Source organism: Mustela lutreola, chromosome 2, assembly GCF_030435805.1.
Source record: "Mustela lutreola isolate mMusLut2 chromosome 2, mMusLut2.pri, whole genome shotgun sequence".
Lineage (NCBI taxonomy): Eukaryota > Metazoa > Chordata > Mammalia > Carnivora > Mustelidae > Mustela > Mustela lutreola.
Window position 1 is genome coordinate 81,143,872 of NC_081291.1, and position 144,179 is coordinate 81,288,050.

Here is a 144,179-nt window from a genome sequence, read left to right on the forward strand (position 1 = left end):
GACTTCAATTAATGAACAGTTATTTGAAGGAGAGGGAAAAAAAAACCCACCCTAGGGTCATGCTCACAGTACAATGTGATAACTGCTGATGTAAAATTAATAGTTAGCAATTTATTCAGTTGAAGCGAACAATTCCTTCCAGCAACATGGTATCGCAAAGAGGGACATTGGCTGTAACTGACCCTGAATTGAGCTATAGATTTTGGGGAAGTTGACTACAGGTGCCAAATTCTATCACGATGGATCTTTCTGGAGATGACCACCTATTTTTCCTGATGGATAATCTCCAGTTGAGTTACACCAATGTCCATCTTTTGACCACCCAGTCAATCTGTCAGAAGAATACTGTAGAATCCCAGAAACCTCTCAAATGAACATAATTTGTCCCTGAGAGGGCATTATTTCTACACAATTATTCTAATTGCTGTAGATCTGTTTCTTTCAAAAGAAAGTGGATCAGTGGATTTGTCCTCCCAGTAAAAATGACCTACAAGCAGAGTTGGTCGACTAGAAGTTTCACAGACAAAAATAGAAAACTTTCCACCAGTCGCCAGTCTCCATTTTCCCCCTTCATCTCCAGATCCAAAGAAGCTGAGAAGCCTTGAAGCATCCTGTAACCCAAACACCACATCCCATCACAAAGGAGATAGGATTTCATGAGAAGGAGCCATCTCTTTGAAAATTCAGAAAAAAGGAAACATTTCTCAAGAAATTTCATATGGAATATGTGCTAGGGAGGCTCTGCACAGAGAAGCAAAAGGGAAAAAAGGAAGGACAGGCCGGTAAAAGAGACAGCAAAGAGAGAGGCTAGAAATAGAAAAGGATAATGATAAGCGTACAGAAAGGAAGTAATAGGGCAAAATACGCAATTTGAGGCATAAAACATTTTTTTAAACTGTATATGCATATTATTATTGTAATGGTTCCTCTTTCTTGATCTTATTTTTTAATGCAGCAACATTTTTAAACAGAATAAAAAGACTTTAAATCAATGGTGTGTTATGTATCTTGATGGAAAGACGGGTTTTTGAGAATAAGGCAGCCAAACATTATGCGGCAGAGAAAAGCTTCTATGAAAGGTTCCCTTTGTGCTGATTGAAGTTTTGCAAATCTGCTCCTAACAGGAGGATTTGCAGTTGGATTAGCCAGATCAATTTGCTGAGCCAAGGAATGGTTTCTTCTCCTATCCTGATTTTTTTTTAAACCTAATGTTTAAACCCAAATCCTACAATGTTCAAGCAGAATTTGTTGACTGGTGATTTAAAGGAGAAAAATTCAATGACTTGGAATCAAATCTGGGCTTCAGTAAGAATCCTAAAAAGGCTGGCGGATGGGTGAAGCGTTCACTATTAATTCTAGTGCGAATGGGACTGTTTCCAGAACAGTAGGACAGTGATTTTAAGGAAAGTAACCTTTTACAAATGGTTCCTAGCATCACTAGAAACCAGCATGTAATTATGATGAGAAATAAAACGAAATAGGATCTCATTAGGAAACTGAACCTAAGCTTCCCTTGCATGGAATGAGTGAAGTATGAAAATGACAAGAAGGATGTTAAAGTTTAAAATTCTTTCCCTTTTGAGTTAGCAGAGATGCTATTTATAAGATGAGATGTTTTAGAAATTTGCAAAAACGTGGCTCTCCCCGCTTCCCCAGGCCAGCACCAAGCCTTGTCCTCTCCAAAACCTGCTGGGTGGGTTTTAGCACTAGTTACTGGCTGAGATTCACCAGTCCTGTCCTTCAGGGAAGAAGGGCATTTCCACAAGCTGTGCTCTCACCTTTCCCCTGGAGGGAGAGCAGAAAAGGCAGTTCACTCCTGTCCCCATCTCGTGGGTGTGAGGCCTCCCGGGGAGTCCCGTGATCTTGGCTAAGCTGATGTGTCTGGTTTTCCAGAATGATTGGATAGCTTCAGTCACAGTTGGTAGCAAATGCAGGTGCCTGTGAAAACCTAGGACATTCCGTGGTCTATTTCAACATCCTTTACCAGAACCACCTCTTACGCGCCATCATCTTCCAGTCCACTAACCCAGGTGGGACAGATCATGTTTCTAAGGCTTTATTTTGCCCCCTATATTTTATTTCTCAGCCTCATTTCCCCCTTCAGTTTTACTTGTCATTCCTCAATCCCGATTGGAGTCTCCTCCTGTCAGTTACTCTAGCGGTCCCCTGGAACATTTTACTTTCAAGGCCCTTGGGAAAGCCTATCAATTGTAGCCCACTCTCTCTTTTTCTTTTTTTTAAAAAATTTGTAGATTTAGAGCCAAAGAGGGTCTAAGAAACTCGAGAGCATCTTAAATTTGTGCTATTCTCCCAGGTATCATATTGTGCTCCTATTCATAGCCATGGTCCTCTCTATATCCTTCCTGACAAAGTGCCAGCCAGCACCAGCTTGATGGTCCCTAGCAGGTGGCAACTCACTGGGCATAGTGAACTCAAAACACGTGTGCAAATACCTTCCTTTGGGGGGCCACTCTTTTCCAAGCCAGATCTGCCTCCTGCTAAGTGACACCCAGTGGCCCTGAGCCATCTTTCCACAGATTCATAAAATTAGCTCCAACCCACTTCTGAATAAACACTCTGCCCATATTTGAAAATCACAGCACAGCTTCTCCTAGGTTTTCCTCTTTTTCAAACTTAATCTTATTTATAGACTTCTTCTAATGGCACCCTCCTGAATATCTGTGTTTTGTTAACGTTCCACTTAAGATCTTTGTCCCAGAGATGAACACACTCCAGATGAAAACCAAGTAGTGAAGGAGAGGCAGACAAATATGGCTTCGGCTCTAGACTCCAGGTTTCATTTTGTAGCTGATGTAGTTATAACTTCCTCACCGCTAGATGATAAATTCATTAAGGCCAGAGACCCTGTCTGATTTTCTGCTTGCACAGAGTTTAGCACTGGACTTGACCTAGGTTTTTTGAATAATTTAATGAATAAAGAACAGCAACCTCACCCCACTGACTTAATTTGTGCTTGCATTCAGTGAAAATATATACACCTTTTACCTTAATTACTCCTATTACATCAAATCATCCCAACCAAAACTTGTGCAGTTAATTTCTTGGTCCAAAGGTGTGGAATATTCCATTTATTATTTTTTTAAAATAAATCTTTTTTTTTAAGATTTTATTTATTTATTTGTCAGAGAGAGAGAGAGGATCAAGAGTGAGCACAAGCAGACAGAGTGGTAGGCAGAGGCAGAGGGAGAAGCAGGCTCCCTGCTGAGCAAAGAGCCCGATGCGGGACTCGATCCCAGGATGCTGGAATCATGATCTGAGCCAAAGGCAGCCGCTTAACCAGCTGAGCCACCCAGGCGTCCCTATTCCATTTATTATTGATCCAAATGGTCTAACCCATTTCATTGGCTAGGCAAGTGTGGACTAGCCATGGTTTGGTGTCCCTCTTTACACAGTTTTATCAAAGAAAGTAGGACATGGGAAGGAGTATGTTCCTGGGAAGAGTTGACAGCTAGAGAAACATGAGTTGCCTTTTAATTTCTGTTTTGGGAACCATGTCTCCACCCTTCCCTTATGTTTGCTATGTACATATACAAACACCTTCTGAAAGATGACTTCCAAGCTCAGTGCTGTATGGTCCATTCAGTCCGGTCATTTAAAGAGAAGAAGCTGCTCTGTTGCTCACAGAAAAACTGGCAAAAGTGGGACCGAAACGCAAAAATATTACAAGGACACACAGACCACAAAAATGGGAGCGCATTTTATTCCTTGTAAACAGGGGATTTAGACCTGGTTATGAACGAGTGTGGTATAGAGAGAGGACATGGTCCCCCCCCCCCAGTTTTATTGAGGGATAATTGACACATAACCTTCTAATAAAGAGTAGTTTGATATGTATATATCATGAAATGGTGAGTTTTTGTTTTCGTTTCTCTCTCTCCTCTCTCTCTGTCATTATCGGCAAGAGTACAGGGGCTTCTCCAAAATCCCTAAGGCAGTTACAGACTAGTATATATGCCCCCTGGCGTGTGTGTGTGTGTGTGTGTGTGTGTGTGTGTATATATTACTTATTTGACAGAGAGAGAGAGCGAGAGAGAGAGAGCGCACAAGCAGGGGAAACAGGAGTGGGAGAAGCAGAAGCAGACTGTCAGCTGAGCAGGGAGCCTGATGCAGGGCTCAACCCCAGGACTCCGGGATCATGACCTGAGCAGACACTTAGCCCACTAAGCCACCCAGGTGTTGCCCCAGTGGCTTTTGGACAAGAAAACAGACTAAAACCTTGCTATTCTGAGTATTGTTCATGGGCTGGCGGCATCAACATTTCCCAGGAGCTTGTTAGATAGAATCATGGGCCCTAGGCCTTAATGAGCCCGAGTCTGCAGTTCATCAGCATCCAGAGATGATTTCTCTGCATAGTGAACTGTGGGGAGCACTTGAGCTCAGAAATGGGACTTGTGATAACCCAAGAAACTTCAAAAAGTACTAATGGTTGTCTTCTGCCTCCATAAAATTCTGTAGCTGGTCTGATCTGTGACCTGAATGGTGGGATTATAAAAAAAAAAAAAAATCCCCAGGTGATGCCAATACACAGCCCAGTTTGAGAACCATCAATAGCAGAGTTTCTGTAGGTCTGCGTGTTACTATAGGCCTGTGTGTTACTATAGGCTGGCCCCAAACTCTGAAGCTTCGGAGGAACTGAATCCATGCTTCCTAGAAGCTGTCTGACATGACTGTGCCCCTGTGCTGTGGTTCACACTCTTGGTTTCACACTGGAATCACCTGGACTAATGCCCAGGTCCCACCCATGAAAATGCTGAGATAACTGGTTCAGGATGTGGCGGGAGAATCAAGACGTCTCAGGTTCCCCCAGGTGCTTCAAACATGCAGCCGAGATCTGGACTCCCTGGGCTTTCTCAAGGCCACAGAGCATAGAACATTTCACCTTAGTCCCTCTTTTCTTCCCCCCACCTCCATTTCCTGTGGAATTTCTGCAGGTGCTGACAAGGTGGACTAGCCACAGAGACTTCTCCTTTTGGAGTAAGGTGAGCACCCATTCTTTGGGCTTCAGACTCACAGGGCCTGACACAAGGCAGTTTTCCATGATCTATTTGACTTATTGGTCTGCCTATATACCAGATCCCAATTGATTTTCTCTATTTACTTTTTCACATTGATCAATCAGTTCTGTAACTGAAAATATAACTGGAATATTAACCACAGAAGGAACTCCTTCCACCTCCTTTCCTTGCTCACAGGTTGGCCTTCTACATGTGATCTGTGGGAACAGACATTGGCAGGTTGGTGGAAATCAACCTGCATTTTTTTTTTTTAAATGTGACAGTGATCACAAGTAGGCAGACAGGCAGGCAGAGAGAGAGAGAGGAGGAAGCAGGCTCCCTGCAGAGCAGAGAGCCTGATGCGGGACTCCATCCCAGGACCCTGAGATCATGACCCAAGCCCAAGGCAGAGGCTTAACCCACTGAGCCACCCAGGTGTCCTCAACCTGTATTTTCTACTGGGTAGTTGGTCTCAGGTAGAAAGCTCCCTTACCTAGGGCTGGCACTGAGGGGGCTATTTCTGCCCAGCAGTGATCAGGAATGAAGGGAAGAGCTTCTCCACTCAGTGGATCCCAAAGAGGACTTAAATAGTCCTTCATGGAAGGGGTTTGAGGGATTACCACAAAGGAATAGAAAGCTGAGGTAGGCGGATGGGTGGCCGGCAGCCCACCCCACACCCAGTTGTAGGTAATGTACATGTATGTTACAGGCAATATATACCCTGTAAGCCTCTGAAAGGAGCTGCTAGTGATGGACTTCCTTGTTCGTTTTTGTCTTCTTCCCACTTCCTAAAGTTTTCCCCATTAACACTTGTTTGTTCAAGGTCTCCACTGTCCGTTTTTTATTTTTGGGAACTGCCAGATTTACCAAGAATCAGATCAAATCTTAATCTCCATCTGTCTCTCCTAATGTTCCATACAATTTGCAACTTGACATTGGTTGATAATGCTCTTTATCTGGTTTTAGTGTCCAAGGATCTCATAGTGAGGGGCTGAGCTCGGCTCCTAGGCACTCAGGGTGGGGAAGCAGTAAAGTCAGCAGGGGAAAGGATGAGAGGATGTTTTATTCCAAGCATGGATGGTTCTCTTCAGGAATACCTAAATCCAAACCTGTCATACCGAAATGTTGAATTTCCTTCTTAGATTCTTAAGTTTGGACAACTTGAAAACAAAACACAACGATCTCTTATAGTAATTTCATTTTGATTTTCTTGCTTATAAACTAATAACTTGGTCTTATAATGACTAATAAACTAATAACTTGGTCTTATAATGACTAATAATAACTCAGAGCTTTCCCTGAGTTAGATATATAAATATATAAAATCATCTCACATTACCATGACAATGAGACTTTCTAAACCCAAATCACAAATCCCTAAACACTGAAAAGGCTCAGTCAATGCCACACAATGTTAGTCATCTTGGGATTCTAGCTGAAGAACGAAAGAAAATACTTCAGATTATTTAGAAATTGTGAGATATTGAGGCATATTCATCACACACCAACAGATATTGTCAGTTTGGTTTAAAAGTGAAGCCTCTATTTCAAAATAAAACTAGGGAACGGTGTGTGTGTGTGTGTGTGTGTGTGTGTGCGTGCATAGGTTAAAAATGGGTACTCAAAAGCTATTTACATCAGCCATAAAACATTTTAAAAATATCAGTAAGTAGCTTGCATCTTTGCTATCTACAGTGGAGTTGGGATGATTTCTCAAAATATAAAAATTTATCTTATTCTTAAGGTTATCGACTCCTTTTAGGTTGCTAATGTGATTTTGTCCATTAAGCCAAGCTTTTCAGGCTCTATTTCAACTTCTGATTCCAATATTTTGACATAGAACCATACCCCCAGAGAGGGAGTGAAAGGATTTGGTGTCAAGCCTTTTCCTAAAAGCATGACTCCTGGTTTCCTATTTCTATAATGGGATTTTTTTTTTTTTTTTGCCAGTTTGAAAGGTACCATTATTTTCTTTTAGTAATCGTATTTTATGTCACATTTCAACTTCTGTGCCTCAGATATTTGTCATCTCAACATTGCTTTGTCAAGTCTTCATTACACCATGGCTCCCTTTTTTATTCTGCACATAATGAAAAAGAACGTCAAAGGGAAACTGACACTTTTCTTGAATTTATTCTGACGTAGGGCTTCATTTCCATTGTATCAAAGATATTTTAGTGTCACACTGAGTACACTAAATTTCACAGATGAGAACATGCAAAACTGATAATGTCCTTCAAAAGAAAGCTAAATGGGATAAAATTGCTCACTCTTTTCACAGGAAATCCTTTCATTTAATTTGTATACTTAGAGCATGGCTATTTGTTTTCAAAGCTCATAAGCATTTCCTGCAGGACATCTATGTGCCTATGCCGCTTCCTGTTTTCTTGTTTCTTCTGAAAATAAGTTGCAAGAAACATGGAAGGTAGTCCACAAAGAGAAAACACAGGCATCTGTTCACCCCACTCCACCGCCAGCTGACTTCTCCTTTTTGTCCGGTTCTCTCTTTTCAGACTCCTCTTACCCTTCAACACCTCCTCTCCCCACCTTCTTCACAGAGCCATCAGCAACTCTTTCTTTCCACATTGAGTTCCTTCTTGCTCCTTGATTCTGGCTTTTATCTCTTCAAGTATTCCATATTCTCCTTAAGCTTAGGGACCATATTTTATAATCCTTACAGTCTTACCATGTATGAGGTGCATAGTAAATTCATTTGACTTTTGCATTCATTCATTCAGTCAATAATTCATTCAGCCATGTTTGTTGGGAGTCCTGTCATTGTGAGGCATCACATCAAGTGTTTTGAAGGCAACAGGAAACAGTGTAATGGTATTTAGTGTAATGGTTGAATGCTCAGGGTGAAATGTTTCTTAGGAAGCAGTGGCAGCCAGCAACTGAGGATGCAAGATCTTCAGTTCCAGCTTCCTAAGAGCTCTCAGAGGTTTTCTCTGGCACTCATGCTTCTCCTCACCTACTGGGCTGCCCAGGAAACTCCCAGGGTGCTGAGATATAGCCAACAACTGGGACATGTTGTGGGTCATCCCATGAGTTCAGAGCTGGGGAAGACATCTTAGAAATGTTGAAAGAATTACAGTGACTGCGGAACCGGACTTTTCATTCCTGCTTTCTTTATTTTATGGGTCACACTGAGCAGGAATCATACATGCCAAAGGTTCATTGGTTTCTTTCCAGCTGTGGTACTCACTCCTCTCCCTTGGTCTCAGTGTCCAAATGTCAGCTCTGGAGAACAAAAGACAGAGGATGGTCACCTCTCTCCTTGGAGGGAAAACAACTTAAGGGGTTTCTAAGAGGCTAGAGAAAAACGTTAAGGTTTATTTTTCTTGAAAATTATGCCGTCATTTACCATTTGTTATTTGCAACATGTTATATATTTGTTTTGATGGTCTCTTCACCACATTGCTAAGGGAGAGATTCCTGAACTATAGGGATGGCCAAACACAAGACAGTCAACACTGAATAGATAGGGTCAACAGCTACTTATTTGTTGCCTATATGCACACCCAGGGCAGGAGATCACTGTGTGCCATGCAGGGTTACACAGGGTTATGCTTGGGGAGTAAAGCATCATGGGCTGTGGGAGGAAGGTTTGGTAATATCAAGAGAGTGAGGTGCCCTTCCTTCCCCTGGGAGGAAGTGATGGCTTGCTTGAATAATTCTAAAAGCAGTCAGGAAACTGTAGCTCATTATCTGGGGTAAACAAGGACTTTGTCTTGTCCCCATGATAAGAAGGAGTTAGGGGATCTTGTCCATGGGAGTGGAGCAGTGGAGAGGGGAACTAGCACTTAGGCCATTTGTGTCCCTCCCCATTTTACCAGATCTCAAAGCAACATACAATATTGTACTTTATTCTTAGGTCTTCTACTTAGGTGTCATACCATGCACTTGACACAGTCTATATCATTTCACCCTCATAATAAGCCCAGGAGATAGTTATTACTATTTCTAACTTTATGATCAAAGAAACCTGAAGATCATAGTATTTAAGTCACCCCAAGTGATTCCCAGGAAACGGAAAATTCAGGATTCAAAGCTGGTTCTATCTTACTCTATAGCTGTGACACATACAGTGACTCCACTTGCGAGGGATACTTTGCAAATCATAACAGACCATATTTCCAATTAACAGTGAATTTTGATATCAGAATGTGAATAAGAAAGTGAAATGGAAGTTCTTGATTCTCCTGCCACATACTTATCTTCTCAATGAGCTGCACTTCCATAGATGGGAAATCCTTGGGTACAGTGAGTATCTTGGTTCTTAAGCAAAGTGCTAATTACCTTGCAAAAAACCCCAACACATTTCATTCCCTATGGACTATGTGTCTTTTGAATTTTATGAACTGTTCAAGCCAATCTCAGGAAGATACTTTACAATAAAATGTAGTCATATGATTTGGCATGGTTCTAGTCAATCTTACATATGATTTTTAGAAATAGGCAAAACACTTTCTAATACTCATCCCTACAGTCATTTGCTTTTATGCGAGAATCAGACTGACACACGAAGGTGGCATTTTGGTATTGAAGAAGGGTTTGCCCAAAGAATTTTTACAAAGGAAGAGTATGGATTTTTTTCTATGCACATCACACACTCAGTGTGTTTCCTCTTAAAATAAAGTATGCATTCCAGGCTTAGAATGCAGTAACCCTGGTCTGTTTCTCCCCATCAGTGTTGAGGGCCATTAACTTACAGCAGTAGACAGAATCTTGGGGGCACTTTTCTGCTCAGCCCTTTACCTGTAGGTATACTTTAATGTTATTTCTTAGGGACTATAATGGTCAGCTATTGCTGCCATCTACTTTATACCGAACAAACCATCTCAGTGGCTTAAAAGAGTGTTATGGACTGAATTGTGTCCTCTTGAAATCCATGTGTTGAGACTATATTCACCCTCTTCACCCAAGGTGATGGTTTGGGGAGGTGGGGCTTTGGGAGGAAATTAAATGAGATGAGGTCATGAGGGAAAGTCCCCATGGATGAGATTGGTGTTGTTACAAGAATTCAAAGAGAATGTTCTTCTTTGTGCTCTCTGCTATGGGAGGACACAACCAGAAGATGGCCATCTATGAACCAGGAAATAGGCTATCACACACCCAATCTGTTGACACCTTGATCTTGGACATCCTAGACTCTGGAACTGTGAGAAAGAAATGTTTGTTTTTTAAGCCAGCCAGTCTGTGGTATTTTTGTTATAGCAGCCTGAACAGACTGAGGAAGGAGGAAGTATTTTTGTTTATCCTGCTCACAGTTCTGAAAGTCAGCAGGGGTGACTCTCTTCACACTATAAGGTAATCTGTTTCAGGAAGTTCAGGAAATCTGTTTCATGGGTTTATCATGCTCCTTAGCCCTATGGCTGAGACATATGCTGTTCTCATGTAAGTAGAAGCACAGAAGGGTGAGGGGAAGCATTTGATGCCCCTTAGAGGCTTGGACTCTGCTACTTCTGTCCAGAAAAAGGTACTGCAAATCACTTAATCCTAGGTAAGATGTGATGGGAGTGTGGACCAATCTATTACAGGAATACTTGTTTCCCTCCTATTCACTTTTGGAATTATACCTTCTAATTCATATATACATATATGAAAAGGCACTTCAAAATGTCATTTAATTTAGGCAGGGCAAAATCTCTAGGGGAAAAAAAAGACTTAAATCATACAGGATTACTTCATTCCTAAAGCTGTTATTTTTCTTACTTTAGATTTTTTTTTTCCAGATGAATCACGAAATTGTGTTTTGGAGACATCTCTCATGTTTAGGAAAAATAAAAAATCTCATGTGTAAGAAAAATTTACTGCAGGGCCACCTGGGTGGCTCAGTCGTTAAGTGTCTGCCGTCAGCTCAGGTCATGATCCCAGGGTCCTGAAATTGAGGCCAACATTAGGCTCCCAGCTCAGTGAGAAGGTTGCTTCCCTACCCCTGCCTCTGCCTGCTGCTTCTTCTACCTGCATTTACTCTCTCTCTGTGTCAAATAAGTAGATAAAATCTTAAAAAAAAAAATACTGCATACTTTCTCAAAGAGAAGAGTGTATGTATGGTTAGAGCACCCAACCTGTCATAGAGAAGAAATTGGATTCAGCATCTACCCATCACATAAAAAATTATAATTTATTGTCTTCAGGAAGACCCTTTACCTTGACTATAGCTACTAACTCTTTTTTTTATTAAGGTTTTTTTTTTTTTTTTTTTTTTAATTTGATGCAGAGAGAGAGTGAGCAAATGAGAGAGAGAGAGAGAACATAGCAGGGGGAGGGCAGAGGGAGAGGGAGAAAAAGGCTCCCTGCTGAGCAGAGAGCATGACATGGGGCTGGATCCCAGGACCCCGCGATCATGACCTGAGCCAAGAACAGACACTTAACTGACTGAGCCACCCAGGCCCTATAGCTATTAGCTTTTAAAATAGTTTGTAGCTTCTCAGTACTGGCAAAGTACTGTAATCTAGGTGATAACCAAACACTCATCTAGCTATTAAATTGCATAGCCTATTACTTATGATGAACAAGAGTTATTAAATCATGGCAGCTTGGCTAAGACATACAAATGATTAATTGTGATGACTTCCAATGTCCCTTAATGTGAAGAATGTCCAGCTTCATCTCCCCATGCCAGAGGATAACTAACATCTGGTGTGACAGCACTGATGTCTTGGAATGGGTTGTTATTGGGGCTTAGAAATGCACCTGCAGCAGCACCCTATCAGAAGACTGAGGTCACGGTCCCTGTTCTCTCTTACCAACTCAGGGACCCTGGTCACTCACTGAAGGTTCTTCTGGTATACATTCTTACTTAGAGAATGAGGACCATAATGATTTATCATGTTCTCAGTCTCAGATAATGTAACCCAAGTGTTAATTATCATGATGATGAAAACACACAGACCGTGTCCTCTTGGCATGGAGCAGCCTTGTGAAGCCAGCACGTGGCTATGTGGCCGCCTGTGTGGGGATGGCTTGCACTGATGTTCCTGCTATATACATTGGAGGTGTGACCTCACATGAGTTCATTGTCCCTCCATGCTTCAGTTTACTTATCTGTACAATGTGAATCAGAATAGTATCTACTTCAGAAGGCTGCTCTGAAGAGTAGCCAAGAAAGTCATGAAGGGTGCTAAGCTGGATACCTGGCACATAGTAATTGTTCAATACATGTTGAGCAATAAATAATTGTTCTCATTATTTTGTGGAGTTAACATGTTAAATTTCTGCAAGACCAGAGTCCCAGAGAATATTTTGTTATATTCTGTCTTAAAAGCAATGTACTTCATCTTACTTTTGTCAACTTGACAAAAATCCTTTGATAATACACCATTTTTTATTGGTTTGGACCATGATGCATCTTTTGAATGGCATGGGAAAGAATATTTCAGTTGTTTCCACCCGCCATTAAAGAACATCTCCTTTTGTGAGTTCAGGGCACAAATATCTCACAGCCTAATCTCCTGAATGAAAGTGCAGAGATTGCCCAGGCCTCCCAAAAAACAGTTTTCTACATATGTGGAGATGGGGGAGAAACTAGAAGGATGGAGATCTGGCTGATTACTATTCTCGTGTCAAGGATTAGACAAGAAATTTAATAAATGACATTAACGTGAGCTGAGTCATTTCCCTGCAAGGGGATAAGCGGTTGCGGTTTTTTATTTAAAGCCTTCATTAAGAAGAGGTCTTCAAATAAAATGAACTTTATCCTTTTCTGACCACCAGAATAAAAGATAGGAGGTCATGTCATCTGTAATGAAGTTGAAATCAAACCTATTTTTGGCTACATCAAGTTGAGCTTGACAATGAAACCATGTGGCCTGGCTAGAACAATTAAGCTAGTTTCTTGAAGCTTCGTTAAGTCCATGTATTTTCATTGAGTCCATTATTTTCATGTATAGCCATTAAACCTTAGGGATGGAGCACAGCTATAGTAATAACAGCTACTTGATGACAGTGGGGATAAGGAGGAGGAAGAGGAGCAGGAGAGCCGCATCTATTGCCTGCTGAAACGCATCTCCCAAACAGATCTTAAATTCACCTGCTTTCTGGCACTACTGCCACAATACTTACCTAGGTGACTAGCTTTTTCCACCTGAATTTGTGCAACAAATATCTGGGTTCCTTGTCTCCGACCATCCCTTGCTGCACCCCCCGCCCCCCGCAATTCCAGCCTTACCAGAAATGCAAGGCTGATTACACTCTATACCAGCTTTGAACTCTTCAAAGAGCCTCATGAGAGGCAAGGGAAGTTTTCAGGAATTCGTGAGCCAAGAGACAGGACCCTCATGGAGTTGGGGGTAGGGGTGGAGACAAGAGGACATTCTGGAAAACTGGACAGGATGGGTCAAGAAGAGCTATGTTGGCATTAAGGGGTGGAGGTAAGAGAACATTCTGGAAAACTGGACAGGACAGGTTAAAAATCTATGTTGGCATTAAGGGGTTTGGCCTGGGCATTACAGAAGGGAAAACAGGGAGCTGTTCAATGTGTCTGAAAAGGGTGCCTAAGATGTCGCTTTTTTACAGAGTTTTCTATGTGTGTGTAAAGAGAGAGAGGTCCAGAATAAAGTTCAAAAATGTTGACCTGTTACTTCTGAGTGGTGAGGTTTGGAGGAACTTCTATTTCTTCCTTGTGTTCTTTAAATTACTCTAATTTTCAACATGATTCTGTATTTTCAGGCTTTTAAACATTGAGGTTATTTTCATCTTGCAAGCAAAAGAAAGCATGTCTTTGTTTTGTTTGTTTTACTTTGTTTTGTTGTTGTTTTTTTTTAACCACATCCCAAGGCCAATTAAAACCCTGGGTTAATTGGACCTCTCTACACGTAGGCTTTCACAGTAGCTGAATCTGTGGCACAGGGAGCAGTGTTCTAATAGGCTTCCCACAGTCGCTGGCTTCGAAGGTTCTTGCCTACCGAAGTCTTTCGAGTCTCTTACTGGCTGGACCACAGTCAGTGCTTGCTGAGGGGACCCAGCTGTGTACCGCAGCCACCAAATGGCCAGCGAACTCTAATTACAGTGTTTTTATTGGTCTTTGAAAGGTGAGAAGCAAGAGTCCTCATTTACCATACTGGTCTGAGTTTTCAGAGGCCCTAATCAGAGAAGCGATCATTGGATTGTAAACTGAGCCCATCAACTGTGAAATTGTTGGAAAGGAATTGATAAAGCCTCCCAGTTTCAAGTTTTACCGTAATGGAGTAGTTGAGATTTTTTGCTCTGACAAAAATTTCTGAGGAAGCTAGGGCAAGGGGTGGAGTAGGAATTGGGCTGAAGTTAAATATAGGACACGCTGGTAATTATATCATTCTTCCAATTAAGATGTTTTATTACCTATGGCCATTTTTCCCTTTAAAATAGTCTTAGCTGGAAATGAAGCACTATCTGATAATTTATTCATTTTGTCTCTTTTGTTCTCATATATCTACATGAAAGTCCTCATTTCTCAGAGTAGTTATACTTACTTTTCAGTATGGGGCATTTCCAGAACTAAGAGGTAGATCCTTTTCCAAAAAAAAAAAAAAAAAAAAAATTGTTTCCAAAAACTAAGGGCAACAAAAAAGATCCAGATATGGGATGGCATTAGTTAATTGCATTTTCTAAAATTTTCTTACATTGCCTCATAAGGAAACCTTCCAAAATACTCCCAGAAATCAAGGGTTAGTATATCGTATTAGTCCCCTAACTGCCATAACAAAATGCCACAGCCTGAAACAGCAGAAAGTTATTTTCTCTCAGTTCTGGAAGTCAAGGTGTCTGCAGGTTTGGGTTCTTCAGAGGCCTCTCCCAGATGGCCCGCAGATGGCCACCTTGTTGCTGGGATGTGAGATGGCTTTTCCTCTGGACATAAGCATCTCTGGTGTTTCTCTCTGTGTCCTAAACTCCTCTTTCTTATAAGAACACCAGTCACATTGGTTTAGGACCCACCTTAAAGGTTTCATTTTAACTTCTTTCTCTTTCTTTCTTTCTTTATTTCTGAAAAAGATTTTATTCATTTATTTGACAGAGAGAGACACAGTGAGAGAGGGAACACAAGCAGGGGGAGTGGGAGAAGGAGAAGAAAGCTTCGTGCTGAGCATGGAGCCCTATGTGGGGCTTGATCCCAGGACCTTGGTATCATGACCTGAGCTGAAGGCAGACGCTTACCAACTAAGCCATCCAGGCACCCCTATTTCTTTTAAGTCCCTACCTCCAAGTACAGACACCTTCTGAGATAACCAGGATTAGGACATCCAGCTTTTGAGGGGCCTCAATTTAACCGGTAGCATGTGGCATCATTTGAAAACAATCAATGGAGGGGGAAAAAAAACACCAATAAAGCACTAAAATATTGCTTATGGTTTTATAATGCCAGCAACAATGACAATATTATCTGCCAAGTTTGAGTAGAGATGAATATGGGATTTTTTTTATCCCCTAAAACCAAGTGTCTTCTGGAACCAGATTATTCCCCTTCTCCTTACAATTACCTGAGGCCTCTCTAAATGTGTTCGTGCCTCATAAATAAGAAGTGGCTAGAGCATGAACTTTAGTGTCAAGAGAACTCCTTGCAAGTCTGAGCTCTTTCACTTATTACCTAGAGACAGGCTGGGGAGGTCACTTAGCATTTCTGGGTCTCAGTCCCCCCATTTGGAAAATGACACGATCATACACTCCACCTCCTTCTTGCCATGGTGGGTGAGGGGATCTCATGAGCAGAGGCCACTGGAGGCCTGTGGGATTCTGAGGCATGAACTTGTGTTTGATCCTGGATCCTGTTAATTAAGGCATAGTTTCACAGCAAAGGATGATTGGGTATCAAACATTTGGGGCACATAAAAGCAAGCGGAAACAAATTATAAAAAAAAAAAACCAGAACTTAAGCAGTACCAAATGGGAAATGAGTTGGAAACAATCTCTAAATTTGCGGGCAATGTAAAAGGCAGCAAACAAACATAAATGTTTTTCCTGTGTCACTAAATGAAGGGTTTGAGGGGTCTTGAAGACATAGTTGGAATAAAATAGAAACATGTGACTAATAATTTAAAACAATCAGATCACCTACTACTTACATGTGATAGCAGGTTAAAAGCAGAAGAAACTAAACTCCAGCTGGATAGATTAGATCACATGTGTTACTAAAATAGAAGTGCAGACTTTTTTTTCCTCTTAATTTTCTGGCATGTGAGGCAAAATACAGCAAAAACCGGAAATTTTATTAAGGGTTCACATGACACTCATTCTCCGTGAGGGGACAGCTGTTCACTTTTGTATGGCAACAAAGTTTCGCCAAGCACAACGTCTGAGAAGACATTTCCAGTGCAGAATGTCCTCTCTGTCGGAGTTACTGCCCTGACTGGTCATTCTAGATCTCTCAGGGAAGAGACCGGAGCCCCACCTTCTAGGATTCTGGTTGAGCAGGTCCGAGTGAGACAGAGGTATTTATATTGTTCAAGAACTGTCAGTCTGCTGATCCTCAGTGGGGTTTGGAAAGCACTGATCTAGGGTATACTCAGGGATCTTAGTTTAGGTTTTTCCAGTGAGCAGACAGTGAGACAGGATTTGAGTACAGAGTGTTTATTTGGGAGGTGAAGGAAACACAGGGCAGTAGAGAAATAAGACAAGAGAGGGAAAGTAGCAAAGGTAGAGAGGGTGTCACGTAGTCCACTGGCACAGTGGGCCAGGGCGCTTCATCTTTCTGGGGAAACGGTAGCACAGAGTGCAACCCATGCTTCTGAGAGCAAGGGAGCTGGGCATTTATGTAGCAAGAGCAAGTAGTCAGGGGCTGAGGGCTGCTGCTAGAGGCTGGAGGTTCCCCAGTATCCCAAACCTTCTGTGTGAGTGCCAGCCAAGGTAAACCTTTAGGAAAATGCATGCAGGAAGTGCCAGTTGAAATTTGGTGGATGGACACGAAAATGGTAGGGTTGAGGACAAATATGGCAGCCACAAAACAATGGACATCCACCATACTACCCTTCTGGGAGCAACTGTGGAACCGTGGTCATCACCCCCATGACCTAGAGCTATGTTCACATTGCCCTGTCTGGGAGTGTAGTTTACTTTATGTATACATGGGATTTCAGAGCTGGGCACAGAGGAGTGGGTGGAAAATGGCGATGAACCACTGTAGTCCCCAAACACCAGCGCTGTGACCTGGCTGAGTGAGCTAAGGCTTGTTTTTTTTTTTGTTTTTGTTTTTTGTTTTTTGTTTTTTGCACCTCCTTTCTCTCCTTTGCAAATTAAGAAAAAAATGACTCGTCCTATCTTTCTTCACTTATTATTGTGAGACTTAAGATCTCATAAAACTAAAGGGTGAAGCGAAAACTTGGCAGTGGGGCTTAGGTAGAGCAAAGGACGGCAGACAGCTAGATCCGTTCCGCTATTGCACGTTAGCTGTGGGGACTTGGGCGGGATACATTCTGAGTCTTGGTTCCTTCATCTGTAAAATGGGAATAGTGATTTGGCAGAGCTGTTGTCAGTACTAGGGAAAGGAGAAATGGAGACTGGCATAGGAAGGGGGACTTATATGACCAAACGTTCTTTTATTTGATAAAAGGGATTCCTTTTTTTTTTTTTTTTAAAGATTTTATGTATTTATTTTGACAGAGAGAAATCACAAGTAGATGGAGAGACAGGGAAACAGGTTCCCTGCTGAGCAGAGAGCCCGATGCGGGACTTGATCCCAGGACCCCGAGATCATGACCTGAGCCTAAGGCAGCGGCTTAACCCACTGAGCCACCCAGGTGCCTGATAAAAGGGATTTTTTATCGGGGACTTATACATAGGGATTCCTCATTTCCTGTTGTAATGGGAAGATAGAAGTTCTCGTGAATGATAAAATGCTGAAAACGTCTGTTTAGGTCCGTCCTGTTTGTTTCCCCAGAGCCTTCTTCCACGGAGTGCTCTCCCTGGTTTTTCTTCATTTCACATTCTCCTCTCGTCACTGCAGCGGAGAGCCAGGGAATTGGCAAGACAGTCTGTGAGGATGAAAGACTCTCAGAGCAGACCAGCATCTTTCATATATCTTTCTTCCAGAAGGAATGTGGACAAGTCTAAGAAAGCTGGATTTGTGTAAATTAGCCCCATCCCAATCCCTGGAGACCATTTTATTTTAAAATCTATTCAACAATCAATGCCATTAGCTCAACAGATGGCTTGTTAATCTTTAGAGCAACAGCCAGACTTTAAATTGTCTTCCATTTTGCAAGCTCTTCTCGGAAGGGAAAAGTAAATGAAATATAAAAGAAAAAAAAAAAAAAAGAAAAAACTTTCAATTCAACCCCAGGGAGACATACAACATATTCATTTCAGGCCTAGCTTTTCAAGTCAACTTCAGCAAATTTTTGTTGGTTCGATGTTCATCTATCTCTAGGCGAAGAAAGGAAATGCATTGATTTTTTTTTTTTAATAGTGAGCAAAATACAGAACATTTGTCAGTCAAAGAAAGAACATAACTCTCAAACCTGATCAACTCAAACCTTGCCATTAGTGACAAGCATACATGCTTTCTCTGAACTTGGGGACAGCCTTGAAAATACATCTAATAATTTCCCTGGAGATCCCAAAGCTCTGCCATCTCTAGATCAGATTGTGTAAAGGCTTTGTTTTTAGTGATCTCACTACCTCTTTTCCTGATGCTTTCAGAAACCAATTCCCTACCATGTTACTCCCATACACACATGGACACACACACACACACACACACACACTTCTTAAACAATTTATACTAGCTTCTGATTCTTTTAATATTAAGTAAGTTAGAGCCATACAATAGGGATGAGTTTTCTTCTACTGTCTCCCACCCATGATACAGTTGGACCCTAAGTCCATCTTGTGGCCTCAAGATCGTAATTTCCCTGAGTTGGCAGGAAAAAGTGTTAAACCTTAAGGAGTGCCCCCTGATGAATCCATGTGATCCACTAATTCATTTGGTGCATCTCGGACCATCCATACGAGAATATAGACAAATGTGTGATAAGGAATTCAGGTCTTCCTCTTCCCTAAATCCTGATTCACCTATTTGGATTTGGAAAAGGGTTAGGGAGGGCATTTCCAAATCTATGGCAAATGAGTTTGCCTTTGGTCTGCTTTGTCTGGGTCAGAGAAGCCAAATTGAAGAATCAGGGACCTGGCTTCTGGGAAGAGAGAACAACATCAGGTAGAGGCAGGGACTCCCCTCCCACCAACAGGGCTGCATTTGACCACTTGGGTTTATGCTGCTACTCAAGGAAATACATGCTAACCAACCCTACCTCCCTAGGAAGCTGCACCAAATCATTTTCTCCATCTCTCTCCGGAGAAGCTAGATCTTGCCTAGTGTTGAGCATGTTATCTGGGGGCTGTTTGTGAAAGGAAAACAGATGATTTCATCCTATCTTGAAGGAGCAAGAAGTTTTTTAGAATCACAGATATTCTTCATGACAACTCTGTGACAATGTAGGAACCTCAAGTGCCTTCTGAATCCTCAAAGAAACTGCTGCTGAGAGCCGGGACATTTTCATGGTATCTATATTGTTACATTTTTCTGTTTCCTAGAGGACTGCGGAACAGTGCATTGGGAGAGGCAGTTGGTGACTTGTGAACAACACTGGGTGGGGAATATGGGCACACGTGTGCCAACACCCAAGCCTAAAGAGTTTCTATTTCAGCACCTGTAAAATCAGCGCATGAGATCCTCTCTAGGACTCTTCCAGCCCTGAGATTCTAGGAGTTCGCCTATTTCTAGTAACCCGAACATTTCATTAGGCAGAATTTTCCATTCTCTAGCTGTGCCAGATAGATGAGAGAACTTACTGAATGAATTGGAAGTCTCGAGCCAATAAGGAAAACCTACCCACATCTCAGACTGCCTTCTGCTTGTTGATATCAGAACAAGAATTATTGTGGGTAATCATCAAAGGACGTAAAAAAGAACAACGCGTACCTGGCAGAATTTGTATATCAGTGCATTGCAATTTGCCACAGTGTTCTTGAAAGTTATATCTTCCATTACATAACTTTTTATCACTTTCTTAAAAAACGTTCCAGTTGGGCTGGCATTTTTTATGATTTGCCTTGCTTCAGAGATAAGCACATTGTCAATGACGAGACAAAACTTCCCAGGTATTTTTGAACTGAAGAGGCTGAGATTGGCAGAGAGACGCCAAAGTAGGGGGTTGAGCAGAGAGGCTGTTATTTAAAATATTTAAAAGGCAAGATGGTACGGATATAGCTCCGATAATAAGCTGATAGTGAATTTCAAAAACCTTAGATTCTTAAAATAGGTAACTCTCCATGTATATAAATATGCACAAGGTTCAGAAATTTAAGGAGTGTACTGGGATTGAAACTGAAGTAGGCATTTTAAGGCTTTTTCTGTTCAGCCAGCTGTGGGCTTTAGAAAACCACCCCTTGGCATCGTGTGCTGTTGGTACAGGAGGATGGAACATCCCTACAAACTGATGGGAAGTGAGTTTCCTTCCAGTTCTGCTCATGAAGGTGTCTTATAACCTGTTATTGGTTTGTTTTTTAAGAATTAATTTTCTTCGGGGCGCCTGGGTGGCTCAGTGGGTTAAGCCGCTGCCTTCGGCTCAGGTCATGATCACAGGGTCCTGGGATCAAGTCCCGCATCGGGCTCTCTGCTCAGTGGGGAGCCTGCTTCCTCCTCTCTCTCTCTCTGCCTGCCTCTCTGCCTACTTGTAATCTCTCTCTGTCAAATAAATAAATAAAGTCTTTAAAAAAAATTAATTTTCTCCTTCAATGGCATAACTACTCCAATTCATGGCAACCTGTGTTACAGGTATTTTTATTTTGTTTTGTTTTTAAACTTAACTTGCACTTACAGCACCGTTAACTGAAAATCTGCACACAGAATCCAGGCAGGGGAATCATTATTAACCACTTCTTACCTCTATGTATGCAGAGAGTTACCAATGCAAAAGTGAGAATTTCACATTGCCACCTCTGAACCACCAGGTGACTATCCTACAACACCCTTTGGGGATTTTTTTAGATACTTTCACTTGACTAATGCAATTAACCATTAGGAAAATAAACTCCTACTAATATGAATATAAAGGATATTTTGGAAGCAGCAAACTGAAATGGATTATGTGATTTGTGAATGCTTTCCTAAAACGTATGTGACTCACTCTAAATGCAATTAATTTTTTAAAGTGTTATCTTAGCAATGGCTCTACTTTCCTATACCTTAGGGGAATAAAAATGTGCTTTCAGTTAGGCATCTCTCTGTGGTCGTGCTTACCCAAGATATATTCTAAAGTTGTCCTCCAGGGGGCGTTAAATCTTCAGCAAAGCTCTGATTTCTCTGGAAGCTGTTCAAACCTAGTTAGCAAAGCAGACAGTCTGGCTTCTTTCTCACTGGGATGCCGAAGTGCCCATATTCTGAATTTCACATCCCTGACTTTCAGAAGAGGCCTTACATTTTTTCAGTAAGGATAAGGTGGGTCTGCCAATCCTCTGATCCTGGGGTATATGCCAGTGTAGCCTAGCCACGCTGCTCTGCTTTACTGAAGGTCTTGGATTGGCCGACTCTCATGGTCCATGCCAGTAAGCTTTTAAGAGATTATTGATATGGACAGGAGCTGCTGTGCTTTCCAAGGGCAGAAATGTGATTCCTGGAGGTCCCAAAGACAACCTGATGTGGGTTGGAGAAGGATCTGTGGATCAAAATTGCCAAGGATCAATCCTTCCTACTTAAGCCCCACAAAGGGCTATTTTTGCTGTTAATGAGACCATCACTTTGGACAATCTGCAAACCTCTTGGTCTGGGGAAGCTGAAACTTCAGTAGTAAAGTATATGATTGTAAAGTAATGCAGCACAGTGGTTAAGAGGCTCTAAAACTAAGGGACTGGATTTCAGTATCTGCTCTACTTCTTCTAAGGCAAGGATCCTGAACTCATTACCGAAACTCTGGCATCTCTGATCCCTCATTTGCAAAAGACTATCTCATAAGGTAATTAGAAGGATTAATTAATACAACCCAAAGAAAGTACTTGGTGCGTCCTGGGTGCTCCATAAATTCTATTAGTCATTCTTACTCCCAAGAATTGAGATCCTTCTGATGGGCCTCCAGCTTTGTCTCTCATTACTCCCCTACATAGACTTCTTCATCCCAAATACCAGCCTACACTTTTTATTTCTTTGCTCCCCCAGGTCAGCTACCTTCCTTGCCTATATTACTCTCTGATGAGATCCTACCCAAGTTCCAAAGGTTATCTGTAATGTCACCTCAAACCCCCAAATCCCACACAATTTCCTACTCAAGAACTGAATGAGCTTCCTCCTATTTCTGAACAGTAGCAGAGGCATGATGTCTTGATATACAGGAATATACATTTGTCAAAACTTGTGGAACTATACACTTAACATGGCCACATTTTTAGCATGTAACTACAAACCAACCTAGTAGGAACATAATGAGAGGGTCTCAGCTTTTGGAGAGAGAAAGATATACTTCAAATTCATGTTCTAGTACTTTCTACTTGGTAGGCCATTGAACTCCTTCCACCTGTAGTCTCCTCTAAATGGGGCAGTTGTCACGTTTTCCTTTTGTAGTGAGGGTTGAGAGCCATAATCATAGTATAAAAATGCCTCACACACAGTGGGTGCTACACTATTAGCATTTTCCTTTTCAGCATCTCTATTTATGTGTTACTCATATACCCCTGCCCACAAAAGGTGACCCTAAGGACAGAATGTGTCCTCTGTCCTTACAGAGGACACATCTTTTGTCCTCTTCTTTTACATGTTTTTAATATAGAGTAAAAATACTGTGTTTAGCTATGTATATATAGATAGATATGCATATATCTATATGACATATATACATATATATATTTATGTTATATATATATATTTTTTTTTTCAACTTTTGGATAGTAAGCACCTAGCAGCATCCCCACTGAAGTCTCTGTAGGGTGCCACACTGCATTATCACTCGGGTTTGCTAAGGCTAGTATTTTAAAGTCTGACAGATACTTTCCTTGGTCGATAATTCAGCTATGGCTCCCTGGTGTATAGTAGGGCTTAATAACACATCTTTCATTATGATAGTTCTTTAGGGTCATAAGGGTTGTCTGTTTCTCTTGAAAGCAACGGAATGGCCATACTGTTTTCTGGACCAATAAGTCACTCTGTTTTCCATGGTTCAAAGTTAAGCTTTTATTTGGTTTTAAATTAAAAAAATAAATTTCATTATTAAATAGTGAGATGGATCTAACTTATGTTCAGAGAGTAGCTTACTCAAGGAATATACCACTGGGGGTACAAGTAAGGGGTAGGTCACCTAAACTAAAATGATTCATTATGTTGTCATGTTTGTTAAAATTTCAACAGTGGCATAAGTCAAAAGAAATGGATATACAAAGTTTTAAATGTTTACAATGGATGGGAGAAGTAAACCACTTATCCTATCGCAACTGCCAACAAATTTCTTTCTCGGCGCTGGTCGGCTCGGAGGCTATACCACAGTGCTAATGTCGTCAGGCTCATCTGCTTTCTTCTGCCTGCTCGGCAGGGATTTCAAGTATTCCAGGTGTCTCCGGGCATCCTCCTGATTTTGCCTCACATAGTATACCACATAGGAGATCACCATGGTGAACCAGCCAAACATGGTGACCAGCATGGCATAGTCAGTAGTCTTTTTAGGGAGGTTACAAAGGTCAGCGTCATTGGCAGCATTGAGGAATGGTCTCCCGGCGTGCTCGTCCAACACAGAAGTCTTACAGATCACGTTGTGGGCTGTCTCGTGGTTGGATGCCATGCTCCTCAGAACTTGCTGTAGAGTACAGTCACAGTGCCAAGGATTGTTGGCAATTCTGGCCCTGGCCTTCAGGTTATTGAAGGCATTTTTGTGCACGCTTTGAATCCGGTTGTCAGACAAGTCCAGAGTCTGCAAAGTTTCAGCCACTCCTTTGAAGGCATGCTCATCGATAAACTCAATGCCGTTTTTGGACAAGTTGAGAACTCTCAGTTGATGAAGGTCCTTAAAAATCTCGTTGGGGATAGAGGTGATCTGATTGGAGTCCAGATACAATAAGACTGTTTCAGGAGGAAGATCTCTAGGTATTTCCTTGAGATTTGCATTGCTACAGGTGACATTTAAACCCCCAGAGGAAGAACAGAGACAGCCCTTGGGACACATACTGGCAGAATGAAAGCACAGTATCATAAGAACAAAACTTTGTAGGAGGAGACACATGGAGAGGGAACGGGTTAACCACAGGTCTACCAGATTCATGCTGAAATGTCAGCATAATCACAAGCCCATTCCTCATTCACTCCAACAAGCAAGTGTGGCAACTGTTCCAGCCCTGTCCACACTGTTGATTTCCTCCTTGCTTGGTTCAAAAGGTTGCAACTAACACACGTGTCTCTTCATTATTCCTGTCCTTGCTTGGGTACCTAAAGGAAAGGGAAGCAGATGTAATTAGCTTTTTTGCAGAGGGAGGTACGCTGCAATTAAAAGTGCTCTCAGGCGTCTGGTGTTCTATGTGGGCAGGAGAGTTGGTTATGTAGTTAATTTTCATCGATAGCACTGGGAGTTATCTGCATAATGGGAGTCTCTTGCCCAAATCCCAGGTGTTGGGCAAAAGGACTGTCAATAAATGACATTTCCGAATCCTGTTGCCTTGGTTATAGTTCTGCAGAATTACAGCAAACAGTCCAGATTTCTCTTGTCTCTATTTGTCCTCTCAGCATCCTGAACCCCTTCTAAATTAGACAGCAATAAAATTTAACTAGACCTTCCCCCCTTTCTATAGTAACAGATGCATTAATGCAATTTAGACCTGCTCTTCAGTAGCAATGAGAAATAACACCGATATTTCATGGTTAATGACCATAGATAGCAAAAATTGTCATGGTTTTTGAATGGATGTCCAGTTGGAATATTTTCTCTAAAAAACATCTTACTTGAATTAAGAAAGGAATAAATGCATTCCAACTTTCACGACAGAATGTCCCTAGGGGCTGATAGACCAGGTTCTCCGAAAGGGCTTTCTCCCTGTTTTTCTGTTTTCTAAACAAACTACCCTCTTCCCGGTAGATCTTCAAATACAACACACACCTCCAAGGTTTTTTATTTTTATCTATTTATTTATTTGTTTTTAAGATTTTATTCATTTATTTGAGAGAGAGAGACGGAGAGCAAGTGGAGAGAGGGGCAGAAAGGGAGGAGGAGGGGGAGGGAAAGGGAGAGACTCGCAAGCAGATGCTGCACTGAGCACAGAGCTAGACACGGGGCTTAATCTCACAACCCAGAGACCATGACCTGAGATGAAAGGAAGAGTCCGCTGCTTAACTGACTGAGCCACGCAGGCGCCCCTTCAAGACTTTTTAAAATAAAATAGGAGATAAGAACTTAAATATGTTAGCCTCTAAAACTTTCCCAATAGCCTATTTTCTTCTTTCTAATCGTAAATATATGATTGTTGAAATATATATATTATTCATAAATATATATATATATATACAAACATACAATATTGTTGGACAAGGCTTCCAAAATGACAACAATTAAGTGATATAAGTAAGGATACAAGCTTATTCAAAAACAGAGATGAGAATATAAGTGAACACTCAAGCCTCCTTTTTCATGTAGAGAAGACAGGCATCTTTGAGACCAGTTCACAGAGGAAGTGAGCAGATTTTGGAGAGATTATGAGATTCGCCCAAGGTCAAATAGCTTGTAGGTGGGAGAGACTGGACTCAGGCCAAAGGCTTTGTTCTGACTTATTAATGTCCTAAGTCTCTCCACTACCCCCACGACATTCTCCTGATCTCGTCCATTCTAGGGTCCTCCTAGGACTCAGGATCCATGGAGCATTGCTTGTTGTGATTTCTGACGCTGTTATGTTGCAGCTCAATCCCAAATTGAGTACCCTATGGAGTTGGAGGGAGCTCCATGTTTGAATTCCGAGAGTCCTCTTTCAGGATGTGAGAAATAAGGAGAATATTCCCTCCTCTCATTGCTCTAAGTAACAAATGACTCTCTGCAAACTTATCTTCTCTAAAGATCCCAGATGGATAAATACAGAGGGAAATGACTCCAAATGTTACCAAACTCACAGAAGAGAAGATTAATGTGAGCTGAAAACATAATGAACGGGGCTGTTAATCATGGAAAAAAATGAGATTAGCACCAGCAGAATGGAGTGGATGTGCTTTTGGAATCCTGAATCCCTTAAATGCCAGAGAACGCTAAAGAAGGACCCCTAGGCTTATGAAGCCATCCATCAAGAGCTCATTTCATTTGCAGTGAGTTTCCCTCCCTTCCATGTTTTTCTTCAACAGTGCATTGCATGATTTTTGGGCACTCTAGTGATTGTCTAGGTAGGAGAGAGAAAAACAAACAGGTGTGGAGAGGAGGGCACTCAGAGAGGAAAGAGGGTGGGCAGAAGGATAAGGCAAAGGATGCCAGGATGAAAACATAGAAGGACACAAGAGATGGGAAACATGAACTTGAATAGAGAAAATAAAAAGAGTCCATGTAATCAACCAACTCCTGTGAACAGCACAGATCCTGTTGAAAAATGAAAGGCCTTCTCTGGGAGACACTCCACATCTCTCCAGAGACTGATTCAGAGTCTATCTGAAGGAAAATGTTCACCAATTGAGACAACGTTCTAGGAGGGCAGGATCTTGTTTCTACCTCATGAAGAAACAACAGCAAACAATTAAAAAGTGAAAACTACACTGGTTTGTGTCCCAGCTGTAATCTTTGTTAGCAATGTGTTCCTGGGCAAGTTATTTAACCTTGCCAAACCTCATTTTCCTTATCTTTGTATAGAAATTATAAAAGAACCCAATTACAGAGTTGATTTGAGAGTCATATGAGATAATCTACATAAAGCATTTAGCCCAATGCCTCAAAAAGCAGTAAGGAGTTCAAAATTATTGGCTACAGTTACTATTATTATTCCAGATATATTCTCAAACACTACCTTAGTTCTTGGCATGCTGTAAGGGCTAAATAAATGTCTATAAGATGAATGGTCCAATAAAATATTGAAGGATCTAGCTATGCTTTTTCTTCCTTATGGTGACTATTTTTATTTTTAATATAAACATTGGTTTATCCAATGTCTATTGATTTTATATGTTGACATGGCAGTCTTTGGAAAAAATCATGAGTGCAGGCTCTTAGTTGATGGAAGAAAGAATGGAGCTTCTTTTCAGTAGGCTCCTTGACACTTAATCTTGATTTCTCCAAAATGACCAGTCCAATGGTCCTGGTAACAGCTGAGAAATGATTAGGACACACCGTAAGTTCTCAACATCAGAGTGTAATACCTCTTCATGCCCAAATGATCTATCTAGACAATGAGTAGAATGCCTATTAGGAACACAAATACAGAGTGTCTCTTGTATTCAGAGAGGTTGGACTCAAACTAAGTATCCTTTTTCTTTCTATGATGTTTGATAAAAGAGAAATAAAAGCTCTGGGATTGGCTAGATGACTGGGCTGCTATGACTCAGCCCCTAGAGCCTCCTCCCTCAGCCAAGACGAAGTGAGAAGAGAGGTAAGAAATAGAGAACTGAGCCCTTCGATGTCCAGGAGGCAGACAGAGGCCCAAAGTTATTGAGTCAAGGTCACCTTCAGCAAGGAGGATGGAAAAACTGCTTTTCCACTCTCTTATGCTAAATTATTATTTTCCAAAGGGATTTGGCAGCTTGACATTGTCTTATATTGTTGCTAGGTCAAGAGGGTTTCTTGGAAAGGGAAGACATGGGGAGATGTGCCTCATAGTAAAATATGGGTATTCATGGGTTATCACCCAGCATAGCACAGGTTTAAAGAGCAGCGAACTCTGAAACAAACATTCTAAATCTCAAACATCCTCCTGTTCTGTTTCAGTCAGGTCTATCCACAAATGCAAAATAGCAAACAAACTATCCTGCTGGGAAAAGAGAGGGCCTCCCTACTAACTTCAGAATGAGGATACAGAGCACAAAGAAGGGCAGGGGTCACACTAGAATGGCAAGAACAAAAGCAGCATCACTTCCTGTCCTCCTGATAAGGAACAAGACCTGAGAAAGGGGCAGAACAAATTGAACAGCATCTCGTCTACCTCTTGATTCCCCCTCTCCACTTCTCAACTCATTACATTACCCTATCCTCATTCCCTTCCAATATGTCTGGGGCAGGACACTAGGACACTATGGTATTTTTGGATGTGGTGTTTAGGTATGAGCTGTGCTCCCAAAGGGGGCCATTTTATTTATCCCCAGACCATGCCTTGCTCACATTTCCCTGTCACACAGGTTTCCAAGCCACAGCAATTAATGCCTAGATTGGGTGGCAACCATCAAGTACTGTTTCCAGAAGGAAAAAAAAAGTGCATTTAGCAGACAGCCTGAGAAGACAGATCTTTCAGTGGTTGATTAACAACTCTATCTTGCTTCCTGTTCTTTTCTTCCCATCATTATGGGACACTCAGGGACACTCAGGGCTTCTAACCCAAAGCTTTCATTAACTCTTCTGAGATAAGTGAGTGTACCAATTCAGGAAGAAATACCAGGCACACCGATTCCTCCCAATTACATTCCACGCAACTCTGCTACCCACAAGGATTTGATTAAAAAGCAGAACAGAGCAACACAGGGAAGCCTTTTGATTTGGGAGGTAAAATTCAAATCAATGGGAAAAAAACCCAAACCTCATAAATTTAAGTACTTGAGATTAAAACTTACATATGGCAAAAAGTAAGACCATACACAAAATGAAAGGACAGGCGATAAAATAAAGGGTTAATTTCAATTAGTATACAAGGAGTTCGTACAAAGGGACGGGAACCTGATCCAACAGAAAAATGGGCAGAAAAGCAATATGCACAAATGACCAATAAATCACATGAATAGATCTTTGCTCTCACTGACAGTAAAATAAATTCAAGTTAAAGTACCTAACATCTTGGTTAAAATGAGGAAGCATATCCACTGTCAGTGAAGGTGTAAAGAACACTCTCAAAACTTGACAAGGGGAGACTTGGGGCTCTCTTCTCCTATGAGCAACTGCGGAATAGCTATTCAATTTTTAAAAGACAAGAACAACTTAGACTGAATTGTACTGATATAAAGGTCTCCAAAGATGACCTCAAAAAGCAGCTTGGAGAAAGGGTTTCCTATAGCATCATCTTATTTGTGCAAAATTTCTAAAAAGAGAAAGTAAATGTGCAGCTATAGTTCTAGAATTTATAAGTTTCCATATGCATAGATCATTTCTGAAAGGATCCATATGGAAGGAAATGCATAAGAAACTATTAATTGTGCCTATCTGAGGCGTGGAACTCGGGGTCAACAGGGGGAGAAAAGGAGGTTTTTTTTTTTTAACCTATTTATTTATTTATTTATTTATTTTTCCCAGTGAAAAAAATTTTTTTAAATTTATTTTCAGCATAACAGTATTCATTATTTTTGCACCACACCCAGTGCTCCATGCAATCCGTGCCCTAATACCCACCACCTGGTTCCCCCAACCTCCCCTACCCCCCACTTCAAACCCCTCAGGTTGTTTTTCAGAGTCCATAGTCTCTCATGATTCACCTCCCCTTCCAATTTATCCCAACTCCCTTCTCCTCTCTAACTCCCCATGTCCTCCATGCTATTTGTTATGCTCCACAAATAAATGAAATCATATGATAATTGACTTTCTCTGCTTGACTGATTTTACTCAGCATAATCTCTTCCAGTCCTGTCCATGTTGCTACAAAAGTTGGGTATTCATCCTTTCTGATGGAGGCCTAATACTCCATAGTGTATATGGACCACATCTTCCTTATCCATTCGTCCGTTGAAGGGCATCTGGGTTCTTTCCACAGTTTGGCGATCGTGGCCATTGCTGCTATAAACATTGGGGTACAGATGGCCCTACTTTTCACTACATCTGTATCTTTGGGGGGTAAATACCCAGTATTGCAATTGCAGGGTCATAGGGAAGCTCTATTTTTAATTTCTTGAGGAATCTCCACACTGTTCTCCATTTTTGTTTTTTAATACCCTTCTGATGGATTTAACTTTCTGTGGTATAAAGGTGTTTTGTTTGTTTTGGTTTACATAAAAGTGAGAAGAAGTTAATACAAAAGGACCAGGGATAAACTGAAAAAAACAATCTGATGTCTCAGAAGACAATTTTTGAGCATGTGAAACAGTTGGACAACAGTGGCTAAGAAGGTTGGGCAAATAACTACAAAATATTTTAAAAAGCTGAACATGTTTCGACATGAGAGACTGAAGATACAAAGGGACAACGGTGAGACTGTACATAAAAATAGAACTTGATGGGCACCTGGGTGGCTCAGTGGGTTAAAGCCTCTGCCTTCTGCTCTGGTCATGGTCCCGGGTCCTGGGATCCAGCCCCGCATAGGGCTCTCGGCTCAGCGGGGAGCCTGCTTCCCCACCTCCCCAACCCCAAGCCTCCACCCCTCGGCCCTGCCTGCCTCTGCCTACTTGTGATCTCTGTCAAATAAGTAAATAAAATCTTTAAAAAAAAAAAAAAAAGAACTTGAACCCCCAACCTGCTGCAACCAGCCCAGGAAGACGAACTACAACATCAATAGCGATTTTCCCAATTCAGCCAAATCAGTAACTGCCAGCTTCCCTCATTTTCATTCCTACTTCCTATTTAGGACTAACCAGGGAAAGCCCAATCTGCTCCCCTTGCCAATCGCATGGGATGCTCTAGTTCTAGCTAGATTGCCTCCAACTTCCCTATGCCAGGAGTCCCCAACCAGGACACTTCTGAAGCCTTCCAGAATTTTTCCCACTATCAAGCTTTTCCACTCCGCTGCCTGCCTGTGAGTCTCTGCCAAATGCGGGGGATGGCGGCTGGCTCCCTTGCTATAGAAAGCTTGGGGAAAATGGCCTCTGCTTGTTCTCATTTGGGTAGTTTTCATTTACTTCCATAAAGACAACAGTTTGAGTATGTGATATTTTCAATGTAGTATTTCCAAAATTAGCTTTATAACCCATTGTAGAATATATAAGGATTTCTTTATATGCTCAGGTTTTCTATAGACTACGTATGGGCTGCATAAGACATCAATGTGTAATTCCTGACCAAAAACTTAAGGACCACTGGGATCTGAGTGATTGAGGTGAATGAACTGTATAGATATTTTCTCTATTGCTGCTCTTTGAGATCTTGTTCATGGAGACAACATCTTCATTCATGTCTTTTGAACTGAGTTCTGCAAGGAGCTTCAGTTCTACCCTTCCATTCACAACCACAAGATTCAGCCTAGGCTTCAAAATGGGTATCTCTAAAAGTAAAATCTTCACCCTTTATCCCCACCCAACTACCTTCCTCCTCTGCCATACACCACCAGTTCTTCCCTCCTGATTTTTTGAGAACAGTTTTCATTTTCATCCTCCTTGTCCCCCTTCTTTTGAGCTTTGGGTCCCCACTTTCCTGTTTAAACCTCCATCTTTTTGCTCCAAAAGGAAGCAAAAGTGTTCTTCCTTGACTGCCCACATGCAGCTTCTGTTCTTCTTCTAACTTCAGGTTAAAATAACCCTCTGACCACGTATTTCCAGTGGTTGTAAAGCTTTTATGACCCCCCTGTGGTTTATAACAATCCTCCTCTTCCAATCTTATGTCCCACTATGCTTCCTCACCCAGACACAGAAACCTAGCTCAATAAACAGAGATCAGCAACTCCAAAAGTGATGATGAACAGCACTTTGTTCCACAAATATGAGATTCATCAGAAGTCATCCCAAGCAAAGGCCTCTCCAGCCTGGAATCGCTTTCCAGCTGAGGAAGATCTGGCGTGGGAGTCCTTTATGTGGCTGCTTTAGAAGAGCAGTTATCATCACTTAGTTAAGGATATGAACTGATAAGACTGATGGATACAGGAGGAACTAAGGATCCTTATATTTAGAAGGAATTTAATCTGCTTGCAGACCCATAATGTTTAAAATCAGGAGCTCCTGAAATCTCGAAACTCTTGCTTTTGTAATTAAAGCTATTCGTTTATCTTTGCTACCAGACCACGGGTTTTCAGAGGGTAGGACCAATTTCTTACTCATTTTTTTATTCTCTTATTGCCCATGGTAAGAATTTAATAAATTCTTATCAAAATCATTAGGATCCATTCTCATTTCATCATTAAAATAGCTATTGTTTACTTGGCTTTTATTCCATGCCAAGTATTTATTAAGTGATGAACTCATCTAACATGAATAATGGATGATAAAATTAAAGTTCTGACTAGGTCCCTGGTTAAATGGACATAGAATTCCAAAGTGAGGTTTCAGGTTGCCATGTTGCTGACGATATCCTTTGAGTCTCACACATAAGTCCTTGCCCACTTTGAGGTTAAAAGGCATCAAGAGATACCTATCCTGTCATCTCCCCAAAGAGAGGAGGGAGTTATTATAGGATTTGTGGAGCTTATGTGGAGGTGCAGAATGTCCTAGAACAAGAACAAGGTTGACCCATTGTTTGGCGGTAGAGTTGGATAATGTTTTGATGTCGGGGTGAGACCGCACTCCCAAAATTTGTCAGAAAAAGGATAGAAAACTATTTCCTATGGGTCAGATTGGCCACGTGAAGGAAGGAGATTCCCAGGAAAAGTATCTCAAGTCCTTTTTCATGGTCCCATAAGATTCCTTGATAAGGCAGAGGGTCCTGAGCAACAAGCAACTGAAGGGCAGATGCTTAGATTTGGGGGAAGTGACTATCTGGAATATATCCACCACGGGGACAAAGAGAGTCATATGAGTAAGTAGAGGGCTTGAAGGAGCCCTGGGAAGAAGTACCAGGTGCATCTCATTCCACCTTCTAGTGAGCCTCCAAGCAGAGTAGCTGAAACCCAGACACTGAAGGCCTGGGAGAGGTGTGGGGTGGAGGGGCAGAGAGGAGAAATCAAGCTACCCACCGTACCTTCTTTCCCTTTCCTTTATGGCTGAAACAAGGAGAGGGGAGATTTGCTAAATATTAGATGAAATTCAGAGTACTGGCTAATCTCTTGAATGAGACATTTCCATTACCATATTTAATTTTTACTTCAGTTTAAGTTAATGGGTTTGTGACTTAAAGTAATGGCAAGGCAATCTATTACCTGAGACTGGCACAAAATCATGGGGGCTGAGCAATGCTTTCATTCAGGGACTAGAGGAAGATGATCATCTGCACAGAACTGAGGTGAAAGGAATGGCGGAAGCAGAAAATGAGTTGCATTTTATTCTGGATATACATCTATCACCTTGTCTAATCCTCAGTTCCATCATTAAAGGTAGCAATTATGACCCTCGCACAGATGGGTAAATTGAAGCATAAAGAGATGATGTAACTTTTCCTCTAGACATAGATGCTGAGTTAAAGAGGCACCATCTGAACTCAAGTCCTCTGCCTTCCAGAGCTCATATGGTCAGACATGACACCACACACCTCTTTAGAGAGGAACTACCATAATATTTTTCCTCCTCCTCAATTGATTCCACTAAGATGAGGAGTAAGGACCATAATGTGCTTTACACTGGAGAAATATTGCTAGACAGGAAGACTGGCAGGATGGGAGGAGGGAGAACAGCTGGCATATGCTTCTGAGGGGGCTGAGAACAGGTCTCTCCAGGGAGCACTACTCTGGCGTGATGCTTATCTTGAGCTGAAGACAATCAAATCCTAAAAGACCCAGGAAGAGCTTTATACCACCCTCTTAACTGCCTCTAAGAACTCCTAGAGGGCCTGGTTTAGGAAGACAGCTAGCACCAGAGAGAACTACAAAGAGTATGGACGATGTGTGGTGAGATAGGTGAAAATTGGCAGGGCCTGTTTGTTCAACTTCCTTTCTGTGTCCCATTGTCTCTTCATGGCCCCACAAACATATGTTTGCTAAACATTTGCTCTTCCCATCTTTCTGGGAATGGTCTTCCTTCCCTTTGAAACCCCAGACCCCTACCCCCTTCATTTTAGCTCAGAATGGCATGCACACCTCAACTGCCTGACTCTCATACTCCCTGTATGTAATTAATTCTTTTTTCCTATTAACTTATCTTACACCAATTTATTATTTTATTTTTTTAAGATTTTATTTATTTATTTGACATGCAGAGATCACAGGTAGGCAGAGAGGCAGGCAGATAGAGAGAGGGGGGAAGCAGGCTCTCTGCCGAGCAGACAGCCTGACGCGGGGCTCGATCCCAGGACCCTGAGATCATGCCCTGAGCTGAAGGCAGAGGCTTTAACCCACTGAGCCACCCAAGCACCCATCTTACATTAATTTAATTAATGGACCAGCCAAATGAACCCACAAATGTAGAGAAAAAATTTCCTCCCCTATATTTCTAAACCAAAAGTTCTAAAATTACATTTGCCTTACATTTGTGAACTACCATTACATTAGATGCTTGTGGGACAAGTCCATGGATATGCTCTCATGTAATTATCTCTATCCAGTCCTTTTAGATATACATGATAAGCATCACTGGTTCTATTTTAGTATAGTTGAGGAACTCACTGAACGGAGACTGTTTAAAGTCATACAGCTGGTTAGCAGAAGGTCAGAACCTAGATGCAAATGTTCTACAGAATAGATCCCATTCAACATTCTTCGGGTTATGTATCTTTACTACTGGCCACTTTTTGATATGGAGGGTCTGTACACACAAGTACTGAGTTTTAAATGCCAAACCAGTCCTCTGTTGATTGCTTCCTACAAACTTGGGGAAAGTTAATAACAAGAAGAGAAAGTCCTTTTCCTTTAAGAATCCTTTAAAGGCTATTCATACAAAACTTTCTTATCAAAATGACATGATATCCATCTGTCCCAGATTTCATTCAGTTCAGGTACTGCTTTTCCTCTTTTCAACCTATTTTACAAAATAATCCTTTAAGCAAACCCTCAATTTATGAAGAAAAAAAAAACAACAACTCTTATGAACACAATGCCTCCTTTCTACATGACCTAATGCCCATAGGTCTTCACGATGGACTGACATATTCTTCCCACCAGTGAACCCACTGAAAAAAACAGAGAAAAGCAAAGAAATACACAAATAAAAACCACTTCCTTTTTGTTTATTTGTTTTTGTTTTGGACCTAGTATGTATCTCTCTGTGGGACTAAACACAGAATAAAGATAAGACTGTCTTTGCGAACATCTGTATTTATTATTCAACATGCTCCAAGTTGAGCATGTTTGAGATTGAGATTGAGTGGGAACCTATCCATCTCAGTTTCTTTCTGCTTCTCTCTTATTACTTCTCAGCAAGTGCCTATGACATTTAACTGTGAGAGCTTTGCAAGCTCTTAACACATAATCTACATAATTGTAGGCTCCCTAAAACTCACCAGGGTCCTGAAGCAACCTGAAAGCTGCTTTTAGAAAACACTGACTTATGTCGAATTCAGTTGGATTTCTGAGTAGGATGAGTGACCCTTTAAAAAAAAAAAACCAAAAACCTTGCTTTGATTAGCCTTATCCATTGACTTGGTGGGAAAAGTACAGGATTGAGATCCAAACCAAAGTCTAGAAACTGGATTCAAACCCCAGCTTCTAAGTAATGAATTCCAGGAATTTAACAAATCACTCACACTTCTAAGCCTTTGTTGTCCTAGAACTACAATCAATAATATCCACTTCATTGGTCTCACAGTAATGAGGACACAATAGATAAATATATGTGAAAGTTGCTTCAGAAACCATCAAGGAACACTTAAAGATTATGTTCTATCGTGGGTTTCAATATTTGGCTGTTTTCCTCAAATATCAGATCGTTCCTTTTCCAGAGATGTACATGTCTTTTTCTTAAACATAACCAACTGGGATATGATTCTCACATAACCTGTAACCTGTAATAGTATGCATGCCAACATGTATTTAGCCTGAACCTAATCAAAAGGAAAGGAACTGACCAGTTCAGAATTTGAGACACTTCAGAGGTGACTGATGAGGATGCTTCTAAGGATCACTGAAAGGAAACAAAACAAAACAACAACGACAACAAAACACACCACACACACACACACACACAAACACACACACACACCCCAAACAGTCTGCAGAACCATTACTGATTAAAGGAAAAAGACATCTGGGGCGCCTGGGTGGCTCAGTGGGTTGGGCCGCTGCCTTCGGCTCAGGTCATGATCTCAGGGTCGTGAGATCGAGTCCTGCATTGGGCTCTCTGCTCAGTGGGGAGCCTGCTTCCTCCTCTCTCTCTCTCTCTCTCTGCCTGCCTCTCTGCCTACTTGTGATCTCTCTCTGTCAAATAAATAATAAAATCTTAAAAAAAAAAAAAAAAGGAAAAAGACATGTGACAAAGGAATGCAAAAGACTGACTTCTGGATGTGAAAAAAAAAGTTAGAGAAAAGGATTTTGGAACAATTAGAGAAAATTTTCAAACACAAACTCAAAATAGATGTTTCTGTATCAAATATAAATTTGGGGGGTTTTTCATGATTTGACTCGGAAGGAGAGAATGCTTAAGAGGTACATACTGAAGTATTTGGGGGTAAAATGAAATGACAATTGCAACTTTCAAAATACCCAGGAAAAACAAAACTATATTTTTATGTGGAAAGAGGGACACAAAAGTGTCAAAAGATGAACACTTGGCAAATGGAAAGCGATTAATATAAAAGCGTTCATTGTACCAATTTTTCAACTTATTAGAAAGTTTCAAGTTTCTTAAAAGAAAAATTTGAATGGGAGATTCTATGCTTAAAAAATAAACAACAACAATAGAACTTCAAGAGAAAAATCCCTTCCTGATAAAGCAAGAGAGTTTTAGGAATACTCATTAGAGTATGGCTTATCTCCTTATAGTGACACAGAATAGAAACCCAAGGTGAAATGAAAAACAATTTTTTGAAATTGTATTTCATCTATGCCAGGACTATGAAAGGACTAGCACACCGACTGAAACACAGTGTAGCGTGGACCTGGTTTTACATGGGGAGCATGGAGATCATAGCTTAGCCTCTTACAAATTATATAACCTCTCTACCCTACAGTCTTCTCAATCGAACATGGGGTGGGTAATAGTTTCTCTCTCAAAGGGATTTAATGAGGGTGAATTGAGACAGCAGCTATAAAACACTTAGAAAAATTTCTGTTACATGATAAAATCTCCATGTGAGTTTACTACCACTGTCCCTTCAACCACTGCTATTATTGTTACTGTCCTTGCCATCATAACCTTACACTTCGTCATCTCTCTGATAGGAGAGTGTAGGGCCAGAGTGTGACCCTATCTTTAATGCAATAAAGGTAATAACTCCGATGGTGGTTAACATTTCGTGGACACCTACTATGTGCAAAGCACTGGACCAAACACTTTACTTTGAGGATGGAGAGAAATTTCAACCCAGGACGTATCATGCCCACCATCTCCTTTGTATTTACTTTGGATGATTTAGATGACGGGATTTGGGGCTTTTGAGCTGATGATATTTAGATGAAATTTTGGATTTCAATTTGATGTCATAGCAGGTTGGGAATTTGGGAGATATTGTGATATGAATGAATATATTTTGCATGGGGGAATGGATGTGAATCTTTGGGAGCAGAAGGCAGATTGTGGTAGGCTGTAAAATACTGCCCCCCTACCCCCTACCTCCCCCCAGAAGTATCTAGGTCCTAATCCCTGGAACCCATGGATGTTACTTTTTATGAAAAAAGAGACTTTGTAGATATGATTAAGTTAGGGATCTTGAGATGCAGGGATCATCCTGGATTATCTGGGTAAACCCTAAATGGAATCACAGATGTCTTTATCAGAAGGAGACAGAGGTGGAGTTGATATGGGAGAGAAGGCAATATAACATTGAGGCAGAGATCGGAGGGATGTGTCTCCAAGTAATGCGGGCAGCCCTCAGAAGCTGGAAACAGCAAGAAAACAGATGCTCCCTCAAAGCCTCTGGAGGAAATGGGCCCAGCTGACAAAGTGATTTGGGTCCACCTCACACCAGTCAGAATGGCTAAAATCAACAAGTCAGGAAATGACAGATGCTGGCAAGGATGCGGAGAAAGGGGAACCCTCCTACACTGTTGGTGGGAATGCAAGCTGGTGCAACCACTCTGGAAAACAGCATGGAGGTTCCTCAAAATGTTGAAAATAGAACTGCCCTATGACCCAGCAATTGCACTATTGGGTATTTACCCTAAAGATACAAATGTAGTGATCCAAAGGGGCACATGCACCCGAATGTTTATAGCAGCAATGTCTACAATAGCCAAACTATGGAAAGAACCTAGATGTCCATCAACAGATGAATGGATCAAGAAGATGTGGTATATATACACAATGGAATACTATGCAGCCATCAAGAGAAATGAAATCTTGCCATTTGCGACAACATGGATGGAACTAGAGCGTATCATGCTTAGCGAAATAAGTCAAGCAGAGAAAGACAACTATCATATGATCTCCCTGATATGAGGAAGTGGTGATGCAACATGGTGGCTTAAGTGGGTAGGAGAAGAATAAATGAAACAAGATGGGATTGGGAGGGAGACAAACCATAAGTGACTCTTAATCTCACAAAACAAACTGAGGGTTGCTGGGGGGAGGGGGTTAGGGAGAAGGGGGTGGGATTATGGACATTGGGGAGGGTATGTGCTTTGGTGAGTGCTGTGAAGTGTGTAAACCTGGTGATTCACAGACCTGTACCCCTGGGGATAAAAATATATGTTTATAAAAAATAAAAAATTAAAAAAAAAAAAAGAAGAAAAAGAAAAAAAAAATGGCTTCAGACTTCTGGCTTCCAGAACTATAGAACAGATATGCGTTGCTTCAAACTACAAAGTTTGTGGTAATTTGTTATAGCAGCCACAGGAAACTAACTCCGTAGTAAGTGGAGATTAGAACACAGAGTCAGTTGTGGCTGACTCTCCATTGTATTATATTAATGATTTTTGCTTCATCTAAAGACCTAGCTTAGTTCTGAGTTTCCTGGGCATCAAAGGAAGAAGACAAAAATGTCAAATTACAAAATTATTACTAATTAATATAGTGAAAGATGATTAGTAAGCAGAGTAAAACGTTTTCAAATTTCAGAATTTTTCAAAGATCCTGTGAAAGGGCTACCACATGATATGGTGGGCAAGATCTTTAACATTTCACTGTATATTCTGTTTTGGCTTTGGGCATCATATAAGTCATTGCTCTGTGAAACACTTCCTAAGCCATAGAAGGCTAAACTTACCTTATAGGAATGGTGTTCACTAGAGATACATGATAAAGTTGGGGTGATTAGCATCACCTTCGTAGTGTCGGAGTCTGCAAGGTTTATCATGCAAGCGAAGTCACCTCTGACAGTGAAAAGCAGTGCTGGTAACAACCATGCTCGGACAACATGCTCAAACAGGAATTGTCCCAGACAAAATGAGACATGCGGTTGATTATGTTGCTTACAGGCAACATCCTTAAAAGTTAGGGGAGAGCCTAGTCAAATCTGTCTTTTTATAAGAATATGTCAATCCTTGACTGAGACTAAAACAGACTTTTTGTTCAAATTTCAGATTCTTCCTAGACAGCCACATAAATTGTCTTCTGTGAACTATTAACTTACTATATTTACAAATAATATTATAAAATAGATAGAATGTTTTATAAGTGAAAAAGACTGCCTAGAATTCAAAGAGCTAGCAAATCAAATATTTTGTTCTTATAGGTAATTTTTAATTGCCATTTTAGCACAGGTGACAATTTTGTTACTTTTTTAAGATTTTACATTGTCATGATCCTCATATTTTAATTTTCTCCCATTTTTGCTAATAATTTATCATAAAAATGTGGAATTGAAATAAATGTTTCTAGTTCATAGATTTTCCCTTTTGGATCACTTCCTTTTTTTTTTTAGATTTTATTTATTTATTTGACAGAGAGAGACACAGTGAGAGACGGAACACAAGCAAAAGCAAGGGGAGTGGGAGAGTGAGAAGCAGGCTTCCTGCTGAGCAGGGAGCCGATGTGGGGCTCCATCCCAGGACCCTGGGATCATGACTTGAACTGAAGGCAGACGCTTAATGACTGAACCACCCAGTTGCCCCTTAGCTCATTTCCTTAAGATATATTCCTAGAGGTGGAATTGATAGAGTCAAGCTTCTCATCTGAATTCTGTTCATTGTCTATGTCACTAAAAGGGCCAATTGCATAAAATGATGGGCAAGTCTTTAAATGGCCAAGAGTTGGTTGCATCTGTCCATTTTGTGTTGAATATGTGTCCATAGCATCAAAACCAAAATATGTGGAGTTGTTCCAGTGTGCAAGAAGAGCTTGAAGAGTCTGAGTCACCCTTTCTTGGTTTTAGTCATTTTGGATCTTAGTCACAGAGGCATCTGATAGGACCACTGGCTCAGTCCATTTGCTCCCTGGGGAGAACAGAGTAGACCAAAGAGGAGACTACTATATTTGGTCCAAAATTTGTATTTTAAAGAACCTTTTATTTACAGCCCCTATAACATTTTCTTGGCAATAGTCCACAATTTTTCCTAGGAGAAGTCACCAGAAGAAACAATGCCTTGCATGGCTTTTTGGTTTTGTTTTCCAATAAAAACATAACTACAAAGATGTATGGATAAGATTATTCCTTCATTGGGGCACTGTTTGCTATAACAGAAAATTTTTTAAAAAGAATGAATTTTCAAAAATAACTAGAAATACTTTAAAAATCCATCACAAAAATTTGCTTAAAAATAGTACACCGATAACAAAGAAGAATCTACATACCCTGATTTTTAAAAAAAGATGTCAAAGGTATATTAGATGAAAACTGTACATTTTTATCTGTGTAAAACAAAATAGATTTACACACATATATACACACAACAAACATGTATAATTAAAAAGTTATAGGAGAACAATAAAAAATGATAGTCTTATCCTCTAGGGATGGTTCTGGAGCTGAACAAATGGAAAAAGACTTTTTACTTTTTTTTTTTTATAAAGATTTTATTTATTTATTTGACAGAGAGAGACCACAAGCAGGCAGAGAGGCAGGCAGAGAGAGAGAGAGAGAGGAGGAAGCAGGCTCCCCGCTGAGCAGAGAGTCCGATGCGGGACTCGATCCCAGGACCCTGAGATCATGACCCGAGCCGAAGGCAGCGGCTTAACTCACTGAGCCACCCAGGTGCCCCGACTTTTTACTTTTTAATCTTACACTTTTTTCTACTATTGTCAGTTTTTTTTGCCATGAGCGTGATCATAATAACTAGGTAATAAAGGGATTGGCCACTAAGCATTGACAGATAACCTCTTCTCTGTCAGGAGTTACAGGGATTATAAAAATATGTGTCTCTTCTAACCAGTCGAGTTACCATGGGCAGTCCTTTAAACTTTCCTAATCTCAGCATAATGTAAAGGAAACATTATAGGCCCGAAGGTAGATAAAACCAGGTTTAACTCACAGTTATGATACCAGCTGCGGGATTGTGGGCAAGAAAACTAACTGATCAGTTTCCTCAACTATAAATAAAAAGACCTACCTATTTCATGGGTTTCTGATAATGCCTGGTTCTGATAGTGTCCAACTCATAGCAGATGCTTGACCAATACTATTGACTCTGAATACAAAAGGATGAGAATCCAGTTCAGCTTTTCCAAGGGTCCTGTGGAATACCAGGTATCCGAGAGTTCTAGCAAGTAAATATTCTATACTACCCTGAGTCTGAAAGATACCCTCTCTGAGAGTCACAACGGGCATGAGCCTGTGAAAGGTTCTGAGAAGTTACAGCAAAGTAACCTGTTAGCTCAGAATTTGCCAACATACTTGGTTCCCCTGCCAAAGGCCTCCCCACACCCCATTACTTTAATAGCGTAAACACTCACAGAAGTTATTGGCTTGATTCAGATCTAATTAAACAACATTTAATTCTACTCAATTTCTATGACTAATACACTATCACTTTACCCGAATATTTGGAGGAGTATATAGTGACAAGTTTTGCAAATGAAAATTCCATTTGCACTTGATTCCTCTCAGGCTATATAATATTACTACAGAGAAATCAAGCCAATAATATTATAATATTCTACAGAGAAAGAGTCAATGATGACTAACATCTATTGTAGGCAGAGATGAAGAAATGAATAATCCATAACAATCACTAGGATGGTTTTATTCAATTAAAGAAGTGGCCCTTGATTAAGTAAATGAAAATGAGTGGATTATTTTTATCTTTGAATTATATACTGTCCTATTTCCTTATCCTCAGGCACCAACTTCATTTTTGATAAGGTCATTTAGTAATAAGATCCTTAAAGACCTTACAGAGTGGTCAAAGAAAGGGCCTTGGAGTTAGACATGCCTAAGTTTGCCTAATTTGTCATTCAATCACTTTCTAGTTATGAATTAGTGCTAGTAACTTACTACTTACCAGTTTTTAGGGCATGTTACTTAACACTGGACCTCAATTTTTTTTCATCTATAAAGTGAGCACTATAATACTTAATTTCATGTGCTATGGTAGATTGTTTCAAAAAACGGTCTTCGTTATTCCCCACCCTGTCTTATTCATGTCCTTTTGCAAGGTAACCTTAAATTCCTCCCATCAAGAAGTGGAGTCTAGGGGTGCCTCAGTGGCTCAGTTGGTCAAGCCGCTGACCCTTGATTTTGGCTCAGGTTATGATTTCAGGGTGTTGAAATCAAGGCTCATGTTGGGCTCTGTACTCAGTGTGGAGTTTGCTTGAGGTTCTCTCTCTCCCTTTTCCCTTCTCCCCACTCACACACATTCCTTCTCTCTCTCTCTCAGTACAATAAAATAAGATAAGATAAAACCATAGAAGATAAGATTAAAAAAAAAAAAAGTGGAATCTATTTCTCCACTCCATTAACTAGGCTGGCCTTGGAATTTCCTCTGACCACAGATGAGGCAAAAGTGACCTTATGCCAGTCTCAAGCCTATGCCTCTCCAAGAGGCCACACATGCTCTTGCTTCTGCTCTTGGAATCCTCCATCACCTCAAGTCACCCTGTGAACAATTCCTGCCTGGCCTGCTGGATGATAAGCAATCAGATAAAGGAGAGGAGGGGCAGTTGTCCTAGCCTGTCACTCTAGACTACACCTGGCCATGCTTCCATCCTGTAAGAAAGTCCAGCCTAGATCATCAGAGTCAACTCTCTGATCTGTAGCTGATCACGGACTCATAAGTGAGCCCAGCCAAGACCAGAAAAACCATCCAGCTACCCATGAATTTATGAGCAACACAAATGACACTGAGTTTGGGGGTGCTTGTTAGCTAAGAGTCAGCTGACTATTTTAACAATTAAGAAAGTTAATATATCTATGTGTCTTATTGTGACAACTGATTGCTATTTTTTACGGTATATATACTGACAACAAATAGAAGAGTATGTTTCTCAGTAAAAGTATCCTAGGGACATTTTTCAAGAATGTTATAATTGCTCAAAGCTAAAGAACATCTGCAGTTCATGTAGACACTCTGAGGTTCTCACCTGCTGTTTGGTCTGCAAAAGTTTCCCATGGAATGGAACCCAATCTCCAAAACATAGTGCTGAAAGGCAGAACCCTGAAGCTCCACCTCCTCTAATTTCATTTTGGCCATTAACCAGTTAGGGAGCCTGCCCACACCTGGGACCTCAAAGACACTCTCACCGGATAATCCAGGCCAAGGACCTGAGTCTGACCCTGGACCCTGATTTGAAATGAAAGGTGAACAGACAATTAATTGACACTCATATTATCCTTCCTTCTAGAACTTCAGGTTTTCCCTTCCAGAACTGCTGTTTTATCAAAGGAAGTAGAACTGCTGCTCCTCCAATCTGTTAGCAGAAACTAAGTGGTGTTAGTTTCAGCCCAATCTTCACGTAATATACCCTCGATTTCAGATTTAGATTCTTCATTCCGTGAAGTTCTCTAATGTTCAGTTTCAAATTTCATCTTCTCAGGGACCACCTGGGGATTGTGGAACATACAAAGGTCCTCATTTATTTAATCCCGTGATACATATTTTTCAAAAAACAAACAAACAAAACAAAAAACTTAAGTTCTCCCTAAAAAAGAAGACAATGGAAAAACAAACCAGTGTTTGTAGAACAATGAAGTCATACAAAGAACTTGCTGGGATACTGTTGATGGCAATTAAACTAACAGAAGGATCATCAGACAGGCTGCCTCCTATTTACCTAATTATGCCAGTGGATGAAAGACTCAGGCCTTTTCAGATCAATGCATTGTATCTATTCTAGAAATCTTCTTGCCTCTTCCTGTTCTCCGCCTGAGCCCTTTATCTTTCCAGTTAAACATCGGCTTCTCTCAAATGTAAATAAATACAAAAATCTTCTTTTCATCGTTAAAGAAAAAACAAAAAACCCACAAAACAAAACATCAAAAAAAAAAAAAAAAAGGAAATCAGAACTGAGATCTATGGTTTTCTCTTTTCCATACTGTGTGGTTCATTGAAATTCTACAGGGAAATGTGTAGCCCTGAGTTGGCTTGATTTTCCTTTGGGAATCACCCGGAAAAATTAACAGCCACCCAGGGACTGAGCTCTTGTCAACAACAAACCAAATAAAACTTTCCAAACTCATTTAATTGTCTGCAGGATGCAGGAAGGCTTCCCTTATCTCCTTGCTCAGACATCATATGCCAGTTTAAATATAACTGAATTGGTATTTTCCATCCCAGTATTTACTCCATCTCAGTGAACCAACCAACCAGGTTAAGAGAAGTTAAAAAGAAAAAAGAAAGAAAGAAAGGAAGGAAGAAAGAAAAAAAAAAAAGGTAAGAATCAGTCCAGGTGAAGCTAAGAAAGTCAAACAGAAAAGAGACAGCCATTCCCAGAAAAAGATAATATAAAATCCCATCCTATCTCCTCTAACTGCTTGCACAATTAAAGAAAAAAAAAAAAAAGGCCATCATGATATTGACATGCAGTCACAAATTCCATTTCCTGCAGCATGGTTTCAGGAATTTTGAGTAAATTGCAATTGTATTAACCAGTTTTTATACATGTTCGGCTCAAAAAATGTTTGGTCAGGACAGAATGTATTATTTTTACCCAACCTGTTGCTTTTTGCTTTGCACGGAGTCTCAGACTGTGATAACAGAAGAGGCAGTGAGGCTGGACTGTTCTCCCTGATTCCCTGATTTGGTGACACTTGGTCTGAACGTGAGCACACAGCCCCTTCACCCCTGCCCCTGGCATTCTTTTTCTGCTTCTCTCTTTCCACTTCAGCAATTCCTCAAGTCACAGATGGAAGGGCTGGATAGATCAGAGCCAAACTCTGCTATGTGGTAGGCCTCTGGAACCTATGAGTGTCTCAGCTGTGAGCATCTCTGGGTCAGCGACAGAGGACGTGCTCGGGACATGTTTGCTCAATGAAGGCCCAGACATTAGTTTCTCAAGGACCTAAAAGCCCCTGACACAGGAGGTTGGGCTGGGGGAGACTGGTGTCCTGGGGATGAGCCACGTTCCCCTTCCCAGTACAGACTTTTCCACTTATCTGCATGGCAGTCCATGTAGAAATGGAGGAGGAGAGAAAGAGCCACTAATATGCAATCAGACTCAGAATAAAAACAGAGCTTCTCACACTGGGGACACAGAAAAGACAGCAACAAGTTCATGAAACCTGACATCTAGCAGGATAGCAGGATAAAGGAGGGTGACACCTGTACTCCACACAAACTACACCAGAGATGACCCTGGTCACAGGAAGTCAGGTTCCAGGAGGGCTCACTGTTGTTGACCAAGTAGGGACAGATCCTGGTGTAGTGCATTTTGTCCTTCTTCACAGATAATGCTTTTTTTTTTTTTTTTTTTTTTTTTTTTTTTTTTTACAAATTGCAGGTTTGTGACCATCCTGAGTCAAGAAAATCTATCAGTGACATTTTTCCAATGGCATTTGCCATTTTGGGAACCCTCAATGTTTCAAACTTTCTCGTTATCATTCTATTTGTTATGGTGAACTGTGATCAGTGATTATAGCTCTCTCAAAGCTCCAATGATGGTTAGCATTTTTTTTTTTTTTTAGCAATACAGTCTTTTAAAATTAAGGCATAGGCATTGTTTTATAGACACAAGGCTCCTGCACACTTATTAGACTACACTACACTATTAGATTACACTACGGTGTAAACGTAACTTTTCTATGCACTGGTACACCAAAAAAGTCACCTGCCGCGCTTTATTGCCTTGATCTGGCACTGACCCCGCAGCGTCACAGAGGTATGCCGTTCTTGCCCTATGAGAGTCAGAGCTAGAAAGGAGTCCTAGAAAAGTGTACTCCGGGCAGGGATTGTGCGGGAGGGATGGAAAGAGTCATTATCCTCCGCTGCTGACAAACACTCCCTAACTAAGCTGAACTTCTCCCCATCCCCCACAAAGGCGCAGCAAGTACTCTCTTTTCTCCCTGTTCTCCTCCGCAGGTGAGTGCTTTACTCCTTATTTGCTGACCAGAGAAGGACAGATGCCCAAGAGTCTGGAAAGGGCCGTGGACAGATTTTTGAAGCATCATCCCTTTTCTATTAACCTGTGATTGTAAAACTCGCATGTTATGTCTCCCCAAGTGCACTCACGGTACCTGAGCCTCTTTGTGAGAGGACTGAGCTGAAAGCTTCAAGGAGGTGTCTTTTCAGTGTCAACAAAAAGGAGGACCGGAGGTAAATCTCTCCAGAGGCCACTTGTGGAGCGGATCCTTGTTCAGTGGCTCTGTTCAGTGGCATCTGAGATAAAGCTGTGGGAGGAGAAGGAACCAAAGCTAACTCTTGAGTCTTCAAGCCCTGGATTCTCACCCACTTCCATCCGTCTCCTAGGTTCTGGGTCATTTTCACTGCTCATTATCGCAAGCACCAAGAGAGAAGGCAAAGGAAATGAAGGGAGATGAAATTCAAATGAATCGATCCCGCCACTTGGGAATAGCTTAGCTCGCAAGTATACAAGGGGGAGGAGGGTTTCAAATCCTCTGTGCTATTCTGGTCCCTGGTGCTGCCAGGCAATATCGAGTGGGCTGTATGGAAATGATTTGTGGGATGAAAGAAGAAAGGAGGGGGGGAAGCTGCCTCCAGCAGTAGCTTCTTCAAATAAGAGGGAAAGGAATTATATGCTCAGTGGCAGCCTGCCACCCAGAGTAGCCCAAATTTTATTAAACAAACTCATGTTTGGAAGCATCTTATCCGCTCAGAACTGGAGGAAACGGGATGCTGAGACCGTATTTAGAGCAATTATAATGCTGAGGACGCACTGATTGTCATAGCAGCAAAAAGAAAATGAGAAAGTATTCTTGAAAGATGATGCCAAGGACAGCAAAGGCAGAAGCAAGCAAGGACTGTATGAAAACCTTAATGGATACTGAAAGGGAAGAAAACCACAGTAAGACCTTTAAACCCACTCTCCCCAGCAAAAAGAGGATGGCAGGAAGAGGATGGAACTCTGTTGCAGAAGGCAATGCCCTCCTCTCTAAGCTTCAGGAATAGGAAGGAGCAGGACTGTGGTTACCACTGCCCTGTCCTGGTCCGTGGTGGGCACTAGGAGGTGCCACCCTGATGTTCCCCTAATGGAGGGCTTGTCCCACCTGCTGAGAGTGCTGGTGGCAGAGAACTCCCCATTGTAAGCCCCTTGGGGGCTCATCTCTGTGGCAGAGGGTTACTCTGCCCTCCAGGGACAGCCACATCCAGTGACTGAGCAATGTAGGAGGACAAAGGTCTGGCCTTCTCAGCTCTATCTGGGGCAGCTCTGAAGGGCCATTCTAGACTCAGCGCTGCCTGAGGGGTTGGCTGAGGTTGCTGTTGGGTGAACATACCCCTCAGGTTCTCTCTCTAGTCCATCCCAGCCCATTCACAAGTGTGGCTCTTCGGGGTACTTCCCAAGGAGCTCTCCTATACAGAATCCTCCTTCCAGAGACTTCTACCTGTGAAGCTCAGCGTGTAATGCTCACTACTTTCCCTCATCCTACGTGGCACGGAGAGCTGATCGCTTCTCTGAGCTTAAGAATTACTCTTATGTATGAGATCGGGGTGTACAGGAAGAGAAGCCATGAAACACTCAAAGAAGAGACCCAGGTTGGGGAGGTAGGGGATGTCGGAGAGAACAAGACTACGAATGAGCCAGTGGGAGTAGAATAAAGAGACTGGGCTTCGGATTCAATGTTTTAAGAAGCAGTTTTGAATTAACCATACAAAATATTGGGCACCAAGGAGTCACAACAACATTATTTAAGAAATGTGTACAGCATATCCATACCAGGGGATCCCCGGGGAGAGAACAGGGAAGGGGACAGCCTCAGCTTCCCTGAGCAAGGCAAGGGGCAGAGTCTGCACGAATGAATCCTGTACCATAGCTGAGTCCATTAATGGGAAATTCACCTTTTTTTTTCCCCCGAAGCCTAAGAACATGGTACCTTTTATTTAGGAGAATTATTGGCAGTACAGTCTCAGAACATGCTTGCCACCAGACAAGACCATAACAGAGAGTCTGGACTAAATGACTGACAGATCTGAACACACTTTCCCACTGAATGACATTAGACACAGTCTTTGGACCCTCCGTCTGAGAGGAATAAAGCAGGAAACAGCTTAGTGACTAGAGATTCATGAAACAAGGTGTTCCCGAATTGTCTCATAGGAATTTTTCACCACTTGAACTGCCTGAGTAAAAAAAGTAACTATTTTTTTTGAAGACTTTATTTATTTATTTGACAGAGAAATACAGAGAGAGCACAAATAAGCAGAGCAGCAGGCAGAGGGAGAGAGAGAGAAGCAGGCTCTGCTGAGCAGGGAGCCCAATGTGAGGCTGGATCCCAGGATCCTGGAATCATGACCTGAGCCGAAGGCAGCCACTTAACCAACTGAGCCACCCAGGTGCCCTAATATCTAACTATTTTTTTAAAAACATGGTAGATATACACATAAATAAACATGCACATGTGCACACACATAGAGTCAAGTCAATATGTCTAAATATATATATATTTCTAAAGCCAGTAATAGAACAGTGTGTGTGATGGTGTAATTCCTTTTGAATCACCGAATCCTTTTATGGCATCAGGTACTACATCTGGCAATTTCACAATTACTAGTTCACTTAACAGGCATAACACTTTTTGAGGGATGTACAATTATTGTCCATATTTCCCAGGCGAAGAAGTTGAATAACAGCAAAGTTAATTCATTTGCCCAAGGTCACAAAGTTGGTAATGGATTCAAACCAGGATTTGAACCAAGATCTATGTTAACCACTATGTTGGGCTTTCTCTCATTTATCAGACCTGCATAGATAAAGGGTTTAGGGGTTAACTATTTTTGTTTAGTTTTAAAAAAATCTCTCTCTCTCTCACCTAACTGAAGCTGGACCTTGCCAAGAGGAAGTATAATGATATCATCTGTATGGGTTCACCATGGGCTTTCTGTAGATGTGGCTGCCTTATCAGGGCTTCACAAAACTTTCAGGGCTCCTTCTTCTGGAAAGTGGTAGCACTGTACTTCTCCACCCTGAGGTTAGCTGTGACCATGTGATCACTTTGACTAATAAATTCTGAGCAGAACTTAGGTGAGTTTTCAGACCTCCCTGCCTCCAATTCCGTCTTCTGGGGTGAGTGCAAACCCCTCCCTGACCCACGCTAGACACGTGGTGTGAATGAGAAATAAACTTCTGTCTTTTTACCCCACTGAGATATGGGTTTATTATGGCTGCTTATCCCCCTTCCACAGATAAAGAAATGAAGGCTCGGGGAAGTCTCATACTTTATGCACAGTTACATACCAGGAAGATGGGAAGCACTTTGACAGAGAATGAGAGCCAGTATCATTTCAGAAAGGAAGAGCAATGTTAGCAAAGTCAAGAAGGTAAAAAAGTATATTTGAACAACTTCAAGTATTCCTTTTTTTTTTTGAACGGAGAGAGATTCTGACTGGAGGAAAAGTAAAAGTCAGAGTTCCGATTATCACTTGAATAATGAGTTCATTTCAAACATATTAGATAGCCCAGTTCCTAATACTGCATGGTCCTTTCAATGCGACGTGCACTGAGATTCTGACTTGATTTCCTGGGAACCAGCTGGACCCACCAGTTCTGTGCAATCAGTTTTCACCTTTGGTCCCTCTGCTGCCATCAGAAAATGCAAAGCCTTCATAGAGAGAGTTGGAACTTTCCTGACTTTGTTTTGTTGTTGTTTTTTTTGTTTTGTTTGTTTGTTTGTTTTTTAAGATTTTTATTTATTTGACAGACAGATCACAAGTAGACAGAGAGGCAGGCAGAGAGAGAGAGAGAGAGAGGAGGAGGCAGGCTCCCTGTTGAGCAGAGAGCCCGATGTGAGACTCGAAACCAGGACCCTGGGATCATGACCTGAGCCGAAGGCAGAGGCTTTAACCACCCAGGTGCCCCCTGACTTTGTTTTTAAGTGGGGGAAGCTTCCAGGGGAATTGTTCATCTAGCCGTGATCCTGCCTGAATAATGAACAAACCAAACCATCCGAACTGGCTGATGCACCAGCAGAAGCTAGACAAGGCCACAGTGGACAATGCAGCCAGAAGGATCTTGAGGAAATACTGAGAGGGACAAGCCCCGAGGACTGTGGGTCGGCTTCTGTCAGACATCAGCATGTCTTATACTCAGGGAAGTGCCCAAAGAGCAGGCACCATGATTTGAATACAGAAGAGGTTTATTCACAAGAAATTCTGCCACAGGTGTCTCAGCAAAAGTGAGCAGCTCTGCAGAGAAGCATTTCCACAACATGGAAATGCAGAGAGGCTGCTCTCTTGAGCCAGAAGAACAGATAACTTCTGGGCTTGACAGACAGACTAGTGGAAGTTGTCTGCTCTGGGTAGGCAGTATTTCAGGGATGGAATCTGGGATTAGTTTCACTGTTGAGCTGCAGTCACTTGTGTGTCCACACTGTCACTGCCCTTCCATGTTGGATCAGGCCCTCGAAAACTGCTGAGCTTTCGTTCCTGATCTGCATCCTACAATCCCTGGTGGGGCCCTGTCATGAACCTCTCTGCTCCTGGGGGACCCAGCTCCATGCATATCCTTGCCAAATCCTTCTTCATTTCTCTAGACCTTGCTAGAGCTTCTGCTTAGTCTAAACTGGTGGGCCCCCAGGAACTCTAATACTGCAACTGAAATCCGGCTTTGCCGATGATTAGAGATGCCAGCTGGGTGTTGGTGCCATCTATACCAAGCCAGTTTTTACCATGCTCGTGGAAGTGTGATTTGAACGCCTGTCCCCTTCCCATATGGGGTGTGGGAAGCCCCATCGCTGCTTTAGCTTCGCTTTCCCGGATCCCGACCTTTCCTCCCTCCTCCCGTAGCCACATGGTGTTTCTGTAGTTCCCACAGGCCTGGGAACTAAGCATGACTAGAATACAAAAGACCTCAGAGTTGAGCTGCTCGGGTTTAACTGGTATTAAAAAATGCAGACAGAATTGTTTTTGTGTGTCATTCTTAATACACGCTGCAGAATGCCTGTGCAGAGAAATACAGGGTGTAAATTAGGAAATCTCAGATGTTGCATTGTTTGGGGTAAACACAATGGGAAAGTGAAATAGGAAACACAGAGCTAATTGATGTAGAAGAAGGAAAAACAGCAATCTTTTGATGCTATCTTTCTGTGGGTAGGGGGAAGGGGAAGCACCATCCCACTTCAGTCATAATGTCCTGGGGTGAAAGCCCCAATGTAGGGGCTGCTCAGAGGTCCAGCGGTGCTTTGAAGTGAGCAAGGTCACCACCAAAAGGAGTGTTTGATTTTCCTCTAGGCTGGGGACTGTCTTTCCAGTGGCACTCAGCCAAGAAACATGTTTTCCCGTCTCAATGACAGGACTACCTGGGGGTAAAGAAATAGCTCTGCCCACCAGGAACAAAAGAAAATGAAACATAGTAAAAGAGTAAACCAGATGAGGAGAGCAACTGAAGACGTCTCTTCTGCAGGGTACAATGTGTGTGCGCTTGGCGGGTTTGGAGCATAGGAGCAGAAAGAGAGAGCGAACTTGAGAGGGAAGAGTGACAGTAAGGGAACACACATTATATGTGCACGGGTCTCAATCTTAGGCCGTGTGCAAGAAGAACAAAGTAAGTGTGAAATAAGTGGCTTGGACAAAGAGCAGATTCTGGCTACACTGTGCTCGGCGAGTCCTGAGTGAGAAGAGTTTGGGGGGGCGGTCCCTGTTTGAATTGACTATAGTGTGAGATGGATCTGGTTAATGGCTAAATCTGGTGAATACACTGCACGTGGTGATTTATTATATGAATTACTTTGTTGGTAAGTTTTCAGTTCAAGAGCCTTTGCCCATTGCAGAAATACTTTAAGTCATACCAAGTTCATCTGGTTGCTACTCTAGTGTCTGACAGTGATTGACGTTAATGAAAATATGGTGATAAGAATGATGATTGTAGTTGGAGTAGCTGACATTTCGCTAGCCTTTACTTGGGGCTATATGCTTTGCATACATCATATCATCTTATTTCATATGCCACGCTACCTGGAAATGTGGGGGCTGCTATGGTTCCCTTTTAAAGAGGAGTAAATCAAGGCTCTGAGAAGCATGCCTGAGTCAGGGGCACAGTTTGGATTTTGACCCAGGTCTGCCAGTTCAAGAGCCTGAGCTTATCAACATTACGGGACCTCATTTCTTGCCAGGCAGAACTGATGGGGTTTAGATCTATTCCTTCCTTCCTACTGTACACTGTGAGGAAGGGTTTCATGTGCCACAAATATGTTCTCATACATATATTTAATTCAGCTTTAGTTTTCAAAAAAGTTCCCTGCTCCAGCTACATATTTAACATTACCCTTTCATTAACCATAAAATCAACACCTACAATTGCATTTTTTAAAATATTTTTTTAATTTTTTATTTTTTATATAAACATATATTTTTATCCCCAGGGGTACAGGTCTGTGAATCACCAGGTTTACACACTTCACTGCACTCACCAAAGCACATACCCTCACCAATGTCCATACAATTGCATTTATTAACACAGTTTAGTGGGAACCAAAAGGATTGGTATTAGATTACCTAAGGTGAAAAGAACTTATATGAACACAAAAGAACAACAACAACAAAAGGACAAGTAAATGCCAATGGAAACAGAAACTATATATTAATTATTTCACTTTCCAAACTTTCCCTACTGCTTTCTTGCTCTGTCAAAAGCTATTTTTTTTTAAAGCCTGACCTAGATCACAGTATTTAAACTGTCTTGTGTATTATGTATGTGACAAAAATACACATCTGGGAGAGAAAAAGAATAGTTTTTTATTTCTCTGTCCAATAGAGCCTTTGGGTTTTAGCTTCCAAAAGTAAATCCTATGATTAATAACGAAATAGGAAAGATAAAACCATCTTTCTGGATTAGGATACTTGTCTGAAATATTTGGAAATCTGTGTTTTAAGACATACCAAGATAGGACCCCTCTCTGGGCTGGACTCTACTTTGATTCTTTTAACCACAATAAAACAAAGGATGTTGAGCCCAAGAGGGAGAAGACAGCTACCATTTCCTCTACAAATCCCAAGCCCAAACAATTTTTGCATATTACCCACAGGCTGTCTGCCTTGTTTGAAGGTGGGAGAAGTCAATTGTTGGAGCAATTCTGGGTTCCAGGGTAGAAACTGCACATTTGTGAGTTGGGGTTCAGGAACTACAAAAGTGCCTTATGCATGACCTCTCTGGGATAATCTTCCAACAACTGGATAAGACAGAAAATCCTATTTCTGGGTCATTGGGAAATTTGTAGTTTCTGCCCATGGCATTAGACTTCATCCAGGGGAAATCCTATTAAAACCTTCTTTTGTTTCACTTGTGAAAGAAAGACATGGTCCATTCCTAAATAGATTTGTTAATCTATATTTCAAAAGTTCAACTTCGCGGGATTCCTAAACCTAGAAACTTCAAGAGAGTTTATCGTATAATTTTTTTTCTCTCTCAGAGAATATTTTTACTGGTAAAGTTCTTGAAACTTTGGGACAATTGTCACAATTTATTGGCAACTTTGGGTTAACAACTTTGATATGGCAAGAAGTAGGAGATTCAGCTTTTTATGGACATTTTTTCCAAGGATCTCCCACCAATTACAGTTAATACTAAAGCCTTAACTATCAAGCACATTTGACATTTCTTCTATAAAAACAAAGTTGTTTAAAAAGTTGTTTTGTACAAAGTTGTAAAAAAACAAACCTGGTTATCGACTCTAATTTTCATCAAGTTGCTTTAACCTCTCTGTAACTCAGTTTCCTTATCTATAAAATGGGGACACTGTTTGTTCCTGCCTCAGGACTGGCTTATCTGCTTCCATAGTCTCATTCTACTCTTCTCCATCTGACTCTTAGGTGGAACAGTAAGGACAGGTGATCCAGGCCCGCAGGTGAAACAGAAGAGAATGTCATGCTGACCAAGTAACATTTGATAATCTGGCAAAGATAGTGTTCATAACACCCTTCTCCCAAAATGGAAAAAAAAAAAAAAAAATATTGCAATGAGGGGTGCCTGGGTGACTCAGTCGGTTAAGATCTGCCTTCAGTTCAGGTCAGGATCCCAGGGTCCTGGGGTCAAGCCCTAAGTCAGGCTCTCTGTTCAGTGGGGAGCCTGCTTCTCTCTCTCCTTCTGTCACTTCCCCTGCTTGTGCTCTCTCACTCGCTTGCTCTCTCTCAAATAAATAAATAAAATCTTTCAAAACAAAGCAAAACAAAACAAAACAAAACTTGTGGGGCGCCTGGTGGCTCAGTGGGTTAAAGCTGCCTTCGGCTCAGGTCATGATCTCAGGGTCCTGGGATCGAGCCCCACATCGGGATCTCTGCTCAGCAGGGAGCTGCTTCTCTCTCTCTCTCTGCCTGCCTCTCTGCCTACTTATGATCTCTCTGTCAAATAAATAAAATCTTAAAAAACAAAACAAAACAAAACTCACAATGAAATGGATCTTCAGGGCAGCTGTTCTCTTCTGCAGCTTGCTAAATATAGCACGGTCATTACATCCTTAATGTTATATAAATATGGACTTTCCTGCTGGATTGTGATGGATAGGTGGTAGACTGGTGTCTGGTTCCTAAATTCCAGTTTCTAAATCATTCATAAGGTATGCCTTGCTTCTTCCATGTATCTGACTGGGGAGGGGTGGTGGTCAAGAAAGGGCCAGAGATTTCAAGTAAGGGGTCCTGGATGAGGATGCCGGGCACAACCTTGTGCCTCTTGAGTTGGGGGTGGAGAAGAGAATAAACCCATAGAGGACAAGGAGAGAGTAAAATCCTCCTGGGGGGAAAGAAGGTGACTAGGGAAACATCCACTCTCTCATTAGCACAGATGTCACCACATCCTGGGAGTCCAGACAAGTCTTCGCAAAATGGACTTCTTGCCTTAACAAAGGTAATGACATGCAGTCATTCAACAGCCATTTCCTGGGGGTCTGTTATGTCCCAGGCACTGATTAAAGGGCCATGGATGCAGACATTAAGACAACAGAAGGAGCCCCTAACCTCACAAGAAGGACTACAGACACCACGAGAGTGAGATGGACACACCTCCCTATTTAACCATGACTTCCTATGTCTCAATCTTAGTGACTACAGGGACCATGGGAAGGAAGAAAGAGTTTGAGTCCAGGGTTAGCTGTATGATTCTGGGCAGATGACTTAACCTTTCTAAAATTCTATGAATTTATTTTCAAATGAAAGTAAAACCATATGGCCTCTAGTGTATCTTCTTTAGTCTCTACCTGTTAATTTTAAAAGAAATGCAGATAAGAAGTGACATTCTTGCTCTGAGAAGAAAATCTTCAGGAGGACTGTCAAAATAGAATTCTTAATACTATCCAGCACTCAGCCATCATTTCTTAGAGGAGATTAACCACCATCGTATTTCACTGGCTACCCCAGGACTCTGAACAGTTAAAGAAATTATCTAGTCATGTTAGCATGATACCAAATGTGTAACCAGTCTGTCACAGTGGGCATCATTTCCACGATCAGTGGAAACAGAGTAAAAAAGATAAATAACTTTTTATAAATTGTTATCAAAATGCATTAAAGAACTAAAAAGCTCTTAGGTTATTTTGACTCTTCAGCAAAGATGAGACACAGAGAAATTGAAATTATGCAATTTATAAGGGAAGAGGAGGAGGATTTAGGACAAGCAAAAGAGCTTTTTTCCCCCTTGAAATGCAAAACAACACCTGGGAAAACAAGGTTTATTTTTTTTAAAACACATAGAGTTAAGAAAATGTAAATCCCACAAATCCGGCTAGTTCGAGTTTTGTTATTTTATAGTTTCCTTGACCTTTAATAACTTCCTTAAAAATCAAAAAGAGCATGGAATGAGATCTTCCGGAGAACTCACTTGGAGGGATTTTACCTTCACTGCCCTGGGGGGGAGAAGCAGATTCCGACCATCCTCAGGTTCTCCCTTTGGCCTTTTACTGCACAAGACTCCACCTCACTGGAAACCCAAAGGTGGGGAAAGGGGGTGGGTGGTGGCAGGTCAGTAGGACCTGTGCCGTGGTGTGGAGGAGACAGCTTTGATGGCCCTTGGCCTCCCCTGGCCTATGGACTGGCAACCCTGGCAGCACCTGTAAGATTCTTAGAAACACAGAATCTCGGACCCCAACCCAGACTTCCTGCATAAGGATCTACCCTTCACAAGGTCCAGGTGATTTTCTTGCCCGTGATGGTGTGACTCACCCTGCCTCAGCCTCACCTGCAGACTGTTGGAGAGCACATGAGAACAGCAGAGGGGCAGATAGTGGCCCATGGAAGAAATGAAGCCCAGAGACCCCCTTCTCTCCCGAAAGTGGCATTCCTTGGCTTTTTCTCCACCTCTGACCTTCTGTCACTCACTTTCATTCATGCATATATGCTCATTCAACAAAGCAACAAAGGGCCTACTTTTCTAAAAGACTCCTAGGTGCCAGGCACTGTCCCTGACTGCATTGAGGGTACAGCACTGAATATGGCCGACCAGGTCCCTACCTTCATGAAGCTTCAGTGAGGGTGGAGGAGAATAAGATGGATAGGAGGCAAACATAAACCACGTCAGGGAGTAACTCTGAGTAATAATAAAGCAGGATAAGAAAAACATGTTGCAGTGCAAAGGGGCTATTTTAGGTAGGGGTTGGTAGAAGCCTCTCCAAGGAGGTAACTTTGGAGCAGAGAACTAACAGAAGTAAGGAAATCCATATCTGAAGAGAGTGGGGGAACAGCGTGCCAGGCAGAAGGAACACCATGTGCCAAGACCCTGAGATATCCTCAGCTACTTTGAGGAAGAGTGAAAACTCTAGCTTAGTTGAAACAAAGCAGATGGGGCACAGTGATAGAAATAGGCTTGGAGAGGTCAGCAGGGGCCAGACCCTAGATGTCGTCAAAGACCACAATGGGGGATTAGATTTTATTTTAAGTATGATGAGATACCACTGGAGGGCTATGAACAGAAAAGCAAGACAGTCTGGTTTATATATTGAAAAGATTACTCTGGCTAGCTGTGATCATACCAAGGCTGCTGGCCATCACCTCTCCTGCAGAAACACTTACAACGTCCCAGTCTTCCCATCCTTAAGGGTTTTGTATCTCCATGAGAGGCCCATTGCCCACCCCCAACCACCCCCACCACTGTGACCATTGCCCATCACTGGCCCAACCTCCCTCATATTTGCCCTCACGTGAAAGCTGACAGGAAGGGCAGTCTCTGCAGAACACAGCACTGGGGGGTAAGTACTCTCAAAATCAACTTAGACACATTCCCACTTCCCCAGAGGAATAAATGGCTTCCCTGAATGATGCCTTATTATTGTATAGTCCCATAAAATTTTCAAAATCCTTCATACACATTATTTTCTTTGATCATTCAACATCCCTGTGGGTAAGGTAGACATAGTTTCTATCTTCATTTTGCAGATGAGATTAATGGCTCATCTTCATGACGAGTCAGTGATGGAGCTAGACTGAGAAGCCTGCTCTCTGACCCCTAGACTAGTGTCCTTTTGGTTCCACCATGACGCTGCCCCCAAATCCTACTTTAGGTTGTGATTCTGAAGCACAAACATCTCCATTCCATATGCACATCTACTCAGTGCCTGCACTGAAGCCAAGATTCTCACCTTCCAAAACCATGCTTCTAAACCAATGCTCATGGATGTGCAAAACATAAGTATGAAACAAATCAAGGATTGATTTGTGCTGTCACATTTTATCATGCCAACTACCACCACTATTTCATAAAAGAAGTAACATGTTCACCACAAAAATAGAAAGGAAAACATTTTAGAACAAGAGCTAGTCTTGCCTAAAAAACAACCATTAAATTGTTTTATTTGACACCACTCTATTTTAAAAAATATAATTATATTTTCATATTTAAAATGCAGAAAAAATGCAAACAATTTTCCTTTAACTATATTTTATACATAGTTATTAATTGACACAGTTTGTCAATCCGAGTGTGTCTCTCTCTAGATATATTCAGCACTGCAAGGAAAACCAGTTATTTCAATTAACTTCATTTCTATCAATATTATCAAACCTCCAGTTTCACATACTATTTGGTAAAAATGGAAATGACACTCACTAGGGCTTCTTCACACAGCTTGGAATATTTTTGGGCAAACTGAAAGAAGTTGAGAATTAATTGTTTTTATGCCACCAGCTACTTTTCTGACTCTTTCTCCCTCTAGAACTCCAGGAAGACAGTGGGAGGTAGTTGGCAGGGTGTGCATCTGGCTGAAGGTAGCAAGCACCGCAGGAAGGGGGCTGTGGCACCTGGAGCCACTGCTGAGTCCCAGAGCCAAAGGCACAAGCCTGACTCACAACCCTGCCTGCTCCAAATCATCTGACTTGGGTATTGCAGGCACTTGCACTGCCAATCTGATTTTAAGAATCACTGGCTGTGTTTACATGCTATTCCTGAATGTCTCAATTTTATTTTAAGAAAATGACATACATTCCTACCTATATGGTGTCTATCTACCTACATGGGTATCTTCCTATATGCAATAGAAATTAGGTGGGAAAACTCCATAGGGAAGACATTCTATAAGAGTATAGAGAAAATGCAAGTCAAAGACTAGAAAACATTAAGAGAAGGATTTCTGGGCCTTTCTGCTTGTGATACCCTAGGGTGTTTCCAATGACTTCAAGTCAAGTCATGGAATGCCAACACAAGAGTCCAATATAAAATGATGTTAAATCCATTTTATTTTTTATTTTAAAAAAGATTTTATTTATTTATTTGATAGAGAGATAGGGAGTACAAGTAGGCAGAGCAGCAGGCAGAGAGAGAGGGAGAAGCAGGCTTCCCGCTGAGCAGGGAGCACAACGCAGGGCTGGATCCAGGAGCCTGGGATCATGACCTGAGCAGAAGGTAACTGACTGAGCCACCAGGTGCCCCTAAATCCATTTCAGATTATATTTAAGCACATGGTCTTTGAGAGACAATCAGGAGGGATGATGAATAGGATGTCAAATATGTCGACAGTCAACATGTTTCAGGTTACAGGTCACAGGTTGAACCTGGTGACTCTTCACTAAGAAAGAAAATATGAGAGGAATAGTTTGTAGGTTAGAGCAGGTAAGGAAGGGGTAAATTTGAACTCCCCTCTAGGAATGCTCAGTTTGATGTACTTGTGGGACTTCCAGGTTGTGCGATCTCATATGTGCTTATAATCTATTTAATCATCTAAAACTATTTGTTAAATACAGGTGACCCTTGAACAACACAGGGTTTAGGGCTACCAGCCCCTCATAATTGAAAATCTGTGTGTAACTTTCAACTCCCCAAAAACTTTACGAATAGCCTATGTTGACCAAAACCCTCACTGAGAATATAATCAGTTGATTAACACATATTTTTTATGTTCTTTGTATTATATACTGAATTCTTATAACAAACTAAGTTAGAGAAAAAAAAATGCTAAGAAAATCATAAGGAAGAAAATGTATATTTTCAAATACATGCAGTATTTGCCGCAAAGATTAATATATAATTGGAACTGTGCAGTTCAAATCCATGTTGTTCAAGGGCCAACTGTGTGATTAATGACTGGCAAACCATGCCCTAGGTTCTAGGGACTAAAACAAGAACATGGGCTCTGCTTCCACAGAGAACCTAGATTTTTTTTCAAAAGATTTTATTTATTTATTTGACAGATAGAGATCACAAGTAGGCAGAGAGGCAGGCAGAGTCAGAGAGAGGGGGAAGCAGGCTCCCTGCCAAGCAGAGAGCCCAATGTAGTGCTCGATCCCAGGACCCTGAGATCATGACCTGAGCCGAAGGCAGAGGCTTTGACCCACTGAGCCACCCAGGCAGTGCAAGAATCTACATTTTAATAGGAACAATTTCTGGAGTAACTGATTAAATGCTTTTACTCTTTGAAAAATCTTGTTTTTAAATACATAATTTATTTGGAAAATTTAAAGAACATTTTTTTAAAAAGTAATCTGTACACCCAATGCAGGGATCGAACTCACAACTCCAAGATCAAGAGTTGCACACCCTACTGACTGAGCCAGCCATGTGCCTTATTTTCTTCTTCCATTTTTTTTTTAATAAGAAAAAAGGAATAGAAATCGAGTACTGTAACATTTGCATAATCCTAACATTTTACTTTTGTTATTTTGATCTGGCTAAATTAGTCAAGAGCCTACATTTTATTTCAGTTCATTTAATTTTATCTTAATATTTTTCACATTCATGAGTAAATGTGTTTGCTTTTGTCCCATGACACTATGACAAAATATATTTACCAAACATTCATAGTAACCTGTTGAATTGGGTGGTGCAACCTCTCACAGGCTTCAAAAATACCTCCATAAATTAACTTTGGGCTGAAAGTCACAACCATATTTATTTTTTTTTTAAGATTTTATTTATTTACTTATTTAGAGAGAGAGAGATCAAACAGGGGGAAGGGAAGATGGAGAGGAAGAGAGAGAATCTCAGGCAGACTCTGTGCTGAGCACGGAGCCTGACACAGAGCTCAATTCCATGACCATGAGATCATGACTGGAATTCAAGAGCCAGAAGCTTAACTGACTGAGCCGCCCATGTGCCCCATAGCCACATTTCTGATAGGGTTTCATCATGAATCCACAAACTATCCCAACACAAACCTCTCTTGTAAAATGCAGAGTATGCTTGTTTCGAAAATTCAAGGGGTTTAAATGAATTTCTATTAAATCATGGAATTGACTTAGTCCAAAATCTCATCAACAGCAAACCTATTTATTTCCTTGTTACTTATTTATTATTTGTTATTTATAATCTCCACTATGCCAGAAGATGAGATTGAGTCCCCTGCAGCCTGCCAGCTTTCCAATGTGGCTCATAATCCATGGTTCATTTTCAGGAATGTACTACACCAGCAGGTCTCTCTTTTATTTTAATAAAATGGCTTAAATTTCTACCTGTATGGTATCTATCTACCTATCCAGGTGTCTAGTATGCCATAGACACAGTAGAAGGCAAAGCAGCCAGATATATCCACGCCAGGAAGCAAGACTGAGGGCATAGCTTCTACCCCATTCTGTGCCGGGGGACTAGCTCCACTGAAATTCTCTTCTGTCTGGATTACATGCTGGGAATAGGTGTGGAACAGGCAGCCACTAGTAAGTGTCTCTATCCAACCCCTAGCCCCCTGCACTGTCCCATTTTCTAAAACTGTCCCTCAAAATCTCCCTACACAGCTGAGAAAACTTTAATAGAAGTACAATTACATTCTACTGTGGCTCAACTCTGTTGCTATTTTTCTTTCCTTATCTACATCTTTTGCAATTACCCCTTCAATATCATTGGGGTTTCATCTCACTCAAGGACTATCTAAAGATGTAGCACCATAGTTGCTGCTTGAACTGAAAACCTTAGCATAAGAGAAATAAAAGACAGCGTAAACTTAATTTCAGATCCTTTGTGTTCTGAGTTTTTAAGGATATGATTGCTACAAAAAAGTCATCCTTGAACGCTTTAATTTTTCTTGATTTGACAATTGTGCAAAAAAATACTGCAACAGAAAGTTGCTTTCCAGCTATTCAAGAGCGATCTCTAAGATTCATTTCTTGTGGCAACGTTTACATTTGCTGAAGCTAGTACTGTAATTCCAAATGCTTTGAAGCTGGGCAAATGGAGTGAAACTTTAGAACAGCGAGTAAACCTAGCCTGGCACCCAGCATTCTCATCTCATGAGCAGCCTTGCTGTTCCTCACAGTCACCTTGTACAGTTACTGAGGTGAAAAATGATAAAGAATATTGCTATGTTTCCAAAGGGTGGCCCCTAAAAATAGTATGCTATGACTTTTTTTCTGAATTAAGATGTTCAAAGACGATGTGGATATATTCTATTCAAAATGGATTGATTTCAAAAAGACATGATAAAGGAGAAAATATCAAATATATTGAATGCACAAATCTTAAGTAGCTACCAGTACCGCTACAGTAATTTGAACAACAGACTTAAGGCCGAGGTTTCAGCCTCTGAAGGAAACTGGGTAATCAATTTGAGATTTTATGTCTAATATTAAAAATGTTAAAACCAGGCTGACAAGGTTGGAGTTTGGGAGCAGAGACTCAGTATGAGTTGCCCATCTAGGAAATGTATGGCAAATCTAATGTTCTTTTTTCAAAAGGTGGGTAGTCATCCCAATGTAACCACCCAAGTAAAGAGTCTTCTTCTCCTTTTTTTTTTTTTTAAGATTTTAATTATTTATTTGAGAGAAAGAGAGAGAGAGACAGTGCACGAGAGAGAAAGAGTATGAGTGTGGTGATATGCAGAGGGAGAAACAAACTCCTCATTGAGCAAAGAGCCCAACATGGGACTGTGAGATCATGACCTGAGCAGAAGGCAGATGCGTAACCAACTGAGTCACCTGGGTGACACAGGTCTTCTTTTATTTTTTTTTTGCTTCTTCACAGATAACTGGACATTATGGGAAGACATTTCCATATGCTTGTATCACAACTTTTATCGAAGAGTTAAGAACTCACCTTCTGACTGAACAATGAAAAGAAGAAATCAGCTGACAACTGCATGCCATATTGCAAATGACTTATCACCACCTTTCTCCCTCGAAATTACTGACTGTGATTGCCAGGATATCATATCATTAAAAGCTGTGTTCCCTTTTCCTTGATATATCTTCAGCTTTGCCTTTTGAAAAATCAAGAATATTCTCTTCAAAATACATTTTGTCTTACAAAAAAATTACTCAATTTTAAATTTAAGGGTTCCATTTAAAAAGACTGACATTGCCTTATCAATGTGAATATATATATTGGATACTATTATATTCAATATTTTTCCTGTAAATCTAAAAATATATACAGAGTGACACAGTTGTGTAACCAGAAAGCAAAGGTTTTTTTGGGGAGATGAACACCTCAGTTACATTTATATCCTGGCCTTTCTAGGAGAGTTCTGTGTTAGGGAAGGATATCAATATCCAGTTGGCAAATACAGAAAAAAGAATTCTAGGACACAATCTGAAGACCTAGACAATGGTCCTGGTTAAAATAATCTGCTTCACATCCCTGAGCCTTGTTTCCTCTGTCAGTAAAATGGAGCTAGTTTTGGTCCTTTAAATAGAGATATTCTTTTTTGTAAGATACATGAGAAAAGGACTCTGTCCACCTCTCTCAATGCAGAGTCACTATGATGCCCCTGGTATAGGATGTGATGAACACACTCTGAATGAAAGAACTGAAATATCAGAATTCTCCTTGCTAGTTCTTTGCATGTGCTGATAAAGACATTAATTGTTACTGAGCTTTTACGATGTGCCCAGTACCGCAATGAGCTCTTTCTGTGAACTATTGCTTTCCACTTGCCTCATCTAATGAGGTAATAGTTATGATCAACTCTATTTTATGCTCGGGGAAACTGAGACACAAAGCAGTCAAGTAACTTGCTCAAGGTGACACATGAGTAGGACTAGAAATTCACACCCAGGTGTATTATCTCTTTGGACGCAAAAAACAAATAAGAAACAAAATGACTTTTGCCTTCAGCTTGTTAATAAAACCTTTGATTCACATATGGTATTTCATGGGAATCCCAGAAAACCTTGGAATAGCAGGAACTTTATTTGATAGATTAAAAGGCTCAAAGCTCAGAAAGAAGAAATGATTTGCCCAAGGATCTAATTGGCATAGTGGACAGAATTCAAGCCTCTGGAATAATAATACAACAAACATTCCCTTGTATCACCCACCAAGACCTTTTATCAAGCCGTGGGGTGGGAGAGAAGGGACTCCACACTAATCCCTTTGGTTATTTTGGGAAACATGGCACTCATGTGTCTCTCCATATTCTAGAAGACTGTTTCACATTTCTCACTTGTGAAAGGCAAAGTAATGAAATGATTTCTCTTCAGAACTGAGCATCCACCTGGAAATGCAGCTCCTTCCCTAAACCACCCTCCCTTTGTCTGTGATGAAAAAAATAGATTAATTAACAGCACCCACGGATAAAAATGAACAGGACAAAGGATAGAAATGATTAGAACAAAGTGCTAAACGGATGGCAAATTCAATCAGGTACAGAAAGGACAGGAATATTAATTCAAACCACCTAAAAAGAGAAGCCTAAGTGGGGTGGAGTGGGGGAAAAACATTTTAATAAGCTCTGGGAAATGTGATTACATTTGGAATGCACTGAAACGGGTGAGGAGGACTTCAAATTTTGCCTGGGAGCCAGTGTGCACCCACAAGTAACAGAACCGATCCCAAACAAGCAAAACCAAACTGAAATAATTGGCTTGAAAGGGCATCTGTTAACACATACTGCTTATGGAAAATCCAAGAAATCATCTTTCACCAGCAACTGTAGGACCTTGAGTAAGATTCAACTTTGGCCAGAGTAAAGTAATCAAGCATGAAATAGTTTTTTCATCAAAATGGCAAATAAGAAACCTCCTTTATTTTCCAAATTAGTGGTTTACTCTTTTCAAATAGGGCAGATTTCACTAAGAGAGTGAATCATAAGGAATGAGAATCAAGCAATTAGTCAAAGTTGGGGTTCATGAATCTTGGAGTCATCAGAGGTAAAAGAGCAAAAATCTCCTTATTTTACAAATGTTGGTACATTTTGACAGTATTTTTGCTTCAACAATCAAAGCTTTAATTTTCTACTTAAGCCAGTGCAGGTTTCTTAATGAAACTAAGGAAGAAGGACCTGCCAACGATGTGAGCAATTCACTTCTTCTTGATGAAAGGAGCAGTAAAGGCAAAGGAGGTGTTCTGGAAGCGTGTGACTCACATGGACTGAAGTAGGACATGGCGGAAACAACGATGGCTCCACAAGTCACCCACCCCTCAACACGAGCACAAAGACCCCTTTGGGACGTCAGTACCTCTGTGGGCCTACTCTAAGATAGTTGAATTTATTTAATATTCATTGACTCAAAAAATAACTAATGACAGTAAGCTACTCTAAATTCAGTAGTGCTTTTGAATGAATTTCCATTTATTAATCTCAATGAAGAGCATCTTCGAATGTTTACCCAATGGTTGTACATGTGTGTGTGACATATTAATTTGTTCAATCTACAGACAATGTTTGATAAACGTTGATAAACGGATTTGAGGACCCTTATGAGTAATTTGTGTCTCCCCCGGATTCCTCAGCTGCCAGATGGGAACTACTAAACCCTTTCTCTTCTACTAAAGACTCCATGGACTAAAAATAGACTTTTAGAAGGCATTCCAGCATGTTATCTTGCAAAAATTTGCAGTCTATCTGCATTGAAAAAGAGCCAGAGTATCATACACTAAAATGGTAGCAGTATTCATCGCTGGCTACGATAGTTTAGGGAGGTTTATTTGTTTTTCTGTATTTTCCAAATTTTCAACAGCAATTATTTACCCCTTTTGTAGTAAAAAAAAAACAACAAAAAAGCCAAGGAAAACTTAACAGAAGGTCCCCATGCTATGATATTAGAAGACCCTAGCCATCCTCTGTAAACTTTAAAACCTGCATTTTGGGGGCGTTTGGGTGGCTCAGTTGGCTAAGAAACTGCCTTCAGCTCAGGTCATGATCATGGAGTCTGGGGATCGAGTCCTGTGTCCGGCTCCCTACTCAGGGGGAGTTTGCTTCTCCTTCTGACCCTCCTTTTCTCATGCTCTCTCTCTTCTCTTTCTCAAACAGATAAATAAAATCTTAAAAAAACAAACAAAAACAAAAACAAAAAAACACCCAGATTCTTGGAAAATGTCCCTAATAGCCAGTCCTGCAAAGCAATGTGGGAAACTATGAGAATGTAAATGTGCATTCTACTACCACAACATATCCCACAAAAACTGAGTCTCTGGCAAGAACAACTGCATCTTCAGCACAAAAATAATCCTGTTGTGCTTCTGCTTACATCCTTCAATGGCTCCCACATTGACCTGGAGGAAAATTTCAAAGTTCTCAGAACTTTCTGATCCTGACCCCCTAACCTCTCTAGCTTAATGCCTAACCACTCTGTTGAGTAACCAAATTTGGCTCAGTCATCGTCTTCCAGAGCCATCTTGCTTGCTACTTCTTGAAAGAGTTTAGTCATTTCCCAGAGCACATACTCTGAACGAAGCCTCTCCAATTCATTAATGGAGGAAAAAAGACAGCTCCACTATTCTATTCATTCCTAAATGAGATTACCAAGACAGCAAATCCATTTTCTTTAGGATTTAAACACAATCCAGATACATTCTCATCATCTAGTAATTTGAAAAATACAAATGCATAAAAATTAATGATAGGTTCAATGTTAAGTCTGAAAACTCAACCATTATGGTGTGCTGAAAATTGTTAGTAACCCAGTGAATTGTGTCTACATATGTGGGAGGGATGGTACATCATTGCCAAGTGTGGTGTTGGCCACTATTTATTTCCCAATTTCCAGTGTCACTTTCTTCTTTGATAAGAGATATTCAGTTTTTGCTAGATACATGACGCCCTACAATATAGGTCATATACCCAGTCTCCTTTGTAGTTAAGGAGTATTCAAGTGACTAAGTTTTGGTCAAGGAAATATAAAGAGGAAGCATTCTGTTGTACTTCCATAAATCTTCTTGTAAGGGAGAAGGCACACTCTTTTCTTGCTCCATCCATTTGCATGTAATGTGGATGTGATGAACAGAGTTTTACCAGTCCTTCTGGACCAGAAGAATGGGACCACACTCTAGGGATGACAGAATAGTGAGCCAAAGGAAGCCTATGTAACCCTAAGTGGATAATTTCTATTCCTCTGATTCTAGTTCTAAATTATCTACTCTGAATTGTTTCTAGGTGAGAGAAAAAAATAAATGTTTGCCTTCTTTAAGTCTCTATACTTACTAGTCATTTTTTTCCAAATCTCTGCCTTTATAGCCCTACCTAATATTAAAGGATATATGAAGCTTTGTATGACAATAAGACATTTTAGCAGAATGAAGAATTAGAACTCTTAATAAACTTACTAATGCACTACATTCAGTTAGTGAATAGTAAAGTGTTAGTGATCCTTAAGTATTCACTTAGAAGGTTAGCATCCTCATCAAATCTTCCAGGAGCTGAAAGGCCAGGAGATTGGGTATACTGGTCTAAATGAAAGTATGTTTCTCTTTTCTCAAAAAGGGGCCATTAGTAACAGTGAAAAAAATCACAAAGAGAGCATTCCTAGAATTTAAGGAGCCCAGGAATTTCTACAAAACAGTGCATTCTTAGTTTTTAATGTTGTTGCTGGCAGAAGTTATTACTGATACCTTTCTTTTCAAACCAAATCTCTTTGATGAAAATGTTACAGTTGATAAACTTCCATTAAAAAATAGCAATCTCCGGGAGCGTGCTGGGCCCATATAAAAAATAGCAATCTCAATTTTACAAAATACCTCACTAGTACTCTTCAAAACTGTCAAGATCATGAAAAATAAGGAAGGACTGAGAAACTGTCATGGACCAGAGAAACTGATAAGGGTAGTGTGGATCTTGAATTGGATCCTGGAAAAGAAAAGCACTGTGGTGACATCCAACTCAAGTCCAGAGCTTGGTTGATAGTGATGCACCAAATACTGGAGCTTTCATTGTGACATACAGGAACTCTCTGTTCTACCTTTACTTTTTTGTTCATCTAAAATCATTCTAAATTTTAAAATTTTACTTTAAAAATGGCAATATCTATTGTTCAATAGTCTGGTAGATTGGTTGTAATAATTGGTATAAAACCATGGATTTACGGAAGGGATCCAATAAGTAGGAATATCCTTCCTTCCAAGGAAACCCTTGAAATCCCATCAACCCTTTCATTATAGACAAATTATTTGATATGTACCTCATCTCTCTAGGCATACCTGAAAAAATTATTCTCTTATCATAAACTTACATAAATTTGAAGATGATTTTTTTGATCATTTTCTTCACCGTCAATTACCTATTTGTCATCAGCTTTTCCTTTTATATTTCTTTCTTCCCTAAAGTCTTTTTTCTTCGTAGCCTTTCTAAGTTTTACACATATGAGTAAATTTAAGAGTCAAGTCACACGAAGTGCTCTCACAAAGACATCCAACAATAAGCTTTATAAGGGCAAATGCTTCCGTCTCCATGGTTCTCCCCCTCCTCTCTCTCCCTGAGATTTTACACAGAGTAGGTTCTCAGTATGTCTCTGTTAAATTGATTTAAATTAATAAACAAAGAGTATAGTGAAAGGACCATTTCATGCTTCCTGAGTGATTTATTACCTTTGCAAAGATTCCAGCATGATGTCAGATTTAATTACAACACTAAACTTTTAGCTCTCTTATATTTATTTCAAAACAATAAGTTAGACAAATTTTCCAGTCCATCATGAGCTACTCCTGTGAAAATCAGATGTCTCTGGGAGCTCCATGAACTCTTTCAAACAACCAGGATAAAAACAGTGAAGGAAATCCTCTTTTAGTAAAATAGTATCATGCCTAAGGGTCCCCAAATTCCCACAATTGCCAAGATTCCATTTATTTCCAAAGAGCATCTGACAAGTCAACAAAGTAATTTCTTTTTTTCTCTTTTCTTTCTTTCTTTCTTTCTTTTTTTTTTTAATTCTAGGTCCTTTCTTGCTGATTTAGCCTATTTTAGTGTCTGGTTACTCATTTCTTACACTATACTTTTTTTCTACCACTGTATTTTTAGTTTGTTGCCTCAACTCTCTTCTAGATTACTACACTCTACTCTTTTCTGATTAGATAATACTTTGAAGTTTGTCTTGGTAAATTATAATAAAAAAGAACACACAAAGAAGTCAGCTGGAAAGGCATGTTAACAAGACAATGTCCAACAGTGCTTCCAGAAAATACTTTTAGCAGATGTTAATGAGGAGGATAAGAGAACCAAAGATGATATGAAGAAATAGTTTAGGAAGTGTGATCTTCAATTACAGCCAAGTGAAATTTGACTTAGAACTGAAATACTCATGTTCGCCAGTCCCTCAAATTGGGTTCTGGCTTTGGAGTAGAAATGGGGCCAGCAACACTCTGCTCTGGGCAGCTCAAATCGTCTTGGGCGTAAGTCAGGGCCCAGTCCCTGGAAGCAGATGTTGCTGATGCTCTATCCATATTCCCTTGGATCCCTTGATGGTTCTGGTGTGTTTTCATTCCTGGCAGCCTGTACTCATGACTTTATTGTAGGAGGACCCTCAGGCCTTGGGCTGCTATAACTCACTTTGCATCAATCAGTGCTTCTCAAAGTATGAAGTGCAAATCAGGAGCATCAGCATCACTTGAGAACTTGTTCAAACTGCAAGTTCTTAAGCCCAACTGCAGATCCACTGTGGGGAGGGCTTAGCAATCTGTATTTTAATAAGACTTCTAGATGATTCCAACCTCTGAGGAGTTTTGAGCTCCATGGACCTACCTGTATACATTGAAAGCCAAATGGCTGGGAGTTTATATTTTTGGGGAGAGGCAATCTTTGGCCAATGTTGGTAGATATGAGTGTATCCAACACCCCACGTGCCCCACCCTGGTGGAGACAAATCGAAGTTCAGTTCCCTGCAGAACTGATTCAAAATTAGCCTCTGTGAGACTCTCCTGATAGCACTCCCATATTGGCTTCCTTCCTTTTACTTCCCTGCCTCACTGCCCTACTCCTTTACTAGTTTTTTCCTAGGACCGGTTTGTAATAAATCATTTTCACATGAGTCTTCATCTCAGAGTCTGATTCTAGAGATCTATACAAAAATATGTCTTGTAGTGAAAAAACACTTCAACTTCATTGGTTATAGCTTGGTGGTCCGGCATGACATTGTCATTGTTACTAGACTCCGGGCACTGTCCTAGAAGTTGGGGATAACAAGAAGAATAAAGCCCTTTCTGCCTTCAGAGAATGTAGGCCTACTGATAGTAGTGGTGGGAAGCAGACACATGGATGGATATCATCAATATATCAAAACTGAAATTCAAGAGTGCTAGGAAAACCCCAAATTCCTGAAAGAGGCAATAGGCCAAGCTTGCTGCTGAAGTGTGGGTGAGGACTTGTGAATCTAGATATGCAAAGTGAACAAAATATTCTACCACAAGCCATGGACCAAAACATGAAAATGAGCAACAGAGAAAAAAAAAAGCACGTGATTTGGTGTTCATGTAGTGTCAAGATCAAATTGGAAAGCCCAGGTGATGAAGCTGAAAAAAATGGGAAAGTCCTGAAGCACAAGTAGACTTCCATGCCCTGCAAAGTAGTATTGCCTTTTTCTGTAGATGGTAGGTATCTGCTGGTAACTTTTAAGCATGAGAGTAACTTTTTCAGAAGTGCATAGAAAGATCCTCCTGGCTGAATTAGGAGGAGCTATTCCATCATCAGGAGACCAAGTCAAAGACTCTAGAGATAGATAGTCCAAGCAAGATGTACCACAGTCCTGAGCTAGAAGTGAATATGTAACCCAAGAAATATTTAAGGGGGGAAATTGGCAGGATTTTGACTGCATAAATGTTGTGTTGAATGATGGGGGGGAGGGACGAGGAGGCAAGGACAAATCCAGGTTTCTGGTTTAAGTGATGCAATTAACTTCAAGTCATAATCATTTCCATTTTGTGAGTTCAGAGTGAGGACAAAACAGCCATGCTGAGAACTGCTCCCCTACCTTGGAAAAGCAAGATACAACAATATTTTAAATCAACACAGTTGACGGAAGACTTCATCAGCATCGACAGACACAAGGCAACTCTGATTAGCACAGATACAGAATTGCCTAATCAACAAAAGCACCAGGCACAATTAATACACAAGCCCTTTCAGTTAAATGCAATTTAGGCATGATTACTTAAATGGAAAGTTTATGAAATTACCCAGGATTTTTTAAGTAATTAATAAAATTCTAAGTCTGGAGAAAATTAGATGTAGAGCAAAAGTTTCTAGAGAACCAACAGTCAAATGAAGATGTACGTGTGTGTGTTGGGGCGTGGGAAGCAAAAACATAATCAATGTGAGCCGCCAACAAGGTAACCTGCAAAATGAAATCCTGCAAATTACTACTTGGACAGAAACAAACACAACACCTAACACTGGTACATAAATATTCCCATTACATGTGCCCCTTTTCTCAAAGCCAGAACTTGCTGCCCGCAAAAGGAAGGAGTTGGTAGAACTGACTTGGAAGAGTTTTTTGTTACTGAGGCCAGTGTACCTGGGAGGGCCTACTGAGTAACCCAGTATAGCTCCATCCTTTTGCACATGATTCATCAGGAGCAAAGTGATGGAATGGCCAAGCCAGCACAAGAACCCAGCTCCCCTTCTGCCCAAGTGTTGGGGCTCTTAGAAAGGCCCCCTGGGTAATAGAGATGCACAGATTCACACCTCTCCTTCCTCTCTGCTCCCTTTGACTTCAACTCCATGGTATGCACAATAAGAGAAATAGCAATAAGAAACACCACCTTCAGGCTTCCGTAGAAATAATGGAGATGTCAGTTAGCTTCATCATCCCCTCAATCAACCTTAGAAAAGGCTTCCTTTAAAGAAGCAGTCGAGTTCGGCAAGAGTGAGAGGCAGTGGTGGGAATCAAGGGCTGTCCTTAACACCAAAGTAGCTGCATCTTTCCAAGAAATTCGTAAAGACTCCAAACCCAATTTGAATAAAGCAAAGGCATCTGTCTGTCTAAAGATACAAGCAGAAACCTATCAGCGTGGACAGTGCCACAGCTATAGCAGAGCTGAGAAGCTACATAGCACAGAGATTTCCGAGGGGGTGCTGGGGTAGAGCAGAGGAGAGAGAAACTTAAGGAGTGAGAGGAGGCCCTTTCAGAGGACACAGCGGTAGAAACTATTTATTACTCAGCACTAATGCATTCAATAACTCAATGACGGCTGTGCTGGTACCATGTGGATCAGATGAGTATCAGTCCTAGCAAACAAGAACAGTTTTCTTTCTTTCTTCCTTTTCTTCCTTTCTTTCTTTTCTTTTTTTTATTTGACAGAGATCACAAGCAGGCAGAGGCAGGCAGAGAAAGAGGAGGAAACAGGCTCCCCGCTGAGCAGAGAGCCTGATGCGGGGCTTGATCCCAGGACCCTGGGACCATGACCTGAGCTGAAGGCAGAGGCTTTAACCCACTGAGCCACCCAGGTGCCCCACAGGAACAGTTTTCTTGTATTAAACTCTCTAAATTCCAAAATGTGGAGCACAGGTAGGGCATGCCAGAGAATTTAAGGACAGTAATTAATTAAACTGACTATAATGATCAAGGGGGGGAAGATAAGGCAGGCTAGCTTTAATAGCTAGAAGAAATTACTTCAATTATGTTAACTCAAGAGAAGGAAAAAGAAGAGGTTTGGCTAGAAGATCTGAAATTCATATTCCTGTAAAGAGTTAATATACCTGGTTTTCTGGGACTTGTAACAGAATGCTAGGGTGATAGGTCAATGGCAGCAGCACTCAGAAGAGCATCAGGATCCTCAGATATTTACTAAAGGTTTCTGAGGGGTCACAGAGATCACAACCTGTAACCCGGAGAACACGGCTATCTGAGCAAGATGAGTAACCTCTCTCCATTCCAGACCTTTCTGCACTTTCCTGACTTTCTAGCCTTAAAAGACACAGAAATGTCAGAGACTGACTTTGGGCTTTGATCTTCAGCTGGAGGAATCTAAGACCATCAGGAAATACAGTGTAGGACATTGATGGCCGCTGAATCAACCAAGTTCCAGCTCTCATGACTTGACAGATCTGGCCTATGCAGGATGCGCATGACCATTGTCACAAACACTGAAGGGTCAGTACGACAGCGAAGAACTGGGAAAGCATAAGTGTTTTACTCTACGAAGGCGGCTGGACAATCAACAGCATGTCCATTCAGTGCGATGTATACGGCCATTAAGATTATCTTTGTAAAGACACTGTAATTTTTTAATATACATAATGAAAAAGGAGGATATAAAATTACCTGTGCAGTATGATGGCAACTAACAACAACAAAACACCTACAGTCATAAAAACCACCAAAACATTAATAATATCTGAGTGTGGCATTCCTTCACTCTCCTATTTATTAGTATTTTCCCAATTTACTTTAAATAAGCATGTATTAACATAATGAATTAAAAACAATAATGTGTCTTGGATGAAATACACATACTTACATGGATTCTATAGGTAGTAAATGTGGTCTCCGGAGATGAATTACCTTTTGGCTTCAAATTAGAAGTCATGATACTTTGTATTCTCTTCTTAGACTTTCCCTTAAACAAAGGCCAATATTCATGTGTGTGTGTGTGCATGTGTGTGTGTTGGGTAGTGAGGGGGCTTCTCTTAAAAATGCACACATTTCTGGGGTGGCATCTCCATGGACTGGTTTGAAAAGGCACTCATGATTCATTCAGGGTGTTTCTGAGATTCTTCAAAAGTCTAAGACGAATCATGGCAGCTATTAGGGTCCCACATGGATTACTAGCAAGCCAAAGATAATATTATCTCAAAATTGACTTTTACCTTAATAAGTTTTATTATTTTTTATAATAAATATATGGTAATCCACACAACACGTTGGCATAGCATCACTGAGGTGGAAAATATTTTCACTCCATGTAAGGGTGAGGCCGAGGCTTGGGCAAGATAAGTAATTCTCTCAGGGCCATGCAATTAAGAAAGGAAAAAAATCAGGATCTGAACTGTGTGCTCTCTGACATCAAGGTCTGTGTCTTTGACCATGTCCTGTACTGCCTGCATTTTTGGACAGGAGGAATATATACCTAGATACCTTGGAAGTCAGTAGTCCTCACAGACCAAATTTCTCTGTCAATGTTTGCTCTAGACCAATACCAGAGAAGTCAAGCCATTTTCAGGAACACCCAGACACAGATTAACTAATGCAGTTTCTTATACTGGCCACTTCAGATACCTAAATGAACCCTATCGTAGAAGCTACAGGTAAAAGAAAATGAAGATATCATTGTCTGATGGCTCTCTTTTGATTAAATCAGCTTTAAAATGTCACCTCCTTGCACACATAAAATTCACTCCATCCTTGTTCTGTTTCAAATTTGCTAATTTATTTAAGAGAACTAATCATATCTAACTCTAACATCTACTCTGAAAGACTTAACATGACTTGCTGCCCAAAAGGAAACATTCTGATCTAAAACAATTAAATGGAATAGAATAATATTCTGGTTTAAAATTCACTTGCTTAACTTCCGTGGCTTTCTGACTAAAAAAAAAAGAAAGAAAGAAAAAAAAAAAGAAAGGAAAAGAAAATTAATTTTTAATTATAATTTTTATAACTTAATAATCAGGAGGCACCTCCACCACGCTCATCCAGGAACCAGAGATATCCTGACCCCAGCAACACAAGCAAAGCCCCTGTGATCTCGATTCTCAGGTCCACTGAATTCTTGGGTGGAGGAGGGATATAGTAATGCAATTATGAGGGGAGCCCTACATTATCTCTTAACAAAATTCAGAGGGAGAAAAAATGTGTGCAGCTGTAACGCTAAAACTCTAAGTGACGGCTTTTGCAGAATGAGAACTATGCTGGCACGAGACAAGGCAACATGAAAAATCATGGACTAAATCTGAGTGCAAAAATCTATGGTGAAATGGATTTCATCACAAAACACCTTTCCAAAGGAAGAGCTAAATTCTAGAGGCCTTGGAGAATCACTGCAATCCAGATGGGATGACACTTCAAAGAAGAACCTACAGGGAAAAATATTTCACAAAATAGGAATGAATGAAAGCAGCTTATGGGGTTTCTATTGGTTTTTGGCCTCTGCAAAATAATCTATTTTCAGAAAACCTAAAGAAACTAAGTCCAAAAAGACTTCTCTTTGTTGTTTTCTGTTTAAGTGTCCAGGTAAAACTAGTTCTTCCTGAGGAAGCAGCAAAAATACAAAAAGAAAGACTCAGGAAACACAAGTTGGGTCTTTACACAATCGTGTTTAAAATCTACCAATGGTAATTTGAATGTGTCCATCTAATCTTTGAACTGTCTGTATGGTCGTGTAGGATCTGCACAATTTTGATGTATTATCTTATTTCAACTTCCCAGCAATCCTGGGAGGTTGCAGGACCTCATTAGACCCATTTCATGGATGATGGAAATGACACAGAGAGAACAAAGGACTTACTCAACGGCTAACTGCAAATGGCAGAATCTGAACTTAAACACCCATGTCCTTGCCGTACGTGAGCCCAGGACAAGCACGATGAGTTTGCTCGGCAGCCAGCCTGCTCAGATTTAAAATCTGAGCTCTTCTGAACTGGAGACTGTACCTCATCTCTCTGTGACTCAGTTACTTTACCTATAAAGTGGAGACAAGGACAGGGCTGTCGTGAGGATAAAGTGATTCAATATGTCCAAAGTGCCTGGTGCCCAGTAAGTCCTATCATTAACTACGTACAGATATTTGGTTCCATCTCCCCTTTTAAACATAAAAATGTTTTTATGAAATTATGTCCCCAATATTTATATCTGGCTATGTCCAAACTCCCAAAGTACTATGTATGCAACATCATTATCAAGTTAGCATCTGGTCCCAAGCCAGATTCTCAATGCTCTGTGATCCCGATATACCCCTGTTCTTATAGTTCACCATCCCTGCTGTTGGGTAATTGGTTGTAGTCATGCTTATAGTACCACTCGGATGGAATGGGCTCCGTTACCTTCCCATTCACTGACAGTGTAGACATAATCTTAGAGCAAGAGCTGCCTGAATTATGCCAACTCATCCAGACCCAGAAGAGGCACTTTGCAGAATACTGTAGATTAAAAAAAATAAATAAAAGGTCCCCTTTCCTCCTGATCACAGTTTTTATCTACTGTCACAAGTGCAACCTAGTTATTACTCTTTATTGCAGAGACCATATCATCTGAAAATATTTTCTATAAAGAATGAGGCCTTGCAGAACCTACCAGTTTGGTCATCTTAATCACACTGAATTTCAACTCCCAGAAACCAAGCGTTAGAAACAAAATAGTCCTTGGAGAGCTCGTTGTCACTTGCTATTTCTGATGAATGGTCATTATTCTCTTTAAATTTTAGTATATTCAGAGGAAATAGCCATACTGTATGAGCTAATGAAATGTGCTACATGAACAACATACTTTTGAAAAAGCTGAAGCTTAGAGTTTGCTTTTAGAATTATCATAACTTCATTTGCCAGAGGTTTAAGATACAGATAATGATAGTTGTAGGCATTAAGTATTAATGAGGTGTTATGTGATGTTCCTAGCTTACAGCCAGTCAGTGAAAATGCTCAATAAATATGTATTCCTTCCCCTTCACTGCTTGCCACCCCCCCACACACACTCAAAGGCCTGATAAGAATGGTCTCAGCTGCATCAACTCCTCCCTCCTCCTCAAAGTGTGGTGGCTGGACCAGTAGCAGCTCTGGGGAGCTTGTTAGAAATGCCAATAGCCCCACTTCACAGCACCTGGATCAGACTCTGCATTTTAAAATGATTCCAGGTGATTCCCATGCACATGAAAGTTTGAGAGGCCCAGGGCGACAACTCTATGGGACATTTATTTGCAATTTTCTCCTTTACTGGAGGGACCATTGAAGGAATGACACCTACTAGCTGTCTAGTGGGCAGGTAAAGTCAAGATTAGGCCAAATTTGATAGTCAGAACTAGGATCCACGTCGGCAACCATTCTAGAACTAAAGACAGCCAGTCTCTCCCTGATTTGCCCTACTGTCTCTTGTTATTTACTTATGAAAGCTTGAAAAAGCAGATGCGGCCTCACCTGCCACCACTCAGAACCATAAAAGAGTGAGTCATCCCGTCTCCACCATTTGAAGAGCTGCATTGCTCCTCGATTCAAGCTGGGTGAGCCCAGGAATGAATGAAAGGCCTAGGTCAATCAGCCCTCTGTGAAACCGGGCTTAGAAAGCCACTTCTAATGTCATGGGCTCCTTGGACAGAATTAAGAAGTGTCTAGAGATGAGGTGCCTGGGTGGCTCAGCCATTAAGCAATTTGCCTTCAGCTCAGGTTATGTTCTCAGGGTCCTGGGATCGAGCCCTGCATCGGGCTCCCTGCTCAGCGGGGAGCCTGCTTCTCCCTCTCCCCCTGCTTGTGTTCCCTCTCTCATTGTGTGTCTGTCACACAAATAAAATCTTAAAAAAAAAACCCAAAGTGTCTAGAGATTCCAACAACAGCAAAAGAAGAAGAAGAAATAAAGACAGAAAAAAAAAAAAAAAAAAAAGAGGAGGAGGAAAATAACTTACTGAATCCATCTAGTTGTGGCAATACTCAATGCAGAAAAGCAAGTCCGAGTCTGTTTAATTGACTGATACTGTCAATTCCGAAAAATGATTTAGCGAATAAGAAAGTTGGAATGGGATCCCTGAGGATAAATTACTCTCAAAGAGAGAAATGGGAGCGGCAAGAACACACGTTATATCTCAGGGGAGTCAGTCACTACTATTGTACCAGCCCTCTGGTCACTCTGTTTTGGGCCAGAAAATGTGTTTTAAAATTGAATGTAATTCAGGAAGCACCAATTGGGCTGTGATTATGTACGTGGATGGTGGGAATTTCAGCCATGGAGGTGATTCCTTCTGTTCCCTCAGGAGCTCATGGTATGCGTTGACGGTAAGCATCTATTACAATCTTTGGGGGGAAAAAAACAATATTTTCATGCATCAATGTCCTACTTCAGTCAGCGGGGAAAGGGCAAAGCATGGAGTTTGGGGTTCAGAAAGCACTCGCCAGGTAATGGACCCTTAAGGAGAAGTCCCCGATGATACAAAAAATGAAATATTAAATGCTTTAATTATCTCCTTGACATTTAAGTCTTTTTCAATCCCTTTCACATAAGCTACTGATCTGTGCATGTTCTGGAAGCCTACAAAGAAGGTAAGGAGGTGCTTTTCCTCCTAACTGAAGAGAAAAAGCTCTGCAGCTCAGAGCCTTCAAATGAGTGAGTCATGCTTCCATAGCTTGGAACTGGCAAAAGAAAAAGAATGTGAACTTGGATTCTGTTAACTCAATTCTGTTAACTCAATCTAGGTCTTTGTCTACTAGCCCATGCTAAGTACTAAGTTGCATACAAAGCATATCCACATAACTTACCTCGCTCTAATTTTGATCTTTAGTTACCCTGTGGAGAAAGCAGCAGGGGTGATTGATTCTGATTTTCAGATGGGAAACTTGTCCAGTGGCTCTCAGTAATGGGTCACCAGGACTAAAAACCCAGTCTTTGGGTTCCCCGACTGGGGAGCTTTCTCCTCTACTTGCTTGATGTGACTATTCTTGACAATTTATTTCCTCCTCTTCTTGGAAACCTGGGTTGACTATATTCCACAGCTTTCCCCGTAATGAGGGGTAGCCATTTGACTGAATTCCGGCCAGTGGAATGGGTATGCAAAGAATACGTGCCCCTCATAAAGCTCGGCCTACACAAGTATCCCATGCACACTCCTCTAAACCTCTTTGCTCCTGGCTGGCTGGAAGGGGGTGAACCGTAGCAAACACGGAAGCCATGTGTTGGTGGTAATAGAGCCATAGTCGCCTGAGGTCCCTGAACGACTCCTGGTGGCAAGTTACCTTTCCCTCCCACCTTCCCTGGACAACATGTGATTAAGAAATAAAAGTTGGGTTGTGTTGAGTCATGACATGTTTAGGCCAATTTTTTCAAATGGTGAGATTATCATGGCTATGATACACAACAAGCCTCTCTGGATGTCAGCTCATTTGGGGCAGCAGCAGCAGCAGCAATGTGAGTATTGCTCTGTTTCACAGGGACGATCAAATCCTCCCCTGAAGTGACTGTTCAGAGTGCTCATAAATCACAGAACCAAAATAACGTGGGGAGATGGGCACCCAGGCACAGCCATTGGGAGGCAGTGTAGAGAAGCAGAGGAGAGTAACTCCAAGAGCAGTCCTTAGTCTCGGGCTCACTCTGTCATTCATTAGCTGTGCAAGCTCTGGCTGGTCCCTCAGTTTCTGAGTCTTGGTTTCCTCATCTATAAAATGCTGATAATATGCAACAATGATGGGATGGTGAATTTTAAGCCATGTCACAATTTAAGTTAATGCTTGGCATAGACCCTGGCCCACACAGGAAGCCCAGTAACTAGTAGTCATCATGAACATTTTGCGCATGCACTGTTGGGCTTCTCTGTCCCCACAACACAACTAGAATTGCAGCTGAAGGTAACATGGGTAATTAGTAATAAAAAGGCAGAGATATGGGCTCTGCTTCATTTGGTATTCTCAAGAGGACACAGCTACAAAGGACAGTTAAAACCATTAAAAGATACAGGTAGCTGCTGTTGATGCAAACAGGGCATATGAGTTAGTGAAATGAACCCAAGTATATTTGTCTCCAGAACTACTGGGTTTTACTCATAATCCTAGGTCAACCTGTCAAGTAAATCTATTTATCAGCAGAATGCCTTAGTCATGCAATTGTAGCAGGCTCTAGATTGGATTCTACTAATAGTCTTCATAAACAAAGCAGCATGTAGCTCAAGATAAGGACATTATTATGCCTCTCAAAGGCTTTAAGAGAACTCCAGAGGGTTAGCAAGAATTACAATTCCTTTTCCATTGGTCACTGGCTTTAAAGATAGGGTCATAATGTTTGCTCTATGACTACAGGCTTATTTCTCTCATTACTTTCTCTGCCTAGTAATCTCGAAACTACTTTGGAAAGTTTCCATTTACTGTAATGTTTAGTGAATATAAAACATAGACACACAGACACTAGATGGGTACCACAGGGCTACCATTACTTCAACCCTGATCGACCCTTCGCAAAAATAAAATGTGCCCGTATAAAACTACAGCCATGCAGTAAGTGATTTTCAAGTTCCATTGCATTTCAAATTCTCATTATTCTCTTATTTGGTACTGCATTTTAAAAATGACAATCGTGGGGTGCCTGAGTGGCTCAGTCAATTAAGTGGCTGGCTCTTGGTTTCGGTTCAGGTCGTATCTCAGGGTTGTGGGACTGAGCCCCTCCTGGGGCTCTGTGATCAGCAGGGAGTCTGCATGAGGATTGTCTCTCTCCCTCTCTCTCTCTCTCCTTCTTTCCCTCCCCCCACTCATGTGCGCACTCTCTCTCTCTAAAATAAATAAATCTATAAAAAAATGACAATCACTAAATCCAAATGTATCTAGTTATACTATACGTTACCGGTTAGGTTCATTCACACTGACAGCAAGTACATTCTTCTTGGGATTGTCAAACCATCGGGAGTTGCCTTTCCTGCCCGCAGAATAAAACGGAATGATTAGATCTCAAGGAATCCTCAAAGATTTGTTGTTGTCATTTTTACCATGTTTCTCAGCCACATCCCTTGTAGGAATTTGTGCATTCAAACTGACACATGGCCGGCTGTGAGAGAATGCTTTGGGGCAACACTGACAAAATGCCCACTGCCCCAGAGCAGAGCCAACAAGGGCCACTGGCCAAAGACTGGATGCCTCTGCTTCTGAGTGGTCTCATATCCATCCCCTCTTCTCCAGACTCATGGCCACCGCCGGGCCTGGTGCTGTTCTGTCTTTAACACCTCTACCAAATCTTCCCTCTTCACCGAAAGTCCAGGCCTCAAAGTCAGAATCATCAGCAGGTGAAAGTAACTAACAAGAAATGACTTTGTTTTATTTCTATAGTATTGGATCCTGAGGTTAAACTTCTATTTATGAGAAGTACTACTCGTTTTCCATTAAGGGAGTTGTGTAAGTATTGATAGAGACACATATGGACATATATTCTTTATAGATATATTTAAGTAAAAAATAAGTCCATTTAGGGCACCTGGGTGGCTCAGTTGGTTAAGTGTGTACCTTTGGTTCAGGTCATGATCCCAGGTCCTGGGATCAAGACCCTCATGGGGCTCTCTGTTCATTGGGGAGCCTGCTTCTCCCTCTGCCCCTCCTCCATGCTTCTGTGCTCTTTCTCTCTTTTACACTCTTTCTTCCAAATAAATAAAACCTATGAAAAAATAAGTCCATTTAAAGAAATATATTAGGAAATTATACTCAAAAATCATGAAGATAAAAGCTAATGACTGACTAAAGTTAGGAAATGAATGGCAACATGAGCCTCCCAATGTGATGGAGGGTCGTGGTTTCTGCTTTCCTGTGGGCACTTGGTACCCACCAGTGCTCTGTTCATTAAAAAAACAGTAGAATAAAACATCTGCAAAGAGGAGTTGGAGAGGCTGCTGGGAGCCTCTGCTTTCTGTTTAACATACACAATTGGCAGTTTTAGGAAGCAGCCTTTTGGAGATAAGTGAGTCCTGAAGTGTAAGCTCTCATTTCTTTTTCAGCAGAACCACAGTGGCTGGAAGGCAAGCCGCACCTGCCCAGGGCTCACATCTGCCCAGGCTCACCTGCCACCACATGGCCTCCATGGCCACAGTGGCTGTAGCCCCTCTTCAAGGGCAGGGCAGGTATCCTGCAAGAAATGGCAGCTGTAGGGCACCTGGTTGGCTCAGTTGTTAAGCATCTGCCTTTGGCTCAGGTTGTGATCCCAGGATCCTGAAATCGAGTCCTGCATCAGGCTCCCTGCTCGGTGGGGGGTCTGTTTCTCCCTCTCCCACTTCCCCTGCTTGTGTTCTCTTTCTCATTATGTCTCTCTTTGTTGAATAAATAAATTAAATGTTGGAAAAAAAAAAAAAAGGGAAATGGCAGCTGCTTTGTCCAAGGAAAATGTGCTTTTTTCCATTCAATAATGTGCATTATTGAATGTGGAGCAAATTTTTTTAAAAGATTTTATTTATCTATTTGACAGACAGAGATCACAAGTAGGCAGAGAGGCAGGCAGAGAGAGAGGAGGAAGCTGGGTCCCCACGGAGCAGAGAGCCCGACGCGGGGCTCGATCCCACGACCCCGGGATCATGACCGGACCTGAAGGCAGAGGCTTTAACCCACTGAGCCACCCAGGTGCCCTGGAGCAATTTTTTTTAAGAGGTCAAAAATAATAGGTTTGGTGGTGATGGTTGTTTTCTTTTCTCTCTAAAATGGTTCCCTGGACAGCAAGGCAGTGCACATACCACTCACTCAGCCAAGTTGCAAATGACAACTTCAGGTCTACTACCCCTGTATTCCTCACTCTCCTGCTCGAGTCTTAGTTCCTGTCCTGGGACCCCACTCTCATCAGGAAGAAACTGGGCTCACAGGCAAATACTTAGGGGACAAGGCACCCAACAGGACTCTGTGAAAGAAAAGAGTTTTCTTCTCTCTTTTACCATAGTCGAGGGGAGGTTAAAAATATAACAAAATGGTCCCATTTATCAACAAAAATTAGTTCTGCCAGCCAGAGGAGGACTTGTGAACCAAATGCCACTTCACAACAGTTTAAGAAACATATGACCTGGATAATCACCTCAATTCTGTCTCCCATAAAATGGGGTTCTTTTATGTGACCCGAACATCAAAGGGATATTATTGTAAGAAACATTTAGATGATATCTTTAAAATGCTTGTAGTTCTCAGCGGGGGGAAATGGTATCTGGGGGGAGACTATAAAATAAAGCATCCAAAAAATGAATGAAAACAAAGACTTGTCTGCAATGGTTACCTTTACCTAGGAAACTACATCTAAGATTTCATCCACCTGGTAGCCAAGCCCCTTTACAGCATATAATGACCCTGGGTGATATTATCTCCTGCTATTTATTCCACGAACGCCTCCAGGCCACAGCGAAAAAACCAAACAGAGCAACAACAACAATAATCTTTGCACTTTCCCACTACAGGCTTTCTCATCTGTGTATTTGCCTACCCTGGTCCTGCTCTCTGGAACATCGTCCTTTTTCCCTGCTGGGGACGTCTTTGCTCTTTCATTTTCCTCTGAAGTAGCCTTAGCAATTCCGATTTAACGTGTGCAGAGTGTAGGTGGAACTTGGAGGATTTTAGAACCTCTCCAGAAGTTTCTGGCATATAGTGAAGTTTGAGAACCACTGATATACATACTGACAGTCTTCTCCAGGCCTCTGCTATTGGACCGTGAGCTTCTTATGTTTGCCCACCTTGGTACAGAAGGATGGCAAGCCTCCTTTTCAACATTCTGAACGGATCTGGCCTAGGCTAAAAACCTACGCTGGTCTCGTTCCAGAACCTCTACATTTCTGACGGATTTTCGGTCTGATCCTATGATACTATTGTGCAGATTACTGGAAACAGACCACCAGGAGTAGGAAGGCATCGCAATTCAGCCAGGCTGTGGACTGCTTCTGCATCTAGGAAATGTATCATACAGGCTTTTTTAGGTTCTTAATTAGACATGGAAAAAATAGCCATCTGGTGCCACCAAGTATGGACACTGCAAACTTTTTCTCCGATATCCACATGATATAATTTGCCTTTTAATGAACTAAATGCCACCCAGGAGATGAACTGTTGTTTTCAATATGGTGGCTTTCAGTATGGCCGCTCGTTTTGACACTATTTCATGACACGCACCTGGCTATAGTCTGTTCTTAAAAACAAACAGCTCAGAGTGGATTGTATTATAATTCATAGTAAAATCTAACACCTGGCTCAGAGCAGTAATCAAATAAATGATTTAATGGTCTAAAACACTCAGCACGATCAACAGCTCTCAAAATCTCTGCTAGACCTCAGGTTATCTTACTGTTGTTTAAAGGACACTGTCAGCTTTCTTCTCTGTGAGTTCTTCTTCCTGACAGTTTACATGTTTTGTTTTATACTCCACCTCTCTCATCTTCCCAGAGGCTTAAATCAGTGAGAAATGGCATGTCAGCTTCTCCTAAAACATTATTAATGACAGGCCAATTTCTGCAACATCTGAACTTACATGTATATCCAAGCCCACCTTTAAGAATATTTCAAATCAGTCTTTCCACTGTCTTTGTTACTCTGCCTGAAGAAAAATGACAGGAATTCTAGATTTCATGGAGAAACTGCCCAGATATAGGCTGTGGCTAACAGAAGTTGGCTGAACTGAGTATCAGGGAGGTGCAAGTCATTTTCCTTTCATTAATTCTCAATATCTTCTTCTAGCTCATTTTTCCCTTCCCCACCTGTATTTGTTTATTTTTTTAATACACTCTGTTAAGCATTTTTGTTCTCTCTTCCTTAGTCTATTCCCTGACATCTCGTTCTTTTTTTTTTTTTTTTTTTTTTTAATCTCACAAGCTCAGCCTCTGGTTTTGAGGTGATCTCTCTCTATGTGTGAATCTGTGGGAATGCTCTCATCCCTTCACGGCCTCCTTGACCCTGGCCATGTCCTGCTCTAGTGGCAATGGAAACAGCAACCCTCTCCAGAAGCCGATTCCAGTACATTCCAGATACAGGCTTATGCCAAAATAAAATTGTGCATAAAGAGGGACAAAAACTGGGAAGGGAAAAACCCAGAAAAAAAGCCTGAAAATACTGTTTGGCATGGTGAAATTTCAGGAGATGCTTTGTTTACTTCCCTAGTGTTGTGGTAACTTTGTCATGGCAGTATTTTATAGTAGAAATTTGAAGTTTCAAATAAAGAAGTATGCACTTTTTAAAAAGTTGACTTTAAGTCTTTAAAATGTCCATGAGTTGTTTAAAAAAAAATAAAAAGTGGGGTCGGGGAGTGGGTAATTCAAAGAATGAGACAGAAAATAGTGAGTATCTTTGTGGAGGCATTCTTAGTATGTGGATGTAGAAAACTCGCCCATCCTCCTCGTGCACACTTGACTCCATGAACTCACGCGTTTCTACATCTTCCTTCCCCCAAGGACCATCTCTTTCATTCTCAAGGGCTTTGCGCTGACGCTCTTCTCTGAACCCTCTGAAACCCTGCATTTAATTCCCCAGCTCTTCTGTGTGACTCCTTCTGCTTCTGTCTTCCACCCTGCTTCACAGCTGTGCGGTGACATCTAACACTTCCCGGCAGCATGTGCTGGAAGGAGCAGGTGCCAAAGCCGTGGCGTCTGTGAGAAACGGAGAGGACCCCGTGAAGGGTCGGGCTCTGCCTCACCGGGCCCAGCTGTCCTTCTTCCCTGGCTCCAGGGACAAGGCAGGTCCAGATAGTCACACTGGTATTATCATTTTCTCACCTATTAAACTGCCTTTTTTTTTTTTTTAAAGAATTCATTGAACTAATACATATTGAAGGTCCTAACCATAGTAACTTTTCAACAAATGTTAATTTTTATTATATACCCCCTTCTGAGTTAGGCCTCTACGCTGAACCAATGGGTAGAAAATTTGGGGGCAATTTTTCATTGAGAGCAAGTCTGGGCAAAAAGGCACTTCTGTAACCCGTCTGAAGGTCTGCTCATTCTCCCCACTCAGATGAGCTCCAGAGAGAAGAAAATAAATGAAAGGTCTCTGTGGGGTGTATGATGACACTTTGTTCATTCATTCACTTAACAAATATTTACTGAGCATTGACTATATGTCAGACTATCTTCGTGATGGCTAGGATACAGCACTGTTAAAGCAAATTTCCTGGCCCCATGGAGATTGAGAGTAACAGAGAAGACAAATACTAAACAAGTGAGTTAACACACACACACACACACACACACATAAATATAATATGCTCACATATAATATGTCAGGGGATGATGAGTGCTATGGAGAAAAACAATCTGGGGTAAGCTGATAGAGAGTGGGGGCAGGGGAGTGACTGCTCATTGTGGATGTTTGCTCAGAGGAATCTTATCTAATAAGGTGATATTGAGTAGAACCTTCTCTGGGGACCTCCTAGGAAATTGTTCTTCAGTAAAACAAACACATGTGACACATAAGAATTCACAGTATATATGACTCTGGGACTATACCATTCTTATCATACCCCTTCTCTACATGAAAAATTATTTTCAATGATAATTATGAAATGGGACAAATATATTTGTGTCATGTAAATATGTATTAAAATAGGCACGGACCAAACAAAACCAAGTACTCTGAAGTATCCAAATGTTACCAACAAACCAACAAACAAAAACCACAAGTGCTCACAGAGGATGAAAGAATTATGGTAACTCAAGATTTATTCATTCTTATGATCATTGTTCTCTACTTCTAATTCTGAATCTATTATTTAAATGTGGAATACATGATACCATAGGGGCTGGGGACACAAGTCTGTCTGAAGCAAGGGAAGGATCCCAGATCTGTTAAGTTCTTTTTATTAAGTGGACCCCTGAGGCCATGTGTGCTAGTCAGCATATTGGGACTTCTCCAAATGAACATCCATGTATAATTCAGCATTTATTAGATAATAATAATAATATGCTAATTTGAAGTTTACATATATTACTAACATTTAACAGTAACCATAGCAACACATATTTTGGGGAAGAAAGAGTATTTTATCACTGACGTTGTTTAGACGTGCTAGTGTTTGGTGATAATAATAAGCAGAACTCAGTGGCTTTTATGACAGTTTCAAATCCTCTGTGCACCTGCTTAATGCCTGTCCCCAGGGTATGTTACTTTCCCTGTCCCACCCTGGACACACCACGGATGGGATGAGCTGTGTAATCCCTCTCTCCTCACTTCCAGATCTAAGTGTGACTCTGCTTTCAAAATATGTTTCACACATTCCTTCATGGACGCCTTATAGGCTCTGGAATACAACAGTCCATATCTTGCAAGTAAAGTGAAATGACAGAGTTACCGAGGCTCAGCAGGAAAGCCTGCTTGATGCCTATATAAATGAAGCCACTCAGTCTTTGTGTTTATCAGAAAGAGCATTACCTCCCTCTTGAGAGCAGGCAACAGATATTGACTGAATATTTATAATATTCAGATGGCAAGCTAAGCAGTGAATAGGGGTTCACAAAGTTATGAGTCATGGTCTTGGAACCTAAGACATAGATCGGACATGGTTTAGAAAAGGCAAAAAACATAGACCAAATAAGTTCAAGAGACAGAAGCTTATTAAAAAGGAGGGACTACTTAATTAGGCGTGGTCAAGGCAAACATCTGCATTAAGGTTTGACCCAAGCCTCAAAAGGAGGCAATGAGGGGAGCCTAGATGGCTCAGCCGGTTGAGTGTCTGACTCTTGATTTTGGCTCAGGTCCTGAAATCAACCCCATGTTGGGCTTGCACTCAACTCAAAGTCTGCTTGTTCCTCTCCCTGCCCCTCTGCCTCTCCACTCTCTCTCTCTCTTTCAATCTGCAGTAAATAAATAAAATCCTCTTAAAACAAAGGATGCAATGACATGGATGAGTAAAAGGAAGAGGAGAGAGGAAATCTTCAGTGAAGACTATATCGGGGTGTAGAAAATGCAGTGTGTTAAACAGTCAAGCAACAGTTTTGATGATCTCCAACACGAGCGCTGAGATGCACCATGAAATTTATTAGGGGAAATAGAATGGGGCCAAGGGTGACCTTGAAAGCCAGGTTAAGGAGTTTGACTTTATTGACAGCCAAGGGTCACCACATGCTTTAAGCAAGGCAGTAACCTCATCAAAGTGGTATTTTAGAAAAATGAATCTGGCGGTGATATGAAGGGCTGAGGTAAAGGAAGGGGGGAAAGAAGGAGCAAATTTGGATACAGACATGAAGTGATAAAAGAATGTGAGGAAATTCTCCTTCAAATATAATGGAATATATGACATTAGACAAAGAGTCAAACATCACAAAATGAAAACTCAGAGTTTGTATTAAATTTTAATTTGGGGAACGTGAAGATACAGGTCTGGGGAAAATAATCACACAATTGGCATCTACTCAAATTCCCTTATATTTGCTGACATGGTTACCGGAGCTAAAGATCCTGAACTACATTCCCACAGGAACAATATAGAAAAGTCAGAGAGGCAAAGAGTTCTTTTTGAACACTAGAGCTCAAACGTTAGTTTCTCCACAAAAATGAGCAGAAGCTTTCCATCCTCAAACACAAGCAAACAAACAAAAGATCACTAGCATGAAACTCCAATAAAATTCTGTCTGGTGGTTGGCCCCACTTGGGACAGCCCAGCCTTAAATCAGCTGATATAATATGAAACCCTTCAGAAATGTAAGATCTACCTTCTATTTCTAATTCTTTTCTTGAAAACATAAGTGGCTTCAATTATAAACACATACACACACACACACATACACACACACACACACAGAGACACACACACACCGAAATTAATCCTCCAAATGAGCTCTATTTCAGGGCTGCATTTAATTTGCGATTTCTCCTGTGCTAATCCACCTCTCCTCTTTAAATAAAGCTCCCTACAAGAAATCTTCAGCTCTTCATTTGTGAGCTGTCTTAAGGGAGAGATGCAAATTTAAGACAAAATAGACAGTTGGTATATTGGTTTTCATTATAAATAGTTTTGAATTTAAGGTATGGTCCATATTACAAATTTCATGTCCATTTTTCAAATCACTCAAATTCAAAATAATGTAATTGAAATATTATGCATCAAGCATCAAAGTCCTTGTGCTACCAAAAAAAATAATTTTTTTTTTTTCAGTAGACATGAGCATTTGTGTGAGGATTTCTCTTGGGAGAAAAATGCTCATATCCTAGGAGATGAGGGCAGGATTTTGACCTTCTGGGGAAGGGAGAGGAAGAAACAGACTGGATATTCAATCTCCTTTTCTGAGTCAGTTTATAAAAATCCTTGCACTTTGAGAAACAGGGAGTAGAATACCCATTTTGAGAGCCACAGGTGAAGTCATTTTTCCCAACATTTTTCAAAATTTGGTTTCGGTTTCTTAAACTAGAGATTTCAATTTCCACTGAAACTTAAAGAAGCCCTTTTAATTTCCTGGGCAAATGCAGAGAGAGTCGGGAGGGGAAAACGCAAGCAGCCCTATAAATGGTGTCTACAAGGTGGCAGAGAGAGAGGGGTTTTTACCGTGAAATCAGCATCGTTCCCTGCCTGATTCAGTCTCCATCAGGATAGTTTTCACACTTAAAAAAACCTATCTTTCTAAACATCATGAATAATGGATGGAGATTTCTGAAACCCCTTCCTTTCCCTCCACAATTTAAATCAAGCTCTTTCAAAGCCAACATACTACATCTTGATTGAAGCCTGTAAAGGTTATAAATAGTAAAGGTTGAAAATTTTCCACAAAGGTAGGTAGATGAACAACAACAAAAATCTCCTAATACCATCAATACACAGGCAAGATGTACTCAGCAGCTCATTGTCAACACTGTCCTCCACCACTGCACTGACATTGTGAAAAAATGCAAGGAACAAAGAGGGTCTGGGACCCCACCGTGCTTGCCTCCAAGCTGAAGCCTCTGCATTATCCTGACTTCTCAGAACCAGATGTATGATGCCATTTTCTTGAAGCTGAACTTGGCCCAGGAAGCTGTGTGGAACTAGAATTCCTGATACAGTCTCCCTCTGACGCTAGCCATTGTTTGAATGCTGCACACTCAGTGCACTCTAGAGGATCGAAGCTTACACCTGTAAACTGCTTACTGAGTACCAATTTCCAAGCTGGAGGAATTTTTTTTTTCTCTTGCTTTGAATTCCTCTAGGTTTTATGCAAAACTCTTGCCAATGTCACAAACACAAGATCTTAACAGAGAAGGCTACTGAGACTATGAAAAGGATACTTCAGGCTAGGGCAATGGAAGGGGTACTTCATGGATGAGGTGGAGAAGGCTTACTATTCTTATAATGTTATTTGCATGGGGTTAAATTTCTAAAGGACTCTCAGAAACCTGGCCATCCGATCTGCAGAATAACCCTGTGAGGCCGTTCCACTTCTCAGGGAGTCTCCAGTGAGTTTCATGAAATAAACACGTATTGAGCCACCAGTGCGTACCAGGTGTTGGTAGGCCCGTGATAGTCAAGGCCTTTGCTGCCCTGGAGCTCAGGGCTGAGTGTGAGAGGCAGATAAATCAACACCAAACACAAATGAATCACCTAGATAACGTAAGATAGTGAGAGAAGCCGTGTAGAGAATCCAGGAGGGCCATGTGTTAGAGATAAGGAGACAGTTCTCGGGGGTGATGCTCAAGCTGAGAACTGAACGAAGCAAGGAGCAAGCGATGGGGTGATCTGAGGGAGGGTCCTGTCAAGTGGAAGGAAGTGCAGCAACTTTGAAGCAGGGACCTGCTTGGCATGTCCTGCAAACAGCAGAAAGGCCAGCACGATGGATGCGAGCTTTGGAGAGAATGGTAAGAGGTGGTTTGGGGAGGTGGGAAGGGTCTCCCTCCTCGGAAGTACATGACCATGTATAAAGAAACAAGATGGAGGAGGGGGAAGAAACGGGGCTCTTATTTATTGAGTGTTTACTACGGGCTAGGCTTTGAGCCCAGTTCACAGTTGTAAGTGTTGGGGGCTGGGACTCACACCAGGTTCCCTGAGGCCAAATCCTGTATGTCTTATACCACACCATGCTGCCTGGCCCACTCCCTGCCATCTGGAAGGCCAGCTTTGGTTCACCCAGGTGGAAACGAGAAAGGGAAGGAAAAAAAAATAATATTCTGAATCCCACACAGGATCCTTTGTACCTGCTGGCCTATGTCCTGAGTGATTTCCTAGGAGGGGCATAATTTTGGCCCAAATTTTAAAAGTTGCAATTTCTCTAAATGCAAAAGAATACTGACTTCACTTCCTATCTTCGGCAGCCTCTGGTCTAAAGAATCAGCTGACTGTGGGGCGCCTGGGTGGCTCAGTGGGTTAAGCCTGTGCCTTCAGCTCAGGTCATGATCTCAGAGTCCTGGGATAGGGCCTGCATCAGGCTCTCTGCTCAGCAGGGAGCCTGCTTCCCCCCCCCCTCCACTGCCTCTCTGCCTGCCTCTCTGCCTACTTGTGATCTCTGTCTGTCAGATAAATGAATAAAATCTTTAAAAAAAAAAAAAAAGAATCAGCTGACTGTCTCTACACGCTGAGGCAAATTCAAGCACTGAAGATAGAGTACAGTTATCAGATGAAACTAGAAAGGTGACTGGAAAGGAAAAAAAAACATATTTAATGCCTCTAGGAAATGAATCCAAATGGATTTTGATTAGTGTTGCGAGGAGGACCCAATATAAAGTATTTCTACCACCCTCCTTTAAGCAAGTTTGAATACTCTCTCTGACACTGCTTTTACCTGAGCTCAAATTGTTTTAGAAATCTGTCATATTGAATTAGCAAAAGAAGATAGTAATTCAGAGGGGTGCCAATGTGGCATTATTGAAAATTATTGGATGGAAGGCTTCCTCTGCAGGATTATTTGGGAACAATAATTCACTTTTATCACCATGTGTCAGTGTGAGCCACTTTTATCACCATGTGTCCCTGTGGTTTTTGGATTCACCCCTTTAAAAAGCCCACCATACAGATGAAAAGTACACAGAGAACATCTGCACTCACTGACCAGAGAATGAGGACACATGTGAGAGCAATGGCACATCCATGTGCTGGCTCCGTTCTGGTCACTTGGCATGGACCAATGCCGAAAACACAGACCCTGTGGCAGCTGGGGGGGAGGGGGGGCGCAGGGGAGGGACAACAGGGTTTCAAAAGACCCTTGACCTTGACAGCCAACTAAAAGGCCAGGATAATTAGGAATAAATAGAATAGATATTAAAGTAAAGTACTCTCCCTCGTGATCTTAATGATAGGCCATCCCTTCAGAGAAGTCTTCTAGGACCATCCTATTTCCTCCACCCCCACCCCTGCTTCACCACTCCCTGTCATGTTACCCTCATAATTTTCTTTTTCTTGATAAGATGAAACAATTTTTGAAACTGCCCAGTTAATTTTCATTACTTGACTGGCTACTTCCATCCCTCCCATCCTACAAGATGGGACATGATTTCTACGAGAAGTAGAATTTTAACCACCCTCCCCCCAGCCTCTAAGAATAATGCCTGGAGCATAGTAGGCACTCAATAATACCAACTGAAAGACTGTGGACTTCACACAAACCTCATTATACAAAAGCAGAGGCTGTTCTGTGTGCAAGCATGTTGTTTTATCAGCTGTAACCATGAAGCCTATGCAAGCAAGAATCCAGGCAGTCACCGTGAACCATCTGCGGATGAGAGATTGGCTGCATATCTGACAGTTCTTTGGGGGAGGGATCCTTTGTTGTGGGACAGCTGCAGGGCAGTATTGGTTCTCCACACCAAAGTAAGCTCAAGGAAAATGTCATCCAACTCTTCAACACCTACTTCTTGAGCTGCACAATGAAAATCGTCCATTATCTCTGAGACTTCTCTACCTCCAAAGTCTAGGATCTTTCTGCAACTTTTTATCTTGAAAAATCTAAAGGTCAAAGCCTTTAGAATGGGTGCAAGAATTGCACAATGAACACTGTAGACTGGCCAGCTGTTAAATACTCTGTCTCGGAGCGCCGGGGGTCTCGGTTAAGCAATGGACTCTTGATTTCTGCTCAGGGTCAGGAGATCAAGCCCTGCATTGGACTGCACATGCAGCAGAGTCTGCTTCAGATTGTCCCTCTCCCTCTGTCCCTTCCCTGCTCTCTCTTTCTTTCTCTCCCCCAAATAAACAAATAAATCTTTTTAAACATAAATATTCTGTCACATTTATTTTCTTTCTTCTTGTACATATGTGAGTCTGCTTGTGTGGATGTGTGCACGCGTGCCTATGTGCACGCACATACACGTGTGTGGTGTGTGAATACATATTTGTCTACATATACATGGGCATTAGGTGCACATGTGAGTATCAATGTATATTTGGCTTGAATTATTTGAGAGTTCATTGCAGACATTGATGTACTTCATTCCTAAATACTTCAGCATAAATCTCCTTAGACCAAGAATAGTCATCTCTATTGCAATTATCACACTCAGGAAATGTAAAATTTATAACTATATGGTTTTCTAATAAGGAGTTGGTTTTCAAATCCCTTAAATGTCCCCAAATGTCCCTTATAACTTATTTTGGATTCAGGGTCCAATCATGTGTCACCCATTATATTTAGTTGTCCTCTTGCTGGAGTCTCCTTTATCTGGAATGGCTCCCCAGCCATGTTTGCTTGTTTATTTCGGGCCCTTGATGACACTGACATTTGTGTAGAGTCCTGGGCCAGCTGTTTTCCAGAATTTCCTTTCATTTTAAAATAACCTGATTGTTTCCTCTAATTATATCCAGGTTAAAGTCTCTTGTTGGAAGAACCTAACGTGACCAATATAAAGCAGATGTGAAATAATTATGGTTCCCAAAAGGAATATTTAGGCTGAAACACCAAACCAATGAAGAATAAGAACACTTCTGACATAGGTTTCAGATCTCACCTGTTAGAAGAGCCTTCTCCATCTGTTAAAAGTCACATAAATGCAATCAAGTTAGTACTTCCCACATATCATTCTCACACATACCACCTTCAAGAATTTTGTTATGCCCAGGTTTGATGTGTGTTAGCATGTGTGCTATCTTTTGCTTTAATTCAGTCTATTTATTTAAACTATCATCCTAAGGAATAATATCCATAAAAATGGTTTTGCTATGCATGCTCTATTTTTCTAATACCTATCAAAGTACACAAAAATACCCAAAGCAAACTTATGCACATCTAAAATGACTTCCTGTCCCACAGTGGGCTTCTTGGGGAAATAGTGAGTAGAGTGTAGTCATATTGCTGTGTGTGTTGTGTGTGTGTGTGTGTAGACAGAGTTGGCATAAAAGGCCTTCTCAAGAACTAAGCAAACAATTAGATGCCAAGGCTGTCAGGCCAAGCCAGGAACAACATCCAAATAAATGACAAGTCCTGCAGTTCCTGAGAGGCACAGCTGCTATCTCCAGTCCCCTGACACCAGATTGATTGCTTCTCTATTCATTTCCCAGGCCCTCAATAGGCAAGATCGAAAACAGGCTCAGGAAAATGCTACTCAGGCAAATTTAGACACTAAGGAAGGAATCACTGTGTCCTCCAGAAGATCACTCTCTGTGGCCCATGAAATACGCATAGTGGATCATAGAATTCCTGATGTTTCATACCCTTCTGTGCCTCCCAGAAGGAGACTGAGGCCCAGAGATGCCTGGGCCTCAGTCTCCTTCTGGTAGGTTGTCCAAGGTCACATTGCCGTTGATGGCAAATAAGGAACTTCATCTACAACTTCAGATCCCCTGGGCCAGTTCATTCCATACCTCATGTTGAGGCCTGAGCCAAGATAGTTTTGTTGTTGTTGTTGTTAAATATATAAAAACCATACCTATATACACCGTTACATATATAAGACCATATTTATACATGCATATATATATATATATATATATATACACACACATATATAACCACACACACACACACACACACACACACACACACACACACATTCTTGCTTCCTGAATCCCTCCTAAGAGTTCTTCTAACCACAAATGTTCCCAGCCCCCATGAAAAGGCCATTCTCTGAGCCTCACCCCTGCATCTTGGTTACTCACAAAATAATCATCTTTCCCTGTGGCCTTTGATATGTGAAACATGTAGCCTAGGCCAGCCCACACTCAAATGCTTCTAGTAGTTCTACGCATCCCAATTTCATCCAATGTATAATCATATTGTGAAACTCAGCATTAGACCTCCAGAAAAATATTCTAGGGCTAGACCTTCCACCTGCTTTCTACCTCAAGTCAAGGCCTTGTGGAGCACAAGGTCTGGGTGGCTCAAGGATAGGTTGGGGAAAAGCCCACACCTGTAATGGCAGCTGGTAGATGACCATATCCATTGGCCCGAGATGCTTTCAGGGGCTCTCCCCTCTCTTTCATCCCAACATCCGATTGGTTACTAAGTTCTCCCCAGGGTCTGTCTCCTCCATTTGCTCTTCTCCTTCCCTACTGATATGCCTTGGTGCATGCCCTTATCTTCCTCCCCTACGCTGTCAGAGGTACCCCCACCACCCCGGTATCCCTGCCCACTCCTTGCCCACCAAGCTGCCTTCTACACCAATGGCTCTCACAGTGTGGTCCAGGGACTCCGGGGGTCCCCGAGACCTTACATGAAGACACGACTCTTTCCATGATATTGTAGACATGGTTTGACTATAGACACTATGTAGACTATTTCCATAACACTACAGATATAATATCAAAGATATGACTTGCCTTTTCTAAGCTTATTCTATCAAGAGTATACTGGGGAGTTTTCCAAAGGTTTTCTGACATGGGATATCACAACAGAGTGAAACCAGGAGCAGACATGAGAATCAGACTGTGTTCTATTAAGCAAGATGTTAGAGATGTATAGAAATGTATAAGGATGTCACTATTCTAATTGAATTTTCATTCTGGAAAATAAAATATTTTTCATAAATATGCACTTTTATGTTAATAGGTAATGGGTTTATTATTATTTTAATGAAATGGTAATCATTTTATTAATTTTCAGTTTTAATTTCTAATATGGTAAATAAGGATAATATAATCCACATAAACAAAAACTAATGCTCCATACAGTATAGAATAAATACAGTAAATCCCTCATTCATGATAGCTCTGCTTCCCTGTTCATATCCTAATTCATATTAGATCTCTAGGTCTTCTGCCTCTCTTCTCTGTCAGGTGCAATTATCAGTTTGATCTTTCCCTCAATCCATCCAGGGTCTCTAAAGCCCCTTTGAAGCCATTCTCACCAACTCGCGGCCCAAGAAAATATGACTCTTTTCTCTCTGACCTCATTGCTCCCAGCACATACATGTCGTACTCTGCCTGTAATGCTTTCTTTATGAGCTCAGTTCTCCATAGATCTCTCTCTCCCTCTTACATCCACAAGTCCTCAGGGGTCAAAGACAGAATCTTACAATCTATATCTTTGTATCCCTGGTCCCTGGAACAAATACGTATTTGTTAAATGACCTGAACACAGGGGAGGTGGAATAAATGTGACAATGGATTTTAAAACATCAGAGAAGGGCAAAGAGAATGAATGAGAAATGGTGGGATCAAAGAATATCATATGTCCAAGCTGGGGAGGGGTCTGCATGAAGCAGCAATTTTTAAAGTCACTAGGCACAGGGATAACTCAAGGAGCTTGTTAAAAATGCAAATTGTTAGTTCTACAGATGCAGCGATTCTGACTTTGCTGGTTTGGGGCAGGCCTAGTACGCTTCGGTTCAACAAAACACGGGGTGAATTCTGATGATGGGGGGGTCCTTGGAACACACTTTATGAACCACTAGCAAAAATAATAGACTGGGGAGAGGGGCACTCAGGGGAGTGGTTACTAGATTAGGCTGGGCTGAATCACCTGGGAGGGGGAGGTAGGGAGAGTAAGGAAGTCTTGATAAAAATGTGGTTTCCTGAGCCTTGCCCCAAGTCTTCAGAATCAGAATTAGAATCAGAATCAGAATCAGAATCATCAGAATCAGAGATGCATCCTGTGGGGCTTAGAGTCAGGAACCTTTACTCCTATGGTTAAAGTGCTTAGTCATAAGAACTGGAGCGGGGGTGTTAACTTCTTATATTCATTCAATCATTGCCATTCCTTCCTGAGCCTCCATCTATGATGCACAGACCACATGGTGCCCCAGGATGTAATGGTAAATACTCATAAGGAAAGACCCTTCGGAGGGTCGTATAAATGGATTCTATGGAGAAGATGGGGACCTTTGGGGAAAATACTAGATTAACAAAAAGACCAAAAGAACTGTTTCATAGAAAGGAAGGATGAGCATCTCCCAAGTTTTCCAGAACTGCATTATCCACACGATGCTTACGGATTCTGCTCCCATTGTCTCCCTACGTAATCTAGACCCACACCACTCAATACAGCAACCACTAGTTGCCATGGCTACTGAGCACCTGAAGTGTGGCTCCCATGATTGAGAGCTAAATGTTTAATTTTATTTGTGATTGATTTATATTTAAAACCCAACATGTCAGTTATTGGAGAACATTCAAGTATATTTGAAACAACATGGATATGTGAACCTGCTTTTTCAATTGTCAGTTTTGTGAAATCTGAACATAGGTCAGATGTTTCTGATGAAAATTCTGTGTCCAAAGTGCAATGTGCTGTATAAAATACCTACTAGTTTCGGACTCGCTATGAAAAAAAAATTCAATAAAGTTTAACTCAACATATGTCAAAATGAAAATTTGGATATACTGGGTTAAGTAAAAAATGTTATTAAACTCAATTTTACCTTTTTCTTTTTACATTTCATATGACTACTGGAAATTTTTAAACTATGTAAGTAGATAGCATTATATTTCTGTTGGAGAACACAATTCCATTCAAGATGGTATAGAATGTGACTATTGAATATTGTCATTAAATATTATGAAACCATCTTGGAACATTACTTTATAGAGGGAAATGACTGTTCCTTTATAAATTAGTCACCCTGGGGACTGCAGGCAGATTCCAAGGATGCTATCATTTTGGAAACTCAATCTTTTCCAGATCTCATCCCTCCTGCCTCCCCGATGGTGGAGTGGCTTCCAGGACAACTAATGAGTCCCTGCTGAAAAGAACCCTCAGAATTTTCAAGGTCCAGGCTGTTGTTTACACACCTGATCACCCTCTGCCTTTAGCAGCTTTACTTCAAATGACTTTGGCTTATTTCAAAACACCAGACCCACCTTTAAACAGTCTAAGAATTCTCTCTTATGAGACTATTCACAACATTATGCCACCGGCTCTCAAAGAAGACCCAATGCTCTACTGCATAAAGGCAACAGCATCTCTCTCCAGAGAGACTAATGAGTAAGCCAACCATACTCTTTAGGTCGAATTCTAGCATGCCTGTTAAACAAATTACCAGACAGCGACATTCTTTACAAACCCCTTCTGTGGGTTTCATCTGTCTGAAAACTGCTCTCGTTGTTATTTCCCATGTTATCAGGCATTGACTCGCACGTTGAGACAGAGGATGAGGTCCTCTGTCTCCAGGGGTCCACGGTCCCCCATTGAGAGGTCATGACTATAGTGCAGGGAATCCACAACTGTGGGAGGTCTTTTCTGACTTTTATTTCCTCCACTGATCAACAACCGAAATTTGGTATTTTCTTCAGTTTTAAAGACAAGCAACAGACTACACGACTGTCACCAGGGCCTGTGACATCAACACTAAAAATCAGAGCTTTTGTTTTTTTATATATAGCAACACAGTTGTTCAGAAATCTTGAAATATCATTTATGCATATCACAACTTCAAAGTCATAATAATTAATTTCTCCTTACCAAAGCACCTCCTAATATAGAGAGACAATTATTGGTAAACTTCTCACCTGGTAGTCACGCTGCCACAAAAGGGAAAGGAACATCTCCTCACTCAGTGATCAGACACCTAGGCTGCTTAATGGCTGTCCCTATCTACACTTATTTATTCTTCATGGATAAATAGAAAGAAGTCAACCATTTAATTTATTTGTTATAGTTTTGCAAAACTGGACAGTCTAAATGAGAATGTTTAATTCTTCATAATTTAGCACTGTTTTCTGAATATGACAGTTATGTGGGCTACAAGTCTAGACCAGGCAAGTTCAAACATATCTGATGGTGAAGCAGACTCCTGAAATGTGTTATTTTTTTTAATAGTAATGACAGATTTGGCAGTGATATAGGTCATGCATAGTATTAAAAGTTCAGTCTGACAGAAATTTCAAGAATCCCTGAGAATCAGTGTTTTATGGGTATTTTTGTTGTTGTTATGGTTCTTTGTAATCTTACATATTTTAAGTTTTACATTTAAAATATTTTTAAATTTAATTTAAACAAACAAAAAATGTTAATTTTACATTAAAAAAAATAAAAAGTGTACATAGGTTTAACCAGACTTCTAAAAGGATACATAACTAGAAAAAATGGTTAAAACCCCGTGAACTAGGCATTGCATGACTAATCCAGGATCCTGAACACCCATGTGTATTTATTATAAATATCTGCTACAGGTGGAATCCACAAATGTTACCTGGCACTGGTCACAGTCATATTCACCTCCCCCTGCCCACTCCACCCACACCGAGAAGAAAGATTTCTCTGTATTAGTCTCTACTATTATCAACACCAAAAAAAGGTAAAGTAGAGAAAAGAACACGATTTTTTAAAAAGAAGTAAAGATGCACAATTTCACCCTAGAAGTTTAAGATGTGTTAGAGGTTTTGGAGCTTGGGAAGTGAACAGTAACTTCTTAGTGACTCAATAAATTATCATTAATTTTTCTAGAAACCAGTTGGCTCTTCCACCAGCAATATGCAAAGTGAATTAAAACCTTGCCTGTTATTACTAAATCTACTTCCTCAGTTAAGTACAATATGAATGTATATTTAGAAACACTGCAACACCTTCCAATTTAAAAGAAAGCATTGTGGGGCTTAGAGGGTAAAACCAGGCGAGGCAGAGGAAAGTGACGTACATTGAAGACCCATATTTTTCAGCACTGTTGTCCCAACGTTTAGAAACCCCTGGCATAAAAATAATGCTATCCACTTTTGGAAATTTTGTTCTTCTTCTTTTTTTTTTTTATAACACCAAAAGCCAGCTTCAGCCCACAATTTAATAATGTCAATACATTTTCTTCATTACACAACTGGCACACCAACTGTTACCTAAGCACTTCACTCTCCAAATCCCACACCCACACATTCTGAACTCATCTGCACCCAGATATGAATAAAGATGAACAGCATCTTGAGGAAATAGCTTCTCCATTCTCCAATGGCAAAAGCCATAGAGCAAACACCTCACACTATCTGAGGGATTTCTCAGAGGAACAAGAAAGAACCCTGAAGCCACCATTTTGTCAGGAAAATCACATCCTTCCATGGCAACTTGCCCACCGGGGATTTGAAATCCAAAGGGATCTCAGAAGTCCTTTCTAATATTGAGGTTCTGTGACTTTTTTCTTTAAATGCCGTTTTTTTGGGGTTTTTTTGTTTTTTTTTTGTTTTTTTTTTTACTAAATTTTGAGTAATTAGGTTTTGGTAGGTCAGCAGCCCAACTCAGTATTTCTTTATGGAGAATGGTTCGAGGAAACCTTGATGAAACTGGAAATGCTTGGAAATAGTCACTTGCTTGCATGCTGGGTAAATAGGAAAGCATGCTGACTATATTTATTTTACTATCATTATGTCTCCATGGGGTGGGCTAGTAAAAAAGTGCAAGCTGTTAACAGCTTGGTATATACATACACACACACCCCACACACAGTATACGCTAAAAGAGTTTATTTTTCCTTCATCTCAAACCATGACTGCAGAAAATCCCCAATACTCAAATGAATTTTCTTCCAAATGTTTGTTTCTAAAATGGATGCTGGTCAGTCCATTCATTAGTGTTCATTAATTCGACAAGATTAATGAAGGCCTACTATGTGTCTGACTGGTAGAGAACATCACATTCAAAGGTCTAAACACAGGCATATCTTTACTCAAAGAAATGCGTCACAAGGTAGGTAGGTGCCCGGACTAATCTAGAGTAACCTCCCATATTAATCATCTCTGGCTGCAGTAACAAAATACTATAGCCAAGGGAACAGCATGGTCAATGTCTTTTGAAGGATCCCTCCTTGGGCTGTAGATGGCCTTGTTCTTAATGTATCTGTATACAGATACATTATGTATGCTGTATGTATATATTATGAATACTGTCTCCTCACAAGACCATTCCTCAGTGGGTGTGGGTGGAAAGAGAGGAGGCCACCTTTCTGGTATCTCTTCCTATAAGGTCACTAACTCACGATGACGGGACCACCCTCATGACCTCACCTAAACCTAATTACCTCTCAGATGCCCCATCTCCAAATACAGTCATGTCAGGGGTTAGGGCTTCAATACCTCTTTAATATCAAATGTGCTGTCACCTACAATGTCAATTCAGTAGACAGCGGTTTCAAATCCATCTCAGAAGAGCAGGACTGTGGTTCTTCTACGAGTTGGCTGTCGCTGTGGTGAGGGGTGAGGGCCCAGACACCAACAGAGGGTGAAAGCCACAGCAGCACCAGACAACTCAGTCCTGAGGACCCAGGTGGTTTGGGGTTTAGAGAAGGGTGACACAAACTCAGGTCAGCATCTAAAGCAGAAAACATAAGATCTCTTGCCGTGAGGTCAAAGATCCAGAAATGATAGGCTTCTGAAAATCAGGTGTCCTTACTTCAAGGCCTGCCTGCCTCTTTGAAGCTCCTCATGGTCGAGTTCAATCAGGCAATACAACAAAACAAATGAAAATAACACAAAATCAGAGTAAAAGCAAGATTCAATGTATGATACTAGGCCTGAGGTTTTCATAAAGCTGCCATTCCAGAGCCCTTTCAACCAGGCCTGAGGAAGTCGCCAGCTGCATACTCCCCCCTCCGCTAAGGGAAAGCCGACATCCACCCGGCCCGGTCCCTCAACTAGAAATGCTTGGACTCTTCCAAGCCTGGATCACTTCCTTCAAGGCCCATATGATCAAACCCAGCCTGGAACTGACAGGATCAAAGAGGAGAAATTCCAGAAATCCAAGTGCAGGTTTTGACTCTGACGAAAACTTTGTGCAGCTGACTTCCTTTCCAACAATCCTCTGCGCCTCAAGGAAACAACCAGAACAAACCACAGAGGTTGAACGTGCCTTTCCCCAGGGTCCTGAGTCTATGCAGAAGCAATCAATAACTTTCAGCTGGGTCTCTGACATACAGACTTCCAGAACGGAATGTCAAGCTCCTTCATGTTTTTCACAGAATGAAGGGGGGAAAGCACTCCCACATTTCTCTTTCCCAATCTAGTGTCAAAATTAAAAGGCAGGTGAGGACATTCAGGAATCTTTGGGTGACTTAACCCACGCTTGGGGCTGTGCAAATGTATGGCTCTGCCACACATTCAGGGTCTGGGAATAATTCTAATGCATGTCTGGTTCTTTGCAGGGGCTTTTATCTCCGGAGTCCAGAGGATCCTCACAGCAAGTTACACAAGACGAGAAATGTGACAGCCGTTTCGTAGAAACATGGGGCTCAGAGAGTTGAAGGGACTCTCACCTTTGGTCACACAGTTACTGGCAGAATCCTATTCAAATCCAGGAATTCCAAGTGCAGATTTTATCACTGTCACACAAGCTTGGGAACTTGAACTCCATTCTTCTGCAGGAGGCTGGCTACAGTCTGTGGATGTGTTCTGCATTTTGTTTTGTTTTGTTTTGTCCTGTTTTTAATTGAATTAGTTCAACCATTAAACATCAGGAGCTTTCACCTAACAATTGGGATTTCTGACTTTTTTGGGAAAATCAAAGCTCATATCTATCCTCAACATAGGCAACAGAGGAGTGGAGCTAAGCGGAGACCATAGCTCACTTCCCTGTGGATAACCCATGACCAAACATGATCAAAGACTCCCTCTCCCTCTATGGGCTCCCGCTCAGCTCCCGCTAGCCTGTTGTGCTATTCCCATGTCCATGCCTGTGCTCATGTGACTTCCCTCTTCTGGTATTCGTCTGTCTGTCTCGCCAGTTCGGGGGGGTGTAGGTGAGCCATCCTTCTGAATTCAATTCAAAGGCCTCTGGCTCCATAAGGTCAGTTCCTCCTATCCCTGGAAGAACTCACTGGCCTTTGTTCAGGGATCTTGAATATTTTCTTGTGTTTATTTGATTACACCTGTTTTCATCGGTACATATTCAGTATTGGACCATGGTAGGCAAACAACAATGTGTTGATCAATAATAAAAGCAAAGAAGTAAGTAGTACCTACCATGTGCCAGACGTTGTTCCAAGCCCCTTAGACATCGGAACTCATTTACGCCTCACAACGCTTTCACATGGAGAAAATGGAGGCCTCTGAAAGTTTGAGGCATTTTCTCAGGGTCACTCAGCTTGCTGTGAAGTGGCAGAAGAGGAACTGGAACCAAGTCTGGCTACCTCTGGACAGATGGGTAGATGGAAAGCCGGAAGGAAGGGAGAGACAGAAGAAAAGAGAGAGGGAAGGAGGGGGAACCAGGCAGGTGAACATTCTGTGGTAGGAACTACAAGGCTGCCGGGGGCAGGGGCAGCTGGTGTGCTGGCAACTTTTAACAACAGGTTCTCTGGCAATAAAAAGCACTGCTTTGTAGTGTCTGTGAGTTTCTGTGGTGTCAGTAATCCTACCAGAGGGGATTTCGGGCTACCAACATGATATCACTGAATGTAGAGGAGGAAGGAGGAAATGTGACCAGTTGTGGGACTCCCCAGTGCCAGCCCCTCAGCTGGAACACACGAGGGGACAGGACATGCCCAGGAAAGTGATCAAGGATGAGACAGGCTGGACCAGGTGAGGCAGAAGCTATTAAACCATACTAAGGATGTAACTTTCTCCGGGCAACAAGGGGTGATTCTCAAGTTTTAAGCAGGAAGTGACACATATCACATGGTTATGAAGATGGGTACACAGTCAAAACTTCAGGAAGCCCTCCTTCATCTTTCCTACAACTTCCCTGACTGACAGTTATGGCCGCAAGGAAACTTATCAACTATGCTACCCTTTTCCTTACTCTGTTCTACTTTGCATCAGCTACACGTCCTTTTACTACTACTCCTGACAACCACTATCATCCCCTTCTTCTGGGCTCCTAGAAGTGCTCTGAGTGTCATCAGTCTCTCAGACTGCAGAGTGTCTACCTATCACTACTGGTTCTGTGGCATGTGAGGGCCAGAAGGCCTAAGCAAAGAAGTGAGCCTGAACCAGGTGTACAGGAAAGCCATCATGGGGAGTATAAATAAAACCATGTCGGATGTGCCCTTAACATTAAAGACCACAGAGCTGGTAGGGGCTCTAGAAAGCCTCGAGTTTACTGGGCAAGTAAAGCCAAGGACAGTCAACATAACTAGACCAAAGACATCAGGCTGGTTAAGGTCAAAGCTAGAAGCAGAATAATGTTTCCTGGTTCCCAGTTACATACTCTATCTGCATATCAAGAGGATGTTTTCTGAAATGTTGCTGCCCGATTTTTTTAGGAGAGCTTTTTCCATGAGCATGTTCTACTTCACCAAGGAGAACAGGCAGAAACAGGGTGATCTCCAAGATCAGGGACATCCTGTCATCTTCTCACCACGTAGGACAACATGAACCATCTGTTTAGAAAACACTCTATGACCACAGTCCCCTCTCTATCACTCCCAGCCTTATCATCCAGCTTAAGAATTCTCCAGATCTGGACCTTTTCCGTGGATCTCCATCTACCTGCCTGCCCTGAGGCCATTTCCTGATAATCAGGAAACCGGCAGGGAAAGGAAGTGAACCTTTCAAAGCCATTGTGGCAGCTCTGCTTTGGGGGGAAAAAAAATCGTCGGAGGGGAGAACTTAAAACTTTCAGCTGAAATGCAATGCAGTCTGATAATTCAACCTCACTTCAGGTGAAAGTAGCCAAGGCTACAGGGCATGGAGCCAAGGCAGCCATTGGAAACTGAAATCCAGGCCAGTATTCATCTAGCCAGGAGCCAGAGGCTGCTGCTGCTCCAAGGAAGCTCGTTTTCTAGTTTTTACAAAGCCATCCCATAGCCTGCCTGTGCCCCAGACCTATGACTTTCTGCTAAAGGTGTTCTTACTTGCCAATAGCCATGCAACCACATCCCTGGGAATAGGGCAGGTAAAGTCAGTTTCCTGGGCCAGAAAAGTGAAAATTAGTCCAGAGAGGTAAAAGGAGCTAGGAGGACCCTGTTACACTTTGCCCACATCTGTTCCAATGCACATGTACAGTCTTAGTTGCAGACGTTGAAGCATATGGGTTCGGGGTACTTGGGGGTCACAGATGTCTGGGGCATTTATCAATATAATTCCAACAATCTACAAACTTGAATGGGAAAAAAGTCACAACATTGTTTACTAACATTGAACTACAATTTAGTATTTCATTCCATTACGAATGCAGGCTGCAAACCTGACATGTAGTAGCAGTACCAGCGATTTCGCCACTGATATAAATCAGATATTTTCATATCAGAACACAGCTGTTGTCATTAACTCGAGGCAGCTTTGCTGCTGTTCCCTACTTAGGAGAGATGTAGCCATCCATCCCATCAATAGTTGTTACACATGCATTAGCAGGTCACGGTGGGGGTGTGTATATGTGTGTGTAGTGTTATAATCGTCTGCATTGCTTTTTAAGCATTTAAACACATAATTCCTGGGTCCCTAAGCTTGGCAGACTGCCAAACGGCTGCAAGGCATCAACGAGATGAAGAGCCCTTGGCCTGGTAAGTGAGGAGCCACATTAACAAGGGACAGGGGAATGTGAGTACGAGACCATGCCCTCTGTCTGAGCAGTTAGCCGGCCTACCTTTGTGTTGACCTAGACCTTGAGGAATTATTTGGGCACATTATTTTTCCTCGTACACTTCTTTAGCTCTTTATCACTCCCATTCACTTTCTTTAGCCCCTGATTGCTATGCCCTTTTAATCTTATCCTTTAGGTTTGGCTTACTATCAAATCTCATTTAGTCTTTCTGTCCAATGGCTGCGTTCTCTTCCTTTAGATGGTCTCTTTTCCCTCTTGGTCTTCCTCCCTTCCCCTCTTTCTCTCCTCTGCCTACTCTCTGCTGCATCTCGGTTACCTCTCTCCCTCCCGACCTGGCTGGCTATCAGTCATCCCTCCTTCTTGGGTTCTGCAGTACGTGCTTCGGGCACTTAGTGTCTACACTATTCCTTGCATTAGGGAAGGGAATTAATTTTGTCTACAGGGTGTGTCTCTAAGATACAACCAAAAAACAGACTGACCACCTGGGCAAAGGGCAACAAAACATTCCATGGTAAGGGGGTATCCTATCTTTGCCAACCCAAGCTTAAATATAATTTGTAGGGGAATGTTTGATAATCCCTGATGACCATATGCCTAAGGAAGGTCATCAGACTGGACAAGGAGTCTTCGCAGGGCATAAATTCCCAGAGTAGCAAAAGGAAACTATACTGCTTAGTCACTGCTACCAGGGTGAGCCCTCTGTAAGCAGGCCTAGACCAGCATCGCTTTTCTAAAATCAGAAGTGATGAGGTTAGACCAGGGGAAAAGCCAGGGTGACTTCATGACCTTTGTGCTTTAGCTTTGGACAAACATACAAGCGCACTGTACCTCCTCCCGGCCCTCACCAGGGGAAATATTTGTCCTGAAATAGCCAACTCTCCCAGCAAGGTATTGAATACTCACATGTCACATGTAGACTGAAAATCCTATCAATGGCCTAAAAAAGAAAGGAAGAAAGAAAAAAAAATGGAAAGAAATAAAGGAAAGAAACAAAGAACCTAATCTGCATTTGAAAATATGCTTATTTTTATTACTTATTGCTATTCTGTTTATTTATTTATTATTATTTATTACTTATACTTATTATTATTCTGTGCTTGAACCAGGGTCTCAATATTTTTTTTTTTATTTGTTTCTAAGAAAAGACACAAATCTTTAAAAAAAAAAACCTAAAAACTGAGAGTGTAGTGACACTTCATTGGACAGTTGCTAACATAAAAAGCAGCTCAGAGAATTTAGGATAAACTGAAACCACAAATTTTATAAACTTCACTGATCTGTTCTTTGATCCTCTTAAAGAAAGAAAATCTATCTTTATCAGGGTGGTTCTTTTTCAATATTTGTTCATTTTTTTATTTTAAGTGAATTATACCACCCTTACGATGAACTCATCCCTTTTGAGAAAATCATCTGTTCCAAACCTGTTAGCTCTTAGTTCCTCATAGTTCCCAACCACTTGTAGAATAAAGCTCCTCAAAGCCACAATCTGAAGATAAAATATTAAATTTATTGCTCATATGGAATATTCAAACTTAAATAGAAATTAAGATTTCAGATATTTATTTAAAATAAAATCTATGAGGGTAAAACTTCTCAGGTTCTTCTTAGAGATATTTTTTCCCCCTGCCAACATCTTTTTCCAAACTCCACAGAAACTCATTATGTGGCTTCTCTTGTTACCAAAACTAGGTCAAGTTCAGATTCTCTGGTCCTTGATTATGTTCTTATTTTCAAATATCTAACCCAGACTGAGAATTTTAATGCATGCTATGTATCGCATCAATAAGTGTATTCATTGTGTTCTGAATAAAAGAGCTTTGTTTTTTTCATAAACTTTCCCCCAGAATATGTTGTTTAAAACGTAATTGTGATTTTGCCAACACACTGACATCAGTTTATACGATTTAAGATAAATACAGGCAGAAGGAATTGTCCCAGCAGAAGTGCTGCGTGGACCCTTTAAAACCACACCGCACAGAAGCCACAGTAAACTGGGTAGGGAGGATGCTTACAGTGCCCACACATAAACAGGATGAGACTCCAGCTAAGTCTCCTATCATCCCTGAAAAGCTGTGAGTTGGGAACCAGGACGTCTGCCCGGATCAAAAAGGATTCTTCTTCCTGTGGTTCCTAAAAGAAAGACCATTCTATCTTTTTTCCCTCTCACATTGCTGTAATCTAACTAAACCAGCATCTCCACTTTCAGAAGGCTACTCTTCTGGGATAATTTGATTTTTCATGGTTCTCCCTGAAGCTTAGGGTAACTATGCATATTTTTTTCTGACTTACATAAAACAATATTCATTTCTAATAAATTATCTAGAAAGTGAATGCTTTGCTTGAGATAACTGGGGATTCTGGGATTTAGATGGGTCAACCTAACACAGATGACAAACTAAAGTGATGGGTAGGCAGGGAAGAGGGCAGAAGAGCATCAGTGCAGGCTGTCCATAGCCATTCCCGTCAACCCAAAGCCCATTAACAGCCAAACCTCCGTAGACCCCCACCCCAGGTTCTTGACAGCACTGTTCCCCCACCTCCAGCTTTTCCTCCTCCACCCCCATTCCCTGCCTTTGGGCTTCTGTCTTGGCTTGCCACAACATCAGGGATGGAAATCCTATTCCAGGCGACATAAAAGGCACCAAGTTTCCACCATCTGTCTGCCTGTAACTCTTACCCCTCATGTGATTCTGAGAAACAGGCTTTTCCCAGTCCCCCTCTCTGTTTACTCCAGCTGACTTTTTCTTGATTTGTCTCCAGGGGCAGGACATCCTGATACTATTACTACAGAGAAAAAACAGGGATTGTTCTTAGAAACCACAATTCTGTCCTACAAGAATGCCTAGAGGTATATGGAACCCTTATGCTGTTGGAGAGGGTCCCTTTGTTATAGGGGCTCAATGGGTGAGGAAGCAACAATGAACTATTTTTACCCTTTCTGAGCCCCAAGTATATCTACTAGAAAGATATTGTTTTGCCTCAGATTTGCATCAACCTGAGGTTTGACCTGAGAGTCAGAAATCCAGAAAAAATAATCCCGAATCATTTCATTGTATTCAGGAGGATTTCTCTTGTTTTCTCAAATACTTGGGCATGAGGCCAGACAGAGTTATTCAACTTGACGAAAAGACTGCTAAAATGATTGAAAATCCATTTAATTTTATTTAGAGTCATCTAAAGGTTTGCATGGTTAGTTAGATTCTGTTAATCTGAAGGTGTATAAGTATTGGGTTACAATTTTTTGCAAATGAGGCACATTTGTGATGGTTTATCCATTATATGATCATTACTTTTCCTGCTTATGCAGACTGAGGCATTTATGAAAAATAGAGAAGTAAACTTTTTTTTAATAGACAAGTTTTTCCCTAATTAATTTTAAGATAATGAAAAACAACAGCAGTGAATATAATCTATTTTTGCATCAATATAGTTTATTTTGACCAAGAATCAGAAGACAATGCTTCCAGTACTAGTTATGCTGGGAACACACTGGTAGCCTTGAGCACATCACTGAATCTCCTGCCTCAAGACTGGGAGCAGTGCTCTCTGAGGTTCTGTTAGCTCTAATATTCTGTCATTCAATCACTAAAAAGGGACTCATTTGCCCCCCCAAAAATGCCTACTGTTTGTGACTACAGAATCTCCCCACAACTTTGAATCTCCCCCATCTTGCCTTTTCTCTTCATATTTAAAAAGGGAATGTCTACCAAAAGTTCCAGAAAAGAAGTCCATTGCCAGTAGACAATTCCCTAATTTACTTCCAGTACCAGGATCTCATCCTACCAAGATGCACTTTAACAGACTCCAGAGGATCAAATATGCACCATCAGGCTCCCCATCGTCACAGGCAAGGATAGACACTTACACAGTATGCCCCTGGGGTTTGGAGTAAAGAGCTGGAGCCCTCACCCATACTCTCTCATGGACAAAAGAACTTTAGTAACAAATGGGGCTGAGAGCTTGGGGGGCACACCCAGTGTTCTCTACCCACAAACTAACCAGTTTCACCACTTATTGGCTGGACGAGGAGCAAATAACTTAATTTCTCCGTAGCTTAGTTTTCTTCCCCACAAAACGGGAAAAAAAACCCTGGACTTTACCATTCAGGGTTGTTTTAAGAGTAAAACCAAAAACAGTTCACGCAAAATATCACAAGTCGTGCCTGGCTCAGGGTAAGAGCTCAATAAATTTAGCGCTGATTATGACTGCTACCTGTCTCGGGTAGAGCAGCAGCGGTGGAGGGAGCGAGCAGGGACAATTTGGTGAGGAGTCCAAGTCCTCCCTTCAAGAGTTAGAAGAAGGACCTGCTCCAACCTGTTTCTATGGGCAAAGGGAAGTGGTCTGAGCACAAACCCAGGTAATAAGCATCAGGAAAGAAATGGAGCCTGGGGTGTCCGTAGCTAACTTTCCCCGGATGAGGGACTTAGTTCTGGGATCCTACCTCAGGTATCCAGGTAATTCGGCAGAAGCCAATGCTCTATCCCTCGCGATGCCTGGCCCGTGAGGGTGTGGCCTTTGTGCTCAGGAGCTGCACCCGGAGTCTGCGCTGAGGGAATCCCCGTCCCGCTCCTCGGGGCTCCGAAGCTTGCCGCGGGGAAACTAGGAGCTCACTGCTCCAGGGGTGCCCCAGGAGGGGAGTGACTGACCTCAGGACTCCTCCGCGGAGCCCTGACGAGTCGACGTCTCTTCCGGAAGGGTCTGGCCAAGGCGCGGGGCCCGAAAAAGGGGACTGCGCTGAGCTCTGCTCTCTCCCCGCTGGTTACAGGAGAGCAGCAGACTTCTACCGGGCGACCGCAGAGATGGCTGTGCCCCTAAACGCCTGCACGTGGGAGGCCCGAACAGGCAGGGCCAGAGGGTTTTCAACAGCTCCAGAACCCACGCAACCTCCAAATTCTTCTCTGGGCCAGTAGGAACCGGGAACCAGACTCTCAGCCAAAGGCGCTGCTTGGAGAGGGGCGTGCACCTCCCCCAGAGAGAGAAGGTTTAAAAGAGGTGCTTGCAGGCCTTTGATAGCCCAGTCTGTTCCCCAGCTGGACAAACGGAGCCCAGGGACTGCCCGTTCTTTGCAACCGCAATCTAGGTCCCCTCCTGCAGATGGTCTTCCATTCCAGATTGCTGGGGTGCAAATGAGGAAATGAGCCTCGCCTTCCCGCATCCACCAAAGCGTCTGGAACAACCAGAAGGATCTACGTAGTGTCCAAAGGTGGACAGACCCACCTCGGCCCGAGGGCCCCGACCCTGAAGCCAAGTCTTCCCTCACCTGATGTCCACACCCCCTTGCCTGCCCCGCACGCCCTCCAGCTCTGCGCTCTGGAACCTCCCCGAGCAGCGTGGGACTCCCCCACTCCCTCGCTCCGCCCAGGTGCGATTTGCGGAGGGGCGGGGCGGGGGGAGGTGGCTCTCACTGCAGCCTCCGCCCCTGCGCTCTCCTCCAAACGGTTCGTACCCCAGTCTACTCGCCAGGCGCTGGGGACTCCCCCCTACCCAGCACACACGCCTCCCCTGGGGGCCAGGAATCCCCTTCCCACGCTGCGGCTGTGCAGACCTCTTTGACTCCCAGCGCCTGGCAGGGAAGATGGGCGTGGGTCTACGGACCCGACTGCGGAAGTGGAAGGGTGTATAACTGGGTGCCGGAGAAAGGAGGGGACGACAGTCCTCTTAGAGCCAGGAAAGGCATCCCTGGTCCATGATCCGACCACTCAGTCACCGCCTAAGATGCCAACGCATTCAGAATCTCGCCTGGAGGTTTGTTTCTCCTGGAAAGGAAGATCGCCCCATCCCAGGCACCCAGAAGCCTACCTTCCCAAGTGCCCCTCGGGCCCTAGCATTCCAGGGCTCCATTCTAGCTCTCTGCGCCTCCCCAGGTGCCCAGCTCCTCCCCCATCTGTATTTACACACCGGAGCCAGAGCCCTCCAGACTCAAATCCCTTTTCCTGCAAGTCAGGTGACGGCTCGGGGCTGGCCCCTCGCCCACTTTAAAAGCAGAGCCCTTTGGTAGCCTTTCAACCCGATCTACCCCCGACCCTCGGTTTCTTACCCCACCCCTCCAGCAACATTTCCCTCCCCAGATGACTTACTTCAACCCACCCGGATCTGCACTTGCCGTTCCCGCGGCACACAGCCGCAAGCCACTCCAAGGGTTTCATTACCGAGTTGGGGAGGGCATTCGCAAGGATGGACCGGCCCCTGCCGTGCTAGAATGAGCCCCAAGGGTAACCGCAGCCCTCCTCCTACCCCCACTTCCCACCCCTCCTATTTTATTATCTCTGGTCCTATCCAACCCCCACAGGCAGGATGAGCACTGCTGGGTCCCAAACGCTCGCCTCTCTAGCGGGAGCTGCAGAGAGTGAAAAGTCGACTAGCAAGAACACCGAGAGAGAAATGGGCAGATGCAAACGTCAGGGGGTGGTAGTGGGGGAGGACTGGGGGAAGGGCGCACGCGAGAACTAGACGTGCAACTTGCACAGCACGGGGTGAGCACCGCGCAGGGAGGGGGGCACAAAAGTTTGCAGACTATTGCACCGCAGCCGACTGCACGCGAACAGAGGGTCGACTCCCCCTCGCCAGGAGGGGTCTCTTCCAGGGTCGGCGCCAAGGGGACTGGGGGTTTGGACATGGCTCTGACCTATAGTGATAGTTCTCCTCTACATGTTACGGAAGGGAGGGCCTAGATACCAGGGCAGAGGGACGACACCGCGCTTTGCGAAAAGCAACAGGCGGCTGCACCTTACCTTGCGCCAGTCCCGGGCCGGGGTGGCTGCTCCATCCTCGTGGCGCAGGGAGGAGGCGTTGGATGCGTATGGCTGGGGGTGTGCGCTGCCAGAACTGCAGCGGCCGCTCTTCCCACCTCGCTGCGAGCCGGGCTGCCCACCCCGAACCCGGCCGGCCGGGAGGGCTCGTTCCGGGTCGCCGCGGCGGCGTTAGTGCGCGGCGGCTGGAGCGCGGGACGCGGGCAGTGCGTGGCTAGCTGGCGTCCTCCCGCGCCTCCGCCGAGCGAGGGTGCGGCCCCGGGCGGCCGTGCAGAGCACCGCTGGGCTCCCGCTTCTGCGGCGGCTGCTGCAGACCCTGCGTCCGGCCCCGGAGCCTCGCAGGAGGAGGAGACAAAGACGCGAGGGAGGCGAAGCGCCGCTCGCCCAGATGCGATCGTCTCAGTCACTAGAGGGGAATCGCCTCCAAACCCGGGCTGGGGATGAGGGAGGAGGGGGGAGGAGGCAGGGGACTGGAAAAGCAGCAGGGAATGAACGTGACAGTCGGAGACCTGCCGCCGCCTCGCCCGCGCTGCCCTGTCGCCACCCGGGTGGAGGGTCCGGAATGGAGAGGGAGGGCGGGGGCTGAGCGTTTACTGCTGGAGGAGATGAGTTGAGGTGGGAGTATTCGCTCCCTCCGCCTCCCATGCCTGCCTTCCTCGCAACCAACACCCTCCCCCCCACCACCACCACCTCCCGCCCGCCCCGCCGGTGCATAGCTCCACTCTCAGGAAGCTATGGCCCCATTCTTTCTCCTGTTTTTATAACTACTGAGATCAAAGCTGAGTAAAACTGGCAGAAGCAGCGTAACATGGTGATGGGTTGATTGTCCTCTAATGGGGAAAAGGCGGATGCTTAAAATCTATTTGACAAATGAATGTCTACTGGGTGCCAAGTACTGTACTAGGCTGTTCTGGGGTAAGATGAATAAAGTGAGATATACCCCTCCAAGGCTCTATAATCGAATACCAGAATGATCCCCTGCAGCTCCTGAAGTCCAAAGTTTTGGGGATGAGTTGTGGCCCCTCATCCCTACCCCCAACCAGTCCAGTTTCTTAAAGCAGAAGGTGCTAGGAGAATTGAATTTGCCTTCCCATTGCAGGGATGACTCTGAATGTACAGCCAAAATGGAGTGTATAGTGTATATAAACCCTAAGAAAGTATGTGTGTGTGTGTGTGTGTGTGTGTGTGTGTGTGTGCGTTTGTTAAGATTAAAGCAAATTACTGCTTTTAGAAGTTTTATGTCATGACTTAAATTATTCATCAGATCTGCTCCTAAATAAAGAAATGAATAAACAAACAAACAAACAAGAAATTTGGGCCAGATGAAATCTGTTTTCCAGCATCTACAGATACCATCTTCTCTGACAGCCCGTTTCCACAGCCCTAACCTCTTAGTCTAGGCAGAATTGCTTCTCCCTTTCTCTTCGCTGTCACTATCCTACTTGCCAATCACTTGCAGAATTCACACAGTACAGATTTTTTATAAACTTCTATTGCTTTACTCACCTTTTTTTCCTCCTTTTTCAGGATTCCCCTGCAACATCCAGCCTTGTTTTGTATGTAGCTAATGGGTACTCAAGGAAAGCTTAACCAATTGAAGGCTGTTTTCTCCTCTAAACACAGCTAAATCCCAGTGTCTCCAGAATTAAAGGAACTTGAGTGATGAAATTTTTAAGAGTTTGGAGCAGGGGAGGACACATATAGAGTTCTACTCACAGCTCTCCTGACCTAGAAATGTAAAACTATGTAATTCATTTGTGTTTCTAAACAATTTTCTTCTCCCAATTACAAGCCCACCTCTGTCTGCTGAATTCCCAGAAGCAAGGGAAACTAAGCTGTTGGACAAATGCATAGAGCAAGAGATTCGTACTCAGCTGCCAACACCTAGAGCAAACCCCTTCCAGGTGTAGAATGACCCAAACCTCTTTGATCATTTCAAGACCTGTGTCAAATATGTTGAAAGCCTGTCAAGGTGTCTCATTTCCAATGAGGGTCTCCTTGTGGATGCATTTTAGAATAGTTTGGACAGTATTTCATTGTTGAGAGGTGAGAAATATGCTGTGGAGTTTAGGGATATTTAAAATTGTTCTTAATTTTGGGCCTACTTCCTAACCATTGTAGGATGGATACCCTAGATCAGGGATGCTTTATGAAAAGGGTCCAGAATGGGTAGGAGATCAGAGAAAATGACCGCTATGTTTCTAAGATGATACTGTGATTGGAAAGTTTGTAGTTTTTTGTAGCTTAAGTTTTGCTTATTGTTTTTTTAAGTGAAGTTTTAGGACCCAGACACAGGTACATATGGATGGCAGGTATGTAATTTGGTATAATTTTTCTGAAGGGAAATATGATGTTATTCTTGAAAGCATGAAATTTTTGTATGCCAATGTCCCTAAGACTCTACTCCTAGAAATTTATCATTAGGGATAAATAAGGATCTACAGTAAGATTTTTCTATAAGGTTATTCATTGCGGTGTTGTTTATTCTAGTGAAAAACTGAAAATACACAAAACCAAATGGAAATGTCTAACAAGATAGGAATGGTGAAATATTTTGTAAGTCTATAAGTGAGATACTGGTCAGACATTAAACCGTGTTGTAAGTGAATGAGTGAATATTGTCAACAATGACAGTTACACTTTTAGATGAAAAAAAAATCAGAAGCACAGGATGAGAGATGAAATAATAAAAATTAATATCTGGAGTCAACAGATGTAGGTGTGGAGCTAGACGTTTCTTCTTGATAGTTATGTGATCTTAGACTTGAACTTCGAATTCCTCAACTGTGTGACTGGTTGATGTTATTTAGCTCATGGTGTTGTGTTTTACAAGAAATAGTATTTGTGAAACACTTACTCCAGTGCCTTCTACATGGTAAAATCTCAATATGTTTTTCTCTTGGCAATCATTAAATGTATAATATAAACACCTACATATATTTAGGCTCTTGTCAAAGGCAATATACATTCCAATATTAACAGTGCATATCCCTGTTAATACAGGCATTACAGGTATCTTTTAAATAATATAGGATAATCAAAAGCAGAGGAATTTGTCTTTAATTCAGTTTTCTTTTAATTAAAAACAAATGATTTCTAACTATTGACATAGGAAACCTCTAAACTTGGATGCTTTCTGCTCTAGTTGACTCACATAATCATCAACAATAGTTGCTCACCATTGGTGTCGCCCATGCTATAAAAAGGATAAATGACAAGGCATGGAGTTTGTCACCTCTGATATAAACTTAGATTTGTTTTGTAGCAACCAGGAGTCAAATCCAGCTCAGCAAAATATGCTGTTTAATACCAGGAGCTGATTGGTTATTATCCTTGACTTGTGTTGACAGCCCATAAAAAAAAAAAAAAAAAAAAAAAAAAAAAAAAAAAAAAGAAGAAGAAGAAGAAGAAGAAGAGAAGAGAAGAGAGGAGGTATCAGAAGCTATATTTGTAACTTAATTAGTGAATTAAGAAGGAAACCTAACATTGAAGGGCCATGGGATTTAATAACCTTCACATCTATAGCAGTGACCCCTCTGGGCCAAAGGTGGAGATTTTGTAAAACTTACTGTGTGTGTCACAAATGTTGCAAAAATGTGCAGGACAGTATCATTTGCATGTGTTTTCAGTTTAACTATCATTAGAAATAGGAGCCAGCATTGTTTTAAAATCAATATAGTCTAGTAAGTTTGCATATAAAGGAAATCCCTTGAATTTTGAATTGTATTCTCCATTTGAAACTCTCTAGAAAAATTAAAAATGCATTTCTCTGAGCACCTGAGTTGATTTTCTGAAATCCGAGTAGTTGGGGCACCTTAAATGAATGGGATCAAGGCAAGAAGACGTTAATATCCTGAATCCTTTGTGGAACATGTTCCAGTGAACTATTCTTCATAACAAACCACTCTAGAATTTCTTAGCTTAAGAAACAACGATCTTTTATTGGCCTGAATCCGGAATTTGGAGAAGGCTCAGGAAGGAAGTCTAAGTTCGGGCCCTCTCAGTGTCAGCTTAGGGCCACTTGATTCAGAACTAGATGATTCGATTCCCGAATGACTCATTCACACGCCCAGCAGTCTCTGCTGCTGTTGCTGTTCAACAGGAGCTGAGGGTCAGGACCTCGGTTTACACATGGTCACTCCATGCGCATCTCTCCATAGTTTCTCATAGATTTCCTCACTTCGTGGCATTAAAGTTCACAGAGAGAGTCCCAATAGGAATCAGAACTTGCCTGGATAGTGAAAACCTGAACAGTTAATCATTGCGTATTACACAAACAATCTAGTCTTTATACAATATTATAACTATTAATCCAGAATTCACTGGATAATGTAAATCAGTGAATATAACTCATCCTTTGGACGATTTAGGTAAATGGATCAATTTTTCTTCCATTTACTGAGATCATTTGGAATGTGAATTAGTACACCCACTATGGGAAACGATATATAGATTACTAAAAATAATTAAAAATAGAACTATTGCATGATCTACCAATTCTACTTCTGGGTATTTATCCAAAGGAAACAAAATCACTATCTCAAAATATACCTGTACCCTCATGTTATTGTAGCATTATTTCTAATAGTCAAGACTTGGAAACAACCTAAATGTCTACTGATGGATGAATGAAGAAAGAAACACACACACACACACACAGGAATATTATTAAGCCATAAAAAAGAGGGAAATCCTGCCATTTGTGACAACATGGGTGGAACTTGAAGGTATTATGCTAGGTGAAATAAACCAGACAGAGAAAGACAAACACTGTATGATTTCACTTCTATGTAGAATCTAAAGGAACAAAACAAAACCAAAAACCAAAAACCTTAGGTACAATGAACAGATTGGTGGTTGCCAGAGCTGGGGATTGGGGGAGATGGGAGAAATGGGTTTATTGTTTAATAAAAATAAAGGGATTAGAGGACTAGCCATTTATAAATTCATAATAACTTCTGTGTGTGTGTGTGTCTGTGTGTGTGTATATATTTAATGATGGTTCCACATAATAAAGACCAATTTCCCTATCATGATTTTCATGGGCCTCTGCAATTAAACTTTCATTCTAGCTCTATCTCATAGCTTCCTCTAATTTCTTATGTTTATCCATCTCATCTGGGCCTGATGTTGACTCATATTTGGGCTAGCTATTGGCAAGTTTGCCCCTCTTAGTAGACTTATAGTAGGGCACTGAAGTTCCTTGAGAGCAGAGACTTTATTCCAACCAGTATATGCCCCCACAACTGTCAGCCGAGCCATGCAAGGAGTGGGTGCTTATACGTATTTATTGAAAAGATGAATAATTCAACACCCCTTGCCTTTCCAATTCAATCATTCTATCTCCAAAATGGCAACATTGCTCGTGAGCTGCTCCACAGGGGAGCTAATTAATTCTCTGAAACTAGAAAATGTTTTGAAGTTCCACAGTACTTTGGAAGCACCCAAGAACATTAATATGTGTAATAAAGGCATTATTATTACTTCCCTGACACATAAATGGCAAATAATCCATTTTAATGTGTTTGTTTTGAATATGCTCAACAAATTTGCAAGAAGTAATGCATTGTTGGCTTATTTCTATTAATGGACACCTTGTGTGGACTGAATAAGATGTGGCCTCTTTTGGCTCTGCTGTTTGTTCATTTCTGTAGCTTTCGGAACTGCTATTATATGAGCTTCCTGCCAGAAAGGTACCCATGATATGACAATCAGACTTGTGGAGATTCTACATCTTGATATGTAGTATGGGTACTTAGGAACTTCTAGGATTGCACGCTTAGTCCCCAGCCATATAATTTCTGTGGGAAATGTCTGGTAACTACAAAGCTGAGTGATCCAATAGAGAAATCCTAGCAGATGGAGCTATCAGTCTATTCCTGGGAATTTGGGGAAAGAAAACGGGGAAGACGGGGCTCATCTCTCTGATGGCTAACACTGCAAGAAGCAAACCATCGGAGCCACGACCGAGCATGACATCTGCCATTTGGAGAAGGCCACAATGCGTCGGGAGTGATGAAGCTGCCACAAGGGGACAGAGGTGAGAGGCAGAGTGAGTCCTTGTAGGGTCTGAGTCCCTGGGTCCAGCTATTTGGGAGTTCAGAATGTCTCTGCTTTTCTCTGCCTTTATTCATCCTCTCTTTTATTCATCCTCTCTTTTCAAGAAATCACCTTTTTGCTTAAACTAGTTCAAATTTAGTTCCCACCACTTGGGACCAAAAAAAATTCCAACAAATGCAACATCAGAGAGAAATGCTTCTCAGAGTATGTTTGATTAAAAGGTTGGAGAGAGAGCACTTGGGGACACGTTGAGATGAGGCTTATATTTTGAGAAGTTAAAAGCCCAGTGAATAATAGAATTAGAACCCTATTTTTCCAGATAATAAAAATAGGATGTGTCATGTGAAAGCAGGATCCCAGTGTTTGTGATTTACTAGCATGTAGGCTTCATGAGAGTAGAAATTTAGATTTTTTTACTACTGTACACTGATAACCAGAATAGAATTCTGTAGATATTAGGGGTTTGATATATATTTGTTGAATGAGTTAATGCATTTATTTGTTGTATCTCTTCCTCACTCCTAGTAAAAATATGAAAAACTATTACTTATTGAATTCACCCTATAAACTAGTCACTTTTCTCATCAGACCCATCATTTAGTTTATTACCAGACCTTGGAGTGGGAGGCCACTAGGGATGAAAAGAACTTGTTCTGCGATTAAACAGTTTGTCCAGGGGCACCTGGGTGGCTCAGTGGGTTAAGCCACTGCCTTCGGCTTGGGTCATGATCTCGGGGTCCTGGGATCGAGTCCCACATCGGGCTCTCTGCTCGCGGGGAGCCTGCTTCCCTCTCTCTCTCTCTCTCTGCCTGCCTCTCTGCCTACTTGTGATCTCTCTCTGTCAAATAAATAAATAAAATTAAAAAAAAAACAGTTTGTCCAGTTTGCATGCAGATTCTATATGCTGAGGGTCAGGATTTGAACTCTGGAGCATAAGTCTCCAAAATGTATGCTCTCTCTAACATACCACACTCACATATTAACATATAGGGCAGAGATTTCTCTTGGAGCAATAAACTTAAAAAGGATAGTGTTGGACTGGAGTATTGCTTTATATATAATTCCAGCTCTAATTATCAAGGATTTAGTGAACACAGACTAAGTCCTCATTTAATAGATGAATAAGTACATGTCTACAGTGCTGCCTCCAGTACTCCCAAATCTCCTTAGAAAGTCTCATGATCAGGATGGAGGCTCTCCTCTTATTTCCCCTGTCTTCCCATAAGGGAACTTCATTACACCCCCAATCCCTGATAGCTACTGGTGCTTCACTGCAACCCTTTGGCATCACTGTTCTTAATCCCACAGCTTCTTACTGCAAGCTCCTGCTACTCCTGGTCCCTTAAAGGGGAACACTGGAGGTGTTAGGGGCCTTACTCCTTACCCCCAAGACTAATGGGAATAATGGATAAATACCCGACACACTACTCTTCTGCTGGTTTGACTCTCCAGAATATTCTACACTGTCTCTGAGAGGTCCTCAGTGTGACTATGCCTCAATTACCCATAATACTAATTTTCTCAAAAGCAAATCCTTTAGTGTTTTCCTTCTCTTCCATGCCTCACTTACCTAGACATCTCCCAGAACTTTCCAAATAAACTACTCAAACTCTTACATTTATCTCAAGGTTCTACTTCTGGGCTAGCCTAAGCTAAGTCATCTCTCTGACTCTTTCATCTTCATCCCTAATGGAGAGGATCAAATTATGTGATTGATGAGTTTGAAAAAAGAAACTGAGCACTGTCTGTTACTTCAACTCTTTTGAAGAGGGCAGGTTCACAGGAATTGCATGTTTGGACTACTCTTTGCCATGGGTTTAAAAGACTTGCTTTCACGGGAAGGTCTTCAGTTAGCAATTGGATGGATAAATCAGTTTAATTTATTGGCAATATAGTGGACATTTTGATTCCATGAAGATTAGACTCACATGATTCATAAAAGGCAACATGTGGAAACAACCCAAATAAACATCAACTGATGAATGGATAGAGAAAATATGTTATAGCCAGAGAACAGAGTATTATTTGACTTTTAAAAGGCATGAAATAGTCATACTTGTTCCAACATAGATAGATATTGAGAACATTATGGTAAGTAAAAAAGTACAGTCACAAATTATCATATATTGTATGATTCCACTCATATGCAATGGCTAGGAGTTCTGCAGATATAAAATAGATTAGTGGTTGCTTAGGTCTAGGGTGTGAGGAGGGGCGTGGGGAAGGGAAGAGACAGCTGAAGGGTGTGGGGTTTCTTTCTGAGGCTATCAGAATGTCGTAGAATTGAGTAGAGTGATGTGGTTTCCCATATCTCTTCATAGACTAAAAACCATTGAAAGGTACACTTTAAATAGGTGAATTGTTTGGTATATGAATTATATCTCAACAAAGCTCTCAAAGTTAGGTCCAGACCATGCTGCAAACTACTGACATGAGGGGAGACTAGGTAAAGGTATGAGAATGCTCTCTATTCTTTTTTTTTTTTTTTTTTTAAATCAGAGAGAGAGAGAGGGAGAGAGAGCAAGAGAGCACAGGCAGACAGAGTGGCAGGCAGAGGCAGAGGGAGAAGCAGGCTCCCCGCCGAGCAAGGAGCCCGATGTGGGACTCGATCCCAGGATGCTGGAATCACGACCTGAGCCGAAGGCAGCCGCTTACCAAACTGAGCCACCCAGGCATCCCTGTACTCTTTTATAGAAGTAAAACTATTTCAAAATAAACAGTTTTTAAAATTGGGTATAAACTTGGACAGGTTCCAAAACTTCTCCGACTCAGTTTCCCTACCTTAAGGGAGAACAGTACTTGGATAATCATCTCATAGATCAACTGAGATAGAGTCTATGACACAACCATATCTGTCAAACAACGTCTCTCTCTTTCTAACTAACATCGAGACCTAGGAGCATAAGGCAGATGGTCAGTGTGTAACAGGCATCCCACGTCCCCCCACTATCCCCATCCTCCTATCTCCTCGTTACTTTTCAGATAAGAGGTTTGGCCTGACAAGATGTGATCAGAGGTTAACATTCTCATTACCACAACTTAACAGGTATAATGAGCCAACTCATTTTGCAATGCCAAAGATTTGGAGGTGGGGGGAGCAGAGAAGCTGGGTGACATTGACCATGGATGCCAAAGTGGCCCGCCTTAGCAATTAGTTGTTTTTGTTCCTTTTGCCTCCCATCATAGCTATTTTTGTTGTTACTTGTGTTTTGTGAAATGGTATCATTCCATCAGACCCACATGTAAACCTCAAGTTGCTGATGCAGGCTTTCCTTTCCTCCTTCTGTAGCACTTATGGAAGCCAGCACAATATTTCTGCTGGCTGGTCTGGAGTCAGTTCTGTATCTAATTATGGGGTTGATTTTCTTCTTTTGTATTAAAGTTTTCTCCACCCACTGGGGGTGTTAGGGATGTGACAAGGAAGCTTTCCCCATGGTCCCTGTTTCTTTGTAAGAAGCCAAGGGCGCGGGGGGGAATGCCCTTGTTGTAGTGGAGGCTGGGGTTTCTGTCCTTTCTCTAGATTTAAGGGACAAAGGAAGCCTCAGACAAACCATTTAATTCTCCAGGCGTCAGTGTCTCCTTTATAATATGAGAAAATTGTCCTAAATCATCTCTTCTGTAACTATTAGTTCCTCCTAGGACTGACATTCTCCACAACACAAGCCATTTTCCTGAAGTTTACTGACAAGTAGTTGCCAAACACTAGACGAGTGCTGATATGTTGTTAGCTAATATTATCTCTCATCTGTTTGCAGCGTCTTGATGGGAAATCATTCCTGGGAGCAGCCCTCTGTTCTGGTGTCTGGTCTGAGAACAGATTTACAGAGCACAGGAAGAAGGAATTGTGGGGAGAGTGGATGCCTCCAACATGGATGGGGATGGTGGCTTTCTGTTACTATTCCGAAACACAGAAAGCAATGGAAGGCTGGTCTCAGCGCCTGGAAAAGGAGTATTACATAAGTACAGTTTTACTTTCTGCGTTAATCTTTGCTGAGGTAATTGCCTTCATTCTATTTTTGGAGTGTTGTTGGTAATGCTGCATGGGCTACTGACAGATGTTCAATAAAAATAGAGATCATACCCAAGAGGAGAGGGGCAGTATTCACACACGGCCAAAGTTCTTTGAGCCACAGCCCTCAATTCCTCAAGAGTTACATGGAGAGAGATGCTGCTAGCATTTAGCAGGATCAAGATTGAGTTCAAGAAAGAAAGAAATCAAATCAAAGAAATCAAGAAAGAGTCACGCAACAATTCCAGCAAGGGGAATGAAGGGGCTTTTCAAAACTAAAATCCTATTCTTCTGTCTACTCACCACATATTCACCTTCAGCCTCCTTATGCATCACCAAAGAGAGCTACATGTGCCCCCTAAATATCTCTCTAATGGTCCACTCCACACTATCAAGCCCTCCTCCAGTGCTGTTTTGATTCAGAACGTTATCATTTCTCACCCAGGTACTGTACTACCCTCCTAAAGATATCACTGTCCTCAGCTCTGCTCCCAGCCTCCCTACACTCCCCGCTCAGCAACAGGAGTGATCCTCTAGCCTGCGAATGTGTTGGTCACATGCCTTGCTCAAAATTCTTCAGTGGTTCCCAATCAAACCTGAACTTCATTATACAGTCTATAAGTCTCACTGTAATCTGCCTGCCAATTTCACTAGCCTCACCCTCTGGCACTTCCTTTTTTTCAAGGGTCCACCCAAACTTAGCTCTTCGTGGTTCTCCCAAATTCACCAGACTTGTTTACCTCTCGGTGGGTTGTGGTTGGCATCTCCCATCTCCTGCTTCCAGGCTCTCCTTACCTTTTATGTGTCTCTCACCAACATCCTCCCCAAGTTGCCTGTCCTAACACACAAAGGACTACTTCCTTCTCATTTCCAATATTCCATGTACATACTTTCAATATGGCTATAATCAAACTTAGCATTTTCAGGGAGAATTCAAGCGTGATCATCTAAAGCCTAAGAGCACATGGTAGACCTTCAACTCCCTATCACCACACCAGATAAGAAGTGCTCAACAAATGTTTTAGGATGAGAATGGAAAGAGCCATTTTATAAGCACCTAAGATGTGATAGGCTCCATGTTTGACTTTGGGGAAGTACAGGATAGGAAGAGAAAGTAAGCAGCTTCTGATTTACATCTGGGAGAATGATAAAAATAATGAGAGGATGGGCAGAGATATTAATAATAATAAATCATGCATATTGAAAAGTCAATAAGCCTGAAAGTCCTTGAGTCTTGGGTAAAATTTAATAAATCATGGAAGGAAAAACAAATTAAGGGTATTATTAAGGAAATAAGTACCTTATCTCCAAAGGACTCCCACTCCTTTGGTGAGTGGAAGGGCCCTGGAGTTCTCACTATTAATGCCTGTGGGCGCATTTGAGGATTTCTGTGATTATCAAGCATCTAGAATTTGGAGTGGATCAGAAAATGTAGATGCTTCAAATAGGAATACCGTAATCATTTCTCATAATCTGTAGAGATATTAAAAGGAATTCTTAAGTAGATGACTTTATACCTATAGGATTTAATCATAGCTCCCAGCAAAATTATTCTCTTATTCTCCTTAGCATCGAAGACTGACTTTTAGTGGGGCATGTTGGGAGGTGAAGCAAGACAAGTAGCAGACAGGAAATTATAACAAGACTTGGAGACTATATTATGGAGTTAATATTTTATCAGGAACCAGTGAAGAGTTTTGAATAAGTATCTCACAGTCACATTTGCAGGCCAGCAGTCTGACTGCTGTATGCAAGTTGGATGGGGGGGTAAAAATAGAGGGGTGGGCATAATGAGAGCATTTAGGACTCTGGAACAATAATCAAGGTGAGAAATGTTAGTGCTTAGAATCGAGACAACAAGAGGGTGGATGGGGAGACATAGATAATTCTAAGGTAAATTAGGGCATCTGATGTTCTCTACATGACACATTGTATGATGGATTCCAATTTCCCCTTCCACATGCTAACTCAGTGGGGTATTCCTAGCCCATCAAGATTTCTATGGCCAATAGAACCCTAGCCCCATTTTGACAAATGCAGTTGGCTGCCCAACCAAATATCCCTTCTCTTCCCCACCATTCTTAGAGTGGAGGACTTACCTCTCTATAGAAACTGAAAACCTGCTTTTCCCAGCAGACTTTACAGTGAAGGGTGGGCATCAGACATGACTGCAATCAGTGAAAACTGAGGCGAAGCTTGCTGCCAGGACTTTTTTAGTAAAGGCCTTTCTCTTTATACAGAGTCACAAGAGGACCAGTATCTTTCTTCTGTTTCTACTATCTTTGTCTTTGTACTAAATGATCTTTAATTAAAATTATTAATTTTTATTATGAAATATTTATAATAGAATTATTAAATTTAATCATAAATTATTAAATAATGATTAAATTATCTTTATCTTTTTATTAAATGACAAGGGACGTGCCCCTTGTCATGCCTATGTGTGATGACTAGGACCGTGGTAGCCATCTTGAGATCATAAGAGAAAGGTGTGAAGACAGAAGCCATTATGTTGAGGATCAGAGAAGAATGGAAAGAACTCGATTCCTTATTGATGGCATCTGAGCTTTTAAACCCACCCTGAAACCATCTACCTCCAAACTTTTGTTCTATGAAACACTACAAAGCCTTGTTTTAAAAGTTCTTGCTACTCAAAGGGTGGTCAGTGGATCAAATCTATCAACGTAAACTGGAACTTGTTAAAACGGCAGAATCTTGGGGGGCGCCTGGGTGGCTCAGTGAATTAAGCCTCTGCCTTCAGCTCAGGTCCTGATCTCAGGGTCCGGGGATTGAGCCCCGTATTAGGCTCTCTGCTCAGCGGGGAGCCTGCTTCCCACTCTCTCTCTGCCTGCCTCTCTGCCTACTTGTGATCTCTCTCCCTGTCAAATAAATAAATAAAATCTTTAAAACAAACAAACAAACAAAAAACCAAAAAAAACCTGGCAGAATCTTAGGCACTCTTCCAGAAAATCTGACTAAAAAATCTGCATCTTAATAAAATCCCCAGCTACAGTTTAAGCCACTTTTAAAAGAGTATTATGTTACCTTCCTTTGAGGCATCCTAAGTAACATACTCACTATATACAGCTCCTTTTATAGCTAGAATGAATTTTATGTTCTCCTGTTATTCCACAACATTTGACCACCCCTCTATCACGGTATGTGTTTATTTTGTCACATACATGTAGTATAGTTAGAACTACCTGTAGCAATCTAACCCATACAACTTCATGAATTCCTTAAAAGTAGGCCCGACATCCTACTGACCTTTCTATTCTCCTTCCTGCCCTGCATTAAGCTCCACCAAAACAAATACTCAAATATTTGTTGAATGAAAGCATAAAAGGAGTAATTGATTTTTAAATTCCTCCTGCCAATGAGAATTTTAGAACCTTTTATAGGTAGCTATCATAGACCCAAAGGTATGCTCCTGATCTGCCTTGGGCAATAAATGTATTCTGCTTTCTTATCCAACCATTTTTCCAGGCAGAGGTTTTCAGAGGCAAAACCTCAACAGAGGTTTTCAGAGGCAAAACACTCAATAAATCTTGGGTCTTCTCCATGGTGGGTAACATGCTTGCCATCTTCCTAAAGCTTAATTGCCTGATTGTCACCAGAATAATGAAAGTCATCTCAAGGTTGCCCTGGTCTGAGTCACCAAATCCAGTCCTCTTGGGACCACTCTATCCATATACTGATTAATTAAAAAAAAAAAAATTTAAGATTTTATTTATTTATTAACACAGACAGATCACAAGTAGGCAGAGAGGCAGGCAGAGAGAGAGGGGGAAGCAGGCTCCCTGCAGAGCAGAGAGCCCAATAGGGCTCGATCCCAGGACCCTGAGATCATGATCTGAGCTGAAGGCAGAGGCTTAACCCCCAGAGCCACTTAGGTGCCCCTATATACTGATTGATTTAAAGTAATCAATGCCACAAATTAACTCACCAATTAGCTGCAAGCATTGACCACTGAATATTGCCAGGAAGGAAGTTTCTGGCCATCCAGAATTCAAGGAAAAGCCAAAAAAGAGGCAGGCACATTCAGCTGACTCTGCTTTCCTTAAAAGGCTCTGGAAGTGGCCAAGCTTGGAGAAGCTAGAATGCAGGGATAAATATAGAAAGTTGATTTATCTTTTTCATTTAATAAAAAGCATCAATAGATCTCATAAAGTAGGAACCCTGCATATAGGTCATCCAAATAGAGGACACAGACACACGTTTAGTCATCTTACAACACCGACACAAATACATAGCAGTGGGTTTTGACTTTCTGTTTTATCTATGATTTTGTAAACACACCTTCACAGCCCACTATGTGTCTGCATGCTGGTCTGCTCGCTCAGGGTCTGGCAAAACAGCAGGCACTGTAGGTGTGGTGAGCAAAACCCAAGGGGAAGAGATAGGATCTGGTCCCAACTCCACACTGATTAACAGTGAGAGGTGAGCTTATCCCAGTCTGTTTGTTCAAATGAATGGCCATCCTTTTGACTAAGAACACTCCTCAATCTCAAATTTTAGGGTGGATCAGAAAAACCATACACTGATTTACAGGAAATAGTTTCACAAAATTCATGGAAATTATATGAGAGAATTTAGGAGAGGTTGCACTGAATTCTGTCTGTTTCAACAATTTCATTTATTTACTGACAGCTCTAATTGGGCAAAGGAGCAGACGTGATGTAGCAAAATAATCCCTAGCAGTGTCTTCCGTAATTCAATATTGTCAACTGAAAGCTAAACCTTATTGGACCAAATTTCCCAATAAGGCCCGCAGAACACCACATATGGACAGCTGTGGTTTTAAGTCCTCAATTGACTTTGCAAATAGGAAAATTGCAGAAACTATTTTAGAATCTGGGAATGCTTATTAGAAAATTTTTGCCTATTCAAATTATGGCCTAGATTGAGAAAATCAGTCTTATAATTGTTGGGGACATTTTTTCACTCCCAGAAGAGAAACTAATTTTATGTTTATATTAATAAGATTTTTTGAGACACTATTCATTTGGAATTCAGTGGAAACTAATTCCCCAGAAAGGAGTTGGTTAACCAATTTATAGAGTTTCCAATTTGAATTAACAGACATCTTACTTACACTTATGATAAACGCACAGCAAGAAGAGAGCCCTGAGCAGTTAGTGGCTTGCCCAAGGTCACTCAATTAGAGGCAGAACTAGGGTCACAGCCTCGTTACCCCTTTTAGAGCAGTGATACTCAACTGGTGGTAATTTTGCCCCCCTAAGAGACACTGAAGAATATATGGATACATTTCTGGTCATCAAACTAGGAAAAAGGTACTGCTTATATCTAATGAGTCAGGGCCAGGAATGCGCCTAAACATCCTTTAGTGCACAGAACAGTTCCTCAGCATAATAGTGATGAGGCTAAGAAACCCAGGGATAGAAGAGCATTTAAATGATATTTGCAGGGGTGCCTGGGTGGCTCAGCCGTTAAGCATCTGCCTTCAGCTCAGGTCATGATCCCAGAGTTCTGGGATCGAGCCCTGCATTGGGCTTCGAGCTCAGCGGGAAGCCTGCTTCTCCCTCTCACACTCCCCTAGTTTGTGTTCCCTTTCTCGCTGTGTCTTTCTCTGTCAAATAAATAAATAAAATCTTTAAAAAAATATAAATGATATTTGCATACATGCATACCTGTGCACACACTCGCATAAACATGAAAATGGAGAGAAGAAGATAAGATAGCTACATGATGTTTAACACTTGTTTATAAGCAAAATGGCAATGGTAAAGACAACAGAAAACCTTCAAGTTTTCCATAACACTTCTCTTTTACTCATTTCACTTCCAGCATCAGCACACCCTGTCAGCTCCTCTTTCAAATAATATGCTCAAAACAGCTGCTTTGGGCCACCTCCACAGACACCTCCCAACCCTGGCCATTACTCTCTTTCTCCTGGACCACTGCAACGTTCTAAATGGTTAATCTTCAACTCTCCATCTGTTCAATGTTTTCTATCAGCAGTCACCGTGATCTTCCCAAAGTAAACCTGATCCTGTCCCTTCTTTGCATAAGGCTTGGGCTCCACAGGGACGAGTCCCATATCCCAGCCTGCTGTTGGACACGAGTAGGGCATATTTGTGGTTTCATAATAAGTGGGGAGCTACTAGACTTTAATACCTATGATGAGGGAACAGAAGGCAAGCTGAGGACACAGCAGAACCTGACACCCCTCATCCCCCACCCCCTGGGATATATGTGACACTAAGTAATATAGTGTCACTATATTACTCCTGGCTGCCCTAAAGGAAAAACAAATAGTTAAATTGTTAACTTGTAGAGATCACAATCCTGCAAGACCTGAATCTCCCTCAGTTTAAAATGTCCTAGTGATTTACAGGGAAGAGGTTTTCTTATCAATAGCTTAACTTCCAAAGAACCATAACTCAGTTCCTGAAGCCCTAATATCATCTTCCCCTCCATAAAACTGAAGGAGGCTGAGGCATAGGGAAATGTAAATAAAGTTAAATTTCTTCCAAACCTAAAGCTCATGGATAAGGACGTGTGGTAGCAGGAGTGTGATATTCCTCCACGATGCTCTCAACTATTTAATGGTTAGTACCTTACTAAAAGAAAAAACAATCTTAACTAGACAAATAGCAAAGCCTTTGGTATCCTGAGTGTCTTCTTTAATACATGAAAGTTCTTTCAAACCCTTCCTTTTCCTTACCTCTCCCAACCCCATCGTATATAATCAGCCGCTCCTCACAACCCCAGGCAGCAGCTCTTTCTGCCCATGGGTCCTATCCCTGTGCTTTCATAAACCACTATTTTGCACCAAAGACCTCTCAAGAATTCTTTCTTGGTCATCGGCTCCGGAAGTCACTTCACCAAACCTCGATTATGTCCTAAAACTTCATCACCTGGGGGTGGCGGAAACGCATCAGGAAATGTATCCCCCAGTGATGGGAAGGATTGTCAAGAACTGACTTACCCAAGTTGTTGAGGACCTCTTGATGAGGGAGCAGGAGGCTGGCTGAGGACAAAGCAAAAGCTGGCACCTTGCACTCCCTCTCCACCCACTCCCCTCAGTAATATGTGTGACATTCCTCAGGCACCTCTGGTTGCCCTAAAAGAAAAACAAATAGTTAACTTGCAGAGACCACAGTCCTGCAAGACAGGAGTCTCCCTTTGGTTTACCAATGTCCTAGAGATTTACAACAAAGAAGCTATCTAACAATAGCACAATTTCCAGAGGCAAATAACTCAGTTCCTCAAGCCCTAAATAAAGTTAAATTTCTTCTAAACCCAAATCTCACAAAGAAGGACACTTGATAGGAGAAATGTGAAACTTGATCTCTAGATCTCCAAGATAGTGTCAAGAGTCATTCCCAAGCATATGGCCCACTGATACACATCTAAAGGGTCTCACAAGAAGATTTTTACTACTAGTAATGAATAACCTTTCTCCCAACAATAGCTAGCCCCTCAAGGTCCTGGAGATCTTGCTTCCAAATTCCTTAGAGACTAACATCACCCCCTTTACCTCATCTTCCCCCAACCACAAGGTACATAACCTCCATCCCTCACAACCCAGCGCAGCATCTCCGTCTGCCCACGGGTCCTGGTGCAAAAAAAAAAAAAAAAAAAAAAAAAAAACCTCACCTTTTTGCACCAAAGACGTCTTAAGAATTCTTTCTCAGCCTTCGGCTCCGAACCTCACCCCACTGAACCTCACCTAGGTTCAAGAACTTCATCACTCTGATAGGGTGTGGTGGCCTCACAGCCCACCCTGCTCTCCTGTTTGCTCTCTGTGCTCCAGCCGGTGTATTTAGTGTTCCTTGAAAGTGCCAGGCATGTTTCATTCTCAGGGATCTGGCACCGGTTGCTCCCTGCCCCCAAAACTCTGCCACTCGTATCTGGAGGGATGTCTTGTCCCCCCCCCCCCCCCCCCCCGCTTCATTCAGGTCTCAGCTAAATTGCCATCTGATCAGAGAAACAGTATATTGCCCTCTTATCTAAATTAGCATAGTCATTAAGGTGAGGTGCTATTTTAATCAATGTTTCCTCCTCTAATTTATCAGTATCTGATGCTATTTTATAACATGTATTTTTTGGTGTATTCTGTCTCTTACCTGTCTCTCCTTTAGAAAGCAGGGTCCAAGAGGGGAGGGGTTTTTGTCGGTTTTGCTCATCTTTGTATCTAGTGCCTAGAACAGCACCTGGCACACAGAAGGGATTAGACAATGCCTGAGAAGTGAATAAATGAAGGCATGTCTTTACTTAGCCTGAAAATTATCCCTCTGGAAATGTGTGATCAGAATAGAGAGAATAATCTTCAATTTTCCTTTAATTTGGCAGCTGTATATATATATTTTAAAGATTTTTATTTATTTATTTGACAGAGAGAGAGATCACAAGTAGGGAGAGAGGCAGTCAGAGAGGGGGGGAAGCAGGCTCCCTGATGAACAGAGAGCCCGATGCGGGGCTCGATCCCGGGACCCAGAGATCATGACCTGAGCCGAAGGCAGAGAGGCTTAATCCACTGAGCCACCCAGACACCCTGACAGCTGTGTGTATGTGTGTGTGTGTGTGTACATACATATATACACACACACACATATATATACATATTCATATATACATATATGTATGTATGTACGTGTATATATATATATATATATATTTAACCTAACAATGCTGGGGAAAAAAACAACAACAACAAACAACCCTGAATTCACCAAGGACTGCTTAGAAAATAAGACTTAGGAAACAGTCTTAATTGTAATTATTTGGTCACCATAATCAGTTTTTGTGGACCAAGTAGTATAAATAAGTCAAGCTATTTCTCAAAAACTTCAGAAATCAGGGAAGAAAATGATCTATTCACATGAGATATCCCTGAGAGTCTTTTTAAGAGATGCAAAGTTTGATGGGCTATTTTGTGCTGACATTCTTAAACATATAAATTCAACAAGAATGGTGAAAAGGAATTCTTTCCCGTTAACTTTGATGGGAGTTGGGCATCTGGCAAAACTGTGATTACCCTGAGGCCTAGTTTCAGGCCCAGGAAACAAACTGCTCCTCTCAGGGAAAAGGATGAGTTTGGAGAGACAGTCCTTTGATCAGTAGGCAGAACTCAGCTTCCTCTCTGATATCTTTCTGAGCTCTGACTCGCCCAGGGGTCTCCGTGAGCCTCCTGGCTAGGAACAATAGGAATGGAGCAAAGCGAGAAGGAGGCCGTTGTGGGGAAGGAAGTACCCGTAACACTCATTGCATTTGAAATTGTTGACCCCGTGTGTTTTGGGCCATGTTCCATAGACTCAGAGCCTCAGTGGGTATCTCTGTGCAAGTGTCTTATTGGAGACTCCTCTCTGGAGAAGGGCAGCATAGGAAGCGGGACAAATTAGGGGAAGAAATCTAAGCAAAGAGGTAATTTTTCACTGGGATTTAGCTTCAGCCTGATCCCCTGGGGAGATCTGGAATACAAAGTGTACTAAGGAGTTGGTTCCCCTGGGGCCAGGAGACCTGCTTTCCATAGCTCTTTGTCAGTCAGTCTTGGGCCTTTGACTGCTCAATAGGATGGAGTATGACCTCAGCTTGGGGGCAGCTGTACACCCTGAGCACACAGGCTGCGAGTGGGGGGCCCCTATCCCGTGAAGAGGAATTAGATGAGACACCAACAGCATTTGCTTTATGTCTGCTAGAGTTCAATAGAGACATGAATCACAGTTTACAAAAAAAAAAAAAAAAAAAAAAAAAGCACTTTCTCTAAGTATCATGCCTGGCACAGCATTATTCATAGTGGCCTTGAGAATCTCGTCTGGCATCCTGAGTGTCTTCTGAGGGAACTCAGCTAATGTAGGGCAAAGGCGACATGGTATTTGCAATGCCGAATAACAAACATCTCCTTTTCTCCTTGAAATGTTCCAAGCATCTTACAAAGAGCCATATTAATAAGTCTCAGAGAACAGTGGAAGAGGTTAATAGATGTGAAAATATCTAACTTAAAGATTTGAAAATGGAGCTCATTTTATCCGCAACTTTGAGTAATAATCAACTGAAGCCATTCCAGCAAGCATCGCATACATCTTCTTTTCCCTAGTTGTCCTTTTTAAAAAAATATTTTCTCTATTTGAGAGAGAGAGAGCATGAGGGGAACAGAAGGAGAGGGAGAAGAAGGCTCCCCACCTGGCAGGGAGCCTGATGAGGGCTCGATCCTAGGACCATGGGATCATAACCTGAGCCCAAGGCAAACACTTAACCGACCGAGCCACCCAGTTGCCCTGATTCACTTGTTTGCCTTAAACAAACAAACAAACAAACAAAAATATCTCTGAAGCAGCATGAGCTGGTTCAGGATTCTTCATCTTAGCACTATTTATGTGTTGGGACAGAGAATCTGGGGCTCTTCTGAGCATTGCAAGACGTTTACCAGCATCCTGGCCTCTACCTACTGGATGTCAGTGGCAGCCCTGATCCCCTTTGACCCTTCACATTGCCAAATGTCCCCTGGGGACAAAATTGCCCCTGCTTGAGAACCAAAGGAAAAGCCAAAGAAACTCAGGATAATCTTTGGAATCATGGCAGGGCCACAGACTATGTGTCTTAAGCAAGTTTTTTAGAAAGTTATTCTAAATCTTGGTTTAATCATACATGAAATGAGGAAAATACAAAGCTCATGGGACTTCCATAATGATTTCAGTGAAAACAGCAGTGTGGCACAGAACCCAAAACACTGGCCACTGTGTATGCAGCTCTCTTCCTTGCCTTCTAAACTAAAAACTTTAAAAATGTTTTTGAGGGACACCTGGGTAGCTCAGTGGGTTAAGTCTCCGCCTCTTGGTTTTGGCTCAGGTCATGGTCTACCTGTCATGAGATCAAGTCCCCGAGTCCCACCCCACTCCCCACCGGGAGCCCACTCTGAGCTTTGCTCAGAGCCTGCTTGAGACTCCCTCCACTTCTCTGCCCCCTTTCTCTTTCTCTCTCTCTAATAAATAAATAAATACATAAATAAATAAATAATATTTTTGCATTCTTATGGGTAGAAGAGCCATAAAAGGATCACTTCATATGAATTAGGATAGGGAGTATGGTTGCACTCCAAAGATCTAAGTTTGAGAGAGAGAAAAATAAAACAACAAAAATCTTAATTCCTCCTAACTGGAAAAGATGTCATTCTCACTTGTCCTCTTTCAGTTTTTACTGAATATTCTTTGGGGAAAATATACCGGAAATTTAAGCAGGCCATTACAAAAACGGACCCTTTCTGAATGCTTACATGTGTACCAGATACTATTCTAGGTTTATACAGATTGTCTTCTGAACTCAATTTATAGATGAGAAGTAGGAGAAGAAAGAAGTGAAGCAAGTTCCCCCAAAGAACAGAAAATGGTGGTATTGGAATTTATACTGAAAAGATCTGTTGGAAAGTAGAAGAGCCAGATCAGCATCTACAAAGACAGTTGGTGGTTTGAGGAGGGGGACACACAAAGAAGCACAGCCAGAATATGTTGCCAACTCTTTGTTGACTCACCTCTGAAGACCAGTCCTGGAGGCACAAACTTCTTTCTTAAATTAAGACCTTAGAGGGCCTACACATAGAAGAGTTACGATTAGGTAATTACCATACGCAATTCAAATTAAAGTGATAAAAAATATGAAATTTAGGAAACCCCAAGAAAGTCCTATTTTTTTCCATGATGAATATATTCATGCTTTTTTTGAGACATCTAATATCATATTTTTTTTTGCCAAATATTTTCCCCGTGTTGAGCTTGGCTACTGTGGATCTCGGTACAGATAACTCTGTTTTCATCCTCCTGCAAAAGTCTTGATATTTAATCAGTGATCTTGACCTTGACCCTGGATTGGAAAACTCCACTTTACTCTTCTAAACCTGATTAGATTCCCTCATTTGTACCCTCCATGTTCCTTTGGATTTAGGGAAGACACCTACTATCTAAAGGGCTAGATAGTAAATGGATTAGGTGCTGTGGGTTATGGGGTGGGTCTCAGTCACAGATAATCAATTCTGTCACTGTCGTTCAAAAACAGCCATAGACTGTATGTAAAGAAATTGACATGTCTCTGTTCCAATAATGTTATATTTACCAAAAAATAAAAAAAGAAGGTGATGGTTCAGATTTGGGGCTTGGGCCATTGTTTGCTGATCTCTGATCAAGGGTGCGGTCATGCAACATTACACAAAATTACAAAATAAAAGCAACGAAGCTTATGGGTAAAAATGGAGTTAAGAGAACAAGAGTCAAAAACATCAGTGACACAGCAAAAGACAGGAACCAAATAAAAATTATGCCACAATTGACACATGTTAAATGGTTAATAAATACACAAGTACTACAGAAATATTGGAAAATTCTTAAAGCTTGCCTGTAGAAACATGCTTTGGAACCTCTATCCTTGTGAATTATTGTGAAGTGGTAGAAAGAGGGTTGTGGGATCACTCAGGAAGTTGTAATACCAGGTGTGGCTGTGTGACTCGGGACACATGTGGTGTAGCCCATGGTGGCTGGTAGATGTGGGAGGGGTGTGTGGGGGGAAGGTTGATATCCCTGTATGGCATGGTTCAGTGGGGTAGAGTTTTTGGCATTCCCAGAGTGTTTCTTGTGGATGGAATCACACATGAGCAAACACAAAATTCTTGTTAGGCTCAAATTGTTCTTTCCTACATTACTATCAGGGGAACCAAGTCAAGGTTTCAAATGAGTGTTATAGCAGGACTGATGACTCACAGGCATCTCAGTGCTAGCACATTAGACCATGGCATCTCCAACTGTTCTTCTTTGCAAAATCTTGCTTCCTCCATGAAGGTTATTGATGCCACCAATGACTATTTAATGGCCTTAAACAAAAACTTTGACATGATCTTCAACTACTTCTGTCTCGCTCACTGCATTCAATCAGTCATCAGCTACCATCAGTGTTACCTTATAAATATATCTCAAATTCATCCTCTTGTCTCCATTGTGCACGTGTTCATGCTTACCATTTCTCACTAGAACTCTTGCAAAGTCTTTTTTTTTTCTTCCATTCCCATCTCCCTGTGCCCAATCTTCTGTGTGACCATCATTGTGATCTTTCCTGGAGCTCTAAAAGTAAAGGCATTGGGCTTAAGTCCTTTCTTTGCCCTGCTATCTGGATGATTTTGAGTGTCTAACTTAACCTCTCTACCCCTCAGCTTTCTCATCTAGAGGATGGGAATGCTAATAAATCTTGTGTCATAGGATTGGTGTCAGGATGAAATGTATAAGATGCTTAGCAAAGAGTCCAGGATATTATCATCATTGTTATTGTTGTTGTTATTATTATATGCACTCAGTAAAATAGTAGTTATGTTCAATACCATTAATATAGTTATTAGTATCACAGTTATCAGCATCATTATTGCCATCTTCAGGATAGCATCATTCTGGATGAGTTTTCCCAAGCTGGAAAACTGGACTTCAGCCCTTTATGGCATTCAGCTGAATTCAGTACAGAGTAAGTGATACTTATGTCGTGCTGACTGGATCTAAAGCAGCATCAGGGTAGATAATGCAGTTGAATATTACCACCGAGGCTGACAAAAATATCAAATTAATATCTCCAATTTAAAGCAGAATGTCATGATGGCTATAAATAAAGTACAGAGGGAATATAGGCAAAGCGAAATTCTGGTGGAGGATTTGGGAGCTTTTGGGGAAAGGATAGGACTTGACTGGTCCTGACGGGTGGGAAGGGTCTTGAGAGGCAGATATGAGGAATGTGCTCCACTTGGAACCATACAGGGTTGGGTTTTGCTGGAAGAGGAAGGGTTTAGAAAGGGAAGATTTTCTATGTATGAGGTGGGATGAAGTGGGATAGAACATGGTTCACTGATGGATTGGGTTGCAGTGAGGGGTCAGCAGGTACTGTTCAGTCTACTTCAAAGTGAAGTGCAAGTCCATGCATTCGTGCATTCATCTTCATTTCCACCACTGGGAAGTAGACTGTGCTGTAGCATTCTCTGGGGATAAGGAGATCCAGGTGGAGGAAGGCACAGGCCAAAGTTCAGTGGTGGGGATATGTGGTGACTCTCTGTGGGTTGCCTCAAAACTGGAGTGGATTGAGCACAAGGTCCAGGGGTAGAAAAGGAATATGCAGGAATAGGTATTATTATTATTATTATTATGTAATTTATTAGGCCTTTTTAAAGGAAGAGTAAATGCCATACCTAGCTCTTTCCAAAACAGCTGAGCCAAGACCATCCCATGATAACAAGTTTCCAGAGGGTAATGGTGATGGGCTAAATTGAGAGCTTCTTGTTCCCACCCAAGTGAGTGTGCCCCAGCCCAAGAGCAGCCCCTATATCTTGATCCCACCAGTTTTATGCTGAGCTCACCAGAAATGTCAGCCCCAAGTTTCACTCACTGAAGTCACTCCCATGGAAACTTAACTCTGAAGCATTCCTGGAAATGTGTTTGACATTAGCAACTGGACTTCTAGTGTCCGAGATGTGCTTGCTCCACGGATGTTTGCTTGCAACAGTGCAAAGGAGAGACAAACAGAGGACAGGCTGTTCATCCTGAGAGCCTGGGGCATGCTCTGTCTGGGTACCAGAGGTGTCATAGGGCCAGACAGGGTCAGGCAAACAAGTCGCTGGTAGTATGGCCCGAGGGCACTGTCCTTTTCTAGAACTTACATAAACTGTTTTCTGCAACAACAGAAGATACGGGGCTAAGAACTGACAAAATTCATTATCTTTTAATTCCTAACCTTGGTAAACCAGAGCTCTAGTAATTAGTAACCAGGCACTGAAATATGACAAGAAGGAGAGATATTGGCAACAATGGTTCCTCAGGCTGGGGAGAGAAGCAGAGAGTGTGCCTGGCATGGGCTCAGTAGATAAACACCACCCAGCATTCATGCCTTTGTACAGAGATGATTCAAAGGCGCCCTGCCCTGTCTCCTGAGCTCCAGAAGGGCCAGTATCCCACAGCAAGACCCTGGTAGAGATCATGCCCTCTAACTGGCTGCCCCACATATTTACTCATTTCATTCTCACATCACCATAGTGATCTGAGTACTAATATCCCCAATTGATTACCTTGCCCAGGGTCACATGACCGGTTAGCAGAGGAGCCAGGTCAGGCAGCTTCGCACAAGAACCGATGCTATTTTTCATATAAGGAACCTAGGCTCAGAAAGGTTAGTAAACTTGCCAAAATTTGCACAGATGGCAAGTGACAAGGCTGACATCAGAACTCATGTCCGTTCGCAGCCAATGCACTTTACCTACTGACTAGCAAAAATCTTCCTGGAGGTCCCTGTGTGCATTCAGCAGCCTGACCGATTCTCTGAAGGAACAAGCCTGGAAATGCCACCTGCAACCTTGTCCAGTGGTGCTTTGCCTCGTTTCACTCTACAGTCTTGTGCTGAGAAAGACACAAACCCAAAGAGGTATGGTTGGAGGGAACCCCCAAGCCACTGTGTAGCCTGAAGCTACCCCATGCTTTCACCTGGATGTTTTCTAAAATGTGAAATTGCTTAATAAGAGTTTGCTTCTTACGTGTTTCTGATCTTTGATCCTAGTAGAACAGCTGGCATTTGACGAATGTTATTATCCTTCCACAGCAAGGGGGAAAAGAGGTTTGTGCTTCAAGAAAACATCAAAGCCTTCAGTTTTCAGAATTTTTCTCTAAGTCACTCCTAAATCACTAGCCACATCAGTAGGAAGAAAGCCCATAAGAGTCAAAGCATGTTACAGTGGGATGCCTGGTTCAGGTTGGGGCTACAGCACTTCTTGACTGTGAATTTATGGAAATCGCTTCACCACTCTGAGCCTGACTTTTCACAAAGGAGAATAACAGCACTGTTGGCTACATTAGCCTCAAGTCAGGATCACCATGGAGCAAGACGTAGGAAAGATCTTGCAAATCTTAAGAAGCAATAACATAGTAGGGACACTGCAGTATTGCAAAGTAGGGGTGTCTGTCTCTTCTTTTAATTCTGCCAATATTAACAAATGTAATAAATATTTATGGTATACATATGATGTGCCAGACTCTTTTGTAGGCTCTGAGGACACAGGTAAATAAAACAATTTCTTGCCACACATGCTAGTGTAACCAAATTAAGCAAATATTTACTTTGCTAAAGGTTATTAAGTCCTAAGAGGAAAAAGAAAGCAAGTTAGGGTAGAAGTATTACGGGAATCATTGCACTTTTTTAAGATATAGTGGCTAGGAAAGATCTCTATGAGAAGATTACATCTGGGTCAAGACTTAGAGAAATGAGAGTGTAGACCACAAAGGAACAACTCAGGACAGTAGCACACTTTGGGGTTCCAAGGAACACACTTTGGTAAGCACTGCTCTGGTGGCCAGACCAACGGCCTGCACTTCATGACTATGGCCCTTTGAAAGAAGTAGAGCGTGCTTCAGTCCAGCAAAAAGGAGAGGGACTTAGTCGGCCCTGATTCTGAACATGCACTTGTAAGTTAGGAGTTCAGGACATGCTACTCTCAAATATGGCATCTTGGCATATTAAATATCTTAAGCTGAAGAATTTTCCTTTTTTTAAAAATGGCAGGAGCAAAACCCCCGACCCTTTGCCCTTCTTCTCTAAAAGCAGGGGATAAATCTTCTCATGTGAAAGGTACCCTACCTGAAGCTGGAGGAAGGGAGATCTTCTTCTCACCAAAGATGGGAGACCCAGGACTGAGAAATCGTCACAGACCTTGCTAAACTCACTCTTACCTTCCCGGTTACTTCTTCAGCATGTAATATCCCTAAGCCAAATGCTCTGTCTTGTCAATTTTTTTACAAATTTATTTTCTACTTATCTGAAAGATATAAAAGCTTCCTGCTTGGGGTGCCTGGGTGGCACAGTTGGTTAAGCATCTGACTCTAGGTTTCAGCTCAGGTCCTGATGTCAGGATCCTGAGATCGAGCTCCATATTGGGCTCTGTGCACAGTGTGGAGTCTGCTTGATTCTCTCTCTCCCTTCCTCCTACTGCACCTCCTGCTCATGCTCTCTCTCTCTCTTTCTCTCTCACAAAAAAAAAAAGAAAGAAAGAAAGAAAGAAAGAAAGAAAGAAAGAAAGAAAGAAAAAAAAAAAAGAAAAAGTCTTAAAAAAAATAAAAGCTTCCTGCTCTGGCTTCTTTGGGTCTTCATTCTCTTGTGAAGCTTCTCGTTTGCATGCAAAAAGTCAAGGGAATGGATATGCTTTTTCTCTTGCTAGTCTTTCTTTGTCAGTTCCATTTTCAGACCCAACCAGGAGCCCTAAGAGAATTGAGGAAAACTTTTTCATCATCTCCATAAGCTACTTGCCATCTATTCGTTCCTCTTATCTGGGATCCCAGTTCAGGAAACCTAAGAAGAAAACCCAGGAAGCTTTCAGAAAACTGGCATCTTGAAAAAACCACTCTGTGAAGCCTGCTAATTCTGCAGACTCCTGGGCTCCCATTAGGGCTGTAATCAGAAAGGAACATTCGCTATGCAGAGGGCGAGTGCAGAGCTGGCAAGGCCGGCCCACTATAGGTCTCCCCCACGATCAGAAAGTAGAAGGGACCTATGAACCCTTTCATAAGCCAAAATGGCACAAAGTGAAGCAATTACCATTCTTTCCTAAGGAAAAGTTGTTGAGCGTTCCCAGACCCCCTCCAAAAATAACCTCTTGGGCTTTTTCTGATACCATAGGACACATCTTACTAATGGATGCACAAGATAAATTGAAATAAAGCCCAGATGCTCAGAGACAGAGTTCAAAGCTATTGTTGGCCTGGCACTGAGATGCTGGAGCATAGTTCCCTGGGAAGGGATGTGTGTGGGGGGGTGCCCCGCCGCTAGTAGGGGTGTCTGCTGGCTCTCTCAGGGCTCACTGCAAAACAAATACTGAATGCTGTTTTCTCGTTTTGCCTTTTTTTTTCATAAAAGCAAAAATCCTTTCCAGATTTCTCTTGGTTGCCCAAACCAGGTAACAATGTAGTTCTTTTGTAAATGCGAAGTGGTGTAACATGAGCTTTGAGAAGTGGGGGCTGCTGCACCGGCTGCATGGGGGGGGGGGGGGTTTCCAGCCCCCTGCTCCTGTCAGGAAATAGCAGCGTCCCCAGCTGTGGGAACAGGGGCAAGTTCAGCAGTCTCCGTGTCATCACAGGGCTATGGAGGAGATCTGCAGTGTCCCCAACAGCACAGAAGCACCAGGAGGTCATTGGTGACCCCCGAATGACAAAGCTGGTCTTAAGTCGGCCAAAGACTGCATTTGGACCACCTGAGGGTCAGTTAGATCCAGAGTGTTTGTTGCGGCTGGAGCTCTGCATACACCACATTGCCTGTGGAGAACAAGGAGCAGAGCGCTGGGCAGGGTTCCCAGGCAACACGTTCAGCCTGAATTTTACTTAACAAGTATCGGACTCAAATTGCTATGCTCAGCTTCATAGCCTCACTCCTTCCAGTGAAGCAAGAATAAAGGACTGACTGTGTCTCAGTTGCCCTGGGATATGTTCTTGCTGCTCAGAGATGAGGGAAGAGACTCAGAGGTAGGGAGCAAGAGACAGGCTTCTAATCCCAAACATGTCTAGCCAGGGACCTGTGGCAAGGGAGTAAATGCTCTGAGTTTCAGTATTTCCATCTGCAAAACGGGAAATCCTTTCTTCATCTAGTAGGAATTCTTCAAGGGTTGATCCAACCGTCTTGTTGAAAGTCACGATTATGTTACTTAAAATAGTGTTTTTTGGTGATCTGTCAAGTGAAGACACAAGATACCACCAGAGAGATATGTGAGAGGGAAAGAGATCTATGATACTCACAAGTCCTAGAAGAGAGAGGCGTGGCAGGCCACACAGGGAGGGGACCAGATGAGAGGAGGGCGCAGGGAATAGGCTCAACCAAATTTAGGTGGGGAACTGAGAGACTGAGCACCTGTGGGCAAGTACCTTTTTGGGGGGTCAGAGTGGAGTACACAAGCCAAAGGTTTGAGGAATTTCATTGGTGTGTTCCGATGTTGGTAGCTCACAATTAGAGGAGGACAAAAAGAGGAACTCGTGACAGGGACCAGCCATGCAGGACATCCCACTAGGGTAAAAACCATCATGCAAAAAATTTCCAGATCCTTCTGGCAAGACAAAAATTCTCTGGGGATTTACATGAATTTGCAAATTTGCAGCCACGTGGATGGAGCTAGAAGGTATGATACTAAGTGGCATCAGTCAATCAGAGAAAGACAAATACCATATGATCTCACTCCTGTGCAGAATTTAAGAAACAAAACAAGAGTGAAGAAAGAAAGAGAGAGGCCAGCCAAAAAACAGACTCTTAACTATATAGAACAAACCAGAAGGGGAGTGGGTAGTTGGGGGATAGGTGAAACAGGTGATGGGGATTAAGAGTGCACTTTCCTGATGAGCACTGAGTAATGCATAGAACTGTTAAATCACTAAATTGTACACACTGGAAACTAATATAACACTGTATCTTAACCATACTGGGATTAAAACAAAACTTAATGAACAATATGCAAATGAAAGGTCCTAGGACGCATTTAGGACCACCAGACAGCCAACATTTTTACCCTCCTCTCATTTTTTACCCTCTTTTCCATCCTGCTCATTGGATTCTCACTGGTAAATGTGTTTTCTCTAACTGCTTTCATTTAGAAACTACTTGCACACCAAATACAGATAAAAGGCATGTTTTAAAAATGGTTTTATATCAGATGTTTCTTTAAATTAAATAATATTTTTCCATGAAATCATATCTCTATGAGGTAGGAATCATGAAATGAAGTTGACATTTTTAGAGGAGAAACTGGGGGGGGGGGGCTGCTCAGAGAGGTAAGGAATCCACAGAGGTCACACAGCTAAAAAATGCCAAAGCCGTTCCCAGTCTGATTTCAATTCCGTGATCGAACTGAAAAGCTATACTAGTCAACTATTTTTTTTATAACAAATTATCCCAAAATGTAGCATTTTAAAATAACAAACACTGATGATCTCACTCAGCTTCTTGGTGTCAAGAATCAGGGAGAATCTCAGAGGAGTGTTTCAGATTGAAGTCTGTATTAAAGCTGTAGTGATGACGTTGCCTAGGGCTGCAGTCATCCCAGTACTTTGCTGGAATATAAGATCCAAATTTGCTCCCATGGATGTTGGCAGGAATCATGTAGGCCTGTCTATAGGACTGCTTACAGTATGACAGCTGGCTTCCCCCAAGTGAATGACCCGAGAGAGAATGCTCCCCAGATATATATCCTAGGAGGTATCTAACCCAACCTCAGAAGCAACACATCATCTCTTTTCCCATAAAATGCTATTGGTCACAGAGAACAACCCTAGGAGAATGTGGAGCGCACTGCCTAAGTGTGTTATCTTCCAGGGGACCAGGACTGTGGTGCGCCACCTTGGAGGCTGGATTGGATTGCCCAGCAGAGTTCAACGTTATCACTTGCAAAGGACTCAACAGCCCCTTGGCTGATGGTCTCCCTCCCAGCCACCCATCAGCATGGAGAAGGTAAGGGAAGGCTTTTCTAGGCATCTTCTCCTTGATAGAGCAATCAGGAACAAAGGGAAAGAGGAAAACGACATAAACCTATGCTATTTTTACATCCTTCACCAGTGCCTTGAAAACATTGGGCATGATATGCTGAGGGTAGTTCCCGCTTTTCAGGATAGGCACACACCCTTTTTTTGATGAGAAATGGAAAAGGGGAGGAATGGGGCTTACTTTTACAGTCTTTCTGGACACAGATTCCCTGTCAGCTTTAGTGCTATTTTTCTCACAACATGGCAGGACACAATCTAGCTCAGAAACTAAGAAAACCTGATGGGAAGAGAAGGGGAGAAATGAGCCATAAATGTTGGCTACACTTCCCAGCACCAACAGATGATAAACTCCTGCTGCTCCTTGCATAGAGCTGTGGCTACAGCTGCTCTTGCCCCCTTCTAAAAATAGCAATCAGAGTGGAGAGTATTTCTGCAATAGTAGAGTGTCACCTTCATTTTTAAAACATGAATAAGCTACACAGATGCAGCCTGTGGGGGCTAAAGCATCAGGCAAGAGAGACTCTGGGCAGAGGCAGGGGCAGAGTTAGTCAGGGGGTTCTGGAAAAGAGTTGGTTATTCATTCACTCTTTCAACTAATGTGTAGGTGGCCTTTATTATGAGATGGCTATTAAGTATTTGGGGGAATATTAAAATATAAGAGATGCAGGGCCTGCCTTCCAGAGGTAGAATATTATCAATTGATTCCCATAGATTTAATAGAAAGACATATCTTCAATCACTTACTCATTCACTGACCAGATATTACTGTGTCAGACATTGTACCGAACACTGGTGTGGCAAAGGTCGGTAAAATAAGTTGTCTGTTCTCCAGAGCCTATGGTATCCTGGAGGGTCAGGATTATGGTGGGTCTGGGATGATAAGGGAAGAAAGAAAAGAGGAAGTTCCCAATTCAGTTTAGGGGAGAGGATGGAGAAGTTTCTAAGGGGAAGTGGTACTGCAGCTGAGTCTCAGAGAGAGTTTAAATCATTCCTTACATGCATGTGATGTAATATGCATGTAATGCATAATGATTTGTGTAACTAACTTTCCATCTGTCTATCCAGTAAGGGGGTGTGGCTTAGAGGTTGCAGGCATGGGCTTGGGTTTGGATCCCAGTTCTGCCACTTTCTAGCTGTGGAACCCTAAGTAAGTGACTCTGGATGCCTGTTTCCTCATCCGTAAAATGGGGATACTATTAGAAATTACTCCTTAAGAAATTAAAAATAGAGCTTCCCTATGACCCTGCAATTGCACTACTGGGTATTTACCTCAAAGATACAGATGTAGTGAAAAGAAGGGCCATCTGTACCCCAATGTTCATAGCAGTAATGGCCACCATTGCCAAACTGTAGAAAGAACCAAGATGCCCTTCAATGGACGAATAGATAAGGAAGATGTGGTCCATATACACTCTGGAGTATTGTGCCTCCATCAGAAAGGATGAATACCCAACTTTTATGACAACATGGATGGGACTGAAAGAGATTATGCTGAGTGAAATAAGTCAAGCAGAGAGAGTCAATTATCATATAGTTTCACTTATTTGTGGAGCATAAGATATAACACGGAGGACATGGGGAGATGGAGAGGAGAAG

At 41.8% G+C, this 144,179-nt stretch overlaps 1 protein-coding gene across 14 annotated transcripts; it reads right to left on the minus strand.

The window, feature by feature from the left end:
• Window positions 1–23,133: 23,133 nt before the first annotated feature.
• Window positions 23,134–112,698, minus strand: LRRC3B (leucine rich repeat containing 3B). Of its 14 annotated transcripts, none has more exons than XM_059162448.1 (4): window positions 112,017–112,698; window positions 106,189–106,222; window positions 46,478–46,630; window positions 23,134–24,390 (listed from the first exon to the last, which is right to left on the minus strand). In XM_059162448.1, the coding sequence occupies exon 4, from the start codon at window positions 24,224–24,226 to the stop codon at window positions 23,447–23,449; it is 780 nt and encodes a 259-aa protein (XP_059018431.1). In that variant the 5' UTR covers window positions 24,227–24,390; window positions 46,478–46,630; window positions 106,189–106,222; window positions 112,017–112,698; the 3' UTR covers window positions 23,134–23,446. The 14 variants fall into 14 exon arrangements, 13 of the variants coding, with proteins under 13 accessions (XP_059018431.1, XP_059018433.1, XP_059018427.1 ...); XM_059162450.1 differs by lacking the exon at window positions 46,478–46,630 and adding an exon at window positions 80,421–80,492; XM_059162444.1 differs by lacking the exon at window positions 112,017–112,698 and adding an exon at window positions 109,727–110,640.
• Between the last annotated feature and the right edge of the window lie 31,481 nt (window positions 112,699–144,179).

Bases quoted from the DNA above. Each gene is read 5' to 3' on its own strand.
- LRRC3B (XM_059162441.1), bottom strand. From the start codon at position 24,226: ATGAATCTGGTAGACCTGTGGTTAACCCGTTCCCTCTCCATGTGTCTC.